The sequence below is a fragment of the Molothrus ater genome, chromosome 3, assembly GCF_012460135.2.
Source record: "Molothrus ater isolate BHLD 08-10-18 breed brown headed cowbird chromosome 3, BPBGC_Mater_1.1, whole genome shotgun sequence".
In the NCBI taxonomy this organism is placed as follows: Eukaryota; Metazoa; Chordata; class Aves; order Passeriformes; family Icteridae; genus Molothrus; species Molothrus ater.
Window position 1 is genome coordinate 106,835,296 of NC_050480.2, and position 128,568 is coordinate 106,963,863.

The 128,568-nt window shown below is 41.3% G+C and overlaps 1 protein-coding gene across 1 annotated transcript; it reads left to right on the top strand.

The window, feature by feature from the left end:
* The first annotated feature begins 13,842 nt into the window (after positions 1 to 13,842).
* LIN28B (lin-28 homolog B) lies at positions 13,843 to 113,529 on the top strand. Its single transcript, XM_054514416.1, has 5 exons — positions 13,843 to 13,954; positions 23,927 to 23,975; positions 31,006 to 31,190; positions 72,214 to 72,398; positions 110,518 to 113,529. Exons 2-5 carry the CDS (start codon positions 23,942 to 23,944, stop codon positions 110,885 to 110,887), a joined length of 774 nt encoding a protein of 257 aa, XP_054370391.1. The 5' UTR covers positions 13,843 to 13,954; positions 23,927 to 23,941; the 3' UTR covers positions 110,888 to 113,529.
* The last annotated feature ends 15,039 nt before the right edge of the window (positions 113,530 to 128,568 follow it).

Here is a 128,568-nt window from a genome sequence, read left to right on the forward strand (position 1 = left end):
GTGTGTGCCAAATTATGTTCCCACTGGTGCTGAGGTCAATGCAATTTACCATCAGTGAGGTGGAAATGCTGGCTGATTCAGAGATCAGTGGAAAACAGTGATCACTGACATCACTGCCTGAGAGGAAAACTAACAGAGATACAAAAGGGCAGCAAGACAAGCACTGTCTAGACTTCTGAGCATATTGCCTTGACATCCTAAAGACCTTGAATTTTCAATTCCTTTGCATCTCCCTTAAGCACATGCTGTTTCCTCCTCCATTCATGGTCCATATGCATAAATCAGTAGCCATCACTACAGGCTTGTGATGAACTCAACAGCATAGCTGAATCCTCCCAGGATCCTGTCAGGAAAGAGCTGGCTGTGGATAGTTTTTTGTCTCCTTTTTGTACTTTAAAGACCAAGGTAAGAAGCCTTCCAAGTGGTGCCTTGTAGATATATGAGTTTCTTGGAAAGGGATTGAGGTGAGACACAGTTCAGCTGAGGAAGAAAACTCATCCTACTCTTGGTATATAAGACAGGGTTTTCAACACTTTTCCACATGAGTCCAGCTAATTTATAGGTTTAAGTGCAGAGATAACAACATGGGTTTATGGTTTTTTTTTTTCCTTTTCTGGCTGATCTTTTTTAACTCGCTTTTCATCCAGTTCGATTAACCAAAGTTTAACTGACCAACTGGACAAGCCTAGTTTCTAGTGTAATGCAGCAAAGATGCAAGCTTGGGAGTTTTGATGGTGTGAATTCGAATGTGACATTCCACAACAAATGAAAAAAAAAATCAGTAAATTTCACCAAATCTTCAACCTTCTATTCTGAAGTTCAAAAAATGTTGAGGAGGGTTTTTGTTTTTTTTTTATGAAGGGGAGCTGATGACCAGTTCCAGAGTATGCAAAAATGTAATGCTGTAAAAAGGACAAGAAAGCAATTTCACAGTTATGACATAGATTGTTGGTCACAATCACAATCAATTCCTTTCCTGTTGACATTACAACTTGGTAGTTGGAAAGCCTAATTCCTGTAGTATTTTATGGCTAGGTGAAACAGTTATTAGGGAACAGTAGGACAAAAAAATTCTTTGAAGAAAAAATAAGTTCACTTTGATCAGTGTAATAAATGGAACATTGTCTTTAGGGAGAAGGGCTGATGGCATTTTTTACTCCAGATCATCCTCTTCTCTGGAAGCTTGCTCTATCTCTGTCTTTCTTTCACAGAGAAAGTAGAGCCCCCAGCCCTTCTTTAGTGTCTTCAGCTGAGCACTGAATTGTCCAAGGGTTCAGATGTGGTGGTACTCTAAAGGTCAGGACATAACCTGCAATGTGGGTCACATTTGCCACATGAAGTCAGCAGAACAATGGTACTTTGCTCCATGAAAGTTTGCCTCTAACTACTTTGTTGTCTTTCATACACAGAGTAAATGTGTATGTCCCAAGTTTCATTTCCTTCATGCTCTATTACAATTTTGTTTGACGCTCCAAAAGGACAGGAGAATTGGTCTGCTGCTAGATCTCTCCTGGTTAGATAAAATTCTTTGGACAAAATTAATTTATTAGCAGCCTCTATGTAGTTTGCATATCACTTACATAGTGTCCTGCAGGTTTTTCAAAGAACAGGCTTATTTCCTTAGTACCAGTGCAAGTTGGTAGAAGGAGTGTCCAAGTTCATTTAAAACAAAATATAAGTAGGAAAGGGATAAAAGATTATTTAATTTCAGTATATTGAAGGATGGCTCTTCACTTGTCGAGTCCTGGGGTAGACATTTTGGAAGGTGGAGAGAATAGCAGCATTGTTCAATGGAATCTCTCAAGAAAAGGGACAATGAGCTTTACACAAAATATGGACGATGTCAGGAGTGCCTTGGAATGGGGGAGCAAAGAGAAACGAAAGAGCAGCTTCATTTATAGGATTTTTATTTGCTCCCAGTCTATTTTCTTCTGTGTCAACAGGGATTCAGCAGGAGCATTCATGCAGGAGAGTGCAGGTGACAGGACAGCCAGCTCTGGGAGGGGGCAGTGCTGCCACATCTCCAACTGACATTCCACATTCTGCTTCCCACTGAACTCAATTTGTGGTGATGAAGTCATTTGTTAGCAAGATGTCAGTTCCTGTCTCCAATCAGTCTATTTGTTAAAATCATTAAAACCAAACAAAACCACAACTTTGTGATCCTTCCTGTGCTGTTCCTTGCACTTATTAAAAGCTCTCAACTGCCTAGCTATTCCATTATCCTTTTTCAAGTAGGTTATTTATATTTCTTCCGTAATGCCTGCAGAAAATATGACAACATTGAGATTACTGGTAAGCTGTAACCACTGTTAACTCATTGATTTCTGATACCTTCTTATCAATTTTCATTCTTATTTTGAATTGCAAGCTCTTTACTGAAGATTTTTTTCCTCTCCACTTGCATGAATCCTTAAAAAAGACATGTCAGGTAAGAAAAAAGCAAGCAAGAAAAAGAATTCACCCCACATAATCTAATTCACCTATTCTCTGCTTCACTCACTTTTTAAACTCTAGGTGCATTTCAGTAAACTAAAGTTGTACATGGCTACAGTTCAGCTTGCACAGACAGAGCCTGGAGGGTGAATCAGTGCAGGATGATGGAGGTTCAGCTGAAATTCCCTCTGGTTTTAACAGTCTCTTTTTTTTCTGACCATAGAGATAATGAAGGGGTAAATGCCTTATCTCCTCCTTTCCTCATTCTTGCTATTTACCCCCTCAAAGTTCCTGACTGATTATTCAAATTAAAAAAAAAAAAGAAAAAAAGTAATTCTTTTTTACTTCAGACTTCCAGCTGTGTTAGCGTATCTGTTTATTTACATGTTCCCAGGTCTGGCTAAGCACAATAGGATGGTTCTACAGAGCTGAATGAGGCTTGTCTCCCCTTATTAAGTGTCAGTTTATAGTTGAGTGGCACAGGGATTTTTAAGGAGAATTAGTTATCCAAACCCAGAAAAGGCCAAATGAAGGCTACAAGGAAGTGTTCTGTAACTATATCTACATCTGTTTATATATCTATATCATCGATCTATAATAAGGAGTTACTGAAAATTCCTTGTTGTGGTTTGGTTTCTATAGAATTTTCCTCTAAGGGTTCCACTATTAACTTTTAAGTACCACATGTAGCATGTCACCAAGCTGAAGTGCATGAATCCCATTTGTCACCTATATTAAGGAAAGGGCATGCTGAGGGAGACAGTTGTCTAGGCTTTCTGACTGTTCCTCAGATTGGTAGCTATTTTTTTTAGAAAGGCAGTGAGAGTTGTGGTTAGCAAATTTTGTGGAAAATTCTTTTCTCTAAGAGAGATTCATTTCTCTCTTTCATTAAGAGATGTTTTCATTCTTGTGCAGTAAAAACTGAAAATGAGGGAATCTTATTCCCATCAGAGAAAGAATTTTTAGCAGGCAGATTAGACTTCCCAAATTCCATTGTACAAATTAGCCTTAATTTCTATATACTTAGAGTGAGGTTAATATTTTTGTAAGTACCAAAAATAACTCACTGGAAGTATGCTAAGTGGCAAGCAGCACTGATACACTGCATAACACGTACAATTAGGAGAGCGCTGACCTTACCTGATTATAATCTTCAACCAGTAACCAACAAATAGAAAAGAATTTCTTAGGCCATCAAAAAATTCTTCAGTCATTCAAAGAATCTTGAATTACTGTCATGAAAACTCAAATGAACACTTATTTGAGATGAACTTTGAGTAATGAATTTACTTATGTTTAGTAAGCAAATATATATCTATTATATTATGCCTAATCTATAGCTTTGGAATACCTTCCTTTTTTCAAAATTACTTTTTACTTCAAAAATGGTTGAATATTTGCCCCAATTTCCTTGATGTAGAATATTTATTTCACATAATTACAGTGGTGTTCATTTCTGTTCTAGTAAGACATTTTGTGTTTGATATGTTTGTGTTTAGTGCATTGTAAATTTTACAATTCTTTTAAATTCATATTGTATGGTTAGAGGGATTTACCTCAAATCAGATCATAATCTGAGAGTATCTCAAATAGCTACTGTATGTAAATCAGTGGTATAGAAGTTACAACAAAATATGTAAATATAGGTACACACACTTTTTTAAACTGAAAGGTGATGAAAGCTGAGAAAACTTGTTTTTATTTTATCAGATCAGATCTGTGATTCCCTTTGACTTAATGCAAAGCTGAACACTTCCTTAAATATAAAATTCTACACATGACATTCTCAGATGTTTTCTCAGAGAAGCTTTCAAAGCTGATGTTTTATTTACTCAGATCTCTGTGGTCTATGGTAAATCTTTAAAAGTTCAGTTGTTTCAGCTTTGCTAATGGCCTAATTAACCTCTATGTTTGTATAATCAAATTCAATTTACTTAAATTTTTAAGGTTTTACTTTATAAGAAAAATAGTCTAACGAATAGGCTACTAAGCTGAAATTGAAGTTACAGCAGCTCGCTTTTCAACTCAATCATATAGCCATCAGCAATAACAAGAAAATAAAGTATTTTAGTCTATGTTTCCTATCTGTAAAATTAGGAGAACACTTCTATTTCTTTCATGGTTGTCAAAGGAAATAAAATTCATTAATGGCTATGAGGCTTTCAGATACTGGGATGAAAAACATACAGATGCACATACAGTAGTAAACTAAACAGTGACAGAAGATGGGTCTGAACACAGGAACCCACTCATCTGCATAAAAACTGAACCAATTAGTTTTTTTTTCTAAGTAATGTAGGGCACAACTCACAAGTTAGAAGGAGGAGGCACCATTTCCAATTATGGGGTTGTAACTGGCCACTATTTGAAATTTAGAGAGCTTAATAATACAGACCTTGGCTACCCCAAGTCAACTGGCCAAGAGGCAGAGAAAGACATGGAGCCAATTAGTCCTTAGATGCACTTTCTCTGTGCCCATAACTGATGGGTGCATTTCCTGGTGATAAAATCAGATCTGCGTGCCACAATATACAGTACATTACTGTTTTAAGTGAGCAGATTTGAGGAAGGAAACATTTCCCATTCCACAACAATCACTTTTTGGAAAACTCTCTGGTCTGCACATTGCAGATGCTCAGAAAACAAAGGATTTTCCAATTTTCCTTTCTTTTTTAACTGAGAGACAGAAAACAAGATGCCACATTGGTTACCTCTGCTCCCAAAAATACATTTAAGAGACTTGTCTAAAGCCATTGTCTGGATTCAGCAGGCAAATTATTTCTTACTTGACCATCTCCAATTTGTACAATGCACTTATTATATCACATTAAACTCTAACAAATTCTTCTTGGAATTACCCAAGTATTTGACCAGGTGAGTTCATGTCCTAAGAGCTACAGTTTTTTCAATGTCCTTAATTTTGACACAGCCTTACATGAGCACTGATCTTGCAAGCTGTTCCACCCAAGTGAGCCCATGCAGCTCCAGCTGAATTGCAGATATAGGTTTCACCTAGGTTAGCATTTTTTACCATAACTAAAGCCATCTTTTACATGGCTTGCCTTATTTCACACATCACAAAATCAAAGACTCACTGAGAAAGAGACCTCTGGAGATCATCCAATCCTCCTCTGCTCAAAATAATGATGCCAGTCAAAATTTAATTATCTTTAAGGATGGAGATTCCACAACCTCTCTGGACAACCTATGTCAGCATTTGATCATCTTCAAAGTGTGTTTAAAAGGAATTTCCAGTATTTCTGCTTGTGTCCATTGCCTCTTGCGTTTTCACTGAGCATAACCAAGAACTTGACTCTGTCTTCTCTCCTTCTCCCATTAGGTATTTGTTATATTCATTGCTCAGGTTCCCCCTGAGCCTTCTGTTCTTCAGGCTAAACAGTTCCAGCTCTCTCAGCCTCTTCTCACATGGCAGATGTTCTAATCCCTGAATCATCTATGTGGCCCATTGCAGGACTCACTCCAGCTTATCTTTCCTGTTCAGTTTGACATCAACCAGAACCCCCATCTCATTTACTGCCGCGATGCTTTCCAGCTAGGCACCTCCAACATTTGCTGATGCGTGGAATTGTTCTTTCCTAGGTGCAAAACTTGTGTCTTCTCCTGGTTGAACTTAGGGGATGCCTCTCAACCCATTGCTCCAGCCCATCCAGGTCCCACTGAATGGCACTGTGACTGTCTGACCTATCAATCACTCTTTGCAGCTTTGCACTTGAGCAGGGAAAATGCTTTTATAACTCTTCTATTAAATTTATCTTTAAAAAGCCTCTAATTTCTCTAAGACACTTGTTAGCCTTTGTGCAGGCTCTTTCTGGGTTTTGTCTCATAGAAAGTGTAAGGCAAATCAACTCTCTCCCTGCAAAAATCCACATCAAAGCTACCATGACTTTTAAAGAGAAAAGGGATATTTTTGTTGGGTCTTTTCTTCATGTCTGTTCCTTTTTGTAGAATTCATCTCAAGTTTACAACTCTTGTCAATCCTGGGATACGCTCCTAAAATGGACTGTTCTTCAAACAAAATTGTTGTAAGCAATAAAATGCTTTCAAGGGTCTTCCATTGCACAGGAAAGCAAAGTAATGCAAGGAAATAAAATCTTTGTCTTAGTAAATTCCCTTTCTAAAGTAAAACTGAATCTTTATAGAGTCCTGCAGGTTCAAAGGAACTTGGTAGAAACCAAGACTTTGGAAGAGGTATTTGCAGTGTTTTTTAGTTTTTTTCTAGAAACAATGTTTGAAGAGAAGCTGGAAAAGGCAAAATCCTTGACATATGGAAGGTTCTGAAACAATGAAGGATATCAGTATGTTTGAAAGGGTAAGAAGGGTAATGCAAGATCTAAACTAAGTAATATATTTAAAATATGCAGTCATTCCAGATGAGTGTCACTTAATTTCAGAGGATTGTCAGTTTATAATCTTTTATTAGTGTAACCCTTGATTATGCGAGGCAAAAACTAAAACAAATACAAACCATGCATATGGTGGCAAATATCTTCTGCTTTTTCCAAGAATGTCTTACCCACTACTTGCTTTGTATGTTGCCACTGGAGAGTTTATATCAGTCCAGTCTTCACCTCTCTCATGAATGCTTTATCCCTTTACTTCTTTCCAGGCTTGTTTGTTAGATTTTCCTCCTTCTTCTGAAGAAAGCAATCTTGATAGGTTTTGCTAATGATCATGCCCTCTACACTAACTATAAAACACATATAATTAATGATGGAAGCAAAAGGTTAAGTAAACGAAAGGTCATGACAATTGAGGCTGATTTCATTAGACAGCATTGGTATGTTATTGCTCCCAATGCAGAAATCTAGGTTTAAAGATAATGCATTCATTAAACTGGGCCACAGGAAATGATCATTCTTCTGTTACTGTTGGGTCACCTGCAACTCTTAATTTAATTAGGGTCACAAGAAGACACTGCTAACAAATAACCTGAAAATTATATGTGAGTGTGCTTTCATCAAAATGACTCACATTTTGATCTTCCACATTTACTCATTGGGTAAAATTTCCCAGTATGAAAAATCAATCTTATATATAAGGGTGGAAAATTCCCTCCACTGATTTGTGTCACTTCCATTTTCATCTCTTGGTAATAAGAGAGGAATAGGACACTTGGGTCCATGTGTTTTGAAAAAATAACAAGCTAGGATTAGGAAAGGGATACTTTGTCACATGAAAACTGAAGCATGGTACTTAAAGAAACACACAAAAATGGCAACTTTCAGCTCCCTACATTAAGGATATGTTGCTGAAGTACAAATAAACTGCTTGGGAAAAGGACAGTATTTAAAACTAGAAAGTACATTCTTGGCTACTTAGTTACATATTGGTCTATATAAATTGTAGCACTGGAGGTCCAGTATAATTTCTTTGATACCTCCAGTGCCTGCAGCGGAGTTTTTCTACCAACAAATTTAGCCAAAATTACTAAGCCTAATAGCTTCAGAGTCTCAGTCAGCTTATGCTGTGTTCTGTTCCTGAGAGAGAAAAATGTCAGACACCTAGATGTCTCTAATATATTCACAGTTCATCACTCAGCTTTTCAGCTGCTGAGTGTCACTCCTGCCTTCTCTCTTCCTCCATGTCCACCTAGCTCTGGCATGGAGTCTTCTCTTCTGTGGCTTCATTAACCAGCCAAATATTACTGCTACTCACATAGCTGGTCCTTCAGCGACTGTCAAATTTTTGACGCTCCAGTTTCTCTGCCCTCCTTTTCATCATCGGTATTTCTTCCTTGATTGCTTGGAGAATCTTTGCCTCTGCCACCATTCTGCAGCTAACCAATTTGTTCCCTTCATTTTGAGCCTCAGACATGGCTTTGTTATTTATACTGCAGAATCTGTTGGAAAAAGTTGTGAGATCTTTCTGTTTCCACAGAAAGCTGATTCTCCACTTCCTAGTTCAGCTTTTACTTTGGCCAAGGAGCCCTTCTTTTTCTCTGCAATTTTTATTTCTGTCTGTTATCTGTCATGCTTTTTTTTTTTTTTTTTTTTTTTTTGCATTTCTTGTTTTTTTACAAGAATAAATAAGTAGGATTTGTGAGGATCTCCCTTCAATGCTTCCTTCCCCACTCAGATTTTAACTTGGACTCTGCCTAATTGAAATTTCCCAAATTTCTTCTGATAGCTAGTACAATGGGACTTAAACTATACTGACTTTTAGTCAGAAAAAAACTTCAAAATGTATTAAAAAGCCAAGCTTTTATTTCCATTGTCTTTTTTATTTATTTATTTAAAATGGTATGGGAAATATGAAGAAAGACTCTTCTGTATCAAAGCAGTCTCCATTTGAATCAGTGTCACTTTCAATCAGTTCACCCTTTAGCAATGTGGTTTATTTCTGCAATTAACCTATGGGTGAATTCTGATTGACTGAAACTGAAGTGGCAGAGGTAAGCCAGGAGTGAAACAAAATCTTTTGAGACAATATTTTTGAGTAGTTTAAGCCTTGCTTATCAATTAATGTTTCATTCTTAAAATTCAAGAGTAACAATAAGAGTGATGCTGCGAATGAAGGCTCGGACATTATTATTCTAGTTGCATATTATTCTAGTCCAGTGGAAATGCAGAGAAGCTCTTTTTAAATCATGTTAACTTCTCTGCTTGGTTTTTCAATATTCAATAGAATAGGGAAATGCTGACCTAACTGACTGTAATTAGTTCTTGTGATTGGAGCAATGGTAGATGAAGAAACAAAGTAAATGTATAAGCCAACTGTGCCTTTCCACCCACAGATGCATGAGGCAGGCACTTTCTTACTCTACGCCCCCAACTCCAAGTAATCATTTCCTTTCTTCACCACTGTACACTTTCAAAAATGTTCTGTAATTTTTTTCTACCAGCTAACAATTCAATTTTTTGAGCCTGCAGTTCCCAAAGGAAACTAGTTCAAACTCCTTAAATCAAGCTGCTCTAAGGAGGCAGACAGTTTCAGCTGATGAAAACCACATCCAGTGTAATGCAATAAAGCCCACAGACCAGTCTCAGCCATAACATAAAAATTATTCCTAATGTTAACATTTTCTTATGGCTATTACTCTTAAAGGCTACACATATTGATTTAAAAAGCATTAAATAGTAATGGTTAACCAAGTCCATGTCCCTGAATTCCTAAAACAGCATTTGAACATGACTGTCATCATTTTAAAGTAATTGTTTATGTGTGAAGATCTTGTGCACTAATTCAGCTTCACCATAAATCCCTCATCCTGCCTCAGACTCTTTGCTGTTACTGTTGATGAGCATTATATGAAAAGCTCCATATTATTTCTCCTTTTTAAAAAGTGCCATAAGCTCCACTCTCTAATTATTCTGAAGAGGAGCATTCTGAAACCTTTCTCTTTGAACTGATCCTGAATCCAGAAATCAGAAATAGAACAAACATTTAAAAACTTGGTCAAAACTACCACTTTGGGTAATCAGCTAGACACAAGGAGACCTGTGTCCTTATTTCCTCCCTACTAACCTTTTCTTTAATGGTGGTATAATGTAAAATACAGAAGAAATCGGTATTGAGAGCAGAAACCACTCAAGTGGTTGAGTCTCATTTTTAAAGCTGGCTCTTATAAACAGAGCCCTCATAGTGGACATTCCCCTGCTCCCCTCCTTCTCTGCTTCCCCTCCTCTCACCAAACTCATTGTGGGGTCAAGGCCATGTCTCTACCAGTGAATAAAAAAGCCCAGGGCTCATTTTCTGCTACGCTGCAGCTGACTAGCCTGGCTCATCTCACAACCATACAAAAGTTTTAGCCAGTTGTTCCTAAAACCAGACCAATAGGAATCTGCCCATTAGGGCTTCACTTTCTCCTAGCCTATGGTTTGGCAGGGGCAAAATGTTTGTCTTCTTCCTTAAAACCAATATCTATGTGACACATACATGACATGCTCATTCCCATTAATAGGAAAGCTCAAGCTAACACTGTTTTTGGAGCTGCATGTGTGGCCGTGGCCTAAGAAGCAGAAAGCAGAATCTGCTTTCACTGTGGGGGTTCACATCTTCCTTTTTAGTTTGGTAAAGGTTGGTAAAAAATGGCTTAGAAAAGGTGTGGAGAAGTAACAGTTAAGGCTTGGCTTGGCAGAGCACTCTGGATGTGCCTGTGTAATAAATTGACTATGCAGCAACTAAATAAATGCCTAAAAAGTCATTTTTTATAAAATAATTTTCTCTGATTACCATATTGAATGTTCATGTGCTTAGATATCTGCCTAGGTCTGCAAACAGAACATTTTTGAGAATCTCACATTAAAATTTAAAGCTTCATAAAATGCTGCATAATTTTCATAAGGCCACAAAATAAAGCAGAACAGCATATTTTGGCACAGCTTTTTCAAACAAACTTCTAAAGAAATCACTTCATTTCTTTGGCCCCACTGGCAAATGCAAATAAAATAGGAGGAAGACACATGGAAAATAGGAAACTCCTCTGTTACTAGCATTTTCATGGGATCATTAAAAAAATAAAAGAAACCCAAAGGCAAAGAAGGAGACTAATGGCTAAAAAGAGGACAGAGATAGTTATGTAACTGCACACAGCCATTGACAGCTAAGAAACAGTTTGGACCATGAGCATTTCTGGGGGAAAGAAAACAAGACCCTCACCAGTGTCCTTCTATAGCACATTTCACATCACTATTGCTGCCAGCATGCAGGGAACATGTAGCTTTAAAACTGCAGTAATTTCTTTTGGTTGAGTTTTATAGCAGACTTGATGTGGTTTTAAAAAATAAATCTCTTAGTTAAACGAAAAAAAGACAAATGCAAGACCAGAATGAGGAAAAAACATAGATTAAGAGGAAGTTCCAAGGGGCGAAAAGCTAAGCCTGGAAACTGGGGAGCAGAGGCAGAGACTCACTGCCAAGAGCATCTCAGTCATATCAGTGTGTCCATTGGCCAGCATAGGTTAGTCTGCAATATGTGAAAATGAATTTATGAAGATCAGCATTACTGTTGGCTAGAAGAGCTGTCATAAATATCTTCAGGAAGCAGCAGCATCTCTCCTATTAATTGTGAGGGGCAAGGACAGGGGAGGCTGATTAGAAAACCATGAGGAAAGTATGGGAAGTTAGTGGGCAAATAGGATAGACTAAAAGAAGGAAGAGGAAAGGGATCTGGGAATGCAGTGGAGGAGGAAAAAAAATTTAGAAGCACATCTGCAAAATGTGGATTGGGATGGCAAGCCACTTTAACAGATCACGTTAGGAAGAAATGCCATGGCTCATGAAAATGCCTAGTACTGTTTAATCTGCATAGGAAGAAACAAATTTTCCAGCAAGTTCTCAGGGGGAAACCCTATGAACAAGGTTGGTGGAAAAAAGCTGAAAAAAAGAGAAAGCAATAGGAAAAAATGTGCAGTGTTTTCACAGTCTGATTTATTGAAGGAGTTCAATTCTGCTTATGTTCCATATATAATTTGTTTTATACAAACTTGCTATAAAATTAGGTTACATCGTATTCTGAGGGCACAGCAAAACAAAGCACGTGGGGAAGTTTCTTTTTCTGCAAAAATAAATACCTCAGCAGAAATAGTGGGTATCAGGAAGGAACTCTTCCCCATCTATAAGAAATAAATAAAAATTAGGTGAAAAACCAACTTCTGATCATGATTAGGTTTTGCTTGTTTATTTTTCAGAAAAGATTGTGTTTCTCAAACTATTGGCCAAATACACCTAAAGCTGTGTTAAGGCAATATAGCTCTGTGCTAGGCTAGATTTACATATATGCACACACACATGGCTGTGCTGAGATAAGTTGCAGTGAAAGAGTTTGGTCATTTGGTTTCTGGAAGGCTCCCTCCTGAGCCTTGGAAGCATCTCTGTTCCACACAAAACCTTTCTGAGCTAAGTAAGGCACAGTATTTGAGGGATAGAGACATTTCACAGCTGCTTTAATCACAGGCTAAGATCACAGAGCAAAATTCTGTGTAAAGCTTTTTCTGTTGAAAGGAAGTTATAAAGTTATGTATGATAAGAATTTTAGTGCTGACTTTGTGCTTACTTATACCAAAAAATGCTAATAAATTATTGAAAGCCTTACTGTACCCTCAACAATTAAATCTACAAAGGAAAGCCCAAGAGTGGGAAGTTCAAGGCAAGCATACTAAAGCCTAATGATAGAAAATACATGTGAACTGGGCTCACTACAGTCTGTGTTTTTATCTTGTTCTCTTAAGAAAATGGAATTGCATTTGCTATCCATCTCTTTGCCCTCGGGCTAATTTTGAACCCTTTTCACAGTTTCAGCCCAAATCAACATAAAGGACCCAGAAACACTTTGTGTCATGAGGAAAACCAGCAATCAGGAAAATGAGACTGCTAACTGGTGTCCTCTCCAGATGGAAGATGGTGTGACTTCACCAGTTGCCTACTGTTTGACTCACCAGCTGGCTAATCCTCAGCACATGTAAGGAACCACACTGCTGAGAACCAAATCCATTTTGCCAGTGCATGTGCAAAGTGGTGACTACTGGAGCCTGTGTAGAGTGGATTGGTAGCAAAAGGAACATGGATCCATAGGTAGCCAAACTTTGTTAACCCTTCTATTTTTAGAACAAAGACAATATACCTTTGGGTGAAGTTGATGCTGGCTTATGACAGTATGTAAACTACCATTGGGTATTCCACAGTTAAGTCAGGACAAGCTATAAAAATAAAACTTTGGCATTTTTAAAGTCTCATATGCCAGTAAAGGAAACCAATCATGCTGCAAGGCTACTGGGAACAGACAAGTTCTGGACAAACCAGCTATACAGTGGGAATCCAGTCTGCTTTGTGGATGTGGACTGTACATCAGCAGGTCGTGGCTGCAGCTGGTTAAAGTGCTGTTAAGACGCACAAGATCCACACAGGAGCAATGCCCTCCCACCTGCTAGCGGCAGATTTGGGGGTGAGCAGCAGCGCATGAGGACATCGCAGCTGGAGGGTCCAGTCCCCGGGGCGGCGGAGCCGGACGCGACCACAGCTGCCAAGCGGCCTCCATGATGCGCGGCCAAGGAGGCGCCTGGGGGAGGAGGCTGTCGGCTGCATGCGGCGACCGGGGCCCTCTCCCTGGGCGAGTGCGGGCTCCGGCGGGGCCGTCGAGCGGCTCCCGGGGGCGCGGCCGGCCCCGCCCCGCCCGCCGGCTCCCGCTGCCCTGGAGCGCCCCCGCGCGCAGCCGCCGGTGCCGCCCGCCCGCCCGCGGGGAGGGCGGCGGGGCAGGTGCGCGGCGGCTGCGGCGGCGTGAGCCAGCGCCGGGGCCGTGTCCGCCCGCCGCCGCCGCCGCCCCTCCTCGCTGGCTGCCGCTGCCGCCGCCTTCCCGCCGGGAGCACCGGTTCCCTCTGCCGCCGCAGCTCGCTTTCTCCTCCTCCTCCTCCGTTCCGTCCTCCCAGTGGCTCGGGAAGGCAGAGCCCCCCGCCGGGGCCGCCCGTCGGTGGGTGCGTGCCCCCCAGCCCCCGCGCTCGCCTCGCCACCGCGGCAGCCGCCGGCACAGCCCCGCTCAGCCCGGCCACCATGGCGTGCGGGAGGTAAGCGAGCTCCCTTCACCTCTCCCTTCGCGGGTCTCGCCCTCCCGCCGGCGCCGCACCTGCCGGGGCGCTGGTGGGCGGCCGCGGGGAGGGGACGGCCGGCGGGTTTCTCCAGTGCCGGCGGAAAAGTTGCGCTGGGCGGAGGCGGAGCGGCGCCGCATTGTTGTGTGTGCGGGCGCGGGTGCTCCCTGCGGGCGGCGGCGGGGCGGGTGTACTTCCGGGTTCGCACCTTTCTCCCTTCGCCGCCGCCGCCGCGCCCCCTCCTCCGCCGGCTGCCGCTGCCCCCGAGCCCGCCCGCTCCGGCCCCGGCTGCCCGCGCCCGAGCCGCCGGCACGGGGAAAGGGGGCGCCGGGCCGCGCCGCCCGTCAAACGCCAACGACGACGGCAGCCGCGGTGGAGGAAAGGGTGAAGGGACCAAGCTGCCCCCCGCGCCGAGCGGGGCGCGGCGCCCCGCCGAGAGCCGTGGCGGCCGGGGCCGGGGGAGCGGCCGCGGGGACGGTGCGGCAGCCCGACGCCAGGGGGCGGCCCGCGCCCCGCCGACAGCCGCCGCCGGATGGCGGTGACCGCCCGGCGAGCGGCCGCGGCCGGGAGGGACGGGCAGGGACCGGCGTGGGGCGCCCGCGGCCCGGCGGAAGGGAAGGCCGGGGGAGGAGAGCGCACTGACGGCGGGACGGGACCCGCCGGGCGACGCGTCCGCTCCGAGGCGGCTGGGGAGCGGAGGATGGGGCGGAGGCGGCGCGCCCCGAAGGGTGCGGGGCTCGACCGCCCTGCGGTAACCACCGGCGGGGCGGGCGGGGGCCGCGAGTCACGCGCGGCGCCGTGTGCGCGGTGCGGGGGGTTTAACGCGAGTGGCGGCCGGGCCGCCATCTTGGATAGCTCCCGCCGCGGCGCGGGGAGCGCGGGGTCGCGGCCGGGCGCTGCCCGCCCCCGGCCGGGCCGCGGGGACAGCGCCGGGGCCGCGGGGACAGCGCCAGGTCGGGGCCGCGTCCCCGCCGGCGAGGCGGCGGCCGGGCTCTCCGGGGCGCCGTGACACGGAGCCCCGCGGCTGGCTCTGAGGTGCCGGCCAGGCGCGGTGCGGGACGCGGCGCGGGGGAGAACAAATAAAGTGCCGAAATGCCTCACACACGCCTTGCTCCTCCCGGTCTGGTTGCGCGGCCGCGGTTCCGCGTGGCCGCTGCCTCCGCGGGGAGGGTACGGCCGCGGTATCTCCGGGCTCCGCGGGCAGCGAGCGTGTTTGAGCGCCGGCAGCTCCGCTCGGCTGTTGTGTCATTGTAGTACACCCTACAGCGGGTCAGATAACCAGCTCTCGAATGAGAACGGTAATCTGAAAATAAGTAAACAGCAGCAATGCACGCATTTTGTTCAAGCTGTAATAAAATATGCAATTGGCGTAGCTAAATAAATTTTTAAAGTCTAATTAATTTTAAGTATCTTTTTAGCTTTAACATGAGGGAATTACGCATTTTAATCTGATAAACATATTACCTAAAGAGATTTGATTCATTTACTTGTTTCTCTCTTACCAGCCGGTTAGCTTATTAGTGATGGTGAGTAAATGATGTACGATTATCTTGCAGTGATGGGACAGAACCATAGTGCATGCTACACTGATTTGTTTACAGACTTGACTACTTTTCCTTATGTAACTGGTCTTGCTGTTCTTTTTAAATAGGCCGTTCACAGGGCTGTGGGTTTTTCCCCACCTGTTTTGGAATTTCCCATCTCGCATAGAAATTGCAAGTATGGAGAAGTGTCCTGTGATAGACAAGTCATCAGACACTAAGAAAAGAGTTACAGCTAAATTTGGTCATAGTTAATTTAAATGTAGTTGTGTATACTTTCAGTGATATCTGGATATATTGTGCTGAAGTGCAGTAGTGCGTGTTTACTCTTCGATTGATATCTGTATGCTTCACATTTATTTTTTAAAACATACTGCTGAAAAAAAAAAAAAAACTAACCAAACAGAAAACCCTTAAAGCTTCAGAGGAGGTAATACTGACAAACTTGTTTGAAAAAATATTTGTAATATATGCAGCTAAGCCATAATTCTTCAAAGGATGATGATTTCTTTTCCCCTTTGGTACAAGAGTAGTAAGAATCAATGTTGAATTAAATTATGACCTAAATTATTAATACACCAGGAAGTCAAGTTTCCTTTGCTGTAGTCAAATGAATCATGTATGTAATGGCAAAGGTAGTGATTATATCTGATGTTTGTCCCTTGCAGTAGCTACAAAAATGCAGCTGTACTAAAAACTCTGCCTGTGTGTATATTCCAAAAGTAACTGCCTTCTACTCTGATCATTTTAAAATACATTCTGTAAAGGACATGTGCTGCTGTCTCACTTTTATCAAAACTTTTTTTTTAATTTGTAATTAATCTGAAAATTTATTAGCTGGCATGTACTGAGAATTTCATGAGAGGGAAGACGGAAGGAAGAAGGAAACCCCACATGCTCTCCCTCCTAGGCCTGAGCAGCTGCAGTCTAGGCCATTTGCAGGATGCAGTGGTAGGTCACACGCAGTGTTTCATATTGCGTCGCCGAGCACAGAAGTGAATTTTAAAGCCCGAGCTGTTAAGCCATTTGTTCCTCCTCTTTTTGCGGTTCGTAACCCCGTGGCAGCGTTTTGTTTGGGCGGCAGCTGAAGCCCGCGGCGCGCAGCGCGATCCTGGGCCGGAGAGGCGAGGCGCCGCTGCGAGCGGGGCGCTGGGCAGGGAGCGGCTTCCAGAGGAGCCTTTTCCCGGGGCGGGCGGGCAGCCGCGCATCCCCCGGGGGCGGCAGCGCGGTGTCCCGGGGGAGGCGGCCCGGGGCGGCAGCGCGGTGTCCCGGGGGAGGCGGCCCGGGGCGGCAGCGCGGTGCCCCGCGGGGCGCGGCCCCTCCCTCCTCGGTGTCGCGGCGCTGTCCGCGGTGCTGAACCCCGGACGCGGCCATGTTACTGCCGTGTGCCGGCCCGCCCGTCCCGGCACCGGCTGCCGCCGCCGCCGCTCTCGGGCACTGCAGCGCACGGGTCACGGCAGCGCTCACCCACGGCCTTCATGTCATACACCGGATCGCGCCGCCGGTGTCGGATGCTGACAGCAAAATCAATGGCAAATGCCACAGCGCTTTCTCCTTCGGAACACGAGCGCTCCCAGCAACGCAGATTTTTTTGTAGCCAACTTGTAGCTAACATTACCTATATGAAATGGAAGTGTGCGGGTGACAGCAGCAACTAGACAAGAACTTGGTATTCGCTGTTTTTAACCACAGGTTCAATTTATGAAAGGATGTTTTGAAAGTATATCAAATGAATATGCTGAATATCAAAACAGCATGTCATCAGTGGGCACAAAATAACCACTCATGGCACAGGGAAGGTTCAAGGAAAAGCAGGTATCCATTAGCAGCAGTGCAGACACAGGCATAAGGTTTTCTCCTTTTTTCTTCTGTTTAAAAAAAACAAATTTAGAAAGGTGTGCTGTCTAGCAGATCTTTTTTTCCAAGTTCACTTTAATGTGCTGCAATATCTCCACTACACAAAAAAAAAAAAAAGAAGTTTTTTTACATCTCAGAGACAAGCACTCATTTTCTGTAATTGCACACTGAATGTTTCAAATATAGTTGCACAATAAAAGGCAAATATGCTCCTCTGGTGTGATGTGTAGAGGCTGACAAAAAAAAAGACAAAACCAACATGGTGTGTTTCATATGGGAGGATAACACTTTTAAAAATATACATTCTGCTTCTAAAAATAGAATTAATTGATATGCAGAATGAATTGACCTTCAAATTAAAGGTCAGAGGTCACAAACCAGGACAAAGGTCATGCAGCTCATTTTCAAGCAATCAGTTTCTAGTTTTTTCATAGTTGAACAAAAGCTTAATTATACAGAAGGGTAAGGACTGTAATACCTAACTAGTCAGTTCTAACAGAGAAATAGAAGTAGTTTTACACAATTCCCTATTTTCTTGAATGTAGTTCTGTTAGGGAATTATTTGTGCTGTTACTGATGCAAAAATGTGTCTGTCTTAAATTAAAATATTTAAATGCATTTCTTAAGTTAACATGTAATAATCCACCATCTTTACTTAATATTACTGCTTCAGAGATGAGAGGGTTGTGCAGCCATTTCTGTTTTTTTCTGTGATTTTAGCAAAACAAAAATCCTGCTTATGCTATTTTTTCAATAAAGTTAGATTGCAGGTCCATTCATTTTGGCATTCATGCACATACTTCTTATTTCTAGCAAACCACTTCCCCATAATCCTACTTCCAGTCTGCAGCATGCTGTATGTCCAAATACAGTAATTAGAGAGACCTAATACCTGACTGTTTAACAAGTATGTGTATGTGATAGTTATTTTGTTATAAGTGCTAAGATTCGGTGTTCTGACAATTTGAAGGTACTGGTTCAAGGTTGATATCAGTAATACCACATTTAACCTAAACCAAGCTTTCATAAATATTCTGAAGGTATTTAACAAATATTCTATAGGCTGACCATATGCAGTAATGAAACACCTAAGGATAACTACTAGAAATTCAACTGTTAAAATGTGTACGCTCACTCACTAATAATTTTGTATGACATATTAGGTTTTTGCTTTTTTTTCCTGATACTTTATATCCTGTACCTACTTCAGCTACTGATGTGTACATTGTTTTTAAAGTTTTCATCTTTTCTTTTAGAGATTGTGAATTTTAGTTATATATCACTGATGTTCTTGTTTACTTTTTTTTCCTGGTTTGAATTAATAACCTATCTCCACTAAAGTTTATAAAAAGTGACTATTGCATTACTTTATTTGTTTGGTCGTTATAAACAATGACTCACTTAGAAGCCATTGACATACAGGACTGATGTCCACTCCACTTGAAATGGGAAAGATGTGCCCTGAACTATCCACTCTTCTAGGAAAGTCAATATTGGTGTTTGAAATACAGACACTCATCTGCTCTTTACTTTCTACAATGTTTGATTTGATTATTTTAATGGACAATATCCATATCAGTACTTGATAAACATATTGCAAAATACAAATTATTATAAAATCCATCATTAGTAGCGCTCTCAAGTAATAATTCAGTGATTAAAAAACCCAACAAAAATTAAGAAATAGGATTCTGTGGATGAATAGCACATGCAAATAAGACAAAAGTTCTGTGCAAAGGAAGAGATATGTGAAGGTGTGTAAATTCCATCAAAACAAGTGTTCATGTAAAACATCTCAGAAAAGAGATCTGAACAAACCATAATAAAATTGTTATAAAAGTAAATCAAAATTATTCCATTTTTAAAATAAAAATTGTAGTGCCATCGCTTTTGACAGGATGATATTAAAATCCTACTTGGCTGCAGTATTTTTATAACCTAGGTGAAAGTTGTAAGTTACACAAATTCTGAATTCAGCTTGTCATAAGATTCGTTCTTAATTTGACCTTTAGCAGGGTTTTTTTTTCAGTACTTCATTTGGCATTGCTTTGTTTGCATTATTTTTGTTTGAAATAAAATCTCCCTCTCTGTATGTAGTTTCTCAAAGAAATAAATAACAAAATAAGTCAGTGATCAAGCTCTGAAAAATGCTACCTACTTATGATTTGAGAATCAGGGCTTTTAAAGTTCTTTTCCTTACAAAGTACTGATAGGAAGTAATTTAAGAAGTACAAAGAAAAATCCATCTGAAACATGTAATAAGATCACAAGGTAGTTTTCTCATTGTTTCATTTGCTGTATAGCAAATCGATGTGCAGCAATTTCAAATGCCCTTGCTAACAGTAAACTGGGAACAAAATACTTTAAATATGTAGGAAGTAGAACAGTAGTGATCCATTTTTACATTGTGTGTTTAAAAATTTCATCTTTGAATCACAGAATATTGCTTGAAACATACCTGGTTTACATTGCTTTTTAATTATATAATTATGATCATTGTTTAAGATATGAATATTCAAATGCAGACCATAAGAAATTGCAGATTTTACTAAATCAAATACACTAAATATGAAAATTGTATCTAATTAATTTCAATCCTTTAAACGAAAATAACCTTGTTCAGCATATTCCTTTGTTATGTATTATTAACATTTTAAACTAAATAAATGTTAATAGTTTTGTTGCTTAAACAATTGTTAGTATAGTAGTAGCATTTAATTTTGAGGAGAAACTGATCCTAGAGTTGTCAGGCTTTGATTGGCTCCCATTCTGATACTGTGTGGAGTTCTTTACCCTTTTTATTGCCCAAAAGAATCAGATTCCTAACAATGGTGGAAGCACATTCAGCCTTTCTTTGTTCCAGTTCTCACTGTAGTCAAATAACATTCTTTCACATAATTAAAAGGTGTATAACTGGATGTTTGTTTCCTAAAAACTCAGGAAAGCTAATTTCCTAAAAACTAAGATATGCTTAGCCTCTTTCATATCAGAAAACACCATATCTGGGCTATTGCATAGCTGGGTTATTTACCTGAAGCTGTAGTTACCCTCCTTCAGATCAGTGACAAAAGTGAGTGAAATTAGCAAAGAATGCAAAGTTTTCATTTGCTAGTTGTTCAATTAATTTCCTTAAATCAGCATTGTGAAAATATTTTTAAATATCTCACACATGCTTGCTTTCTCCTTCACATGCTAGAAAAGTACTGTAATGGTGTATAAATATGGAAGAAAAGCAAAGAAAATTATGGCTAAACAAAGAATAAAATTGTGAGAGCTTTCAACTTTATCCACCCTCTCATTACATAAGGACATTAACACTTGAGTGTACCTTTTCTGGAAATCTTAATTTTTCTTATATATGCATTTCAAAGTAACAATATTGAACTGAACAAAATGAAAAGGGGGAAAAAAGAGTTTAAATAATAAAAACATCTCAGGAGGAAATCCAATATTTAGAATTGCACATTGAGGAATCTGTGTAAAACATGTAAATACAGAGTGCCAGACAACACTCATTTGTGAGTTTTGAAATCAAAATACTGTGTGCATAATGCTTCTATCAGCAGTCAAGAACAGTAAATAAGATTAATTTTTACTGACTGGTTCAAATGACAGCGAAGTTTGTTAGTATATCTGACTGGTGTGTATGTGTATATAGATACATTGTAAAAGCTCTTGTTTTATGCTCTTACTATGCTTAGGTTCTGTCCACAGAGTTTTAAAATTTTGTGTATACTTTGCAGCATTCATCTATTTAAGTCTTCACTCCCAATGAGTTAACTGAAAGAAGATCCTTTCAACACTGGAATGTTTTCCCCTATTCCTTCGCATCACTATTTTCCTTGTTTGTTATAAAATAAAGGATTGGTGGGTTTTGTTTTCTAGTTCTTCTACTCTCTAATCATACTTAAAGTACCCAGCATTCTTTAAAAAAATACTGCTGGCTTTACTCTGGAAGAAAACAGTCCCCTGGCTACTTCTGTGAAAGAAACAAATTTAACATATTAATTTTTCTTTTCAACTTACTTTTAGAGGAAAGTGTATATCTTAAGTGGAATAACTATTTATGTCTGCTTTACTTTCTTCCAAACAAACAATGTTTACAAATCCTTTGGCAGGAAACCTGCTTAAGGTAATGAATTCAAAACAATCCATATCTCAGAGAATTCATTTTAAATAGATACAAACTTGGTTTTATTTTTTACTGATCGATAAGTTTTCAAAAATAGATTACATAAGCTGTAAAGTTAGTTGAATTACAGAATGTTCTACTTGTAAGGGAAAGTGAATTACCTTTGTTGGGAGTCTGTCAGTGTGCCTTTACCTGATACTGCACTTTTCATTGTATTTTCTATCCAGCAATAATTCCATATGGTGTTCTCTTGCATTATTTTTCATGCTTACTGTTACAGTATCCTTCCACATGCTGTGAATGCCTGGTAAAAATAAGGATTGCTTTCAAAGCTAGTGACTTTTTCCCTGAAACATCTTGCTGTCCTAGTACACAATTCCTCAGCAGCATTTATTTACTTACTTGCAGTTACAAAGTTCATGTAAATGCCAAGGTAGTTTCAGAAGTAAAATGCCAAAATAATTATTTGGTTTGTACAGCATAAGCAGTCACAGGAGAGTTCACCGTGAGCCATTTCAGAGCCCAAACCTGCTTCTGTTTAAATCAGGAACTGATTCTGTATGTCTTTCAGTAGGATATAGTAAAATACATGCCAGAATAATTTTTCATTTAAACTATCTATTTAAATGAGGTAATGAAATTTAAATGCCCAGGCTCTTCTACACTAACATATCTTATGCCAAGCTTTAGGTATTGTATCAGGAAACTTTTTGTAATAATTATAAAAAAATTACATATCCATGTTTCTGCTTAATAATCTAATATGTGACTCTCTAGAATATGATGCTTAAAAAAGTGTTACAAAATGACAATACTGGAAACAACAATAACTTGAACTTGTCCTGTTTTCTGCTACAGTTTTTAAGAACTGTACTTTCCTCCTTTGAATCCCGACACCACTCCCCCAAATACTTATTTTTAATCCCTTCATAAACTGAAGCAGGCTATGTTCCAAAGCCAAGAACGGATCCTTTACTCTATGCTTGCATATTTCATTATGTTGCATAAATAATGCAAGTAAATCTGAAAGACACAAAAGCCACATGGCCACAGGTTGGCAGAACAAAGAAGCAGATACAAGAGATTGGGCTTCAGTGCTTGAAGGTGTAAAAGCAGAGTTAGGTTTAGTACTAGACAAAAGTCCACACAATTCCATTGGAAAACTTAGTTACTACAAAAGAAGAGGAACTGAATCAGCTTGCCAGTGTTGTTGCACTGAATAGAAAAATTGTTACCACCCCCTTTCCCCATTTCTGGTGTATGAAAGTATTCAGGATATTTAAGGGAAAAGAAGATAGAGAAAATTGGTTCTAATTTGTCTTTGTTCATTCTTGTGACTTTTCTCACTCCTAGTAGGATATCCAATTCTATTTTTTGTTTTTTAGTAAGAGAGCAGGGTAGATGTCCAGATGTCCTCTTAAATTGGAAAAAAGATAAAACTCAGATTTCTCTAAAACAGAAGAGAAATGGGCTTATATCTAAACAGGTTGATACTACAATTCCTTGTTTCTTTTTGCATGGGTTTTAGTTAACATGGATTATTCAGAAAGATAGTAGGGTGACAGGAAGGCAGGCTTGTGGCAGGTGAGTTTGTGCATGCTCCTGTCTATTCATCCTTCATTTGTTAAGCAAACTGGACAACCTAAGTAAGAAGAATACTCCAAAACCAAGGTATTTTCCTTAATGCTTCATGCCATGAGCAGCGGGTTTTTTCTGTGTGATATTTTCATTGACATTATACAAAATAAGCCAGGCCTTTTTCAACTCTAGCAAAAGTACACCTTTTATGAAGTTTCAGTCAAGTCACACATGTATATTTGTATGACTGATTGATTTTGTTTAGATCGAGACCTAGAATTTAATATTATTACATACATATTATTACATAAAAGCATTTTTCTGCTGATACTCAAAAGTTGGCATTGAGTTACTATTTTGACCATGAAAGAATCCTGGAGAATTATTTTTATTGGCTTTTCTTAAATCATATACAAGGTATGACTTGATTGTTTATTATGTACAATTTAAGCATAGTAAAGACAACTCATTAGTTCTTAGGTTACCTACTGCGATTAAATATTTATAAAGAAAAATAACACCTTCCAATATTCTGCAAATCTGTGTCTTTTCCCTCTTGTCATCAATTGTGTAGCTTTCCTAAGAGATTAATGAAAGGGGCAATGCTTTTACTGGTGCTGGGGGGCAGGGGGAAAGCAGCACTTAATTTTTTTCTCTTGGTTATCTCACTGTGGTTCTGATGAACTAGGTAAGTCTCAAACAGTAGGTTTACAGGTCACTTCATAGAGTCAATGCCCTGGCATTTTATGGCCTCCTAATGAGCCGTTAAACTGGAGCTGAGGTAATTAAATACGGTACTCTGGGACAGTGAACGCGGTACTGACTGCAGCTCTCTGATTTTAGGTTCCTCAGAAGACGATGAGGTCATTCAAGAAGGTCTCCTCAGGCTCAGGTCAGTCTTCTCTCCAGCGTCTTACGTGGCTGACTGTGTATCTGTAAAACTGAGGTGCTTCAGCACTTCTGTCCCGCTGACTCACGAACTAGTCACTGGGTGGGATGGGAAAGAACCGCTAATTATGTCCATAGGCTTCAGGGTTCTTGTTGGATGCAGTCTTGAGTGTTCGGCTTCTGTAAGAAAAATAAACAATTACATAAGGAATTTTATTTACAATAACCCCATGTCACATACCTGTCGCAAATGGTGGGAGCCCACGGGTTCGTATGAGCGCTGCGGGACCGCCACCGCGGCAGGCGCGCCGGTGGGCGCACACACCTCAATCACGGACTAAAATCTAAACCCGTTCTTTCCGTGCCGCTGCCACACTAGCGCCACGCACCTCCTCCGATTGCGACGCCTCAGCAGTGCCGTCTGTCCAGCCCCTCTACTCGCCCGTCCGGCCCCTTTGCCCTCCCGTCCATCCCCCTGCCCGTCCGTCCGTCCGTCCCCCTGCCCGGGCGCCCTCCGTGCCCGCCGGGGCGGCGCATGCGCGGGCCGGGGCGCGCAGCTCCCCGCGGAGCGGCGCTGCGCCCCCGAGGGAAGGACGCGCGTCCTGGGGACACCGCGATCCCGCACCGCGCTCCTGCAGCGGTGGGCGGCCTGGGGCGGGCGATGGCAGGCGCCGGGGGTTGTCTCTGTGCTGGGGCGGGAGGAGCTGTCCGTGTCACCGCAGGCCAGAGCGCTGGGCACTTGCCCGTCGGGGAGGATGACGCGCGCAAAAGCCGCGCTGTCCCGCCTGAGGGGACGGGCTGGAGCGAAAGCGCCCGAGGCGCGGACCCGTCCGCTCATCGTCCTGCGTCTGCCGAGCGGGCGGCGAAGCGGTGACACCGGGCCGTGTGGCCGGTCCCTCCGCGGTGGCCCGTGTTCCCTGCGGGGCGTCAGCCCTGTCAGACGGTCTCCCGCGACGACTTCAGAGCCTCCTTAAATCCCCCGGGGAAGCGGCCGCTATCAGTTGCAAATCCGCAGCTGGGAGACGGTTAATGTACGTGAGACCACATCCTGCACCCGAACTCTCTGAGGGAGCGCCTCCCGCGTCCTCCCGCCCGCGGATCCCACGCGGGATCACAGTAATAGGCAGTACTTTCAGGAGTTCCCCGCAAACCGCCGGCACGCCCGGCAGACATGCACGGACGGCAGGGCGGGCCCGCGCCGCACCCACGGCCGCCGCTTCTCGTTCCAACAGAACGTGTTCGCAAAGCTCCTGCTTGAAACCGCACTCCTACCCCAGTTCGAGTAGCGGCGCTTGCGAACCTCGGCGGGGGCTGCCCTGTCCCCATGAGGGAGCAGGGTCGGGCTCCGGGCATCCGGGAGCGCCCGCCTTGGGTGTGACGGCTGAGGAGCGCCGGGGAAGCTAAAAAAGCCGAGCTGCCGCGGCGGCCGGGGCGGCCGGGACCGAGGGGAGAGAGCCCCTTTTCTGAGCCCTGAAACTGCATTTCCCGAAAAGAGCCGCGGTTCGGGACGGGCGCGGTGCGAAGGCGCCTCCATAAAGCCTGTAACTTCATATCCGCAGGCGCACGTCGGGCAAATCCCGTCACTGCTCGATCCGAGCCGTGGCACCGCGCAGTTCGGCCGGCGCTGTGTTGTTTTAAAAAAACCCAAAAAACTGCAAATTGCATATTTTCTACCATTAATGCTCGCGTTTTAAAGGGAGGGGAAAGAGCCCGACCAGGGGAACTGGCGGTGTCCCGAGCGCGTCCGACCCTGCTCTTCCAAAGGCGCGGGAAGGCACGCCGCCACGTCCCCGCCGGGAAGGAGCCGCATTTTCGGGGGAGTGTTAAACAAAAGCCCGGGGGCAAAGCCCGGCTTTAGGGCAGGGTTGGGGGGACAGACCCGCCGCTTCCCGGGCCCTGACGGAGCGCGGCCGCCGGACGCCCGAGCCTCCGCTGCCCGGCGGGCGCCCGACTCCCGCCCTGCCCGGCGGAGGCGCAGCGGTGGAAGCGGCCTCGGCTCCCCGGGAGCGGCCACCCCCGACCTCCGCCCGGGCGCTGCGCGGCGGCGGAAAGGGAAAGCGGCTTTGGCGCCCAAAACGTAGGTGAGAGGGTTTTGGCGGGAAGAGCTCCGCACCGGCACAGCCTCCCGGCCGTAGCGGCGGCGGGAAAGGCCCCCCTCCGGCCACACATCTAGGAAGAGCCGGTGTCGGCGGAGACCGTGCAGATAAAACCACGACGGGCATCTCCTTCGGCTCGCCATCGGCGGGGCGGCGCCGAGCAGCCCAGCGCGGCAGCGGAGCAGAGGGAGGGGGCAGGGGCGCCGCGGCGCCGCGCCTGCCCCTCCTGCCCGCCCGCCCGTCGGCGAGCAGCGCTGGCTGTGCTTTGAAATGGGAATGGTAGCAGCACCCCGAGCTCTGCTTTCAAGTGTAAAACACGCGTTTTGTTTCAAATGCACAAATGCGCGCGGCTCCGTCGTTTGTTTGGATTTTTGTGGGTTTTTTTCCTTGTTTTCTTTTGGGGTTTTTTTCCTTTTTTTTTTTTAAATTTTTTGAGATGGGGTCTTTTCTGAGAAGGCGAGTAGTATTTTCGGGGAGGGAGTTGTGCGGGTTTTGCCTTGTTTTGGTTTTGTTTAGGGGACTAGAAGAAACCAAAGGTAGGACTTTAAAAGCTTTAGGAAGGTGACAAATAGGAAATCCAACACCACTGGTTTTGGTTACATAGTTTCAGGCGAGGTCTTGCTGTGCATGTAGAAAGACAATGATTCCAGCTTCCTATAATTGTCTTTTCCAAAATTAGCATCTGTTTAGCGAAATATAAGGATAGAAATTGATTAAAAAAAGTAAACTATTACTATGAAACTATTTTTTTTTTCACGAACTGGCCTGTTCCGTACGGTTTTCTTACCTCTTCCCCCCTCTTTTCAGAATGAATTTTGGAAGGGTGTTGGTTGGGGTTCCTTTTATTTCTTTTTAATTTTTTTTTCTTTTACCCGGAGAGTTCCCAGCTGGCAACAGCTCTCTACCTTCCACAAAACTTGAAAGGCTGATGTCCCTTGCAGGAAATGAATGAGTCGATAACATCTGACACCAGTGACCAGTCCAGTGACCCCAACCTTAATTCCACTAATACTGGAGGCCTGAAAATCTCCGTAAAGACACATTGCAAATCCCACCCCCCTCCATTTTACAAAATCTGCACTTATTTTGCAACCTAAGAAAAACTTTGCAACCAATATATTTACATTCATTTATTTACGTGGTTTTGTAGTCGTTCATTTATTCATCGAAGAACATACAGTGAATTTTCTTTTCCTTGAAATTTGCTAACAAGACATTTTGTCCATTTAATGAACTCAATCAACTCGTTTGTGTCTTTTTAACCAATATTCTAGCCTCTAAGGAATTTTTTTTTTTAATTCCGAATACCGGTAAATTAAATCGATCTTTTAAAATAAAGACTTTAAAAACTTAATTAAACCGGTATTTTCTTTCTTTTCGGGGGGCAAAGGGAGCTTGTATTTTATTAATGTGACATTCTACCACATAGTAGATATGTAGTCTTGGGCAGTTCAAGTAAGAGGTGTAAGGATTGTTTTCTTCCGGTAACCTTAATTTCTTGTTCATAACTGAGGTTTCGCGTTTATTAAAATCGCGTACATGTATTATATATTAGATATCGTCCGGGTCATAAGATCCAAGCATATAAAATTACTGGCGATTTAATATTGCAAAATAATCGCTGTTGTAAGGGGGAACAGGAGGTTATGAGCCAAAAGCAGTGGTATGTAGCAGGAATGCGTAAGGCAGGTCAGTGTAGGAAGTCGACCTGACTGTTGAAATAACCTATAGGAAATTTACGGTTGAAGACTGCAAAGGAATTTCAGGATTTAAAGCTTCTGCTCCACTTGTCAGGGTGCTTGTATTTGTACACTCTTGCCCACCCTCGCCTCTTTCTTGCAAACGATCACACGGAGCCTCCACCTTGGTGTTTCACGCAGAAATGAGGCGCTAGCAGGGGAATTGACGCTTTCCTGAAAGGCAACAAAAGGAGTAAACAGGCCCATGGGGGCAAAGGCGTTCCCCTTAATTGGGCAGACTGATCGACGCCACTTCCCAAACAACAGCAAGTGCTTTGCAAATGCATAAGCCCCTTGCATTCAGGTTCTGCACGGATCAGTTTGTTGCCTTGGCTTTTGTTTGTGTGTCCTTGGGATAAGAGAGGATGCTGGGGGAGGGAGGGGAGAGGTTAAAAAGAAAGTCGGAGTCCTGGTTTTTACAAGGTACGGGCAACGTTTAAAGCACGTATCTATATATACATATATATGCATGTATATATATGTATAAATACCGCATGGAAAGACAGGTTAATGCGAGTAGGTGGTGATGAGGACAGAATACTTTAATCTGTAACTTTACACTAAATGAGATGGGCAGGTGGAAGAATAAAACTAATTCTCGGCTGTTTGTTTTTCACGTTTCTAAAATATTATTTTAAAAGCGTTTGGCTGTGCGTAGCGCAGCAGGAAGGGCAGGGCCATAGCTGTGTACCTGCGAGCGCGGAAGGGGAGTTCCTTTGCAAAGGGGCTGCTACCAAGCCCGTTACACATCACGCATTTCTTCTCCGAATTGGATCCCCCCTCCCGCTGGCAGTGAAGACTTAAAACAGCAGTCCCCGGTCACCGTTATTTCTCCCTCTTTGTCCTCTTCCCCCGAGGCTTTTTTTTTTTTTTTTCCTCCCTCTTATCCAGTAAATCCCTCTCTCTGTCAGTCCTCTCCCAACTGCTGATTGAGGTTCACTCCAATTCTCGGCTTGAAAACTGGGCTCTTATTTAGGAAGTCATTAATCACATCCCCTCCCCCGGAAAGAGATGGCGGAGAAACCTGTGAAGTACAATTCCTCGCCCCATCCCCCCTCCAGAAATGTTGTGAAACGCTAGATCTCCGCACATTCTGGGGCATATTAAGGTGATACCGCGTTTCCGGTGCGCTTCTAATTTGAATGCGAAATTAGTCACGATCCAGTTGCGCATCTGCCCGCGTTGTGCGCACAGGGTGCCACAGATGCCTGCGGGCGCTCGCCGTGCGTGTCTGCACACGCGTGTGTCCCTGTTCCATGTCATCACACACGTGTGTCCCCTGTCCGTGTCTGCACACACGCGTGTGTCCCCCGTCCATGTCTGCACACACGCGTGTCTGTCCCCACTGTATGTCTGCACACACGTGTGTCCCCTGTCCGTATCTGCACACACGTGTGTCCCCCATCCGTGTCTGCAGACACGTGTGTCCCTGTTCTGTGTGTGCACACACGTGTGTCCCCCATCCATGTCTGCACACATGTGTGCTCTGTCCGTGTCTGCACACACGTGTGTCCGTCCCCCGTCCATGTGTGCACACACGTGTGTCCGCGGTCCATGTGTGCACACACGTGTGTCCCCCATCCGTGTCTGCACACACGTGTATCCTGTTCATGTGTGCACACACGCGTGTCCCCGTCCGGGAGCATCTCGCCTCCGTGTGCGTGCGCGGATCCCGCCTGCGGTGGGCACAGATACCCCATAATCTCCTCCGCACGGCCGCCCCTGCGTGCAGCTGTTGTTCACTGGGCTGTATCTAGAAACACACGGATCTTCCTACGGATTTCTGCACGCACGGGAGGGCAGAAACCCCAGAATAATACGTCATCTCGATTTCCCGTAAAGAAGCGTGCAGATTAGCTGTCCGAAAAGGAAGGGGAGGAAAAAAAAAAAAAAAAGCGCCGCGTTGGAAATTTCTTGTTCATTCATAAATTATTTTGGTGTGTCAGGCTACTTGAAATGGCGATTGGCTGCTCCTGCCTGCTGCCAACCCCTTAAGGATCCGATGCGAAATTAGTAGCAAGAAAGCATGTAATTGACCGAGTCACGTGTGCGCAGGGGGCCAGAAACGGAGCGAGAGAGCCGGGGAAAAATCAAAAGAGGGAAAGCACATTAGACCATGCGAGCTAAATTTGCGATCGTTCAAAATCAGGATGTTAGATTAATGCAGAAGACCACTTCGATCCACAGGGAAAGTTTTCATCTCACGAGTTTGGAGCAGAGGGCCCGTGGGGCAACATGGCCGAAGGTTAATTTTCTTTTTCTATTGTTTTACTATGATTTTCGCTCGCTCGCTCTCTCCCCCTCTCCCCCCCTCCCCCCACCCTTTTTTAACCCAACTATGCATTACCCCTTTTTAGCAGCTCGCGCAAGGGGGCTTTCTCCAAACCCATTGTTACCCAGCTCAGAAACTGTTCCGTACCGCCCACACCGATTCACAACTTGAAAAGCTTTCAGGGGGCTATTGTTTGAATTGTTCCTGTTTGATTAAGCACAGTTGCAGTGGTGGGATGAGAAAACGGCCGTACACCTGTCCCAACTTTAATCGAAAGTTTATTCCAAGGAGGGATGGATACACGGTGGAAAATAGTGGTTTCGGCGCTGCATGTGCAATAACCAGTTGTGCAATCTACCCAATTTTGCTCATTCTCTCTCCTCCACCCCTCCTCGGCCGGCCTCCCCCCTCGCCCCCCCGGTCCTGCGCCTTGCGAGGAGAGACTAATTGGGCTGAGAATTTCTCTTGAGAAATGGGATCGGTCTTAAACCAGCAATATTCAAGTAAAGTATCGCGTTCCGTGCTGTAATGTGGCTGAAAGATGGAGTTAAATGGAAAAATACACGTATGTACAGAAACGTGGGCTGCCCTGGGCTCAGAGAGAGGGAGAGCCTCCGTGCGCAGTGTTTCCTCTCTGTAACCTCCGGTGATTTAATTTTTTTACGTATTTTGGGGAAAAGGTTGTTTATTTTAGGATTTAGGAAAAATACGCACTTTTCACCGTTTGCTTTTTTGATTTTGTTTTGTTCGCCCCCCTTTTTTTTAATTTTTTTTTTAAAACCCCGTTCCGTTTGTAGTAAGTCCTTTATACAGCGGCAAAAGGATGTTACCAGAATTTAACTCTTTGCTTTGCATCTTGTCCCTCTCTTCCTTCTTTTTCTCCCCCCTTCCCCCCCACACCCCCCGCCTTTCCCTCTACCTCAGCAGGGGCGAGTAAAGGTGGAGACGAACCCGGGAAGTTGCCGGAGCAGGAAGAAGAAGAGGAATCCCAGGTTTTGCACGGAACCGGCCATTGCAAATGGTTCAATGTGAGAATGGGATTCGGGTTCATCTCCATGAGCAACCGAGAGGGAAGCCCCTTGGAGTCTCCAGTTGATGTCTTTGTACACCAAGTAAGACCCGTTTTTGTCTTCCATCTCAGCCTGCCACATTTGGTTGAGCTCAGTGGGGCTCCGGTTTTATGTGAAGAGAAGTAACCTATTTTTTCTAGGTATTTAAGTACATCTGTAGTTAAAGAGTTGCCTTAGGTAGTGGTTTTGTTGGCAGTGTACAATTTGAGTAAATAAGGTCGTTAGATTGTGCTTGGTCTCTGTGGCTGGTGATTTGTGCAAGGGTATAATGTTTCTTCATATCTTCCTCCTTGGCTGGAAAAGTCTCCTGTGGTTTTTATTTATTTTCAAATGTCACACTTTTTAACAAGGTTTATCATTTGTCACCAGACTGATCAGGAGCAGATATGCCTTTCCTTGGAAACTGTTTAAAATTAAGCTGGGAAAAGGATAAATAAATGTCGGGTTTCATTCAGATAACATTTGAGTACAGTTTTAAACGGTTTACTTGTAAACCTCAAATTACTTTTTAAAAGCTCATCTGAGATTAGTTAGTGAAATTAAGACATAATTATAGTGTTATTTTGCAGTAATTCAGACCTGAGAGTGTCCCTGTGGTGATACTCTGAAGCGTGTATGTGGTTTGGTTGGTTGATTTTTAATTATTCCTTTCTAGAGAATAAAAAAAGGAGTAACTATTAAGTATTCAGACCAAAAGCTGTCTCTGTAAGGCTGTTGGGTAGACAAGGGGTGTATGGTCCATGGTTTTAATTTTAAGCAGCATGGTTGGTTTCGTGTTTTGAATGTGGAAACTGGTATGAATGCCTTCATGTTAAACGAGTTACAGATGCAAAATAGGTATGAAATTATGAGGGAACTTTTTTTGAGACCTGTACTGAGGTTTGTGAAGAAGACCTTCCCTGGTCCTTCTGTAAGTCTCCAGTTGCAACAATGCTATTTTGAATTTCACCCATCTCCTCTGTGATCAGGGAAGAGAAGAGAGCTCTCAGGTAAAGAGACCATTTTGGGGTTGGCTAGGGCCATGTTAGGGAGGCAAAAGGCATCTTTTTACACTTTTTACGTGGCTGTCCGCTTGCTATGACGTCTGCAATGACGGTGAAGGGGCTGTTCCATGGTTATAGAGTGACTCCCTTTTCACTGTGCTTTTGGTGGCCCGGCTTTATTCTGCAGTAACTTTATCAGGCTTTTTTAAATCATACACCTTTGATTAGGTTAGTCAAAAGGTGGCTGAAACTTCTGCAGAAAGTGCTGCTGTGGCCTGTTGCCTTGCAGTGCAGGGTGGGGTGGATTTCTGTCCTGGTGCCTTACACACACGTGCCCTTGCACCCAAGGGTCTGCGCTCCAGTACAGCTGCTTGCATTTGAAATTATGTACAAAGCATAGAATCCAGTAGTGAACTCACTAAATTCCTACACTTCCTGCTTTGTACTGGCATATAAGCTGCCCCCTCTTTGCTGCTGCTTTTTCTCTTTAGAACTGAATGAATGAAACACTTATCAAAGAAGGAGCAGTCTTCCTCCTTTTCCCCTCTTCTTCCCTTCTTTGTATATTAAGTCACGAAGTTGCTCTGTGCAGTTCTATAAATTTACTTTAAAGATAAAACTCCCTCTTTCTTAATGTAATTTTGTTTTAATATATGTAATTTTTTTGCTTCTTGAATAGTAGAAGAAAAATATTTAAAACATAGCAGTGCTGTTAATAAAAAACACATTTGGAAACAAAGATATTCTTAGAGCTATGGAAATAGAGAAGTATTGAACTGCATGATAACCTGATACATTTAAGTAATACTAGACAAGGTTTTCGGTTTCATAATGGAAAGTAGTCATAGAAAATAATAAAGTAGTAGTAAATTTGAAGGTCTCTATTGACTTGTGTTCCCTAAAGGAAGGGAAGAGAAGGAAATGTTAGACAAGTTTGTTTATTACAGTTTAATAATCTACAACTTATCCATACCCTTGGGTTTCTAAGACAATCACAGTGTAAAATGCAGTGAAAAATACCATGTTTCATTGCATGTTAACTGTGTGCCTCTGTCATTTTGAGTTTACTTAGAGATATGTCTTACTGAGTGAAGTTATTATTAGTATTTTGCAATGAATTGCTCTTGCAGCAAAGAAAGTATGGCTCACATCATTTTCATTCTGATGAAATCTAAGGTGTATATATATAAACTTCATGGTGACATGAATCTTGTTTCTATCAGTTTTCTGTGTAATGTAACAGAGAGGACTACTGTCTGTTGTGTTTCAGAGAACATTTTAGAGAACTGATATTGCTGCATAGAATGCTTTGTTAGCTAACTAGCTGACCAGTTCAAACAGTAGCATCCAGAGCATAAAAATGTCTTTAATTCTGTAATGTTATTTAATGCTCCTGCTTGTACAACAGTCTGTTGCCTGAGCAGTGGTTGGACCCTATTCCTCTTAGTTTCTTTAATTTGAAAAAAGTTTGTCATGTCAAGGGTCCTTTTCAAGGCAAAGATGTTAGTTTATTAATCTCTTGAAACAAAACCCTACTGTTCAAAACTGCTTTGAAAACACTTCACCATTTAAGTGTGTGCAGGTAGTGTTGCATGCATTCATTTGCTCTTTCTGCAGTGTTTGTAGCTAATAGTATAATTTTATAGAATTAAGCAGTGTGAGCAAGGGAGAGAAGCTTCTAGTTTACTTAAAGTCCTGTCAAAGCTAGCTTGAACCCAACAAAAGTATTTTTACTTTCTTATCTTACCTTTTTTTGGTGAGGTAATGCCCAGTTTCTGAGATCTTGCTATGAGCAAAAACTTACATTATGTCAAGTCAAAATTCCTGTAATAGTTTAAGCTCATTATACCCAGACTTTTGAGCTTGCAATAAATAATTTTGCTTTCGTCTTGGAGTTCCCCCTTAGCTATGTGTGGATTATAGTCACATTTTTCTAAAGTCACTGCTTTGCTAATTGCATACATTGATATATTTTTAGAGGACCATGCTTTTGTTTGGACTTCTCTTCCCCTTCACCCAATGAAAGTCCTATTCACGAAACAGCTGCAGTATTGAGTTTTTAACCCTGCCTTTTAATTCCTTCCTTTGGTGTTAATCATTTCGATTGATCTCCTCTGAACTACCTTCAGACTGTTGTTACCCCTCTGGTAATGAAGTACCTAGAGCTGGATGCATTATTTAAGGTAGAAACACGTCAGCCATTATATATGTGCATCTGTGTGTCTACAGTGTAATTTGGTACACTTACACACATCCAGTCTTTCCTTTTTTAGCTCTATTCTGATGCAGCTTATATATTTAAATCTTGTGTTTGAGTCATTCAGGGTCATATAAAAATTATGAGCCCTAAAAACAATTTGATTTTTTGAACAGAAGCCATGCTCAGTGCAGCAATGTGCCAAGTCAATTCTGTTTCTTCTGAAAAAAAAATTGAAGAGTAGCAATGATAGTCCTTTGTAACCTTTTCAAAGCCAAGGACTGTGCACCTTACTGAGTTTGGCTCAATATTATTATATGCTCTCTGTAAGTTACCATGGAATGAATCATACAGCTTGTTTCTCTTTTGTGATGTGAATTCTGAACCTAGTTAAGTGTGAGTGGCTCTTATTAAATTTTAGACGAAGTTCTGTTTGTCAAAGGGTAAAGCATAAAGCAGACTGGAGAGGTGAAATGAGGGAAACCTTTTGTGGTGCACATGAATAAAGGTCTTCAGTGCAAAGAACTCAGAAGAGCTGAAGTTCTCATAGAATCAGAAAAGGATAATGTTTGTTACATTTATTTTTTTGCACATTCAAAATTAGACAACTTAAATATGTACTACTTCTTTTGGATGCTGGCAGTAAGGCAAAAATGCTGTACACACTTTGTACAGACTAAGGTAGAAACAAGTCCTTTTTCCTTTGCTTAGTGTGGAGCACAGATGTTAAAGATGATCATGAGCTGTAGGGTGCTGAATGTAAACAGATGCAATTAAATTCATGTTTGTGAGTATTCAGGGTTAAGAATTTTTGTCTGTTTCTCAATAATGGAATGGATTGTTCAGTTTAGATGGAGTTTGTTGGGACCTTGCTCTGTAGTCCAAAATTCTTACCACAATAAGGGATTGATACAATATTTCTGAACTGGGACCTTAAATACAATCATTCTTTGGGATCCTCTTTTATGAGATGGGGAGAGGAAGGAAGGGAGGAGCAGCATGTAGGAGCTGGTGTATTTTGTCTTCTCATTAAAAGGAGCATAGTTGGCTTGAAATTTTTCACTTTCATCTGAACTTTCTTACTGTTACTGCAAAATTTGATTAAAATGGAAAACACCCTTTTTTCTTGCATTGAATCCTTTTATACTGTACTATCATTTGTGTATTATAAAGATTGCTCTTACTGTTTCAAGTACCTATAACAAAATAAGGAGGAAAAATTATTGAGACCATTTTGATTGTAAACAGAAGAATAAATGGAAAATGAGACATATAAGCAGCATCTGAACAGTCTTTTCCCTTAATGCGACCAACTATCCTTTTCAAGGATGAATCAGATGCCTGTTCCTTTAATTCCTAGTTTTTAGGCACAGCTGAACTACTTTTTCTATGGCAGAGTAGGGCATGACATTATACACTCAATGCTGACTTTCTTATATTGTGAGCTCACGTGATCCTGTGCTTTTTCAAGGATGCATTCATTCTTTCATCTAGCATACCTTTTTCATTTTTGTTTTATTGGGAGCCTTTAAAAACTACTTAATTGCTCAGGATAACTGGAAGTCCTGGGCAAGCAAGTGGGATCAGTATTTCATTGCTCCTTGTGTTTAATATGACTGTTGGGTCATAGGTGTGCCTGTTTGGAGTATAGAAGTCCCCAGGCAGAATGTGCTTTTACAGACTTCTCGTCTTTGACTTCTGCTGGGGACCAGGCAAGCCCAGTCCTAATCAAAACAAAAGTGGCTAGCAGGATTTAGGGAGGGAGGCTGAGGAAGGAAGTGTGTCTGCAGTGAGCATGTGTGGGGAAGATCCGGCAGGGATCAGCCACGGGTGTCCAAGTCCGCTCAGCAGCCTCTGCACTGAGTGTAGTGTCCAAATGGGATGGAGCTGCCAGAGACCCAGAGCCAGGCTTTGGCACTCACCAGCTGGGCTGCAGCATGCAGAGAAATGATGGGGACCACTGATTGTGCTGTGGAGTGCTACAGCAGTTTGGGATTTTTCTTTTTTAAATTTTGAAAAATTTGTTTTGGCTACTAATTATTGTATGAGTTAGCATGGTGTATGGACACATAGATGGCAAAATACTTCACTGACAGCTTGATGGTTTAAGATGGTTGTCTGAAGAAACTTGTAATTTGGTTAGTTGAGTTATGGACCTGCCATCTTCTTAATCTTCCATATTTCATCTATTTACATCTAACCCAAACACTGTAGTAAATTGTTACTAGTAAACTCTTATTAGTGTTTAAGTGAATGGCAGCACCATTAAACCTAAGTGATGTTGAATCAGATCAGACTTGGCTGAAGAGTTTTAAACCTTTGCATGTTGACAAGTAGAAATCAGAAGTGGCCCAAAGGCAGAGGGTTGCAGTGGGACAACTTTGTTTGAAGAGGTATTTCCCTCTTTGGCAGAGCAGTAAATGCACCCTTTCCAGAGCAGGCTATCCTCCTTTTCTCCAAGACTGAGGAAGTTGTGCACAGGGGTTGGGATACTGGAAGGAAGAGGATATTTTGTCTGGGGCACAAACATAAGATATCAAAGCAGATGTATGAACCAAAGCTAAAAGGAAATGAATTGTCAAATTGCGAAAAATGTTGTTATTGTTGCTTGTTCTGGTTTGCAACTACATTACCAAGGCACATTTAGAACCATCCAGAGTTTTGTTTCACAAAGTATACTCCCATGTAAATATTGTTTGAGTCATCTTCCTTAAGTAACCCACTGCAGTAAAGGCCTGCCATATTTCCCCACTAATTATCAACAGAAGCAAAATTCGGCCCACCAGTTTCTACAAAGGTATATAAAAGTGACTATGAAAGTGTCATTTAAGAATGATCCTAGGAACTAGAAACTAGATGGTAAAGACCATTTATGGTGCTTTTTAAAACCAACACAAATAAATAAGGATGTACTGTTTAAATTTTTAATTCCCTGTATGTAGGAGTGCTTTTTTTGCCTTTTAAAAACCAGCTGAAAGTAACCAGGACTGTTAGAGGTATTGTGTGATGCTTGGCTCTTTTTAAAGGACAGTTCTTCAGGACAGATTGGGACTGGCTTTTGCCTGATGGATATCACTGGTGAAAGCAGTGAATCCTTAAATTGCTTTTACATCAGCAGAGTATCACTGAACACCTCTGCATGGAAGGTGGGGAAGCCTATTCAGTTGAAGAAACTGGTGTCCATGCTTTTCCTCAGGTTAGTCTGGCTGGTTCTGACTTAAAATGGAGGGGGGGTTTAACTCCTTGAGAGATGGCTAAAGGGAATTCCACACCTCACTCCAGAGATGGCTTGGCTGCTTGGGGAGCAGCTGTGGACCTTGCTGCAAGTGTCACAGCCTGCTGTGTTATGGAAAACTGGCAGTGAATTTGGTTTTTTCTGAACATGCAAGGCTGTATCATGCAGCAGGTTCAGCAGCTGCTCTGCAAGCAGCTGAACAAGGCTTTGCAGTAGCAGTGTGGGGTGAATAGGTGGAGGCTTAAACTCCTACAGCCACCCTTCTCAGTGGGAATTCTATGGAGATGACTTTTCCATTTGGCAGCAGTGCCACTGCCTCAGTAAGTTTCAAGAGCTTTTGCATCACTCCTCATGTTGGACTATGATAAGTGCTTGTGGGGCTGCATTGCAGATTCAGCTGGGGAAGTGTTCAGGTTTGTATCTGATTTTTGTATCATTTTTCATAGCAGAGAATCCCCATGCTCCCCACAAATAAGGGTGGGCAGTGTTGGCACCATGGAAGGGTGGCCGAGGGTGCAATCCAGCAGCAGCCAGGGTGAGGTGGAGGTATTGGAGGAAAGAGCTGGAAGCTGCTCTGACAGAAATGTGATGTATGGAACTGCAGTCTCCTGGTGCAAAATAGCAGAGTTCTTGTGTTGCCACCTTCAGCTGGGGATGGAGAGACAACAAAAGTGATAATGACTCTTCAAGGAAAAGGGCATTTGAGGTATTGGCATGAGAGTACAAGCATCTGAGCTCTCTTTGGAAGTGAAATGTTCCAGGACTCTTTGTGTCACACTACAGTCTTCCAGTTTCTCTTTTTCTTGTTTAGAGATTACAGTTCAGAGGTGGCACTGAAATATATTGATTGCAGTTTTTTAAAAGCACTATTTATAAGGCAGACAAAAAAAATCAGGGAAACTTTGATACATGTAAATAATATGGGGGCTTTTTCTTCATAAATAAGCATGTTTACAGGGCATATACATAATAATTTGGATAGATCATTTTAGCAGATAGGTGAGGTCTTAGTGAAATTAATTGATAATCTGGAAAGTACAGCTCCTTAATTATTCCATATGTATGGAATTTCAACTTTGAAAATTAACTATATCAAAGCATTTGAGATTATTTGTCTGAGTTTTTAGAATATTCTTATTCTATTATCAGTGCAGGAGCCAAGAAAATCACACAGTTTCTATTCCAAAATTCTGATCTGGTGCTAGAATTGCATTTTTTGGAAGGAAGAAGGCTGAAAAGCTTGGATTAATTTTCTAGCATCATAAATTAATATTTTCACTGGTTAAAATTTTTTAACACATAAAATCTGAGTAAAGGCATATGTAATCAATATTTGGAGTATATGAATTTATCTACAAAATCAAAGTAATATTTCATGACTATAACAGATCTTGTGCACTCTCAGAAAATGCTAATGTTGTTATTACATTCATAAATATGTAATTCTCATCAATTTAGCTGATAGTGGCTTTCCCATCAAAGATAATCTGTTCCCAGAGAGGCCTTCTTTTAATTAGCCATGCTAATTTATAGGTATGCAGTGCTGAGAGAATTTCTTTTTCTTGATTATTTTTATTATAGTGCCACGTGAGGCTACTTTAACATTTGTGTTACAGCTCTCTGTTTATGGTCATATAAATACATGGCCCGAAATAAACCCTGGTCTGAGACTGAGAATAAAAGTGATAGCCATTGTGTTCCTTAACAAGACCAAAATAAGCATAATTTTGTAGTTTTTTCAAAGTACAGGTGTCTTTAAAATCCCTAAATTGTGCACATGGGCTATAATTTTAAAAATATTTTATTTCATTTTACAACTGTGTTTTGCAAGGTGGTAATCAAAACCTTGGTTAGCTTTATGAGCCATTTGTAATAATACAATCTTAGGGGAAATAAGGGGGTTTAAAAAGCCTCTGCTGACCATGTGTAATAATTTGTAAATATTCTTAGACTCATTGTACTGGAAATACTAGAAGTATATAAAAATAGTAGTATCAAACATACCCAATAGACCCAAGCTGACTTCTCTAGATGTTGGATTAGACCCCAAACTGCATCCTGTATTTAAAATATATATTATCTCGCCCAGTTTAATTACCTGGTCTAAGACATGCAGATTATACATCCTGAGAATCAGTCATTTTTGACATAAAGTGGAATAAGATCCAAGAATTATTTACAAACTTGTTTGCTGCCCTCTTCCCCAGATATTAAACACGATTAAACACCTCTTCCTTAATGCAATGAAATTATGACATCCCTTCCCTTCTTGTTGCCTACAGACCTGGTGGGCCCAATTCTGCTCAGTATTCTCTCGTGAATATAGGTCCTACTGACCTGTAAAACTTAGAAGTGGGTGTTAAGACTCTTACATGAATGTTTTTACTGAAACTCTGTGGTTCACAGGCTTTTGTTTTCATAAGGCTGTAAGTGTGCATTTTGTGCTCAGAAATGATCTGAGCTGTTCCTGTACAGCGCCTAAAATGTAGGGTTGTAAACAGGATTTGGGTTACTGTTGCATAATTAAAAGTTGACTAAAAGTGATACAACTTGTCGAGTTCATGCATACATACTATGTTATGTTTGTAATTTGTATACACTTTTCATGGTATGCTACTTCTTTCCTACTGTGAATGTGTAATATTTAATGTCTTACCTAAATTCACCTGGCCACACATCTACCAGTCTGCTCTGATGCTAAGATATAATATAATACTAATATGATAATGTGTTTTTTTTACATCTTCGTGTTGAAAAATTGCTCAGTCCCAAATAAGTTCCTCACAGTAGGAGAAAGTGGGAGAAGTACGTGAGATACTCCCAGTGTGGGAAAGAGCCCCCAGTGTGGGCACAGGCAGGTTCTGTTGGAGGTGAGTGCAGTTGTGAATGTGCCTTTGGGGTGCTGAACAGTTTCTGAGCCCCATGCAGGGCCTCTGATGTCTGGCAGGGCTGATGATGGGATGCAGTAGGTATTGGGAAATTTTTTTGAAAACCTTGTAACTTGCAGTGTTGCATATCTGTGTTGATGAGGAGGAGGATGGGAGTCCTGCTGGCTGGATCCTTTAGGATCTGTCTTCTTCCCAGGCCCTGGGGTTAGGGATGCAGAGGTACTACTCAGAGACAAGGGAGAGCACTGCCTGGTGGGGAGGAGGAAGTAGCTGAACCTTCTGCTCAGACAGGAGCAGGTGGACAGTTCACAGATTTGGAGGCGTTGTGTAATCCTCAAATATTTGTAAATGCAGTTAGTCAAAAAGTTTCCATTTTAACACAGTCCTCAACGGGTCTCCACTGCAGTGAATACATTCTCCTTTGGCTGTGCCAAATCTGCTTTGTTTGCCTGCTTTGTTGTTTGGTTTTGGAGGTTTGTGTGCCTATGTGTGTGTGTTAATTAAAGAAAGCATGTTACATTTGTAATGGCTGTTTTACATGAGTCAAAATCACATTTGTTCAATGTTTTCATGTAGCATGTTTTGCAGAAACTTTTTATTGGGTGGGAAATGTAGGGTGGAAGTGAACCCTGTAAGGAATGTGTGGTTTCTTGTGTAGGGGTCTGGGTGGGTCTGGCATGCAGGCTGATCTAAGGGCATCCTGTTTGTTGTGCGTGATTCTGGTTTAGAAAGTACTGCAACTTGGGAAAAAAAAGATGAAATAATTTCTACTGGATAATTTCTACTGAAATAATTTATTCTGGATGTGAAGCAGATGCATTAATAAACCAAGAAACTCTTCATTTCTGATACTGTAGAGAACTTTGCATGTCACCATTGACTTTACAGCACTAGCCACAATGAGAGGACTGTGGGATTGAATTGTAGAGAATAAGAGAGAGAAAGATTTTAAAGGTGCATTGTTAACATGAAAACAATATTCAAGATTTTTAGGCAGAAATATAGTAGATAAAATACAGATAATTTTATCTGAAGATAAAATTTTTGCTTAGACTTGCAGGAATAGGATTTTGTTAGTGTTAGTTCCTGCTTTTGCAAACACTAAATGGAGCAGTAATTACCACATCTTTCACTAAGGAGTGCTTAATTATCCTGGACTATAGTCTATTATCTACACTATGAAAATAGGTTATCAGATTCTCCTCTTATCAATGCCTTCTCTTCCTCAAGAATCAAAAAAAGATTTACAATATTCCAAAATACAATCAATTTGATTTGAAAATGTTTAAAATTATATAGATTCAAGACACTGATAGGGAAAGTCCCTTTAAATTTGATCTGTGCCTACATTGCCTTCAGTAGAAATTATTAAAGACTTCCATAAAAAATAAAAATGCATATTCCATTTTATATGTATTTACATTTAGTAACTACATTTTTCAAGAACGTGGATGCTTTTTAAATTAATCTGCAGTCTGCTTTGAGCAACATCTTTTTATGTTTGATAACGTAATTGGTAGATCCAGATTCCCTGAAGAATTTTCACATTAATTTTCACTAATTTATTTTAATTGAGCAATTACATATTTTCTTCAAATGGCAGATTAATTTATTCTTGCAGTATAGTTTCCTTTTTACTGAGGATAATGATAAGTAGTTTATTGGGAAATGATAGCCATAGTTCCATGCTTGTGTGGGTTTATTGTTAGTCTTCACACAGCACTTCTTCTTTGGATGATCATTCTTTAACTGGTGACAGCTGTAAATGGACTAAGATTAGACTGCTGAAGCAGCTACAGTTGGAGCATTTGGTGAAAGATGAATTATTTTTAGTGTTCATTATTAGATAGTATAATCAATGTTTAAGATTTTCTGTGATCCACATATTAATATCTTTTTAATGGGAATCAGTATATTTTAAAAAATTATATATAAAACACTAAAATGTTTTTATAGTTATAATTTGATTCCTTTTATCTGAATGTCCATTACAAGGGATCTAAGCCAGCACTGACCACAATAGGTGTCATGAAATGCACCTATTGTGTATTATATTCTCTTGAGTGAGCTAATGGCATAACATGGTTAATTTTGTTGCAGCATTTGTGGTTTCAGGATGATAAATATAATTTATTTGTTAAATTCTTAAAAACTGGTAAACCTTATCTTCGTTTCTGTTTTCTCCTTCCATCTGATGTGCATTTTGAAAGTACAGTATGTTTTATCGACATTTCAAGGACCAAATGTTACTAAGAGATGAAATGTTGAGCTGTATGAAGTCAGTGAAATAGTTGTCAAGGAGTTTCAGAGCATATACAGTTTGTCTCAATGATTTTTTATCTGATAGTTTCATTTGGGAGCTTAGATACTTAAACCAGAAAACCTTGATTAAATAAATGAAAGGGGGTTTTGTGTGTATAAGCTATCATTCAGTGGACTTGTTTTTTACTGTCTTTGTGGCAGCTTTGTAATCTTTAAAATGCCCCCAAAACTAATTATATAACAGTATTATTTGTATGAACTTATCATTCACAAATGGTCATCTGAGTATCTTGCAGCACATTCAGCAGGATCTTCATTATTTTAAGAGTAGCTGTGCCACTTTGTGGACAAGTTTGAAATTCCTGGCATTTCAGGTCTGAAAGAGGACTTGGCAGATAAAAATGTGTACTGATCCACAATTTTCTCCACTTACGTGAACACGTAGAAAATTTAGTACAGGATTTTTTTTTGTTACTGTTTAATTCCAGTGATTTAACTAAGTTAATCTGAATTTGTATGTCTTATGAGCACATTGTTCTGGGCACACTAACAACTAACTGCCAGATTTTTAAATACGGTGGACAAAAGAGCAAATCACTTCCTTTTATTAAATCTGTATGGAAGTAAATCATCAAGAGACATGCTAAATACAGAAGAAAGACATTAATACTTTCTTCCTTTAATAATTGGTTTGTTGAAAAATACTGATTACATTATTGTAAAATAACTTTTACACATTTATTAAACAAAATACTGTTGTGTCAAAAGCAGCTATTAAGATTTTGAAATGTGAAGGTTCCATTAATTTGACAAATTTTATCAAAAGCTTCTGGTAGCAATGTTGCTATTAAAATTTTATATTAAAAAGCCACATTCAAGCATTAAGGAATCAAATCAGAAGAATGAATTTTGAAATTATGCAAAAAACCCACAATGAAATATTCATTATGAATAGATGCTAATATAGGAAATACAAGATCCCTGAGATATCTGCATACAAGCGGTTGTTTTCATCTTGTACAGCATTCCTGCGTGTTTCAGGAAACAGGTTTAACAATGTAGGTCAGTTTGGATTCTGCCGGGCGGAGGAATGGCAGAGAGTGATGCAGACTTTAACCGCGGCTTTTACACTTGCCAGTTCCCTTCTGGATCAGTGCAGATCTGCAAGGGGCCAAAAGAAAAAATTCTGGGCCTTAATTTTTCTGCTCGCTGGCAAGATTTGCCAGTCAGCTGCTGACTTTGCTGCTCTGCAGTGGGCGCGGGGGGCGGAAAGCCTCCGCTCTGCTTTTCCTGCGGCGTGGATGTTGCGTTAATGGCGCGGTCAGTCGGGAATGCCGCAGGCAGGGCAGGTTGTTCCGGGGGATGGAGGCACCGCAGGATGGAGCTGGGTCCGGGTGGGCAGGATGGGGCTGGGTTTGGGTGGGCAGGGGGTGCTGGGTTCGGGTGGGCAGGATGGGGCTGGGTTTGGGTGGGCAGGATGGAGCTGGGTCCGGGTGGGCAGGATGGAGCTGGGTTTGGGTGGGCAGGATGGAGCTGGGTTTGAGTGGCAGGGGGTTCTGGGTTTGAGTGGGCAGGATGGAGCTGGGTTCGGGTGGGCAGGATGGAGCTGGGTTTGGGTGGGCAGGATGGAGCTGGGTTTGAGTGGGCAGGATGGAGCTGGGTTTGGGTGGGCAGGATGGAGCTGGGTTCGGGTGAGCAGGGGGTGCTGGGTTCGGGTGGGCAGGATGGAGCTGGGTTTAGGTGGGCAGGATGGAGCTGGGTTCGAGTGGGCAGGATGGAGCTGGGTTTGAGTGGGCAGGATGGAGCTGGGTTCGGGTGGGCAGGGGGTGCTGGGTTCGGGTTGGCAGGATGGAGCTGGGTTCGGGTGGGCAGGATGGAGCTGGGTTTGAGTGGGCAGGGGGTGCTGGGTTCGGGTGGGCAGGATGGAGCTGGGTTTGAGTGGGCAGGATGGAGCTGGGTTTGAGTGGGCAGGGGGTGCTGGGTTCGGGTGGGCAGGATGGAGCTGGGTTCGGGTGGGCAGGATGGAGCTGGGTTCAGGCGGGCAGGAGGGTGCTGGGTTCGGGTGGGCAGGATGGAGCTGGGTTCGGGTGGGCAGGGGGTGTTCGGGGCGCGGGTGCCGCGGCGGCGCCGAGGAGGGGCCGGGGCCTCCCTTGCGGCGCCCTCGGCTCCCCTGCCCGGCCCGGCTGCAGCGGGAGCCGCAGGAATTTGCCCCCTCCCGGCTCAGGTTGCAAGCCCCGAGCGAAGCGGGGAAGCGAGGGTCAGGGCTATTCATTGCCTATCGCTTCCTCGGGCCATTTATAACCTGCTCCTCCCTGAGCAGCTGACTGTGGTCCAAGGAAGTGATTGATATGAGAGATTCAAAGATTTTATTTCTCTCTAAATACGGTTTAAATGTTCGGTTTGTTTGTTTTATTTAAAAAAAGAAAGGGAAAAAAAGTTAATTTGGCACACGGTGCAGAGCTGGAAATGCTGATTAATATCTTTGAGGATCAAATTAATGATAGATCAAAACTGTCTGAAGGGCAGCACTGCTGGAACTCATGGGTTTAGTGCAGTGTGTGCCCATCTATCTCCCCACAGTGACACACAGTGCAGTGTGTGCCCATCTATCTCCCCACAGTGACACAGTGCAGTGTGTGCCCATCTATCTCCCCACAGTGACACACAGTGCAGTGTGTGCCCATCTATCTCCCCACAGTGACACACAGTGCAGTGTGTGCCCATCTATCTCCCCGCAGTGACACAGTGCAGTGTGTGCCCATGTCCCCACAGTGACACACAGTGCAGTGTGTGCCCATTTCCCTGCAGTGACACAGTGCAGTGTGTGCCCATGTCCCCACAGTGACACACAGTGCAGTGTGTGCCCATCTCCCCACAGTGACACAGTGCAGTGTGTGCCCATCTCCCCGCAGTGCAGTGTGTGCCCATCTCCCTGCAGTGCAGTGTGTGCCCATGTCCCCACAGTGACACACAGTGCAGTGTGTGCCCCATTTCCCCACAGTGACACACAGTGCAGTGTGTGCCCATCTCCCCACAGTGACACACAGTGCAGTGTGTGCCCATCTCCCCACAGTGACACAGTGCAGTGTGTGCCCATCTCCCCGCAGTGCAGTGTGTGCCCATCTCCCTGCAGTGCAGTGTGTGCCCATGTCCCCACAGTGACACACAGTGCAGTGTGTGCCCCATTTCCCCACAGTGACACACAGTGCAGTGTGTGCCCATCTCCCCACAGTGACACACAGTGCAGTGTGTGCCCCATTTCCCCACAGTGACACACAGTGCAGTGTGTGCCCATCTCCCCACAGTGACACACAGTGCAGTGTGTGCCCATCTCCCTGCAGTGCAGTGTGTGCCCATCTCCCCACAGTGACACGCAGCCTGCCCTCCACTGGGGTGCAGGTTTGGGACAAGCAGGGACAATCGCAGCTCCCTGTGCTGAAGGACCAGAATCACAGAATAGTTTGAGTTGCAAGGGATCCACAAAGATTGAGTCAACTTTTAGCCTTGCACAGGACATCCCCAAGAGTCACACCATGTGCCCAAGAGCCTTGTTCAAACACTTCTTGAATTCTGTCAGGCTTGGTGCTGTGACCACTTCCCTGAGGAGCCTGTTCCAGTGCCCAGCCATGCTCTGAGGGAAGAAACTTTTCCTGATAGCCAACCTAAACCTCCCCTGGCACAACTTCAGACCATTCCATCAGGTCCTGTCCCTGATTGCCAGAGAGAAGAGGCCAGTGCCCCTGATCTCTGAATCAGGGATGGGTATTCCATCAGCCATGGCCAGTCCTCCATCAGCCACAGGGCACACTGATACACAGGCAGTGTGAATAAAAGCTCTGTGCAGCAAACACTTTTCCCTGGAGCTTTGCCACCACTTTTCCCTGGAGCTTTGCCACTGTTTGTGGCAGCACTGTCCATGCTGAGGTGTGGAAGAAGCCGAGCTGGGGTTCATTGAGCCCTGCACCCTGCATTTCTCTGCCTGGCCCTCAGGAGCTGCCACACACCAAGATGGCAGCAGGGTGACATCAAGAACAACTTTGAAAAGAAATGCAGCCTCCCTTTCAGGAGCCATTTGTTTGCTTCATTGATGCTTGGAGGAAGAGTTAAACGTGGGTAGTCACAGAATCACAGAGTATTCTGAGTCAGAAGGGACCCACAGGTGACATCAAGTCCAGCTCTTCAGTGAATGCTCCCTATGGGGATCAGACCCCACAACCTTTGGGTTTATCATCACCCTGCTCTGACCAACTCAGCAAAGATGACAAAACATTGGGCACATCACAATTTTCTGTGACCTCACAGGCTTGCCTTCCTAATGATCCAAACAAATCATACTACTGAATACCACACCACCTTGAAGCAGTCATATTTACAGAAATATTTGAAAAGGAAAAAAATTTTAATAACAAATTATTCTCCTTGAATTGTTAGAACTTTTCAGTGATGTTTTACCTCATATCTTATATTTCTTTTTAACTTCTGAGTTTTGCAATGTGACAAGACAGAACTTTTGAAAAATATTCAGTGGAATTACCTGCTTTTGTTTATTTGGAAGGACAGCAAAGTCCTTCATGCTAAAAAGTCTTTCAACAAGATTAATGATTGCTGGATTCCAATCTTGCAAACACTTGTTCTTTAAAGTAAGACCTGTTCATGTAAATAAAGGTTTCAAGATTAGGACCTTAAATATGCAGCTTTTATAACTAAATGGTCTTCTGCTTTTGTCTGTCCTTGGGTGAAGTTCCACATGGACTTGATGGGATGTTTTTTCCTTGTGTTATGACTATAGCTTTACTACTTGAAAATACTTTTTTTGAAAAAAGAATTGGTGATCTATAGAATTTTTCTTTATAAAAAACTCAAAAAAATAGTGCATATACATACTTTATGTACTGTAGATGAAATATATATATTTCTTCACAACAACAGTTTTGCTCTAATGGAAATAAAGTCAAGCAATCTTTCCCAATGCAGGTCCCATTATGCTGGTTTTTCGGTCTCTGTGGGTGAGTTGTGCAAAGCTTTTACAAGTTTTCTGGCTGTAGTTTATAACAGCATAATTAAATCCAGTATTTTTTGCATTCCTAAATATAAAATGTACTTCCAGGCTGTCAGCAGTGTTTAATGATTCACCCCTCTGGGACAGCCTCTCCTATGGGATGAGTTTGGTGTAACGCCATTGACTGTGATGCATTTGTGTCACTTGCTCCTTCCTCCTCCATCAGAATCCCGCTTGTTGGAATCTCATGTTTTTTTCTGATAACGTTTTTTACTTGCAAACCATTTTTTTAGAAGCATATGTTATGAAAGGAGTTTTTACAGACAAACCTAAGGTTGCTTTGGTTGTTTCAAAATAGTGCAGGGATTAAAGGCTGCTTTACTTTTATTGCTGCCTTCAAATAGGTGGCACGTGCTTTTTGAAAGTGTTTTTCAAGCAGAAGTATTTAATGTTTCCAGTACAAAGTAAGTTGGTTTTCTGTAGTTTTAGTTAATCCATGTGTGCCTTCTATTTACATATTTTCAGCTAAACATATTGCTGTTTTACAAAATGTACAAAAATTTTTTTTTTAATATACACATTAGATAACAGGAATATTTTAATGATGTTTTGTGTGAAGTTAGCTACTTATTTTAACCTTTCTGTGTAAAATTCTTTGTCTGTTTCTAACATTAATGTTACATATTGCTTTTACAATGCCAAATGGGAGAAGTGCTTTTCACAAATCTCAAATCTTGGAGAGCCCAGTAATTGTCATTTCATACACCAGTGCATAATTACATTTGGTTGATAGACATTAAACTTTTCATTGCTGTTGCTGTGAGCGCTTGAATTATTCTGCATGGTTATTTTTAAACTAAGCAAGCATCTCCATTAATCTCGAAGAAAAAACTCCTTGCTGAAGATATGATCCATGCTAGGCTTTTGTGATTGTTTCATTTGATTAAGTTTCTTTTTTTGTTGTTGTTTTTGTGCTCGCTTATTTGGTTTGGGTTTTAGCTTTTTGCTTTTTCTTCTCCTGGATGAAATCCTTGCTTGTTACAACCCTGCAGTTTCATTACTGCCTTAAGCCACAAAACTGTAGATTTCTGCTAGAAGAGGCAATCCTTCCCACTCCTTCCACCCTGGCCTCATGTTCCCACCCAGACTCCCGTGTCAATTCCACTGCTTTGTAGCTGCAAGAGTTAAAATGCTTTTCTCCTTAAGCTGCAAACTAGTAATTTATTTTCTATGTTTGAGTTTCATTTGTACCATGAAACTCATAGGGCTTTGACTTTGCTGCATGAAAAATTGAGCTAACTTGAGGAAAGCAGTAGAGGCATGCAGCCTGAGGAAATGCAGGATACACCATTCCATTTGGTATCAGCACAGTGGTGGAGTGCAATTTTTGAGGAACTGAGCCAAAATAAAATGGGAGGTCTTGTTCCCTGAACATCTTGTTGCTCTCATTGATTCAACATGCTACCTAGGAGAGAAATGGCAGAGCAAGGCTTTGCACAAGTGTATCTCATGGAGCTGCCACCTCTGTTGGTGTGTGCTCACTGTGACTGCACATTATACCAGTGCCAGCCTTGGTCTGGCATTCATTTCTCCAAAAAGAGATGCTAAGAGTCCAGTCCTGCAAATAGTGGGTGTGTCTTGTTTCTGTAACTTTAAAAAAAATAGAGTGAGTTTCCTGCTGGCAACTTTTAATTTGTGACTGCCCCTCTGGTGTGTAGCTAGCAGGTATAACAGAGCTGTTTGCTTTACTGGGCACACCTTTTCCTTAATAGTACAGGAGGATCATGTTAAGTTCCCTGGAAGTGTCTCCATGATTTGAACTTTCTTAGTAGACTCAGTGTAAGTTTATTAACTGATCTCAGTGACTACTTTAACAAAGGTTCAGCCATGAACAGCTTCTCTCCTGTTGTGCAAACTGCTTCAAAGCAAGCTGGAGCAGTAATTTAAATTTTTCTTTTAAGGACATTTGAAAAATATTTTCACTGAAATAAACCTGAGTTGTCCTGAATGACATAAAAGATGTTCTTAAAGAAATACTTCTCATGTTAATGCACATGTTTTGTCATTCATGGTGTAAGTCCAGTGCTGCACGGCACTGTGCCACACTTAAAAAGTCGCTTGGATTTCATTGGATTTGGCTGCTGATGAGTGAAGTCTGGAAGTGAGCTCTGTGCAGGACTCCCTTGAGTGACAAGTGGCAGAAGAGGTCCTCAGTTTGTGTGAGAGCAAGTGGGACTGAGTTTTGTCTGTACAGGACAATGAAATTATGCTGGGTGCTGCATGCATGTAATGTGGGCAAACTTAGTAGATACATTAAAACATTGAGTTCTGCTTCTTGCTGATTTAACATGAGGTCAGAAGGATGTTATATTTAATAAAAAGCAAGAATGGTTGTCTTGAGATTGTTTGTTGACACAAGCTCTGCTGTGACTGGCTAGAGAATAGTTCTACTTACATGTTAGTGTTCACCCTGTCCCCAAGGAGATTGGTGAGGAGGTAATACAGATGTAAATAAATTGAGGGAGCCTTTATTTATATACATATATTCTCTGTTGTATGTGCGTGTTTTATATAATAGAAATTACATATATATATACAAATACATATACATATATAATTTCTATCAGAGTGAGTGTCCTCAGGCAGCTGGGATGGGCAGTGTAGGAGCTGTTTTTAATTGAGCAAAATGTATGTCCTGACATTTTAGGAAATATTTCTCTTCTACAGAGAGAGATTGCCACTGATGAATGGAGCCTGTCCAGTAGCAAATCTCTGTGTAATCGCATTTGATCAGGATCCTCACAATGAGGTTGTCTTTCATCTCTAAAATTTCAGATGGTTTGAATTTGTAGCTACTTTCTTATAAATGCACCTAGGTATTTATTTTAGAAAGAAAAACTGATAAACTAAAAAAATTCTGTTCAAGTGCAACATGTAACTGAGAAAATCATTAGACTTTTCAGTGACCTTGATTTATTGCGTGGATTAATGGTTGATTAAAGTAATTTTCTTTTGCAGACAATTATCTGTGTGCCTTGTGCGCAGATATTACATGTTCAGTGTAGGCTGATCACAAGTTGCCTTAATAAAAGGGTGACCAAAGTGTAGGTATGGATGCTTCTGGTATACAGATAAGAATCAGGAGAATATCAATATTAGGCATATTGTAACAAATTAAATTATTTGGCAAATTATTCTAGCAAAGAGTAAGTTAAGTTAACAAAATACCATTTCTCTTTATTTGTAAGTTGTTCTTCAAATCATAATTGATTTTCAAATTTTGGATAGTTATAATAAGTTACAACACTGACATGAAAAGTAAGCAATTTTTTTCCCCCAGGGCTTGGGGGAGGGTTGCAAACAAATGGAAAATTCAATGTAAGAAAGAATAAGCTGTGTGTGAGAAAACATTTTTAAAAGTTATATCGGTTTTGAAAGTTATATTTGAAAAACTACTATGAAATGTAAATTTATTTTCTATTTAAAGTTGTTTGCATAGCACAGAGTTTTTTATTTAGCAAAATTAAACAATGTTTGCCCTTTCTGAGTGAACATATATAAATCACTAATTGCAAGAGGAAGCTGTATAAACTTATTTTCTGTCCCATCAGCTTAGCATTTGTGAGCCAGCATTTTACAATAAACTCTTGATTTCTTTACAAATAGGATATAACCCACAATAAATAAATACTTTCCAAATTGTTGCTGGAAATTTGTGGAGGTTGGCCAACGAAGAGTTTTTCTTTAGTATCTTTTTTTGTTTTGTTTTTTTAAGGTTCTCAGGTAGTGCTAAGGACATGCTGTTTCATGAGGGCTGACAAAAATGCTGCTGCACACTGTAGGCATTTCTGCTGGCTTTCCTTCATCTCCTGCGGGTGCCCCTCCTCCATTTTGTTTTCCTTTTTCACAAGTTTTCTGGTTGTGCTCTCTCTTGACCTCACTGTGTGAGCTTGTAGCCACACAGGACACTGGCAAGATCAGAAAGCACTACTGGATTAAAGCAAGAGCACACAAGTCAGGAAAGGGTCTGCAAAGGCAGCAAAAGAAAGCAGAGCTCTGCAGATTTTTTCTATAAAGTAATGCAGTAGTCTTAAAACAGGGCTTGAGTTTTGTACAGATTGCTTGACATGTAATTTTGCAAGATAGCACAGCTATTTGTGAAAAATCCCTAAATAGATTTCGTTAAGATCTGTTTTTTTCTCTTGTGATTTGTTATTACAATTCAGAAAAAATAAGACTAGAGAAGTAAGAATAAGCACTCTGAATCCAAAAAGACCAACAAGCATCAAATAGAAGGATTATTTTCTTTATATTTTTTCATTGCAAAGAAGTTTCCCCAAAATAAACCTTTGAAAACCATGTGACACAATTTAAATATTAATTTGTCCTTGCAAATTAATGCCTTTTATTTATTCCTAAGGTATGACATATCTGATGTGTATAAATATGTTTCTTTATTCAGAAGTTGACCTTAACTTAATGTTTTGTAATAATGATATTTTAGAACCTTGTATTAATAGATTTAACCTATTTCTTGGCACTAGTATTCCAGGTTCCATGTTTTGTAAAATAGTGTGTCCAAATACAGAATGTAAGCAGAAGGTACTTGTACTTTTGTGATAAAGTGTGCTTATTCCTGCCTAGTGAGTGAGTACATAATTAAACTCTTCAAAAGTGTTTTAGAAAGTGCTTCTTGAGACAGGCATAAGAAACTTTCATTCCTCTTGTCCTTCTGTCTCCAAAGTCATACCCACCTTTAGTTTGATTTTCATCTTCCCTTTGACAGGATTTGAACACCACCATTTGTTAACCTTGTCACACACCTGGACACCAGGGGACGTGTTCTGCAGTTGGTATTTCATTTCCATGTTAATCAGTCATTCCTCACACACAGTGAGCAGAGGCATTCACAAGTTTTGTGAATATCTGATAAGAGTCTCCTTAACACTGTGTTCAGTGGCTCTGGGCAAGTCTTTTAAGAGAAAGGACATGGTGCATTACTTTATTTTGCTGTACCTGTGGGTCTGATTTTTACATGTCTGACTATGGATCAGTTTCTTGGCAACTGACTGTTAGTTATATTAAAAAGTAATGCAGAGATTTCTCTCAGGATGCAGAGATGAGCAAGGAGCACTGCTGAGCTGTGCTCAGGGTACAGGTTCTTGCTTAAATTAAAGCATGGGCCAGCTATATGCAATTTCTGCAAGCACCTGCCCGACCAGTAACAGAAACTCTCCCAGTTAACAAACCAGTATTGCTCACTCTGTGGGCTTTGAGACTGCATCTGGTGATAAATAACCCTGGGTGAGGGCAGGCTGAGTGTGATGCTCCATCATGTGAGATGAGAGGCTGCACATTATTCCCTGTGTCTGTTTTTTGCCCTCCCCACAGCAGCTTTTACTGCATTTGGCACACAGAGGAGGGCATTGCTCCCATCAGCAGTCAGAGCACAGCCACCCTGCCTGTTGGGAATGGGGCAGAAGTGGAAAAGGAAAGAGTGTTGCCAGATGAATGTTAAATTATGTTGTGCCACCTTGCTTCAGAAGCAGGGAAAGATGCCCAAGCTGTTAATAAGAGGCACATATGTAGCCTGAGACTGCAGAGATGGGTGCACATGTGGCTGCCAGCAGATGTTGGCAGGAGCCAGTGAAGCACCATGTTTGTGGTAATGGTAACATCTCTGTAACTCACACAGGTTCGTTGATTTGTTAAAAATTTATTTATTGCTGTTAATGTTCTCATCACATTTAAGGTTAATAATAACAGGTTGCAAAAATGGGTATTTTTGTTCCCTTTCCAAAAGGAATAGGACATTGTAAGTTTTAGAAGATGAAAGGTGCTACAGTGGGTAAATCCACACCAGGGTTAGTCTGTACCTGGTTTAGGGCAGCTGTGCAATAGGTCTCCCTCTGTACAGGAATAGAGGCATTTGACAGCAGCGTGGTGCCTTGAACTGCAGGTGAAAGTGTCCTGAGCTGTGTCCTGTTTAATGTGATTGAGCAAAAGATTTGTGCCATGTGGGAGGTAACAGCAATTCACTCAGCACACGTGCAAATGCCATGTGTGAATGCACTGACTCATGTTAATGTAATTACCTCCCTGTAATTGAGTTAAGTACAATTGATTTAACAGTAGTGAAGATGAGCCCACAGTTACAGTCTAAAATGTGAGTACATATTTGATTGTCAGGTTTACTGTTTCTTGCTGGAGGTTGAAATTTTTCTTCATAATACAGTGAATGAAGAATGTGCTTAACTTTAGCCCCATCCACAGTCTGAGTGGAACTTAGGATGGTAGTTTGTGTTTTCTTGCATGTATTTTCCAATGCTGTGTGAGCTATTGATAATACACCGTTTGCAGAGCAGGAGGAACCAGCACAGTGTGCTCAGCACTATTTTATTTGTCAGCTGCTGTGTAGGCTGGGCTCTGATACTGAAGTAGAATGTCTTTTCTTGTCACTTAATTGCTTTTTGGGGGATTGCATGGCAATAATTTTTAAAGCCCTGTGGTCCACTGCTCCACAAACTTCGATGTTTTCTCAGAAATGTTCTTCATTCCTGTTTTATATTAGTTCCTAGCTGCTAAGAAGCTCAACTATTTACTCAGACTTAATCCTACAGTACTTGCCATTTCTAGTTCAGTATGTTGGCACATACTAATTCATGATTTTAGAGGCAATAGAAGTGTGAAGATGATATGAAAAGGGTTGAAAAACATTAGCATCTTGATTGGCTCATCAGTTACTAAGCTTACCAGATCTTAATTGTATAGATTCAGTATATTATGTTAATACAAACAAACTTTCCAGTGAAGTGCAAAGTAAACTTTGAATATTTTTTTAGAGGTCCTAAACTGGTTTTTGTCATTATTGATAGAAAGGCTTTGTGACATACTCAAAATTTTCCATGAAGAGTTCATCTGTGTCCCTCTGAGTTCTGACCGCAGTGTGTCAATACCTAAGTGAAACATCCCACAAAGAAAAATATTTTTAAATTGCTTTTAATTACTAAACTTGATTTATCTTTTAAAGTTAAATTTAACTGATACTCTTAGGGTCTGATTTGACATAGTTTAGCACGTTTAGATTCACTGCATCAGGAGGAGCAGTCTTACTTTCTTTACTCTTTCTGTGCTGGCCCAGGCTCCAGCATCAAGCAGTTCAGCAAGTTGAACTTGTTTTAAAAACAAAACACACACAACCCCACCTTTTTCTTTTTTTTTTTTTTAATTACATTTGTATGGACATTGCTACCTAAATTGGTGATGATTCAGATGATTGCCAAACCTGGTACAGTGGGTGAAGGAAAGAATCTGCATTTCCAGCAGGAAAGAGCAGAAGGGAGCTTCTCCTTTTTCCTGACAAGACCATTGTTTAAATTAAAGTTACATTAATGAGTTTATATCATTTTAGTTGTGTTGGCTTTTCAGAAATAGTTTCTGAAAACAGGATATTCTGAAAATAGGATATTCTGTATGTATCTACACACAGATATCCATATCCCTCTCTTTGTCTACACATACTGATGGAATTTTGTAAGATATTATAGGTTCAGGCTGCTGTTTAAAGAGCCAACTGCTTTTATTTTATGATCAGTTCGTTTGCAATGGGTTGGTTGGTTTGTTTTTAAGAACCAAAATGTCATATTTGGCCAAAAACCTTGCCTGGATAACTTCTTATATTAACTGTAATGGAGCAGAAAAATATCAGGGACAAGCCCACAGTATTCTATACAGTTGTGATTACAGGTTGTTACAGCATAAAATACAGTTAGTATATAAATCAAATCACATTATTAAGCATATTACCATTTCTTTATTAGAAATTCCAGTTAAGCCCTGAAGTTGAAGCATGTTAAGGAAGCTAAAAATAGCCTTGATGTTTAGATGATTGAGTCAGAAGATGTTCAAGACTTGGGAGTAGGCTGTATCAGAAATGATGCAGTGCAACTATTTGATGTAGAAAAACACAAAACAGGTGCAGCAAATGTTTTTATCTATATCAGATCATTGATAATGCATTCTGGTGGGTGAGAGCTCCTCAGCTTTCAGAGAAACACCACTGATGGCATCTGTCTAGCAGTGATAGTTTACACCACGAGATTTGGTGAGTGAAGCTCCTGTTGGCTGCTCTGAGTTTTATCCTGTTTTGAAGCATGGAGCCATTTTGACCAGCCAAGAAAGATACCTTTTTCTATGAATTTAAGGGCTCAGATAGTTGTTCAAACACCATTAACTGTAATTGAGACCAAGCCCTGAGTGAATCTTTGCATAAACAAATCCAGTGTTTCTGCCTTTGTGTCCTACTGGGGGATGAAGGCAGAAAACCAAAGGCACCAGTGCAAGGAAGGGGACTCTGTGTGTTGAAATAAGCTAGTGATATTTGAAGTGCAAGCAATCCAGACCTTCAGCAGGCAAGCTCTGGGCTCTGCATTTACAGAAACTTTTAACAACACTTAAAAGCTTGTCCCTTCAGCAAAATTTTTGCTCCCTAAACAGGGAAGCATCATGTGCTAGCAAGCACTGGGACAGGCTGCATTGGTAACCTGTCCAGCCTCTCCCAGGCTGAATCCATGACCCAGCTGCTCCCTGGCTCTGAGTCATCCTGGCTCTTGTAAAAGGCTCCTGGGATGTTCCTGCTCAGCAAGTGCAACTGGGCTCATAACTGCCATTTTTTTCCCCTTAAGAGCAGTGATGTGTTAATCAGTGACCAAAAATGACCTTCAAACAGAAGTATAATTTTTATAGAACCAAAAGCAACAGAGGGAAAAGCATCTTAAAATCACAAGCCACAGAGCATGTGACTGAAGAGCAGCACTGTGTAATTTCATGGGCTAAGTAGCACCCATTTTCTCCAGATGGCTGTGATGGAGTCTCTTTGGGCTGGTCCATCTTTCAAGTTTCTGAGCAGGGACCCTGCCCTTTCCTTTGAAGATGACCTTTCTCATTCTTCAGTTAGTTTTTATTTTTTCCAACTTTTATCCAGGATCTAGGGTTTGTCCCAGTTGTTGCATGTGGCTTTGCTGGGCTGTTCTTATGCCAGCACTGCTGGAGAGCTCTCTGTCACTCTGCTGGCCATGTGCTTATTTGACTGATCATACATAGCCAGTTCTGTGTCCTTTTCACCAGACAACAAACAAATGGCTTTGCTACTGGTTTTGATTGTATATGTGATAAGCCTTCATTGTCTATCATATCAGGAAATGAGAAATGGATTGGATAAGAGTGTTATTTCCCAGGAGAGACACCTGTGAATTAACTCTCTGTGAGTACATTCACAGTATGTTTTCTTTGATGAGAAGGAAAAGTTTTTAGATGCCTGTTTTTCTTCTGTGCCCTTTGGAAGACAGGACAGCAAGATTTCTAGTTTTTAGAAGCTGCATCGATGGAAAGCAGTCAATCTCCATTTTTACTCTCTAAAAAAGTTTCTCATTCACATTAGGTTATGTCATTTGAGAAAAAATACCAGGTCTTAAAGGTGTGCTTTGATATCACACGGATGATTTTTACTTAATTCTCTTCTAAACAGCTGAATTGAAAATAGAAATATTTTACTGATATGGGACTAATTCTTGCATCTTCAGGTATTCTTAATTTTAGTACAGGAGGGAGACCTGAGGTCTTGAGTCTGTGAAAATCATATATCTTCCAGTTCTGCATCCATTTTTATGGTGCCTCTTCTCTATGTATTTGAATGTCCTAACTGTCAAGCACTGCCCCTCTCTCACTTTTAAGTTTCCCATGTTTGTTGTTAGCTTCAGGGGCTTATTTCTCTGGAAATACTTGAGTGTGATTAACAAGTTAATATGTGTTAACAGTAAAGAAACACAACAATCATGGCTTTAAATTTTTGTAGTCTTGACTTTCTGTTTTCTTGTAAACAATTTTTTTTTCAATTTCTTATCTCAAAAATACCTTGCCTGTCTATATAACAGACGTTTATGCACCTGGATAGTCTGAAAAATATTCCCATGTTTACAGAACAAAGCCAGCCATAAGAAATCCCACGTGCTATATGAACTGCAGAAACCTGACAGGTGAATAATCATAAATATAATCTTATGATTTCCTTGCTTTTCTTAAAATAACTGTTTGCATGAAATAGAGGTCACACCTAAGTGGTCTGGACGTGCAAAAGTACCATGGAGCTATAAAGAAAAAAAGCTGGTTTGCCAATTTGTCCTTAAGATCTGTTGAATTGAAATGTTTAGGAAAGTGAGATAAATTATGTCAGATTGGACTCAAAATCCATCACTGTCCTAAGTTTTGTGTTGTTTTGTTTGGCTGGTTTTGTCTTTTCCTCTCTCTCTCTGTCCATGAGCCCATTTTGCTCATGAGTGGAGTGGTTACCAAGCCTACACAGTCCTGTAGCCCATGATATTTACTGTTCTTGGAGGAGGGGGTTGTTTGTCTGTGGTTCCTTTTTTTGCCAGGGTGTGGAAACATATTCCAAGTACACTTCATGCCCATGGTGTCCAGTCTCCTGCCCAGATGTGCTGTGTCCCAGTGCCTGTGGGTACATGGCTGCACAGCCTGCCAGCTCTTCATGCAGCCTCATGGCCACTCCTGGAGAATCATTCTGTTCTCTGACATGGAAGAGGTAGTACAAAGCTTTGTCATCTTCTTCCTGCTGTGTAAGGTGGTTGTCAGCTTCTAGAATTAAAGCACTACTTATTGGTGGATACAGACATTAGTAATGTGTTTTTTTAGCCTTCAAAACACCTAAAAATCAGATTTGTCAGGTTAAATTTGCCAGCATAGTGAATAGAATGGCAGTTTGTTAGCATTTACTAATCCATCATTATTTTTTGCAAGAGCTCTACCACAGAATATTTTCTTAGACTGTGCCTATCTAATTAAACCTACTTATTGTCTTATCCAAAATTGCTGAAACATTTTTCCAGAGGAGATGATAGCATCACATTGATACCTTTGTTGGTTTTGGTTAGTGAAAAATTCTTATTTGCTCATCTGTTTATGCCTTTTGTCCTTTATGTTTTCTGTGAGAGCAAATGAGACCCTCTGTTGTTCATGCTCCCATCTGGCCAAGGCAGGCAGGTCTGCTCACTAACTTATCCCTGTGCTCTCCCCATGGCTCTCAGGCCTCCTCATGCACAGCAGGAGTGGGAATTGCAGTCAGAATCTGTATTTCCTCCCTCCTTTTGCCTGGATGGAGCCTGGATGAACCAACACCTGTTGGATCCTGATCATCCCCTTCTTACCTGTAGCAGCTTTGAGTCCCCACCTGAAGGTGGAGATGGCTTTTGGCTGAGTGTGCAAACTCTGACTTGGATTTAAAACTGTGTTTTACCAGCTGTCCACACCTGGTGGAAATAGAGCACAGCTATTTCACATTACAGTTTCACCTACCATCTTTTACCAAAGCCTGAGTCATTCCCACACATAGGTGACTGTTCCTGATTTACTTCCCTGCACCTTCACAGCTGTTTACAGCTATAACTGAGTCAAAGACTGCACAAATGGCTGTTGGCCCATGCTCAGGTGAATCTACTGATAATCACTGGAGTTTATTTAATGAGTGCTTGAGCACTTGGTCAGAAATCTTCCTTCTCCTGTAGCTTTCTTCCTGATCCTGCTCTCTTCCTCTCCCAATGAGAGCTGTTTCTGCAAGAACTGCTGGGCACATGCATCTGGTGTAGGCATTGCCTGGATTTAAACTGCCTGGAATTAAAAAAGCCTTTGTGGGTAAATACTGCAACATAGCTGTTCTGCCATAGTGTAGTATGTACAAGAGACATCTGCAGAAGTTACTGACAAGTCACATTTTCTGCCAGCAGGAGCTTCCTAGCTCCTTTTTTATACTTTGCAATGGATACTTTGTATGGCCTGGTGTTTAATTTGGTTGCTGTTTGATTGATCAATCTGATGAACTAGGTTATGGTGTTGTCTTTAAATGACATGTGTGTTTTCACATGTGAACTGTGAATTGTGAACTGTGATAAGGGAGTACTGAGTTCACACAGTCAAGGAGGAGCACATAGATGATGCTGAAGCTGAAGTCACACACCTAACAAGTCTAACCCTTTTTTACTTCTCTCACTTTAATTTGTAGTCACTTGATTTTTATGATCACCTGTTACCTGCCTCCTTCCATTCCATAATGTGTTGTGCTTTCAGCTACAAATGGCTGCATCTTACATAGTAGCCAGAAAATAAATCTTGTATGTCACTGAAAGGAGTCTAGGGAAAAAAAATGCTCAGAATTTGTTTCCCACAACTCAGCTGGGTTTCTTGAATTATAGTTACTATATGATTATAGCTCTGATTTTAGTCTATGGAGCTTTTCCCTTCAAACAATCCAATAAAAATGAAGCCTGGGATTTGTTTACTTCTGGTATTAAAAGCAAACAGCATGGGGAGCAGGCCACTTTTATTGGACCTGTAAAGGAGTAATACAGATGGTAGAGATTTTAGGCTGCATTTTGTTTATTATGGATTTCAGGTTTTTGGGGGTACTGAGCTGTTGGTGTGGGTAGGGAAGGGGAGGGGTGGAAGCTTTCACTGATGTTATGGTTGTCTGTGAGGACAGACCATGACACCAATGCAGCAAAAAGACTGAATGGAAACATAAATATGTTGTAGTGAAAAAAAATACAATTTTATATAGTTCTGGGTCTTTTTTCTCCAATATGAAGTGTAATGTTATAAGGAAGAAAAGTCTTCAGTCAGAACTGGGAGGAAGAATATAATTATGACTGATTGACTCTTACTAAAGATGGGTACAATAGACATAAATTTCTTGGAAATTAAGGAAATACTGCAAAGCCTGGTCTTGTGATCCCTTGGGCTGGAAAGGGTATCTGGAAGAGAATATACTCAACCATTGTTTGGGCTCCCTTTGTCAGGCAGGATCTGTGCCCCTGACAGGCAGGGGAAACCTGAGTGTGCCATACATGCCAGCAGTGCCCTGTGAAACATCAGGCTTCTAGTAATGAAAGAAGGACAGATTTTGGAAGGATGTTTCTAGGTGAGGCACATGAACCATAAATGTGTGTTTGGAAGGATTTCTCCTATGGATTGTTTGCCTTACAACTGTGTCAGAACTCGTCATTGCCTGGGTTTCATGTGAGATGTGTCTGGCATGTGTGAGGTGTAATCAGCCCACAAAGCAAACACGTTCAGAATCAGCAGGGTGACACTTCTGGCTCTGCTCTCCTCCACCAGTGCTGATGGGAGCTGTGTCAGCACATGCAAGAGGAAGGACTTGTCCTTAAGGAACCCTTTGTGTCTTCCTGCTGCAGCTGCTCTGACCCTCTTTCAGGAGACCTCGGAAAACATTTACATTCTTTGCCAGAGCATGCTAAAATTAGGACATAAAAATGACAGATTCAGTAATGGAGTCTCAAATAATGTTTAAGTAGTGTTGTATTCTCTGCAATCTGAGCTGAAGCCAACATTATTGTTATTTGATTGATGCAGTTGCCTGCATGAGATTCCAATTTCACAATTACTTCCTACCTAAATAAACATAATCATAGTAATAAAACAGTATTTTAAAAGTTAAGTTTTTCAAGCATTTCTTAGCACCTCTCCAATACCTATGCTATCATCAAACAGTTTATAATTTATAATTAAAATCCTTAGCCCTCTTCCATAAAAATCACTTTAATCTGCCTTCCATTTACTTGAGAAGGGTTTTGCCTTTTCTCATTTTATCACTGTAAATTCAGAGGTGTTTAATTGAGACAGGTTTTGTATTTTGTCACAGAATATAGATTTGATAACAGAAGTGTCTCCAAACCAACAATTTCTGTCAGTTTTAAAAATGCAGCTGTTTAGGGAACTAGTTCACAGTAAAGTTAAAAATTAGGTATTCACCCAAGTACTAAGGTAAAAGTGCTGCTGAGTTCAAGTTACTTTTTGGACCCTCAATTCTATCTCCTCCACTGCTGTGTATTTCTAAAAAATAGTTTAATTTGAAGTCAGCCACTCATTTCCTGTTACATCCAATGAGACTTTTATTACTAGTTTCACTGCTATCTGATACCTTGATTATCATGTATTTAGATCATCTGCCACTCCTTTCCCTCAAAAAGAAAAAGTGATTAATGTTTGAAGTATAAAATAACCTTCTGCTCATTCTTCTTCCAAACCAAATGGGTTCTTTTGTTCAAATATCTGAATACCTAATACATACTTGTAATTCTGATAAAATTGTATCAAATGAAAATATAGCTGCCTATAAGTTGGTAGAACTGATGTCATGCTAGATTATCTTGTTCTAACAAAAAAATTTAAAAGTTGAGTAAATGTGTATAACTGCTGTACAAGAATAGCTAAGGAAGCAATAATTAAGGAATCATAGAAGTACTAAGGACCTTGAATTGTAAGTTAGGAGTTGTTAATATAGTATAGATGTTGCTGTTAATTTTTCTTTTATTGTAAAGGGAAAAGGTACAGATAATGTTGTACAGTACAGATAATGTTGTGAAAAGAAGTAATCATCCCCAATAAAAATTTCAGCCTATTTATTGCTTGTTTTATAGGCAACATTTGAACCACACCAATTTTGTCAGATAATCTTGTTTTATTCTTGCGTGTATGGTGACTTTGATTTTAGTAAACAAATATTCTAACCAGTATTTTATTTTTGTTTTGCTTTTATATTGGCATATTAAGTAAATGGAATTAGAAAATAGATAGTAAATACAGGTTCTGACCTCCAAATGGTTTAGCAGCATTGATGTATTGCCTGTGGATGGCTTCTTTTGTCATTTGTGTAGGACCTTGCACAGTGCAACGTGAGTCCTTGGTGGGAAGCAAGGACACCTGTACCAGTAAAGTGAAAACTATGTTTGCCCAAAAGCTGGTGAATAGTTCAAGAGAGGTGTCTGTTTACAAGAAAATGGATTTTTACCTTGGAATTGCTTAGGGCATGGTTACTCTCAGTTGGGTAAAATACCAAGCATGTTCACTTACTCCTCACTCCCTGGCTCAAAGGAGCTCTCAAGCAGACAGCGCTTTTCTCTTTTCTCTCAAGAATTAGAAGAGGCCATTGAAGCATGGAGGAGCTTTGCACTAAAGCAGCTGATGGCAGTTTTCAGAAAACATTCTCTGCAGCATGATCTCGGGTTTCTGAGGTGAAGTAGCAGTCACAGTGCTGTGCTGGGCTGGCAGGCTCCTGTTCTCAGCGCCTGGAGAGGGTGGAAGTGATATGAGGACAGCTTTTCAGACTCCAGCCCATAGGTAGCTGGGGAGGAAGAGAAAAAAGGAGGTGGGGTAGGGGTGGACTGCCAGCATGACCCAAGTCAGGACAGGCCTGTAAACCTTCATTCTGCTCCCAGTACTTGAGTGGGAAGAGGGTGCAGTTGGCTTGTCTGAGGCTTTGAGAACCTGGAGATGCTGTAACTATCCACCACTTCTTTTTCACAGCTTGGTTTTGGCTTCAGGCTCAGCCAGACTATTGCCCTTGCCCATTCCCTGTAAGGTACCAGCCCCATTTTTCTGGCATTACCCAGCCCTTCCACCACCCTGTCCCTGGCCTGTTGAGAAAGTCCAGTTGCTACATTCCATCAGGATCCAACAACCATCCACTCTCTTACCTCCATCCTTACCACCCCAGAGTCCTACCTCAATTTACTCCTCACAAGTAAGGTTCTTTTTGTCCTGGTTATTAGCCTGTGTCTACAAACATAACCCTGCTACCCTTGCTTTAATCTTCTGTTTCCCTTCTGGGCTGCAGAATTCTTGGTGGCTACCTGTTATACAATGCTTCAGGAAGAAGGAGGCAGGTCAGGATAACTGGGATATGTTTTGCCATGAGAATAAGGGGAGATGGAGGTTTTGCCATGAGAATAGGAGGTTCAGGACTCCATATGTATGCTGATTTGCTGATTCATTTGTTTGAAGTGCAGGGGGTTTTTACTGCCAGCCTGTGGCTTCTGTAGCTGCCCACAGTGTTAGCCATTCTTCTGTTTACCAGTGAAGTGTGAACCACTTAATTTTCTCATGTGAAGGGTTACAAAAAGGTGGATGAGCTGCTTTCTCAGAATTTTCCTGGTGCCATTCTGCAGCTGGTCTACAATTTAAAAGTTAAGAACAGCTTCCTCAGAGATGGATATTAAGGGTCTATAGTAAGAAAACATCACTCTCAGGCCACTTTTATGCAGAGGAAGGGAAAGGTGCATGTGCAGAGAGACATCCTGCTACATCTGAATTAGCAGATCACAGTGTGAGCCTAATTTATTTTTAATTATATGCAGTGTCTTGGGATGGTGGGAGGTTGTGAGGGAGGTGGATAAGAAACCTTTATATAGCTTAAACATCTCTTGACACAGGGGTTGTCATTCTTGTGCATGGGGGTGTATAGAGGAGCACAGAAATTAAGGTCACAGACATCATAGGGCAGGCATGGAAAATAGAGGTGCTGCAGTTGTTTCTGGAAACACGGTTAATGACACCAGAAAGGTGTAGTATATCTGCAGGAAACTGTGGTTTAGGTGACATAACTCTACCATTGACTCTGCTTTCTACCAGAGTACATTTTCAGTACTTGAAAAATGCAGCAGACTGTGACTCGTACATTGCGCCTTCCTGTGCTTTTGATTTCCACCTCTGTGGAATGATGTACCCTGAAGTTGGCTAACTTTTAGATCTGCTAGAAGAGAACTGTGTTTCAGTATATTCAGTATGGTTTTTAAAATAAGTCAAGCATAGTCATGCTGCGTTCTGTCCTCACTATTAAACTTACAGGAGACATACCTGACAGGAGGCATCTTACCCAAATCCATCTTGCAGGTTTTGCTCTATTTGTATCCATTCTGGAAAGAATTAGAGGAGTGGACTTGGTGGTATTTATGGATTTTCTGGTGGCCCACTCTGTTTTTTGTTCTTTCCTTTCTTTTTCTTCCTCCCAGAAGAGAAAGAGAAAAGGTCTGGGATTCTGTATGATACCTCCTTTCTTCATGTAATAGATGAGCTGCAGGAGTGGCTTGTTTTGACCTCTGCCTTGGAAGTTTGTGATTTTTAACAGAGAGGAGGTTTGAAAAATACTATGCCTAGGTGGACACTACAAAAGTATGCAGCTCATTAATTTTTCAGTTTATTGCACATTGTCGGGGGAAGAGGTACACCAAAGAGTCTGATGATGGTGTTCTTCCCTCTTGGGAAGTTTTCCACTTGGAAGCATCACTAAAATGGATTGAATATCAGGATGCCTTGGAGAGTCTGGTCAGCTGGACATCAGGGCCTCATATCCTGGAAGAATAAAAATTGGGGGGTGGGGAAGATAGAGCCTCCTCCTAATGAAAATAGAAAGAGGATAATCTGCCCTGTTTATCGATTGCATAAGAGGTCATGTTTGTTTGTTCCTAATCTTTGTAGAAAAGAGCCTTCGGGTTTCTGCAAAACTGCATTACAGCAGATGAGTATCTAGGACAGAGAAAGAGGTGGTTTCAGTTGCATGGGGTGGCTGCACTTGCCTGAGGCTGGAATAGCTCAGTGGTGAGTGAAGGAAGGAAAGGGCCCCCATCCTGGGGTGTTTCTGGGGCTCCCAGAAGCAGTACAGTCAGCTGGTAGCAAGGGAACGCTTGTGTGGAGGGAGCTTGGAGGTATTTGACCATTGGGAGACCATCAGGAGGAGAAGATGCTTCTCAGTGGGGGAACTTCTGAGGGTCTGGGATTGACAGTATGAGATTAAACTATCTGAGATGAATAATGTGGTTTCAGGAGATCACTGAAGTGATGTAAGTGTTGGCAAGGTGCTGCACAGGACAGCCTTACCTGCCATGGCTGCACATTCACAAGGCTTCTTTTGAGGTGTGCTGGTAGGTTTTTTGACTGCATAGAACTGATTCAGGGAGCAGAAACAAAGCAGAAATCTGGCACTGCCAAGGAGAGCTAAACGGTTTTCTTCCTGAGTCAATGTGAGGCTTTGGTGGGAAAAGAGGAACTTCCTTTTTGAAACTGACTGAAGTGAGTCAATTCTCTCTTGTGCCTAGTGTGACTGATGAGAAAATACTTAAAGAAATGAGAGAAGAGACTGGTTTGATTTTCATGCCTGGTATTAAAGCACAGAACAATGAAAATTGGGTAAATGAGAATTGCATACGCAGTAACATAAATGGTCTGTGAAAAGGAGAAAAGGGTGAAAATTACTAGCAGAACACTAGTTGTGTAGGTGCTACACACTAACAAAAAATACACTTACTATAGCAGGAAAAGAGGGTTAGGTTGAGGAGGAAAAGCAAAAGAGATGTTTGATATCCAGGCTCTTCTTATTAGTATACAAAATCAGGGCAGCCACTGCTGGATGTGTAACCAGATACAGACACAGAGAGAACACGGCCAAATTGCATTCATGGCCTGAACACAAATACTTAAAATTATGCAGAAAATTGGTATGGTGTCGTCAGTGAAGTTGGCACCTTGGAAACAAAGAGTAGCATGGACACAGTAGAATCTATTTGGCCAAAATCACTTTGTGAAGGAATTATGAGAGACTTGTTGTACATCTCTAGCTTGGATTTATATACAGACAACATCTCTAATACTATGATATAATAATGTTTCTTTCTATACACAACCATCAATAGCCTTCTTATCAAAAGAGTAATTCAGAACAGAAGTTGTGTTATTTTGGCCTTGAAAGAAATTGCTGACCCTACAGAACACATGCTTGTTTAAAAAATGAAGGTATAATATGAACTGTGTTTACTTGGTGTAAATTAAATGAGATGACAGAAAGTTGTAATTTTTTTTAAGATATATGTGTTAAATTTAAGAGAACTGTTTAGTAAATATAGGTGAGCTGAAGTACTGGACACTTAAATAGAGAAAAGGTTCAACTTGAATCAAAAGTAAAGGGAAAGGAGAATTGTGGCAAATTACATAATCATTCTAGCAGAGACCATTTTCTTGGGAGGGACATTGGGTTGAGAAAAGGTAATGCAAAAAATGAATATATCAAAAGAAATCACTTCTTGAAATTTGTGATGAAACAAGAACTGTAAGTATTAAGCTGAATTAGAATTAATTTAAACTTTTAAAAGTTAAAGCAGCAGGAGAAGTTTCTTAGATACATAAACTGAGAAAGAAGAAATCCTTCTGTTGTATAGGGAAGGTGGTTTTGAATTAGACAGAGCCTTTTGTTCAAAATAAATTTTGTTAAATAAATACCTTTGCACACTTCTCAGTAAGAAAAATAACAGTGTGGGGACAGCGACAGGATGATGAATGGAAACAAGGTTATGAACATGACTACGGTCATGGTGGAAATTCAAGACAGAAACAAATTCCAAGTAAATAAAGGTGTGAAATTGCAGTGTACCAGCTGCATGTGGTTACTGCCTACAAACCAGCTCTTTCCCTACTGTAAAGTTGTGGTAGCTAACCCTTTCTCATAAATATTTTATACGTGTAGTGTACATGGCTCTTCCTTGTCTTAGAGCTAAAGTGCAAATCTTTGAGAAATAGTGTTTTGTAGCTTTTTGAAAGTTACCTTGTGTTATGTTAAGCTTTAAAAAAACCCTGTGTGATGCTGTAGAGTTTGCTTTTTTACATAAAATATTAAGGAGCACGTTTTCATCTCAAAAAGTTGCTGTTTCCACTGTGTATGCCCCAGAGCTTGTTGAACTTCTCTGTGAATAGATTTAGCTCACTGGAAAAACAAAAATCTATCTCTGTTTCCTCTTCCTCTTATCCTCCCCCCTTCTTTTTAAACTGAGTTTGTTTCCTGTCAGATTAGCGAGTTAAATTGGTTTATGGGGAGGACCAAAAGAAGTGCCAGATTTGGTGCAAGATAAGCCTCTAGGAGCAGGAACAAGCCCTTGAGGGTCAGCAGGAGCAGTGTTGAGGTGTTTTGCAAGTTCCCCGTCTTCAAATCCTCTGTTAGTGCAGCAGAGCTGCACGTTGCCCTTGGAGGGGCTGTTCAGGGTAGTGAGTTTTTTGTTGGCTTTAGCATTCTGCCTGCAAAAATACATGGTTTTCACAAACCTCCTAGAATGAACTTTTGGTCAACAGCAGAAGTCCCCGTAGCAGGACTTGTGTCATGGACCTGATACTATTCTGCATGGGTTTTGGTCTAATGCAAGGAAGGGCACAAGTATGCATCCAGTGTAAATTGTTTTATTTCTGGGTCCTCTCACTGTGTGTCCTTGCTTTACTCAAAGGTTGATGGCTCTTGATGGAACTGTACGAGGTTGTTTTGGAGAGATTTTCTTACAATCTTTATTGTAGTTGGGCTTTAGAATATGCTTTCCTTCATGTCTGGATTTAATTGTAGATAACTTTGGAGGAAAAACAGTTTTCTTACCTAGGGAAACTCAGCATACTGGTGGCATCTGGTCATTGTACTAAGCAATCAATCAATCGCTAGATAAAAAGGGTCAGAAATGAGAGATACAGAAAATAAACGAGGTAAGCAGAATGCCACCAAATAACTTTTCCCCCTCGTCCCTCTAAAGGATTTAATGTCTGCAAAAGCTGTTGTTCACAGCCCTGACTAGAAATGGCAAAGTTGTGATGAGGCACTTACTCCCCACACTTACTAAAAGTAATGCACACATATCTGGGGCAATCAGGGCCCCTGTAATGATCCTTAATTCCAAACTTCCGTTCTTTTGTAGAGCCTGGTGAAAGCTGTAAGCACTCCCTGACACTGCCCAGGAATTGGTGCATTTCTTTGGGGACCATTTTACTAATACAGTTTATACTTGTTAAGTTTTAATTTTTGTTTTGTAGTGGGAAATGCTTCCATGAACTTGTGATCAAGGGGTTTTCTATTTATATTTGTTGTTACCAATACTACTACAAAATTGCCAGCATTTTGGACCAAGCCATTGCTTGTAACAGAGAGGTGTGAGATTTTACATTAGGATATCTATTAAAAAAAAACAAAAACAAACCCCAACAAATCACCATAAATGGTCCTGTCAAATTTAAAAAGAGAAAAAAAAAAAGCTCCAGTCTGAAACCCTGTATTGACTGCTGGTAAAAATAACAGTCAAGTCTCTGACAGCTGAAAGAGAGAAACGAGGAAAAGCATGTTGCTTTTAAGTTTTTCTCTTTGTTTGTTGGCGGTGTGCCCATACATCCCATTCAGGGCTCTAGAAATGGTTCACTGACTTGAAACTCTGGCTGCTTTTAATTGTGTCAGTTTTATTTGTTTAAGTAATGTGGGGAAAATACGGAGCTAGGTCTCTCAACATGAAATTATCAACTTTACAGACAATTTTTGTCCAACTCTTTAGACAAGAGGGATTCAGGTTTTAGATTTGTTTTGCTGGTTTCCAAATGCCATTTTTTCACAATGGCTTTGAATTGTTTGTAACTGCACCCTCAGAGAATCTCACCATGAGCTATACATTTGCTCAGTAAGTCAGACAGCACCAAATCCATCTCTAACATTGAAAAGCTGTTGAGATCTATTCAAGGAGAGAACTGTGCAAGTCATTTGAAGTGGGGCTTTTTCAACATTTTTTGTTGTTAAAAGTGCTCGAAAAAAACACATGCAAAAAATGTACACCTGCATGACATGTGATTCAGGAAAGCATGATTGTTGCTTTACTTAGGCTTTTAAATGTTAAAAAATCTTTGTAAATAGAGTGCTTTGTTTAGAAATCAAGGTCTGTTGTTAAAAGTGAAATGAGAAAAATAAAAACATTCTAGAATACTAAGAATGCCCTGCTTTAAGTTGCATTTGGAGCAAGTATTTATTTTGAGGTAAAGTAGAAGATAATGTTATATGTATCAGGTGTTAACCTTTTGGCATTTTTTAATAATGGTGGAATTCAGGAAAAAAATGCATAACTCTTACTGAGAATTAACTGTATCTTCATTAAGCTGTAATTAAACAAGTAGAGAAGCATCCATGCTGTGTTGAGTGTTGCAGGAAAATAAGGGCTTATGCCTCTGAGGGTCCCTTGTGATTATCACCCATCTGTGTTGTACTGATTGTCTGGTTTTGGAACATTCAACTGTGTGCTTATTTTAGGACAGAATACACGTTGTTCAGTTCTTTCCTTTCACCAAGATGTCCCTGGTGGCCACTGAAGACTGAGGAGTTGTGGACAGACCTAGAGATGAACTCACATCACAGACAGTTCAGGGCTGTCTGTTGTTTCAGTCGAGGAGTGGTGGTGTCTTCTTTTGGCACATTCTGAACTTGGGTGTTTCTTCATTGTGGCAAAGATCCCCTTATTGCTATACAGGCATTTCAAAGTGGAGAGCTTGCTTGAAATAATGCTTGAAACAAACCACCCCTGGGTGGTTTGTTTCATTGGTTTGTGTACAATTACTGTCCTCCAGTTGCATTAGTAAGAACATTTGCATATTTATTTTTTCATGCCTTAAATTTTAACATTTCAAAAAAAGCCAAGGTAATGATTCAGGGAACAGATATTATATATTTCTTCTTTCATGTGTCCCACAGCCCTTCCATGCTATTCCCCCCACCTTTTAAATAGTGCTCAACCTCCAGCCTATAAAATCAGCAATTTGTCTCGTGTTTCACACTGTGACATTTGTGTTTGAGAGCCAAGCCTACTAGAACTGCACAACTGGATAAACAAAACAATCCTTTTTCCTAATGATTGAAGCTGTGTTCTTGGTTACTTTTGGCTATTGGAAAAATTATAAGCACCTGAGCCACTCAGACCAGCAGCAGTAGTGTCTTGTGCTGGGTGCACTGAGAACTTGGGGTTTCAGGAAGCTGAGGCATATGTGCTTTCACATGATTTCATTAAAATAAATATTCCAGAGTATTTTATAATTTATAATTTAGTCTTTTAGTGCTGTGAAAAATAGACTTTCCAGTGGCACCCCTCTTCAGAAGGGGAAGTTAAGTGACTCAGGTGACCCAAGGTAGCTCTGCTGCAGAGCCAGGAACTGTAATCCTGTTCTGCAGTCTCACCAGCACTGGGTTAATAAATCAGAATGAAAAGAAAGCCTGGGTTGGAAGGCTCCTCTTGATTTCATCTGGTTGAACATCTTGCTGAAAGCAGGGCTTTGGATTGGGTGCCCTGGTAAGACGAGTCTTAACCATTTCCAGCGAAGGGAGCTATTACTTTGAGCTTCTCTGTTTAATTCTTTTTACAGTGAGCAATTTCTCCTTGTGTCTGAAGCTAGTTTGCTCTGCAGCAGCTCAGGGGGAGCTGCTCTTGCTCTTGGTCCTGTTCTCTGTGCATCCTTGTCAAGTGACCGGCTCCCTCTTTGTGTGGAACCTGAACTGAGTCGGTGCCAGTTCTTGTGCTCTGTCTTGGTGCTGCAGAGCCCCCATCAGTGGCTACAGGGAGCCCATGCCAGGGATTGCCATCTCATTTCTACATGTTCCTAGTTGCACTTGTCAAGTAACAGATGCAAGCTGTGTGTCACTTGGCTTTTTTTGACATGTGACTGATTTGGGGTGGCACCTGCAGTGGAGATCTCCTTCTTGACTCCGTCATTCAGCCAAGTGAATGTCAGAGAATGGATTAAGAATCAGTCAGGATACATTTTTTTCTCTTTCCTTTGAGGAATTCATGAGCAAAGCAAGAAAATATGTGTTATAGCTCTCCTGAAAGGCCTCTAAATGTGTGTAAATTGAGGCATTTTGTAATATTCTCTGTGAGTCCAACTGGTTTCATTCTTGTACTGTGTAATTTCTAAAATAAAAGTGTACTGCAACCACTTTATCACACCACCCCTAAAAGCCTCCCTGTCATTTAACTCAATTATCATTTTATTTAGGAGTTTGATTAATCAGATTTGTCCTGGAATGCTTACTTACTATTGTACATAATTTGTTTGGAATCATAATGAAAATTTTCATTGTATCAGAATCAGTGGCAAGCTCCTGTTGACTTCAGCATATCCAAGATTTTTCTACTGCAGTGTATTATTAAAATATTTATCAGTATTTATTTCACTTGCCCTGATGATAAAAATTTCCTTTTCTGTGAATGAAAATATAAACCCATACATAAATCATGCTAGGTAGATAAGATTTTTGGTGTAGTCAACAGAAATTCAGCAGCTCACTTGGGATATTTGAATTGCTCATGTCAGCAGACTGTTCAGAGTGCCTTCCTAGTGCCTCTCATGCTTGCTGTGTCTTTGATTCATTTTCAGAGCAGCAGACCCATGTCTCAGATATAAAGAATGCAAATTATTAAAAATTTGATCATAAATTAATTGGCTCTGAAGTGAACACTTGCTCTCTTTCCAGACCATTTCACTTCCTGAGACCAGTTAAGAGTTTTTAAGGGTTTTAAGAATACAGCATTTTTTCTGCTTCATCTATAGCATTCATCACAGAAAAGGAAAATGTTATTTCAGTTTTGCTGATACTGAAAATAGGTTATTTTTACTTGTTTAGTGTTGAAGGGGGTTATCAGTGTATCCAGGACTATAATTTGGAATATCATCTGCTACAGCTCATGCAGAGGAAACTGTTACTCTACGTGTATGTGTTGTAGGATGGTACATGGGGTAATTTGTCCTGTTGATTATAAATGTAAATACTGTTTTTAAGGCAATGGTAACCAATAGTGTTTTTCCTATTTACAGAGCAAGCTTTACATGGAAGGATTTAGAAGCCTAAAAGAAGGAGAACCTGTGGAATTTACTTTTAAGAAATCTTCCAAAGGCCTTGAATCAATACGGGTAACAGGCCCTGGTGGGAGCCCCTGTTTAGGAAGTGAAAGACGACCCAAAGGGAAGACAGTACAAAAAAGAAAACCAAAGGGAGATAGGTAATTACTTTACTTTGCTATTCCCCCTTTTTTTTCCTTTTCAAATTTTTCTTGAAATTGTGTTTTCAGCATTTATTTGTTTGTGAAAGGAAACCCTTCTATGTACATTTGGCTTTTACATGTAGCTTAGTAATTTTTTTAAAGCTGTATCTATACACCTACATCAATCACCCACTGATGAGTTTTACTGGAGAAGGTTCTATTAAATTAGAGGGATCCTGCAGAGGAATATATTATTTTGAAGATACTGCTATTAGACTGGAGAGAGGTCAGTCTGAACACAGGTGAAATAATGTCATGTGTAGGTGAGAGCTGTGCATGCTAAAGAGACTATCAATACTATCATTAAACTATCAATACTATCATTAAACTGCATCAGTAGTTTTATATAGAAAAAAAACGTAGGTGCTGCAGTAAGGGTTGAGGTGTGTATAATTTGGTTAATTATGTTTTTACTTAGTGAACAGAGTATAAGGTGTTTCAAAGGTTGTAATTCCTGGTGGTCTGAGGGGCTGTTGCAATAATGCTTTACAAATTTCAGGTTAATTTTGATTGCTGCACTTGTCTCCACACATGTGCAGCAGTCTGACTTGCACTGCACTGTTACCCTTTATTTTCCACTTCTGATGGCTTCAAGAAATTCTGAATCCTCTCCACTACAAAGCCACCTGTGCCCAGTTCACCAAGGACAGCCTTCCTGCTCAAAAGCTTATTTATTTATTTATTTAGGTGAATTCACCCTTTTTTCCTCATGTTGTTCCCCAGCCCTGACCTGTAATGACTGAGGCCAAGGGAATACATACTTAGTGAGGATCCTAGTAAGAACATCTAAACAACCAGGTTCTGCCTGCAGTATTTGATGTATCCCATCACTGAGGGGTGACTGCTCTCTTCCTTTGCACATCCTGAAGCAAGGAGTAGCTTAGGAAAGATGGGGTGACCTTGAAAGGCAATGTAGCCCAGGTTTGAGAAATTTGGGATCAGGAGCCTTTACTAGCTACAGATGAATTCCATTTGTCCTCACCTCTGTTAAAAGGCCCTTTTTTTTTTTTGTCCCACCCACCCCATTTTATAATTTTTTTTTAGTTAAGGAGTGGAGACAACATTTCACCTTCTTTGTAAAAGCTAAAAGCCATACATGAAATTTATTGCTGCTGTAACAGATCAGAGTCCATAACCACAACAAGGAGAGACTTTGTAAGCTGGACAAAGCTTTCTTTTTGATTGCTCTCCATATCTGGCCTTATAGAGTCATGTTGCATGCAATGGCTGGTTTTTTGTGGTTTGGTGGGGGGTTTTTGTGTTTTTTGTTTGTTTTTTGTTTTGTTTTGTTGGGTTTTTTTGTTATTTCACCATAGGCTTTCAGTATTATTCTTATTTAAATCGTTGGTTTTTTCCATGAATTCTAATTGCTAATCTGTTTAGGGTATTAGCATTACCACTGTTCTTGATGTTTCATACTTTGGCAGCAAATAAAGGCCACAGTCATGCTGGGGTGATCCTGTTTACCTATTTGTTGCACACATATATGAAGGAAGACGGTCCTTTCTTCCAAAACCTTGAAATTTAAATGGGCTGGGTTTAGGCAGTCAGGGAAGGGTACATTTTGAAAGAAGCAGGGATTTGAACAATCTGTAGTATACAGTGTAGTAGATGCAGGGGGAAGCAATACTTTCCAAATGGAATTCCTCTCATCCTAGGGAAGCACATAAAATGTTGGGGTTGAAACTTCCCTTACTGCTGTTCCTCTTCAGGGATTACAAAGGGATCCTAGCTCCAATCCTGTAAATGCTTCTCTTACAAACCTCTAAAATGAAATGAGATGAATTCTGCTTTCAATCATGTTTTTTCATAGCTGAAGCATAGAAAAAGTTGAACAGATATACCCTGGAAAACAGTGTGGGGGGCTGATCTATGAGACAGTGTACTCTCTAATGTTCACTTGCCTTTTAAAAAAGGGAGAATTTAAAATTAATTTGAATTAATTTGAATGTGAAAATGTGGGCAAAACCATCTACCCACTTCTGTCTCAGAATTCTTACACTTAAGTCATAAGACACCCAAAAAGGCTGAAATTTGAAATGTTTGAAGTAGCATTGACATTATCACTCAGTGAAAAGCAGTGTCTTTGCTTGAAGGAAAATTAGTTTTGAATGCCTAGACAATTAAAAAGGTGCACCTCCAACACGTCTAGTGAAAAGTTTCTTGAAGATTGCTCTTGTACTGAGAACTGCCTCCATTTATGAAAGCTAATTCCAGCTTCTTGTGTTCATCTCTTTGTATGCTACCAGTGTAAGAGTGTGAGGGCCCAGCCTCAGTGCATCTTTTTGTCTGCATCCCATTTGAATGGATTCTGTTACTCTAATTACTGAGAGGACTTAGAGATAGCAAAGGTGGGGGCAGAAAAAACAGAAAAGCAGCAATATGTACAGACAGGGAGGAAAAAAAGTCCTGACAGTGAGGTTACCAATGTTGGTGGATTTTGTGAGGCTTCCATGGTAGACTGAGGGTCCCTGTAATTTGCAGTGTTGTTGCTGTGGGGACCTTGCTGTGATAATATTTGTGAGGAGTTGCACTGTAACCAGCTGCAGGTGGCTTTGTAGGAGCTCCTAACACGTTCCATCCACAAAAGTGTGCCATGCTCTCTAGGAATGACCATGGGGATCTGATGCAGAAAAGATAAAGCACTCTGAAATCACACTTAATCAAGTACTTAGTAATTGGTAGGCACATCTATGGTTTAGAGTAGAACAAATGAAATCAAAATGAAATCAGAACCTAAGCCACCAGAGTAAAGTGGAGAGAAAAAAGGGAAAAAGGAAAAATTATGCTACTTTCTTCTTTTTTTTTTTTTTTTTTTTTTGACAAGCACTCCCAGTGTTTCTATGTCACCTAAAGTGAAACCTGGTAAAGGACTCTTTTATGAGTTGTAATTATTTATATAATGTAGATGGGAGAATATTCTTTAGTGCAGTGTACATTTAAATAATTTGACCCAGAGACCTTTGGGACAATATTAATAAAGGTGCATGATGCTCACAGGACTAGAAGCTAGAGTTGTCTTTGGGACCTAGAGGTATTACCCAGTATCTGTAAATATTCCTGCTAGGAGCTCAAACTTGGATACTTTTTAGCAGAGTGTCTGTTATGCTGTATTTGCTTAGCTTGGCACTTGCTTCATGTGGAGTGTTTTGGGGGAGATGGGGAGGTTGACAGCTTTCTTTTTTTTCCTTCATTTTTTACACCAAAATGGAAGCAATAAAATAAATCAAGAAGAAGGGAACAAGGAAGAAATATTTAAGAGTATAACTCCATCTCCTGATTCTAATTTATGTCATTTCAGTCCTCTGATACCTTCTGCTAACATCACACTTGTGGCAGGGAAACTTCTAGTACAGGTGACCTGTGTCAGTAAGTAGTTTAGATTTAAACATGTAATAAATAAGTACTACATTGTGAGATTGGACATTGACATGAAACATTCCACTGGCTTGGTTTATAATACAGCCCTGCAGGTGAGCTGTGAGGAAGGGATTTAGGAGCTGCTTCAAGTGATGGAGCTCAAAGAACCATTGCCACTGGATAAATGGTGATGCTGAATTAAACCCTGGGATATGACTGGTGAAACAGCCATGTATTTGCAGCTCAGCTGACTAAACAGTAATGAGTGCTGCAGCATGGATACAGCACTTTGAAAACTTTTATTCCAATATAGATAAATATGAAGGAGGAACAATTAGAAAAGAAGAGGTTTTGTGTTAAGATGTTATAAAGGGTGTTCACCAGTAACTCTTGAATGTGACCAAACCCATAATTTTCAAATGAAGAAGAACATAGTTCTAAACCACCCACAGGGTGGAAATACAGCCACTTAGGGAAGGAGGGGTTGTAGTTAAATAATATAATTCTCCCTGGGTGAACTGTCACTTAAAACTAGTTTGTGTCTGAGTCAGACAGAAAATGGTTTTAATATCTGAAGACATTTTGTGGATGATCTGAAGTCAGACTATATTAAGAAAATCTTAAAGGTCTTCTTTAAAAGCTCGTGATCTGCACAAACAGTCTCTAAGCTGGTGTGATGCAGGAGGGGATGACACATGGTGGCATGCCATGGAGGACATTTGAATTGAAGTTAAATGGACTAGGAGAGCTAGTTTAGGACAGCAAAGTTACTTCAAACTTGATATTATATCAATTCCATCTCTACTGATTGAATCACACTCAAGTGTATAATCTGACTTTCATAGGCAAGCCTCTTACAGCTTGAGCTGAGCAGGTTTTTGTGAAGGAGATGTGAATAATGGGAGTGGTATGGGCTGGGCAGGAGAGCCCTGAGCCAGTGCCAGTGTGGGAGAAGCACATAAAACCTGTGCTCAGCAGATGGGTGGGGAAAGCCTGTCAGTCCCTTCTCCTGAGAGTAAGCAAGGCCAGGCTGGCTGTCACCACACACAGCTCCAGCAAAGGGGATACATCCACTTGGGCAGGTCCTGAACAGCACTGGGGTGAAGTGGGGAATGGGCAAACTGAGTCATCCAGCCAGGGAAATGGACAAGTTCAGGGAGTTGTCACCTTTGGCACAAAATGGTGTCAACATGTTCTGTCAAATGGTGAAATTTCCTACTCCTCTTCAATTAGATTGCACTCACAGTTCTGCCATTTTCCAAAGAGGAAACTGACACACAAGTAATGCAAATATTGAATGGTTTGCATCAGTTTCTTAGAAATACAACCTTGCATAAGGACCTTACTTGAGGGTGGTGTTTCAGCAATTAGAACATGAACAGCTCCTCTATGGCTCCCTTGCACCTGGTATTAGATGGCAAGAATCTCTTCATCCAATTTTCATTCTTGCTTTTTCCATTTATCAAGCATAGGGCATTTTCTTGACTGTTTGTTCTTCCCCTGCATCATAATGATTTATTTTGTTGGGTGTTTAGTTGCTCTTTCCAGTGTTGTCTGAGACAACCTTTTAAACTTAGACTGGAAAGACAGCCATCATTTTGTTCTCTTATGTGAAAATTGCCCTATGAAATGAGGTCCTTCTGGCCTACTATCATCTTTCCAGCACAGGCACATATTTAAGGAGAGACTGTAAAAAGCAGGCAGGTATAGCATTCTATCTCTGGCAACAGTGGTTTAAGCATTCCTTCAGTATCGACAACTAATCTGCAAAAGACAATTAGATGAAGTGTTAAGTCCCTGAATTTTCTGGATGCAACTTTCTTTTGGATCCTCAAGGAAAGCTTTGTATTACTTGTGCAGAGTTTTATAGAGTTAACAATTTGTATGTCTAGACAATGGGCTAGAATGGGGATAAACCACTCTTTGAGTTATGCTTCCTTACAAAATTTTAGGATTGATATTTGCTGACTGTGCCATAATAAGCCAATAAACTGGCATGAAATGCTTGTAACAGGAACTGCAGAATGCTGAATTAAAAAAAAAAAAAAAAGAAAAGAAAATAAAAACAAAAAAACCACCTTGAGAGCTTTGCAGTACTCCAGGTACTTTAAGAAGGTTTTATCTTCACAGGGCTATAAACATTAGGGACAAAGCTTTTCATCCTTGGTTTTTTTCCTCAGGCTGGCAACAGTTTGGAAGTTTTAGCAACATTTTGGGTTTTCCAGGAGTGAGATAAAACCAGAACACCAGAGGGTCTTGTTGGTAGGGTTAAAAAGTAGGTAAATTTTAAAAATAGCTACCACTTGGTGCTGTGGATTGGAGGCTTGAAAGCTGGCTTGGAGATGGATCTCTAGGGCAGGAGGTTAATCTTTGCTGGTCTTTGTGCAGACCCATCCAAGTCTTAAGTCAGAAGCCTCTGAACAGTGTTACTGCATATATTCATTAGACAGCCCTTGTTAAAATCCACATCATCCATCTGTGTTTAAAGGGAGCTCAGCAGTCACAGCCCTCCTGCATAACAAACACACAGTGTGCTTCCAGGACTTGGTCTGTCCAGTCTAAGAACAGAAGCAGATCTTCAAGAACAAGTATTTTTGGCATGAAAAAAATGAAAAGAAAGTGGCTTAAGGGAGAAAAGAGAAAACAACTGCACTGCCTGGTGTGTATAGCTCCCAATACCTATGGACCACACACTATGTGGCATGATTTCTCTCTGGCACAGGATGTAACTAAACCAGTCTTCCTGAAATGCCTGGTGTAGTACTATGGGAAGGTGTTCCAGAGTGAGAGCAGAAGCAGGAAAATCTCACCTCTTGGAAGACAGCAAGCCACAGCTAGGCTAGCTTCTACCCCCAGGTCCAACATACAGCACTGGGAGCTGCCTTTCTCAAAAGATACTGGATTTCTCTTCCATAATTCTGTAGCTCAAGCAGTCAGGAGCCAGGATGCAGAGCTGAAAGATCAGTGCTTGCATGTTGGAGCAAAATGTAGAAATTATTACAGTTGTGAATAATAGCATGTATAAGATTTGAATATAAGGTTTTGTTTTTCAGAAGACATGGAAGAAATCCCATTCAAAATTTTAAATTGTGGTTAGATTTGCAAAGCCAAGTGCCCATAGTTAGATGCAGGCTACAAAGCTTAATTTAATCCAAGGTTGGTTAGATATTTTGGAGTACCCTGGCACACTGTAATGTGCTGGGTGATTATACAAGCAATTCCTCATTCATTTGAAAGGCCATTTTCTGGTTTCAGACAATTTAATTACCAAATTCATCCCAAGGCCACTTAAAGCAAGATCTCTTTTCAGATCCTCCATTGCTGGTGAACTTGCATGACCACGCAGTGTTTCAGCCTGCTCACTTGGGTGCAGGCAGGAATTGGGTTTTGCACTTAGGCCTACAAATCATCAAAAGATGCAAAAATATGTGCTGCCTTTCCATCATGTGTCTTCTGGTGGGGCTTTTCATGTGCTTCAAGTAAATGCAAATATCTGTGCCAAGGGAAGAGCCTGGAACCTGGTAGCCATGATACCACTAAGCAACATCCAAGTGTGATTTTCATCACTGCAAGCTTAGAACAGAGTAGAGCCTGGAAAAAGTTTTTTGGTATCTGTTTGTATGCGTGTACAGTTAAGAAGAGAGAGGCCCCAAATTTTTCACAGTGTTTATAATAAGAAATCCAAATTTGATGCTAAAGTAAGTAGATTCAATTCTGAAAACATACCAGGAACAGATGAAGTGAGTAGGAAGGTGTCATTTCTGTGCAGCCTCTTGGAGAGTAAAGCTGTCCCTGCACAGCAGATGGGTTTCTTAAGTACATACACTGTTTTTGGAACGCTGAATATTTTTCTTTAATCGGGTGTCTTCTCTAGGCCTCATGTTTTCTGACTGTTCCACTCTCTTTAATCAAGGGGTGAGCTCTCTCTCACAGTAAACTCTCAGTGTATATTCAGGCCCTTGCCTGCACTGATACACCTAATGATCCCACTGCATTCTTACCTGTACTAATGATTACATATACCAGAAGGAGTTTAGAAGCAAAAAGAATTGAGAACTTTGCTCAATTTAACAGACATTATGCATAAATCCAGTAGAGTATATGTTAAAAGTATCTCAATAAATAATTTGCAAAAAATCATTCTGTTTCTAAAACAATCTTCCTGATATAACTGGCATCTTCTTCTTTAATTCAAATTTGTTTCTCAGTGTTTAATTTCTTACTATATATACTATATATACTATTTTCAAGTAGTCAAAAATAAACAAAAAAGTGCATACATTTTCAGGGACCAAATCAGTAAATACTTACTCTTGTGCTTTGAAAATAGCAGGGAACAGAGAATTATTTGAAGATATTGTCCAGATTGTGAAAATTCTGTTTTAAGTTGATACTGATCCTGACTACAGACTGTGCTGCTTTGAGCTCATGAAAGAGCTGAATGACACATGGTGGCATGCCATGGAGGACATTTGAATTGAAGTTAAATGGACTAGGAGAGCTAATTTAGGACAGCAGAGTTACTTCAAACTTGATATTAGATCAGTTCCATCTCTGCTGATTGAATCACACTCAAGTGTGATGCTGTAGCTGTCAATGGACTGGGAACAGACCTGCTCACAGGATAAGCTGCCTTTTCAAAAGGTTCAGACTGCCTGTGCTGTACTTTATGACAGAAATATTCAGCATGATTAAACAATTAAACCCCAAATCTTCTATTTTAGGAAAACTATTGCATTTCCTTGCTTTTTATTTTTTGAACATATGTTGCACTGCAGCATCACCTAGCAAACATACTCAAAACATAATAATAAAACATAAAACACAATAAATACACAACACTGAGGACCCATTATAATGGTGATTCTAGATGATGGAAATAATTGTTGAAAAAGATACCAAAATCTTAAAAGCTGGAGAAAAATGAATTATAGCATATTTGCTAATTCCCTGAAACATTGCCTCTGATTTACCACTGTGGATGAATCTGATGCTCTTTAGAAGGCATAAAAGTTCTGGAGCCCTTTAACTTCAAATTAATAAAGACTGTGTGGTAATGTAATTCCAAATCACTACAGCTGTTTCTTTTATTAGCTGTGGCTTCATGTTTCTGTCCTTGACACTTAAAGATCAAACCTACTTAAATATGAATAATTTAAAATGTGAATTTACTTCAATATCTTATTTTGCCAAGAAGCTCAGCAGCTCATTATATAAGAGGAATGTGTCACAGAGGTAGTCATCTCCATAGTGGTGGTGCAGGCACGATGCTGCTCTTCCCAGTGTGCATCCCCCACCCCCAAAAGTGCACCTGTGCATTTGTCAGGCAGGTAGTGACACCCAGGCTGTGTCCTGAAAGAAGTCATGAGTCTGTAAGGGCATATTTACACCAGGAAAGGGACTCTTATTTCAGGAAAAACATACCACTTGAAGCCACCCCTGCACAGCAATGTTGCATCCTCCATCCAGAAGTAGCAGGACTGAGTGGGACTTTGCAGTTGCTTCTTCTGGTTATGACAAGCTGCTCAGTGAAGAGACAGTGGAGCTCGAATGGAAACGCTCCTGTGGTATCCACAATGCCTCAGGCAGGGTAATGGGAAGATATTTCAAGATAAAAGGTAGGGTGAAGATTAGGAAGAAGCAGGAATAGGAAAACAAAGACAGGGAAGATGAAGAAGGAGGTGGATGAGAAAGGACTTAGGGAAGGAAGAACAGACACTGAAAAGAGTGTCAATGTGAGAAGCCCAGATCTTTTCCAGGCTCCAAATGGTTGCCTCAGTGCTGGTAGTTCTGCTGCTCTTCAGGGACTACAGAAAAACCTGAATCTCCCTGCACACACAGTCAGGGATTCAACTGAATTTTCCTGCATTTTGAAAAATTGCTGCAAGTCAAGAGCTGAAGCACAGGTGGTATGTGAGCTCCTGCTCTGCAGCCTTGCAGCAGCTATTGGTGATTCCAGTGGATCTGGGAGGGTTGACCTGAAATGGGACTTTTTGCAGTATTCTACTTATTGTGTGTTCCTTGCTTACCAGGTGACAAACGTAACACATCTGACAATCTGGAGTTTGTCTTGCAGAATGCAGCCCTCACAGGTGCTCAGTTTGAGCTTTGCCTTAAATGCATCAGGTGCTATAAAACAGTGAGTGCTCCAAGGGCACTGGCATTTCAAATTGGGCACTTAGAATAATTCTCCTCTGGAAAATAATTTTGGCTTTTTTTTCTTGTGCTCCAGAATCCTGTGCATTTCTCTGAGACCAAGTAAACCACACAATTTTGTAGAGACATTGCAAAGTAATTAATGTTTGTAGTGCATGAAGAGATCTTAGTGTGAGCCCCAAAATCAGTATTTTTTGTGTTCATGATTTAGCTGGATTTAGTGGTGAGTTCAAGCATTGAATTCAGTAGGCTAAGGAAGAAGGATACAATAATTTGTATTTCATGCAGCAAATGAGAAAAGACAATATATGAGAATTCACATGTGGGTTCACAGGCTGGTACTGCAGAGTAAATTATTTCCATCTCTTTCAAATAATGAATGGGTAGATAATAGGATTTGTAGAAATTAGCCCGCATACTCCTCTCACTAGTTTGGGGATTTGGACTCGTTTTTGTTTGCACTGTAGGATGAGGATGAAGAGAGTTCAGGGAGGAGGTGGAACACTGCACAAGAGAGCAGAGGTGCTGTGGCCAGGCTGGAGGAATAGCGAGCCAAGCATGGCATTATTGATTGGGAAGAGGGAGCTGGGTTTGCTCAGTAACAGTGGAATGGTTAAGGAGGAAAGAGTTGTGAAAGTTCACTATGAAATATGGGACTGAGTGAAACAATTTCTTTTCTTTGATCTCCATTAATTTATAATCTTATGATGTTGAGTCTCCCAGCACTAGAGCTTTTACAATGAATAGCTGAAAGTAAAAAAAAATGATTTAAATTGTACTGGTCTTGTGTTGAATGGCTGCCTCTATTCTAGAAGTCACTTGGAGGTTTACCTTTTAGCTGTTGGGTAGTTTAAATGCTAAACATTTAATTTACTTTAGACAGCTCTGCAAACAACAGATAACTACAGACTGCTCAATTAATGTTGCAACAGTGTTTGCATCAAAGTTTAACCAAAGTGCTTTGATTTCTTTTAATGATAAATGAATATATTCTCACCAGTATAACAAGCTGAAATACTTCAGTGTTTTAAATTCAATTTCTGATTTGCTAGTGTTTAGTATCTTTGCCTTTTTGTTATGCTAAACTAATAATGTAAAACAAAACAATGGTGAGTGCGTGTCAGTGTGTGCCTGCCTCAGATGAGTTGTACTACAGAATTGTGCAGTGTTACTTCTTCCATCAATGAGAAGGAGCCATCAGTGGTTGCAATAGGATTAGAAGTTGTATGTAGCTCAGATGTAAGCCTATTAATTTACCTTTTTAAAGGTTTCATTGTGTTTACCTTCTTTCTCCTTAGATTTTATAAATCATTTCTTTCTAGTAAGTAAATGAAAAATCTGCCATTTCCTGTTTATCAGACTAATTCTTTCAAGTTCTTATGTTTTGATATATTTTTTTGAAGAATAATGGTTAGCCAGTCAAATAATAATTGTTAGAAATATATAACTACACCTCCTTTTAATAATTACTTAAAACATGTAAGCAGTTTAGTTTTCTAAGTCAAAAAATAATCCTCATTTAATTTACACGGTAAATAATTCAATGTGATTTTATGTTATTAAATGTGGGAATATCATTACTCACTTCACTAGTGAGAATTCTGGAATTTTTGTCTTTATGTTCATTGTGTAACAAACAAATTTTCCTTGGACCCCAGAAATAATTTTATCAAATTGTTCTTTCTTATTATCTCTGTATTTCTACCTCCCTGGAGCCTCCTGAAGTTATCTTTCTCCTTTACAATTTTATACATTTCTCTTATACATAGAAAAGAAACATCTGGCTTTTTTTTTTTAATGAGAGCTGTTCACTCATTGACCAAACAAGCAGTGAGGAATCTGTTGTGTGGCTAATTATTGCAAGAAAATGAGGTAGTAGTCTCACTAATAATGACTAAAATTTGTATTAACTGGTGCTGTTTCATTTACTGAGTCAGCTAATCTCATACTTTCACCCTTACAAGAAAACAAATCGTGTTTAAAAGCGCCTGGTGTGGAAAAATGGTACTTTCAAATGTAGAGATTAGAAACATTTAAAACATACATATCTGTGGTTAAAGATGCTGACTCTTAACTCTCCTCTGTCTAGAGCTTTCCTTTTTTATCTTTGAAGTCCCGTCATTATTCCGTGTCTATGCCTTTGGTTTATTTTTGTACCCTATCCTACAGAAATTAATTCACACTGTTTAGAGCCAATCTTTTTAGAATATTTATGAATGCAATTTATCAACAAGTTTACATTTTATGCAGCCTGTGGAGTTGGATTTTGGAATTTGCTTTTTTAGTAGTTCTTTTGTGGAAGAGAAATCTTTCAGGCATGAATTGATAGTCCAGATCTTTTGAGGTCTGTCTGTGCTAACCTATGACCTCTGTTCTTAGGAGGTCAACATCTGAGGGCAGGAGATTAAGGCAGTTAAAAGATTGGAATGGGAACTGGAATGGAAAAATTAGCCAGCACATTTTGGGTGGAAAACATCAAAGTCATCAAACAATTTGCTTATTTTAAACTCAGTTTAAGGGTAACAAGCTAATTGTACTGTGTTTGTTGACGCAAGCAATTTATATTATTTGAGAACATGAACACTGAAGAATTTTTTTTTTTTAATTGGAGAAACATAATGCCTCTTCAGTATAAATGCACTATGTATTTTGTATTCTGAATGTTTTTGTGCAACATTTTTAGATAATAATTCGGGATCTGCTCATACAGTCAGTGTGCATTTAATTAGCTGTATTGCTTACAAACAGCAATAGTAAGTATTGCAGAACCTGAAACTTGCTTGTAGTCTGCTGAAGACCCCTTGCTGTTGTTGGAGAATGCAGGTGCTCTCAGTACAAGGGAAAAATTATTCCCAAATTAAAATTTTCTAACTCCAAAATTTTCAAACTCATTTGTAAGCATCTTTCCTTTTTTCAGTTTTTGAAGTGTGAATTCCTTTCCCATACAAATTTGTGACCAAGACATGTTCTTTTATAGATTATAAATTGACTTACAAGAAAAGACACCATTGTCTCTTTGTTCTTGTCTGACATAGTTCAAAATTCATTAGTGTGTGTTTTTAGAAGAGTGACAACTTCATCTTTCATCTGTGCATTGATTTCAAAAATGTTATTATCTAGAAGACACCTTCCCACATCTGAACAATTATGCAAGTTTAAGGATTTGTGTAAGCAATCACATTTTCTTCTTGCTTGTTTAAAGTGCAAATGAAAGTGGTTTCAGTATCATAGGCAAAAGCCAGAGTAGTGTTTCAGCATGCAAACCCATCTAGCAGGAAAGAAAACAAAAGTTCCAGGTACCTCTCAGCTCAGGCTCTGACTCACAGCATATGGATTATGGTACTTCTCCTATAGGTATGGCTGCTAATTAAATTAAAGTACTATAATACAGTTAAACTCAAGAAGACAGCCATCTGTAAACCTCAGTGTAATTTCCACATGTTTTTTTGTTCTTTGGATAATGAAGGATATGAGATTTAAACCCCTTTGCAAGTTTATAACTCTGAAAACCTTTATTTTGGAATAGCTTTTAGCCCTGATTTGTACCTGAGGGTAAATTGAACAAAATTATCACCGTAATTTCTTATTCTTTCATGGAGGGCAAAGAAAGGAAAGCAGGAGGAGCTGCTCCCAGGGGTGCAGGGAGTGCTTTGTTTCCTTCCTGCCATTTCCCTGGGTTGCTGGAGAAGCTCTGCCAGCTGCAGGGCTGGCTGTGCTCCACCATCCCAGAGGCACTGGATGTGTCCTGGATGTGTCCTGTGCATCCTCACTGCTGCTGCCACAGCTGCCTGCATCCCTAGGAGTGCCACAGGCCCTGGGAATCAGAGAGCATTTGAAGGGGCACAACCAGCCTTGAAGGTTATTGCATCTTTGAGACCTGTTCCCTGTTTGAATTCTTGGGATAAAATGGGGTAGCTTCTGATCAGCCATTTTGGGCTTCTTGCTTGTCAGCACTCTCTGTGGTTAAATAATCCATGGTTGGAGAGCCAGTTCTGTTTTACAGAATGGTTTTGGTTACCCACTTGTGAGAACTCGTGAATCCTTGTGAAGGAACAGAAGATTTGTTAATGAATAAAGAAAAAATGTTAACTACAAAGATAGTGTGGCTGACTTGACTTAAGATAACTTTCTTGTTTGCCTGAGCCATTTCTATACCTTCCTTCTCTTCTGTATGTTTACCAGTAAACTCTTCAATGCAATCCTTCTTAGTCCAAATAATACTTAAAATCACTGTATTTTTTTATTACAATAGAAATTGTGATTCTTGGCTATTTGAATTATTAGCCAGCAGTGATGCACACTCATTTTTTGATCTGGAAGTACTGCTCCCCAGGATTTTTGCTGGATGTGTGTAGCCTCTTGTTTCATGATGTTTGATGATTCAAGCACTCTGTCCATAAGCCTGCTTTTCTTAATATCTTTTCCCACCCTTTAAAAGTAATCTGTAGATATCTGAGATCTGCAGATTGAAAACTACTCCAGTGCACACTCTCAAGGTGCTGGAGGTTTTTCATCCCTTAGTAATTGTGGCATTAATTCTAAATGTGCTAAGAGCTGCCTCCAGGTTTTGTGTGCAATAGCTTATGGGGCAGAATAGACTGCTTGCTGATTTTGTGGAAGGGTAATTCAAAACTCAGAGAAGTTATAATGCAATTTTTGAATGACTTAGAAATTAATTTGATTTCCTTATGATGAAACCCTGCTTTGTTTTTGCTTGGCCTTTTGAGAAATAGCTAGAGGATATATCCTCAGTTCCCTCACATCTTCTTTTCAGAACAAAAAAATACTGTAGAGATAGACAAAACTGTTTAGAATTACTGCAATAGTAAAAAATAGTCTTTTTTTACTGAAAAATAGTATTTTTCAGGCTTATGTGTCTGTGAAGGTTGAAATTTCTGGCAGTGCAGCTGTGCCAGATTCCTGGCTGCAGACCCTGGTGCTCTTGGAATCAGTGTCTCCAAATGGACTCTGTAATTTTCCTCAGCTGAGTCACTTCCTTACCATGAGCTGCCATAAAGAGATTATTACTTCTGGTTTGCTTTCTAGGGTTTAGCCTGCACTGCCCCCCTCCTTTTCAAAATAAGAACTCATCAGAAAACACTTTTTGTAGAAAGTTGAGTTCAGAGGATTTCAGAAAACTGAAATTGGTGGGCTTTTTTTTGAGGGACTATTGAGGTTTGTGTTCCTCATCTGTTTCCAGCTGCTGATTTGAATGAGAAGCCAGCAAAAAAAGCATGTTAGTTTTGTTTCTAAGTAGTGGTTGAAGTTGTTTCCAAATGCCAGGAGAACATGAATGTGAGAGATACTTCAGGTGACAGCTGTCCATAAAATCTTTGGAAGTATATGGTAATAAATCTAAGATGTTGTATATAATTTTTCTTCATGACCCACATTTCTTGCTTAATTCTTGGATAAAATACAAATTAGTCAAATCTGAAAGATTCTGGATTTGTCACAATAAGTGTTTTACACCACTGTAAAGTTAAGATGCATTTTATAGAAAATTGACTTTAATTGTCAAGAGGAAAAAATAATTATTCAATCTGTTGTATACACACATATATGGTATATACAACAGATTTATGAAAGGTTGCCTCAGTTGCTTTGAAGAAAGTGGGTGCCAGAAGAAAGATAACTTAATAAGTTTTAAGGTATCAGCCAAAATGAAGCTGTAATAATGTAGCTGTATTAGCTCATTAGGCCAGGTAACAACAGAAGTAAAAATGTCACCTGTCCTTTTGTCATCTACAGTCTTGCCTGTGTAAGAAGGTCAGTTGAGAGTTTCCAAAAACCTGCAAAAAATTCTTGAATGACAGATTCAAGAATTGAGACTGTAAGTGAAAAACTATATGAAGGTGGTGTTAGTACTGGAAATTACTTGTGACACTGTGTGCACACTAATCACTGTAGTGAAACATCCAGCTGCAATAATGAGATGCTGTGTTGTGAGCAGGATTCCACCATGTTCCCTTGCTATGGTAGCAGGTGGTAAATTTGCTTAAGCTTGCATATTTTGTTACATTGCAGAGTACTACAGTTTGTGTGTGGCATATAAATCCATTTTCATTTAGCATGGAAATGTTTTCTTCAAGCAGATTCTCATTTAGTCAAAGAAAAAAAAAGATTCCACAAAGACAGGTTTATGTTTATTATTACCATTATTATTAATTAATTAAAACCTGTTTTTAAAAAAAAAAAAAAAAGCACTTCTTTGTTAAATGATAGTTCAAGTTTAAAAATCCTTATGTTCTTGAAGTAGCCAGCCAATGACCTCTGAAATGGTTCATTCCAATCAGCGTGTAAAGGCTAAATCAGTACATAAAAGCCAAATGTGCCTTTTAGGAGCAGAGTCAGCATGGAAGTGAAGGTAGGGGTGTGCAGAACTGGAGATGGGAAGGAGATGTGGTAACAGGTAATACTGGATGTGAACTAGGTAGTTTGTGGGACTGGGGCTGACTGAATAAAAAGAAGTGGTGGGTGGCAGTGTTCACCTTTTGTGACAGACAGAGGCAGGGCTGCTTCTGATCTGATGCTTTCTGTGGACTGATGACTTCCAGTGCTTGTAGGCAGGTCTGCAGCATGCTTCTGCCCCAAACCAAAGCTTTTACCCCCATTTCCCCCAGAGAAAGCTAGAGAAGCTTCTTTAAAGTGCATATTTCACATGATGCAGAGGAAGGGGAGTGCCAAACATGGGTCAGCTGCTGACCAAGCTGACCAAGAGAGAAACCAGCACAGATGTAGCTGAGCGGTGCAGGGTGCCCAGCTGGCCAGGGCTCTGCTTGGCTGGGGTACAGCTCTTTGCTGGCACAGGGCTGGGGCTCACCCCCTTGTAGCCACCCAGGAGCCCCAGACACTCTATGCATGGGGATGCACAGTGTCTGTGGAAGCCAGCACAAATGAAAGTGTGTGGCACAGCTGTGGCTGCACTGAAGTGTGGTGAGGCCATGGTTTGGTGCTGAGAACCTGTGGGAACTCAGCACATCGCTCCCGATGTCCAGAGATGCCAGGAGAACCCTTGGGGGTCTCGGAAATCCTGGAATGTTGCCAAGAGTGTTTGGTGGCTTGATTTTGATCCATCCACACAAGTGACAGCAGTTTGAGGACATGAGGATCACTTTAGAGTGAAGGGTGTAAAAGGGACACATTTAGAGGGTGAAATATAAACTTTAAGGTTTTTGGTACAGGGGGGTTATGGAGACAAGATGGAGGGATCAGGGCGTGTCTCGTCCTTCTTCTTTCTTCTTCTTGTCTTCCATCTTCTGTGGTGATGTTGGCACTTGGGGATTGGTTCATGGTGAAGGTGCACTTGCCAACATGGGTGAAAAGTATTGGAAAACAAAGGTAAATATCATGTACGTAGATTTTAGTATAAAAAGACATGACCGCCCCGTGGGTGGTCACGAGTGCCCTTGGCTGCCTTGCAGATCAGACCTCTGTTGGGCAGACAGAAAATTTTGTAGATAAGGAACAATAAACAATCTGAAGATGGAAAAGCTGAAGAGTCCAGACTCGTCCTTTGAAACGCGTGCCACCCAAGAACCACCCTACCCGTGTCAGGGCAGAGACAGACAGCCGGACCCGGCAAGAACCAGGCTCCCTGTGGGTGACTGGAGTCCCAGGGTGCTCCCTCCTGGGACTCGGCTCTCTCTGACAAGACAGGCACTTGTAAAATTTCCCCTCCTGGTTTGCAGACAGACAGCACTCATGACAATGGCAAACACAGGCAGAGACTGCTGAGATGGTCCAAGCAATGTGGCCAGGAGAGTTCTCCTGAGGATGCTGTAATCAACACAGTCCTGGAGACCTGTTTGGCAGAATCTGCCAGTAAGATAATTCTGCATAAGCCACAGTCTCTTTCCACAAGGGAAAAGAGCCACTCTGAAAGAAAGAAAAAAATGGGGAAGGTACACAGGTGGCCTTGGCCCAACCCTAGGCTATACCCTTTCTCAGAGGTATTCAAGACAGATTACTTCAGATTTTTGAGTTAACTTAAAATTGCTTGCATCAGTAAGTGTTCTTAAATGTGCAGTAAATTGAGTACATCTAGGTTATTCTCAATGTAGGCATTGAACATCCTGAGATTTTTTTTTCTTTATATGTACTTGTAAAGCATATGTATGGAATATCTAGAGTGCAAACTTTCACCCAGTGTTCTGTATCTCATGCCTGTATCCATTAATACATAGTTGGGTTTTGGGACTCTCCTCATCCCATGTTGACATTCCCTGGGGACACACAGCTGGTGTTTAATTATGTCTGATCTAAGTTTGCCAAAACTCTCCCCAACAATTGCAGCAAAATTCTTCAGCCAGAACTGCTAGAGAGGCACCATTAAGTTGAAAGTAATGTCAATCTCAGAAAGCAATGCTTCTTTAGGTATAAAACATATAGAAGGTTTTTTAGCTGCTGTTGATTTGTCTGCTCTACTCTGTACAAGCCAAAGTAATGGGAATCTCCAAAGTTCTGGACTGTGTTAACAGATTGAATCCCTATTTATTATTTTTTCCTGAAGGGGAACTGTGACTTTAAAAGAAAGGGATGCTGCCCCTGACTCTGAAGCCGGGGCTCTGCCAGGCTGCAGTTTCAAGTTACCGAGGCTGGGCAGCTGCCTGGCCCCCCTGCACCCACAGCCAGCCTTGCGGTCCTGTGCCCGCGGGGTCACCAGTGCCGATCTAATTCCTCAGAGAGCCACTTCAGGGAGCGTAACTGAGCAAAAACTAATCCTGCAGGAATGAAAGGTACCGAGCAGCAACCGGACAGGGAGGTGGCCGAGTGGGGGACGCCTCTGGTAACAGCTCAGTGCGTTTGTCTGGAGTGAGGAGCCCCACGGGCAGCTCGGCGTGAGCCGTGTTGTGCTCTCTGCTCATCGTGGCAGAGACATTCCCTGCTGGCAGCGGCTTTTTGGCCTCTGCAGTAGGAGCCATAGGAAGTCTGCCCTCACTGGTGGCAGGTGGTGATTTAAGAGCCAGCGGGGTTCACGGGAGGAAAGTGTCAGGAACACAAAACCCAGCAGGGAGTTGGGTTTGGCCTCCAAAAGGCCAGAGGTATAATTAGGCATCAGCAAGACCTCGCAGAGGGTTTGGGCAGTGTCCCAGGCGAGGTCTTTTCTATTTGAGCTTCCTCTGTCAGACTGCCAGTGGATCTGGCTGCACACGGCTCCCCACCAGAGCAGTGGTCCCTGCTTCTGAGCAGGGCTGCAGCCTGTGGTTTCCCTGGCCAGGGAATTAAAACAGGATGCAAAAAGCAATCCTACCTAGTTTAGATGCTTTGGTGCCACCACACCACTAACTTGTCTCTGAAACTGTAGAGCAGCAGAAGGTTGGCAGCTGGCTGGGGAGGTGAGTGGCATTCCTCAGCTCTGTGCCTGACATCCCTGTGAGGCCAGGGAGCAGCCTTTAAACGCTGCAGTGCTCAGGCTTAACTCACTGCTAACTCCCACTCTGGTGTTCTAGTACGTATGCAGTGGTCATTTCTCAGTTCCCTTCCTGCCTTTCAGCAGCTGCTCCTCAAAACTTGCAGAATGCAAGCAGTAGGCTTGGAGGAGTCAGCTGTGGTGTCATCACAGCTCTTCCTTCCCTGCCAGCTTCAGCCAAACAATCTGTTTCTTTTTTTTTTCTGCTTCTGTTGCATTAGTTTGAAGTGGTGTGAACGATGTGAAGACAATTGGAGATATGTACAGACACTAGCATTTCCCATTGTAGTGTTCTGCTATTCCACAATCATATTATAGGAAGGGTGTTACAGTTTCAGAGGTTCATTGGGAGCTTAAATGTACTAAAATTATAGCCTGCATTCTTCATGACAAGGGAAAAAATAACATAAATTTCACATACATTAACAGAAAACCATATTCTTCCCATCTGATTTTACCACATGCTCCAATTACAGAGTGTTTGTGTGTCATACAGAAGAAGTTAATATGTCAGGTTTCTTAATGGCACATCTTCAAAGGAAGTTTTCCCACCAAATGGGAAGGATTATACAGAAGCAGCACTTGAAGTTAGTAGTACTGTAATGCTGGAAGGCAGACCTAAGTGTCAATAACTTTGTGAAACTCAGTCTACAAAGTTGAGTTTTCCAGGCTTCCAAAAAAAAAGGGAAATATATATTCCCTGGTATTTCCAGATATGTGTATTTTCCTAGTCATTGCAAGGAATCATTGAGTTTTCAAAGGATTTATAAGAGCTGCTCAAGTATAAAAGTAAGTTATAAAATGCCATTTTGCAATGTTGAGATAAACTAGCATTATTTTGAATCTTTCAAACGCCCTCAGTTACTAAGAAAATGTAACAGGTGTCTTAAAAAACTTCAAACAACCAACCAGTTCATTTAAAAAAAATAATTTATGGTAAAGCTCTAGAGTGATACTAATGTTATTCAGAGTTCCTTTTGTACAAAGAATGTGGTACTGGCAACTAAAGTCCTGATTTATTGATGACTTCCCTTTCTTTAAGACAGCTTATGGTTTTCTTCTTATCATCATCAACAGAAGAAAGTTACCAGCTGAACTAATTAATTCTGCAAGACTTCATAGGAAAAAATAATTTTGCATGTATTTTTTTCTAACTGATATGCATGTGATTTAAGCTCTGGAGGCAAGAGGCAGGGTAAGGTATGGAAATGCAGACAGCTGCCTCTGAAAGAAACAAAGCTTCAAGGAAGCTTAACATGCTGAAATCAAGGGGGGCACATAATCTCCATCCTAGGGTGCTGAAGTACTGAGTGTCACATCAGTCCAGGGTTATTAACAGTTTTTGCTTTGAGATATGGACTTAGGACTAAAGAATGTTCAAGAAAAAAGGATATAAAAACTGCAGGCAATGGCAATCAATCCTGTCCAATCTCAAAATATTTATGACAGCTTTGCATCCTGCTAATAGAGAAGACTTGGGAAAATTAGAAAAAGTGGATGAAGTGCAATGTTAGTTTATCAGTTCCAAATTGTGCCTTATTTTTTATTATTTACTTTATCTAGTATTTGTATTCTGTTAACTAGATAATTTTCTTAGAAAATGGAAATATACTAAAGGTAGTCTGGCCTTCAAAAATGAACTGTTACAATGTGCAAAGGAAAATTATTAGTTAAAAGAAAGTCCAATACCTGAACTGTGAAATAGTTGAAAAATAGTTTACTGAGCTTCACTTGGTTTTGAACCCTCCCCTGTAATTTATTATTTAGAAATGGAAATGGTTTTAACTACACTGTGAATATAAAAGTTCTGTGCCTTGTGCAGCATCTCACACTTATGTCAGCACCACCACACAGATAACCTTTAAGAACAACAATATTAAAGAAATATTCAAGTAAAAATAACTTTCCTAAGCTACACCCTACTATTTATGTAAAAGATAAAGGGGTAAGGGACAGAATTTAAACTTGACATTTTGGGGGAAAGCAGAAGTTACCACGTCCTGCCTTTCCTGCTAGTGTGTCTCCTGTGGTTGCCCTTGGTCACTGGGGAACATTGGGGTAGATTGATCTTCCCTTTTTCCTGCCTGCCATGGTTGCCCCCAGGTTTTTGTGTCATGTTACAGGAACTCTAGGAAAGAGTAAAGAGTTTGGCTGGAATTCTGCTGGTTTTTGGGAGCCTGTAGAACAGTGGAAACAGCTCTTTTGACAGCATCTAGAGCAGTTTGGGAAAAGAAGGTAAATGATTTTTATATTAGAAATAAGATAAATGGTCCTTGATTCTTACTCCAGTTCATGCCTACAGCAGGCTAAGCTTTGCTGAGCTTCAGGTGCCTCCTGATTCCCCTTCCTAAAGGCACACAGACTAACTGGGAATGGCAGGGGTATAATATATTTCAATGAGTAGTGTGTCTCCTATACCAGATGAGCCTGGGAATCAGGTAGTAGGATTTCCTTCCCTGCCTTACTGTGCCAGTGTAGTGCAAAAGCAAACCACTTTGAACAGATCAGGGAATTTCCTCTAAAGTATTGATTATGGTTTCTCAGCTCTTTTAATAGCCTGCTCAACCTCAGTGTTGCCAAAGCCTTTGTGCAGTTTCTGTAAGAACAGATAATTGTTTGCAGCATCCCTCTAGTGCCATTCACAGGTTGTGCTAACTGCAGTGTCAAGTCCTCTGCAGAGGGGGAGGCACATTGTCTGCTGCTCAGTGGTGCAATTCAGTAATTCCTGGCTACTGCCTCCTTTTCCTGAGATGCAGTTTGCTTTCCTGATGGCAGGCCCATTGGGTAGGAAGGGCTGGAGAGATGGCTTTGTGCTTTTCTCATCCTGTGCAGAGCAGCATGCACCACAGCTGGAGTAGACCGGGAGAACAGTACTCCTCTCTCCCAAAATTATGTTATCTTGCACAGCAACTGGAAACCTGCTAGGCAGCCAGCTGTAGTCTCGTGGGTTTTCTATTACCTCTGTTAAGTCATGTGTTGCAGCTTTTCATCAGCAAATGTTTGACAATTCTGCATCATTGCCCTGGCACTGCGAGGTATCATCTTCTACATCACAAATGCTGTTCAAACGGGTCTTGGCATGTAACAATTTGCAAGTACCCCCTTATTTCTCAGGCTGAGTCATTGGCTGTGGGCTGTCTTTGCTCAAACTCCTCTTACTTCCTTTTTCATCTTAAAGGCACAAAGGAGGTCAAGACAGGAAAATTTGACCAAATTTTCAGAAGGCAATGGTCATTAACAAAAATGATGCACTCACAGGTTACCTGGGTTTGGTAGGAAAGAAATTACAACCTGACTGTTGATGAAGTCAGTGATGATTACTTGTGTGATTAAGAACTGCTGGGGCAGGATCTGAGGCTGCAAGGGAGGGAGAATCTGAAGCTTTTGATGAATATTTGGGGTAATGACCCTGAGGTAATGTATGATGTGCTATATAGGTCAGAGTTAGGGTTTGGTTTCCCTCAAGAACCAACAGATCAGGATTTTAAGAAGGGCAGAGGAAGAATAGGGGAGTAGAATGGACCTGCTGCTGCTGCTAACAACCATTAAAAAAATACAAAGCCAGCTGCTCTCAGAGCAGAGCTTGATCCTTTCAGTGCCTTTAACAGCACAGTATATATTCAGAGGAGGGGAATTCATGAGGCCCTGTGGACCTACACCATGGCATTACAAAAAAATGCAACCCGAACAATGGGTGGCCTCAGCGGTTCCATCTGGCTCGCCATTAACAAGGTTAAAGTAAAGTGGGTTTCCTTGGCTGTGTCACACACAATTTACACTTCAGATGCTTTAACTTTGGAGCCAGACCGAAGGGAGCACCACTCTAAACGCACGCGGCAAGAGTCGCCTAAGATGTGTGGTAAGCACATTTGGTATTGCTCTTTCAAAGATATAGAGTGGTAGCATTTAGATCATTTTAAAGTACTATTTCCAAGTGCAGATTTTTTTTCCTAAATCTTTTTTTTTAATCCTGTTAACAAACTAGAATTGCAGTTGAATATTTTTTACTCCAAGTAATTTACGGGCACGGTAATATTAGAGGCTGGATTCAGTAACAGCAGAAATCATTTGAGGCCCTAGAAATGTTGACACCAGCATTTCTGACATGAAAACCTCAAAACTTCAAACTATACATTGAAGCTAAAAGGGATATTGATACATATAGGTGTATTCTGTTGTAAAGCACTCTGCTTTCAGAGGCACCAAAGTACTTAAATAGTAGCAGAGTTAACCATGGCAGGTAACCTCTAAAAACATTTTGCTCTAGAGAGGCAGTGGTATGTCAACAGGTATGTTGGCCTGTTAACTTCTATGCCATTGAATATAATAGGGCATGGGAATTATCCCAGCATTTTGCAGAAATCAGGTTCTTTGTCTCAGCTTTGACATATTTAAGGGAACCCAAGCATCCTCTATAGTGTCCCATTCTTCAGTAAAAATCAAAGTTGTTATTGAATGAATATCAAAGTTGATAATTGAATCTCAAAGCTATTTTGTCTGTAAGACAAGCATTTGAGCAGTTAAATCCATGGTAAAGAGCTAAGGTAATTTACAGAGTGAGGACAGACTATTGTTGCTGCAGAGCTGTGCAAGGCATTCCTCAGAATGGAGTGAGTGTTGCCCTGGATGACCTGGCCATCTTGGCTGCCTTTGACCATGAATTGTGAGTTCAGTAGAGGAACAGAAATTAATGCTGCTCTTGAAGTTATTCAATTAAACTTGCATACCATAAGACCAGCAGACATGGTTGACTCGCAGTTATCCTGGCAGTGTCAGCAGGCTCACGTGGGAAGGCCTTCAGCTCATGCCATTCTGAGCTTCCTCCTTGCTGAGCTGTGCCAGTACTGCTGTGATGGGACACACTTCCTCCTGAGCATGCTGCAGAAGGGTTGGCATCAGCCTCACCAGGGCTGAGCAGTTGCTTTGTGCCTTCCAGGCTTTTCCAGCAGGTGAGACAGTGCCATTGCTGATGGCCTCCCTTGCCTTTAATAAGGGGCTTGGTGTGGATGACCCTCTTCTTGTTTATCTCTCTTCTTACTCAGTTGTTCAGCTTCCTGACCCACCCTTATGGCCCCTCTGTGCTGCCTTTTCATCTCTCTTGCAAAGACAGGAAACCTAGAACATGACACTTGAGTTTCTGGCTATATGCATCAGTCCTGTAATCATAGCCATGATTATTGAAACATGCAGTAGTTTTACAAATTTACAATACTGTAAATTTGAGAGGCATGTCAAAGTTGCCAAGCTCCTCTCAAAGGTTTCCTGCCCACTGAATTTGAGGTAACTACAGGCAAAATAAATTGAGCTGAGAAGTTATCTCATGTAATTGGTGACAAACCATTGACATTCCCTTCTCCTATCCCTTTTTAGCTGCTGGTCTGTCCATGAGCAGCAGCTTTTTACTCAAGCCCTACCTTAACAATAGCCTCAAAAGGAAAATAGAGAACTATTCTTGCTGAGCCCTGACAGGTGCAGTGCTTCCACATGAAGCATTGCAGTGGTAGGAAAATGAAGAAAGAATAACACAGCAAGGCAGAACCTGAAGGGGTAGAAGGAAAATAGTCAGGCTGCAAGTAAAAGCATATGTCCAGCTGCAGCTTGCATGAGCATGAAGTGGGAAGTGCCCCAGCTATGCTCTGCATGAGTGGAGGGACAGTTTATAAAAAAAGCATTAGTTAGCCTGAAATGGGTCTGGTTGATTTATGGGGAATATGTAAAAGAATGGTGTAAAAACCTATTTCCTTAGAGGAGGGATGTTAAGCATCTCTGTGCACTATATTTAGAGTGTATTTAACTCAAAGCACACAGCTCAGCTACTTTTTGTCAGTTAAGTTCTTTTCCAGCTCATTGTCTCTAACTGAAAGGAAATTCAGCCACAGCCACACAAAACTAAGCTGAACATCTGCATCTTCTGCCTGGACTTGGAGTGTGTGATTCTTTCATCCACTCTTCACATACACTCTCACATCCCCTACTGCTGGGGATCAGATGGGATATTATGATATTGACAAATTCATGAATCCAGATAGAAATCCAGTACAGATTTGTGTGAAAGCCATGTGTGTGCTGTGACCAGGGGTAAATCCCAGACAGTGTGCCTGTTCCACATTGTAGTTCCTCTGCAAGAGTGTTTGAGGACAATGGGAATTGCATTGCTTAATCTACTCCCTCCCACCTCCTGACAGTGTTTATCACACCCACAGTTGTGCCAATGCAATGATTTATGATTTTGTCTCAAAACTGGAGGTGTGATATGAAGCAAGCTAAATAAATGCTACAAATAGGGGGAAAAAAAAAAGTAAGTGAATTAACTGAATTTTTTTCCTTTGAGAATTGGCTAGCATTTTAGTGACTGCATGGATCATCACAGGGATCATCCTTAGCAGTTTTTGAAAGCAGTTTATATGCCTTTGGAAGCATTCTTCTTGGAAAGGAGGCTGTTTACTCAGTAATTATCTTCCACTTATTTTTACATTACCCAAGGAAAAGCTGTGAATGCAATGCAAAATAGTTGAGCTGGAGTCCTGGTCACTTGCTGATGGTTCTGGATGGTTTGCAGCATTGGAGCAGGGTCCCTGACACTCCCTGCATTCTGCCTGGCACAGCACACTGTTGCTGGCTTGTTTTGCAGTACAGAGTATGAAAACAGAAGGGCACCCTGGGAACTGCTCCTGATGCTGCCAAGACAGCAAGCAGTGGTGGCACTCACTGTGCAAAGCTTTGCAGGAAACTGGAATGAAATCTAAGCACAGTAGCTTATTGAGGACATTCTAGTTTAGATTTTTTCATCATTTAGAAAGTGTGTGCTTTCTTCATCTAATTCTCAAATCTGTTCTGCCTGCCAAGAGGGACTTGTGGAGGGGATTTCAGCATTTATGTGAAGTCCAATTAAGGTCATGATAGCCCTCATTTTCTGTGTAATGTTTCTGATGTAATTGAAATTACTTTTCACAACTTGTCTATGACTTTTCATGATAATAGTTGGACAGTGGTGAAATAGCTGTAACAAAGAGAACAGTTTTAAAATCAGGTATTTTATGCATTTTTCAGGATGTGCTGAATTCCTGCACTAGTGAATGGCAATTTGTGGCCTGATCACCACAGGGTTGTACTTTGTTGTACCATAACTTTCCTTGGTGTACCAGATATAGTCCTGAGGGGCACAGACTCAGATATTTTAAGCTATGAGGACCTTGCTTAGCTCTGCAGTCAGTGGGACTTAGGCATTTAAATACCTGTAAGCATTTGATTATATCTAACTGTGTCACAGAGGCTGCCTGTGACAGAGAAAGAAGTTTCTATCACCAGCTTCTGAGCCTGGGAAGGATGAGACTTTTCATAAGGGAAGTTTGTGGGCTGTGCTTGAAATCCAGAGTCCTGGGTGGCAGACACAGTTTCCCTTCATTTTGTGGTTATGTGGGATTGTGTATTTCCAGGAAATTTGGATATTTTGGATAGAAGGTTTGTAAGGAGGAGAGCCAAAGGGATCTTGCTTAGGAGCAAAGTCCTTTTAGGTTTTCAAGAGAGAGATTGGTTTAATAAACAATTCATTTGTTCCTGGAAGTATCCAGGAATATTGTAGGAAGTGACAGATTTCTAAAGGTCTGGTCCCTTGTCTTCTATGGCTAACACTGTTCAGGTGTGACTATTTCCAACCTCACAAAAGGCATTTGGTTCCTAGATTTGATGTTTAGGTGCCTCCAGGAGACTCAATTGCCAAATTTAACTTGCTGTCTGTGTCTTGTGTCAGGTGGGTTTTTACTGGACAGCAGCAACTCTGTGCTCCAGCTTTTACAGCTGAGTCCCTCAGGAATTACCAGGTTAGCTTCTGAGTTCTCCTCTTCACTTGTATGGCCCAAGCCAGTGAGAACACTTCTAACCTACTCAAAAGGTCCCCCAGTTCACCACATACCTTCCCCAGTGTGAAAGACAAGTTTGGATGCAAATCTTCCCACCATCAGCAGGTTGCTGTAATCTTCAGATGGTTGTTCAGCCTTTCAAGGAGGATTAGTAGGTTGAAGGTGAGACACCCAGGTTTCTTATCTTCACTCTTTGTGGAACGAGGGTCAGTGACCAGTTGCAAGACTGGGGCATTACACACAGTGATGGAAGCAGCACAAGATGTGGGGGAGACTGTACCTGACAAGGACAGGCAGTGATGGAGGCTCTGGGATTCCATAGGGTGCAGAGGGTGAAGAGTTCAGCTACAAAGCAGCTCCTGAGATTGGTGGTTTGGTTTTTTCATTGGTGCAGTGATACAGATATCCAACACCCACAGCCAGAACATTTGTTATTGCACTCACTAAGGATTGTGGCACCCATGTGCCCCTCCTCAGGAGCAGCTGTGGGCAAGGACCCTGCCACTGGAGGACACTGCCACTGCTCCAGCCTGGTGCTGAGAAGCTGTGCTCCCTCACACTGCCTGCCAGTGAGCTCCCTCCTTCCTCAAGTGCTGAGTGTTTATCCAGAATGAAAAAAATGATAAATTCGGTTTGCTGTGAGTTCAAATCCCCTGTCTCAGCTGTGATATTTTAAGGTCTTGTGGCAGAAGGATACTCTCAATTTTTCCTGCAGTAGATCTGTCACTAGAATAATTAACAGCTCAATGAATAGTAAGAACTGTCTCCATAACCTTGTGGCAGTATGGTAAATAATCATTAAAGCAGGAAGAAGCTGAGTTTCAGTCAGGGCTAATGAAGTCCTATGGATTTGACATGTTATATGTTCCATTCCTAGCCCCTGCAGTATGTCACAGTCACCTTCCTGTGTATTCTAACGTGCCCCAGAGCCTGGGATCTGAGGAGAGCAGACAGGCTACCAGCATAACTCAGTAATCCTCTATTTTACTGGAAGTCAAGATTTTCCTTCCAAATTGGAAGAACTTGTAAGCAATCCCCTTGTAACCGTTCCCCAATTCTTTCCTGTGGCCTTTGCACACTTCACTGAGTGACTGCAGAGACACACATGCCTTCCTCCACCCCTACCAGTGGTCTTGATTTATCACTAACAACTTTTGGGCTTGCATTAAAATATGTTGCCCTTTCTGCCTCTGTGCACTTCCACTCTTAATGTACATTGTTCCTGCCTTGCACAGTGAGTGCTACTGGATAACTGGAGGGCTGTTTCAGAGTATAAATGAATTATTAAAACACAGACAGGATGCTGACATTAATCATTCCTCTGGTTTGTGACTGCTTTCAAAATTGTAAATTCAGGGCTTTCATAGTTGGAGTTGCAGCTTGGGTGTGAATTTCTGATCAAAACTACACGAAGTTGGTTGTGCTGTGTTCAGTGAACATATCCACTGTGTTTTCCTGTGGCAGCTTTACTCAATGTCCAGCTTGTAATCTGTTCTTCCCCTGCCATGATCACAACTGAGGTGCTCTTATCTGAATTGTTCTTTGCTTTCAAACATTTTATTTAAGTGTAGGGCTCCTATTTTATCCAATCTCCTAATTCAGAGTTCATCAGTTCTGCCAGAAAAGCTGGCCCTGGCCTATAAACGTCCTTAATTTTGAGATAATTCATTCTTTCTTAGGCTGAAAGGCTGAGCAAAAATGGGCAGAAGACACATCATTCCTCTACTCTTGCCACAATTCTTTGGTTTTCTTTGTGATTTATGCTGTGTTCTGCTTTCAAATGTTACATCAACCAGCAAACACAAATTTACAGGTGGAATGAAGGAGCTTCAGCCTACATTGTTCCCTGGCCTCACAGCTTGTACCAGCCTGACCTCTGCAACCAGCTTTGGCTGCTGCTGTGTGACTTTTCAGAATTTGTACACAGTGGGAAGTTTTCTGTGTTACATTATTAAAGAGACCCGAAAATAAGTTCGGTGAAGTCATAAAAATTGCTCTGGATCTATGCCCTTGTGACTGACATCAGAACTAAGACCATTAAGATGTTCTGTTGCTGGGAACTAGCAATATTTAAGAAAACTTTTATTAACTTCATTGTTATAATTTTACTGCAGTGATATCACTTAATCTAAATAATCCCAGCCAAGAGGATAAAGTGTTTACAACATATAGGGAAACTATTTTTGTTCCATTATTTTTAACTGTACACAGAATTAACAAAATTCAGAGATATAAGTATTAAACATGCACATGAGATTTGCCATTCTGAGGCCAAACAAGGAAAAAGGATACACCAAATTCTGAATTAACAATAATTTTTATATGCATAAATTGCTTTATATTCTTATGTACACAATTAATAGTGAGAATTAACGATGAGGATTAATCTGGTGGTGATATAGGGCAGAATAGTAGAAAATGGCATTATTTCTCTTTTAATGCTCAGGGATCAGGCAGTGTGGGACAACAAGAATACCTGCCTCAGGTGGGAATTAAAAGCCTTAACATATAAGGCTTAATCCTGTTGCAGCCAAAATCCTCTTTTCACGCTTTACTGTTGCTTCCGCATTTTAATGTGAAAGTTACAAAATATTTTTTTTCTTCAAGATACTGAAAGCCTCTTAAAAATATGTTACAGAAAATGCTCAGCCCAGCCATTTAGTAATAATGTCAATATATGAAGCTAGTCCATTTTAGACATCTTATGATGCAAGTTGAGAAAAGTGAATAAGGTGACTGCTTCCTTTCTCAGTCAGTGCAATCAGAGTGATGCAGATTTTCCTTACCATTAAAGTGTGGCTATAGAGCATCTGAATTCTTTAATTGTTCTTGTGGGTATTGAATGTGTGAACTTACAGGTGCCATTTCAAAACTAAGCACCATGTTTGATGCCCTTTTGTTCCACATTTGGGATGGGAAGCCCTCCATGTGATTCATGTGACATGACTTAATCAGTGCCATTAGCTCTGGAAAGAACCCCTACAGAGATAGCTGGCATGGTCTCCTCATAGAGAGTGTGTCATAGAGACAGTAACCATCCCTTTGCTTCTGAAGAATGAAATGAAAATGTGAGCTGCTGGTTAAATCCTGCAATCCTTAACACTCATGAAGCCTGTATTCATGCAAGCCATCTAACTCAGTGTATGTAATAGGAGAATCCATTTCAAGGCCAGCATCTAAGTCAGTCCATACTCCTGTCATCAGGTATTTCTGAAACTTTGTGCATGAAACTGATTTATAGAAGGTACCTAAAGTCATACCACTCACAACTGGTATTTGGGGAGGAAGAATAGGTTATGAACTTCCAGAACAACCTTTTTCTTCCTCTTTCTCTACTGTGGCTTGCTTCAGTGCTCCACCCTACTGCCAGGATGCCATTTGCTGTTTCCTGCTGTTGTGAGTTGGCGTCACGTGCATTTGCTGTATTTGTTGTATTTGCTGCTAATGTTAGTGATGAAATAAGGAACAAAATTGAAAATGCAATTTTTAACAACCGATTCCCAGTTACCTACTGCCTTTTTATCTCATCTGTGGATTAACTGATCAGTGGATGTGGAAACCCTGGAACCAGCTCTGCTGAGAGGCAGATAAGGTCAGGCATGCCTCTTAGCTCATGACCAGCACCTCACTGACCCAGAAAGAGTTGAGCCGGTTTTATGCAGCATGCATCCTTATCCACATGGCCAGGAGGCTCAAGGCACCTCTGTGAAAGGCTTCTAGTGTTACCGAGGCAGGCTTCTGTAAACAGGGGCCCTCAGCAGTGCTTTCAGGCACAGGCAGCGAGGTCTGCTCAGCCCTGGCCAGCCCAGCTGGCTCTGGCAGAGCGCTGCAGACGTGGGTGCACACAGCAGCAGTGCCCAGAGCAGAGCCCAGGCAGCCTTGCCACCACCAGCAGCAACTGTGCAAAATGTGTACTTTAAAAAAAATTACTGCATACAGAGCTGTTCTTGTTGAAAAACTGGGCTCTTTTATTATTCCCACAGAAATTAATGCTTACAAGGGAAATTTGTGGTGAGAGTATTTGTGTGTGTGGTTTCATAGTGCAAAAAGATTTGCAGTAGTAGACTTACTTGAAATCATTTCATGTTTGAAATGTGTGATATATGACTGTTTAAAACATAACTTCCTTAAACCATCGCTGATTTTTTATCTGCTTTATCTGGATGGATTAAAGCCATTAAAATACACACATTCTTTCCATGCTATATTGATGCTATAGGAGCAAAACCATCTTTCATGTTATTTAGAAACAAAGCTTCACTTTTGCAAATTGTTATTTCAGGAGTTTTTAGCTCTTAATATAAAGAAAACCCTTTTGTTGTAATAAATGAAAATGCATCCAAATCATTCCTCCATGAGGATGAATTTCTTAAGGATTTTTGTGTGATTGTGTGAAAAATAATTTTCCTCCATGCCTGTAAAGGGAGCTGAGTGGATAGTAGAGATAAGGTTTGGTGGAAAGGAAGAATGGAAACGACATTGTTGAAGTTATTTTTTAAGATCTGCTGTCTCTGCAGTCCTTTCCATTTTTGTGGAGAAAAAGCTGCATTTTGTGCTTTTTGAACCACCTTTCTGTTCCATTGTTGCTCTTGGCTGTAAAAAAAACCGAAACAAACCCCATCACCTTCCAGTAAAATTGTATTAGCAGATTTTAAACAATTTTATTTCCTCGTGAACTTAAGCTAAATTGTATCCTGACAGGCCTGATTTATCAGGCAAATGCCCCACGTTGTTTGTCAGCTTCTTTGTTGGGGGGAAGGGGGAGGGGAAACCCGAGCAACAAAAGACCGTAACCTATTGATAATACTTCTGTGATACACTGGGGAAAATAGATTGATTTAGAACTAACCACAGAAAACTAGTCGATCTGATGAGTTTACAACAGAGCATTTTTATTTATTTATTTGTAACAAGAGTAAACATCATCAATATTCCACCCTGTGTTATTGGAAGCCTCGCAGACAGTGCGGGTTTGTGTCAGCGTGATGGGGCTATCTGTAAAATAAAAGAAGGCAAGCTTAAAAAAAAAGGAGGGACCTTGTTTTACTCACAAAATGGAAAGTCTTGGATCTCTGGTACATTCTCATGAGTTGTAGGATTCACAGGACAAATAATAGATGGGTGAGAATTTTTATTGTATTTAATCTTTTTTTTTTCTTTAAGAGGTCATCTTTTTTTTATATTCCTGTTAAATATCTCAAAAAGCTAGTAAAGCACAGGAAATTTTCTAACTGAATTTCACTGAAGAACGCCAGCCTGCAATTAACTTTCCCAGCATGTTGCCTCTGCACAGTGTTTTGCATGAACGAGAAGTTCAGGGTAGCAAATACTCACAGGACCAACACAAATCTAAATGTGGCACCAGTGTGCCATTTTCTGCATTGACAATACACTGTTTAACAACATTCTTGATTAAAAATACTTACAGTTTCAAAATTAAACTGATTTTTTTTCCTATGGATTGATAGATGAGGGTGCTAGTGAGGTTTTCTTCCTCGTTGTAAGCCTGCTTGATGGACAAGCCATAAATGCTCTGATGAAGATTGTAAATATTCCTTTCTCTAGTTTATTTAACAAGATAATTTCACTTGACCTTAATTATTATTTCAGTAGTATTTCAGTATTCACTACTTTTAATTCTAATAGCCGTTTAGAGTGTTTTCAAACTTGGCTGTATTCTCTCCTGCATTCAGCTACAGTTTAAGAATTAAAGGTTGATAACCAGAGTGGTGTAAACCCCAGCAATGCACGTGTGAGCAGAAACATCCCATCCATTTCCCTGTCAGAGGGCACGAGCAGAGTGTACATTCCACTCATCTTCTGTGTGTCTTGTTAGCTCACCAAAATGCTTTGGGTAGAAAGGAACCTTAAAGCCATCTAGTTCCAACCTCCCCTGCCACGGGCAGGGACACCTTCCACTAGACCAGGTTGTTTAGAGTCCCATCCAACCTGGCTTTTCAAGCTGCAGCACAGACAATTTGAAATTAGCAGATGCTCAATAGTCAGGGAAGATCCTTTCTGAGGATCCTCCAACACCTGCTGAGGTGTGGGAGGTCTCTCTCACTTGTCCCAGGTGGTATCTGAGCAAGCACCCTGAGCTTTTTTAAGTGTCACATCCAGATAGTGAGAATCATCCCTTTGCAGTATTTCATGGCCTTATTTTCATGACAAGTCACTGTAGCCTTAAACTGAGGAACTCTTAGTTATGTCTAAGACCCATTTCTCTGTTAGATCATGGATAGTTTAACTTCCCTTTACAGCCATTTACAAAATAGAATCATTGAAGTGATCTGCTGCCTGTTGCATCTGCCTTTCTTTAGGTATGTTGTGAAAGTAATGGCAGAAAAGGACAGCACATTTAGGTACGATTTTAAACATTTCCTTTGTGCTTTAACTGCACAGTTGCATTCAGTGTATTGTAACAGCATCTCACGTGCACACGCTGCCGTTTTCAAGGCATTAATGTTGCAAGATGGAGTATTGTTAGCCAAGAAGCATTTTTTGTGGTCTGATAGCATTCAGAAAGGAATAACAAAAGAGGAATTGGTGTGGGGTATATCCTGGTGAATTATTTTAGTCTTCCTCTGAGTGTACCCCCTTCCCTCCCTTTCCTATCCCTGTTAGATGTTAACCCCTTATTCCCTGCCTCCCCTCCCCCAAGTCAGTCACTAGGGTAATTTTACAGTTTTTTCTCTCAACAGATAACAGTCTGGGGTTACACATATTTTTTCTCTACTTGTCATATGTATTGATTGGATTATCATCTAAATTATATTATAAAACAGCTCAAAGAAGCAAGTAGTTGTGTTTAACTAGTGCTGCTTAACCCATCTGAGTTGTTACTATGGAAAATGTATTTGCAAGGCAAGGGTATTGTTGTTTTAAAAAGTTTAGGGCTGGGGTGTGCTTCCTGAGTAGGAGTATCTGATTGCTGGAACAAGAAAAAAAGGCTAAAGACTAGATGATATTATTTGGTTGTGAAATTGAGTATTTCTAATCAATTTCAGTCATCAGCTTTGTGCAATTAATTCGGCATATTTTATGTTGGAATCTGTACACTTCTGCTTCTTCATGTTTCCTTTAATATGTATAGTTTTATGCAATCACAAATCCATAGTGAAGGAGAATTTAGGAGGTTTTCTTAACCTTGCTATATGCTCTCTTCTTTCTTCATTAGTGGGTATTACTGTTTCAGCTTTTTTGAGAGTATTGAAATATAATGCTAGACAAGTTCCTCAAGGTGTTCCTCTATTAAGATATTCATCTTTTTTATATAAAAAAATCACCCTGATTCACCTTCCTGTCAGTGCTGTAGAGAAGAAAGGATTTCCCGTTAAGATAATTGCCATCTCTTTATATTTTTGAGCCTGAAGCTAGCTAGCAAATCATGGAAGCCTACTGTGAGAAAGACAATCCTATTTTAACAAATCCTTCTTACTTTTGTTCTTTGTAAGTGCTGATTCTATTATAATTGCACATTTAAGGGCTTTTTGTGTTTTATTCACCTCACGGTAGAATTTACATATAAACTTGTGTTTAAGCTAACATACATTCTTTCCGTGGTGCTTCAGAAGAGAAGAGGTACTTGCTATGGTTGCACTAATCTGGAGTTTCTGAGAGCAGAGTGGAATGAGAATTGGTCAGTTTTCATGGCAGGATCAGCTTGTGTATTGTTCTGTGTATGTGTGTAGGTGGAGATGTGAATGTGTGAGCTCCCATGTGCACATCGTGCTCTCAGCTTTCGTGATGTTGTAACATAAGTACAGGCAGCAGAGAGGAGCAAAGGGCTGAAGTGCTGAGGATGAAAGGGTTAATGACATACCTTAATGCCTGGGGATGGTGCCATGCTGTCATTTGTGAGCTCTGAGGTGGCTGACCACCTCCATTTTGGGATAAATCCCTTGGAAAGGGAAGGCGTTTCAGAGTAAGGTGTGATCTGTTCTCCTGGCAAGAGTGATTGACGAGGAATGAATAAATAGTTAAAAGAACTGAATAAATATCACCCTCCTCTGTAAGTCTAGGCACACCCTGGCTGGCACATATGTACTTTAATGTGACACTTTACCCAGATGCTTGAATTGGTTGGTAACAAAAAACATCCCCAAAAAACCAAATCAGAGTTTAATCACAACTGCTTGTCACAACTGCTTGTGACAGAGTTTTTCTTTTACAGTGACATTTCAGTGAAAATTTAAATAGATGCAAGGAATTACAATATTTTGCAAATAGGATGTATTGATTGAGTATATATGCAAAGGGTGAGAGAGGCTGCTTGAATGGAAGCAGGGGTCCTGACAGCAGGTTCTTTGCCAACTGGTGAGGTGAAATGGTCCACTGAATTGGATAACACAGAGCATACCACAGTGACTGATTAAATTGATTTGTCCATGGCTACTGCCTATCCTGCTACTGAGGCCCTTTACCCTATTTTCAAACTTTTTTCTTTTTTTTTTTTAACTGTTCTAAATAGTTGTGGTATTAAGGGAGAAAAGAAATGTGCTGGTGCATTCACAGCCATAAAGTTCCATATCCTGAATTAAGACAAAAAACACAATTTCCAGAATGTCTACACACTCCTATGCTATACTGTGCTATAATGCATTTATCCCAGGAACAAGTACACTGCTAGAAACCAATGACAAAGGTAATAACAAACATCATTCTCTAATATAACCTAATTACAATCAGTACCACATCTGTGAATCCTTAGATGTATTTATTGGAAGGGGAGAAAGTAAAACACTCAAAAATTTTTACCTGCTGTTGTTTCATTTCTCTAATTGCAAAGCTTATTTCCTTACTACTTTTTTCAGAAGGTGTTAGGAAAGCTTGTGGTGGAAACAGCTGAATGCCAGTTAGGAAGACTGAATGCTGAACATACTGCCAAGTGAGGGTCACTAATTTGAAAATACCTGCAATGATTTGGCAAAAAGTAGTCAGAGGGATAATGTTCAATAACTTGAAAATTATTTTTTTAACCATAGGAGAAAAAAGCTTGATGTTTTGGTCTTAGATCAGGATGTTTGGATTTTACAATGTACTTAGTATGTCATTTCCCTTCCTGTGCTAGGGAAATCAATACTAAGTGATAATGGGGCTGGTACATGTTATTTTCTTTGTGATTCAAGGGAAGCTTTGTTAGACTGTGTTTGTCTTCATGGGTTAGTCTGTCGTATATGCAGACAGAGTAGTGTAAGCACAGTCTTCAAATTCAACTGAAAAACCACATCAAACTTCAGTGCAGTGGTGACATCAAAATGGAACCTAAAATACATTACTGCAGTTGTTGTAGAAGTGCAGAGTTCATTGTACTGGGCTTGGTTTCTTCTTACTCATTTTTAGGGAAGATGCAACAATAAATCACAATGATTTCTGAAAGGACAGTGAAGGTCTGTTCATTATTTAACTTTTTAAAATTATTGGCCAGTCTTGTAGGACATGATGGCTTGCAGCGTGCCATGAGCAACTTGTGCTGGTTTTTTGTTTGTCTGTGGAAATGAGGATATGATTGGTATCTTGCTACTAGTGATGAAGAGATGTGAAGTGGGAGGTGCCAGGATTGTTTCTTGGAGTGGAATTACAAATGTTCATATTTGCAGTCTTTTTTTTTAAATTATGCAGGTTTTATCAATAGCATTTCTTTGCAAGGTAAAGCAAATTCCGTAGGTGAGACTTCAGTTACACAAAAGCTTTGCTTGGATCAAACTTCTTGATATTGTATAAACTAGTAGGGTCTACTAAATCCTAGGTGAAATAGTCAAATGGTGCTTTGTTACTTTTCAGGAATCTGAAAATGTAACGTATCTTTATGTGGGCTTGATCCAGAGCACGTTGCAGTATTTTCTTCACAGTTATAGTTACAGTCTTTTTTTTAATCCTTAAGTTGACTCTACAGACTAAGTATTTGTGAAATAATTGTTTTTAATTGGTCGGTGGTTAAAGGAAAGCAAAAAAAAACCCCACAAAACCAGGTTTAGTTTTTTCCAGTAAGGTTTGATTATTAGAAATGAAATGTCTATGCATTCAGTGCAAGTTTTATAAAACAAAGAAACAGAAACCATACAAAAGCAGCCAAAGTTGAAAAATCAGTGGTGGACATAAGGTCACCGTGCCAAAGGCGTGTAATTATTTCTTTGTATCGTATGTTAGAATAATGTAATCCAATAACTGGTGTTCCTGGTGTGTGTTACAAAGGAGTCAGTAAGGAATTGCTGGAGAGTTCTTCAGGACTCCCCTGGCTAACAAGGTTAAATAGAAGAGGTTTTGTGGGCTTTAGCCATTTCTGAGAAGTGTGGGAGAAGCTGTGTCCGTGTGGCTGGAGGGGCCTCTCTGCACCCCTCGGCTGCCGGCAGCGCATCCCACGGAAAGTGGCACCGCGGCCACAGCCACGTGTACATGGGCTGGGAGTTTTGAGAGGAAACACACAAACAGATTCATGACTATTGCCCGGACTTTACTGAGGTTATTTTGAATCGAAGCCCTAAGTGCCATTACAGACCCTGTGTCCCCACTGGCCCGGAGCCTTGGCCTGTCGTGCCCGGGCTGAGGAGCCGAGGTGCCAGGCCGTGGGGCAGAACCGGTCCTGGGACAGAACCGGTCCTGGGACAGAGCCGGGCCCTAGGACAGTGCTGGGCCCTGGGACAATGCCGGGATCTGGGGACAGAGCCAGTCCTGGGATAATACCAGGATCTGGGGACAGTGCCGGGCCTTGGGACAGTGCTGGACCCTGGGACAATGCCGGGATCTGGGACAGAGCCGTGGCCCTGGGACAGTTCTGGGCCCTGAGACAGTGCCGGGCCCTGGGGACAATGCCGGGCCCTGGGACAGTGCTGGGCTCTGGGACAGTGCCGGGCTCTGGGACAGTGCCGGGCCCTGGGACAGTGCCGGGCCCTGGGACAGAGCCGGGCCCTGGGACAGTGCCGGGCCCTGGGACAGTGCTGGGCTCTGGGACAGTGCCGGGCCCTGGGACAGTGCCGGGCCCTGGGACAATGCCGGGATCTGGGACAGAGCCGGTCCTGGCTCGGGGCGGGCACCGCGCCCCTCCTCGGGCTCGCCTTTCCCCGGCTGCCAGCACCGCGTCCCTCGGGCCCTGGTTCCCGGAGCGGCCGAGCCGGAGCATCCCCGCTCGGCGCGGGACAGCGGGACGCGGGTGCCGGGGCTCGCAGGGACGGCGGGGCGGCCATGGCTGGAGATCTGGTGCCCTCTAGTGGGGCCGGGCCCGAGCCCGCAAGAAACCTTCCCGCTGGACGCTGCCTTGCGTAACTCCATCTCTGTCTCTGTTTGGTTTTAGATGCTACAACTGCGGTGGCCTCGACCACCACGCTAAAGAATGTAGTCTACCTCCGCAGCCAAAGAAGTGCCATTACTGTCAGAGCATCATGCACATGGTGGCTAACTGCCCCCATAAAACTGTCTCGCAGCAGCCCACCAGTTCTCAGGGAAGACACGAAGCCGAACCGCAGCCTTCCACTTCTGCCTTCCTGAGAGAAGGGGGAGGAACGCACGGCTTCTCGTCTCCATCGTACTCTCAGGAAGGCAGGCCGGAGATGTCGGAGCGCTCGGGCAGGTCACCACAGGAAGTGTCGTCGAGTAAGTTGTCTGCGTCGCCTGAAGAACCAAACAGAAAGGGGCCTTCTGTTCAGAAAAGGAAAAAAACTTAATGCATTTTTCATAATGTTCCGTTTTCTTTACCCTCTTGGGATGTCTACCTCATGCAAGTACAGGGGAAATAATTCATTATCAGTAGCTGACCTGGAATTTTAACTACTGTTGAGGAACTGTGAATGTTTTGTTGTTTTTTGGTTTTTTTTTTCTTTGATAGACAAATCACTCCAAACAAAATACATTTGAGCAGGGTGCATTATGTTTTACTTTCTGTGTGTATGTGTGAGTGTGCATGTGTGTGTATGTGTGTGTACATATCTATAAATATATATTTTTCCATCAGACCATTCTCCAGATCCCACCAGGCATTACTGTGAAGCAAAAGTCACAGTACCCACCCAATGTTCCTGAACTCATTCCTAGAACCAGTTTCTAAACGTCTTCAGAAAGCAAACAAGAAAACCCAATTTTCTGAAATTTCACTCAGAAACAAACCAAACCTGATAAACCACACAAAGAACTGAGATCAAGACTGTTATGTGTCTTGTAAACCAAAGGATACTTTCATATTTTAAAGCTGCCATATGGTACTAAAGATACTAAGACATCCCCCGTACCATCAATTTGAATTAGTTCCTTTTTCATCTCCACAAAATATCAAAACCCTCCCCTCCCCATGCCAGTGCAGGGCAGTTTCATGACTCAATATGACTCTCATTGCCACCACCCTTTGTTGGTGAGGAGTTTAAAGCTCCAGAAAAGACAATGAATGTGTAGTTTCTGTGATGGTTTCTCAAAACGTTTTGTTAAATTAATATGATTGTAACTGTAATTTAGATGTCTGTTGTGTAGGGGAGAATGTGTAAGTTGTTACCAAACAGACCCTTTTGAGTGGTGTCAGGATGCCATCCTGGTTAGCCATTTGTATACTGTGAACATTTAGGGTACCTTGGTGGCAGTAGTAGCCGCAGCAGCAGCAATTTCTCTTGGTCCCAAGTAGTGTCCCTCAATTTGAAGGGTCTTCCCCCTTATTTCCTGTTGAAATACCATGGAGAGAACTCCCTAGGGATTTTTATTGTTGTTGTTGTCTGTTTGAGTTTTCAAGAAAACAAAATGCAAAGCTAAGGAGATCCTGGGCTGAATAGAGACTAAAGGTTGATGGGCACTTGGGGTTGCTCAGCTGGCCTCCCTAGATGAGGATACAGCATGGGTGCAGACCAGCCTGAGTAGAGGGACCTGCAGATTTGCCAGAAGCCCTGGGCATCAGCTGCTTCTTGTGAACTGGGGGCTGCAGCTGACCAGCCTTGGTCCAGAGTGCCCTAGGACCACACACTTCTGTGTGAAAGAGGAGGAAGATTGGTGGCCTCAGAGTGAGACTCCCTGGGCTGCAGGCCTTGCTCAGGGTTAATAGAGTTGGAGCCTATCAAAACTTCAAGTCGCTTTCCATTTGTAACTTTTGAATTACCAAGTCATACGTAAGATAACGTACTCTGACAAATCCCATTGTGGATGTAAGTTAATTAGAGAAACCTGTATAATCCTTAACATTGGCAATAAACACAGGCTGTTAAAGCTTGAAAGTGTCGGGTAGGTTTAAGCTCGGATAATCAAACTAAAGAAACAGCCTGCATGAAAGGCTACAGCGAGCCAAAGTCTTACCCTGGTAACTCCTCTGCAGCCGATGGTTACAACAGGTATGCAGCTGGCTCACTGCATGGCCCTTCCCCTTCCCACTTGTCCTGCCAGATGAGACTTTTACTGGTGCTGCTGCTGCTGCTTCAGTGAACAGGTAGTCATCAAACTCCTCAGTGAAGGGCACAATTCTGAGAGAATTATTTTGTGTGAATTCCTTGCCAGTGTTTGCAAGAATCTCAAGGTTTGTACTGAAGTTCTCAGTAATGCTAATGCAAAGCTTACCTTTGACGATATTGAATGTGATATATCTATAGAGAACGTCCTTGCCTTACGTAAGGATAGTAAACTTATTTAAATTATGTAGACAAATCAAAGTGGCATTGCTTAACCTTCTAGTCGGTGTAAAAACCAGGTTAAACAGCAAAGATGCAAAACTTAGGTCACTTTGAAAATTTAAACCAAAGTTCCTTATAGAAATAGGCAACTGTGGATTTGAAAACTGGTCATTCCCTGTTTATATGTAAGAAGTTCAGAGCTGAGATAAAGAAATGTTTTCAACATGTGGATTTTTGTAGGTGCTGTTTGAAATCACTGTGTGCACCAAAGTCAGACTGAACTGCTAAGAGCACATACCAAACCCTATCTTATTGTTGAAAGCTTAAGGTTTTATTTTTATATATTAGAATGTTATCACTGTTACATAACATACTCAGGACAAAGAACTTTGCTCAGGGAATATACCACGTAATGTTTTTTCTTTACAGAATAGTCTACAGACCTGCTTACTCAGAACAAACCAAATAGTCTTAGACCTTTTTATCTCTATATAAGTATTATGTACTGATGTTAGTAACTACCTCTGAGTTGACATAGACCTACGTTTCTGATAATCAGATCTCAGCGTTTTGTATTATAAGTTCCTGTGAAATGATGAAGTGGTATTATGTACTGGTTGCTTATGTGAGCATTTGTGTCTTTATATCCACAGGGTCTGAGTTTTCAGAGATGCTGGGCAACCACAGCTCCCACTGACTTCCAGTTGGAGTTACTGGTGCTTGGCTTTTCTAGGAGGGGAGGGATGGGGGATTGGGGTGGAGGGGGAAGAACAAAAACACAAAAGCATCAAGCCCACTTTGTTTACATAGGTGACAATAAAATTATTATTCTGTTTACAGCAAAAGGCTACCTCATATCTACTGCATGAACACACCTTTGTGCTGCTGTGGCCTTAAAGTATGATCTATGGTACATACTTTTTATCTGTACTGAATATGTGACTGTTAGTTCACCACTGCAGACGTTATGGTAAATACTTGTTTAAGATGAAGCATCCATTTGAAATTATGAGACCTTTCCAAATATTTCTTTGAAAGTTTTTATTTTTCTGTCCAAAGGATTATGGGCACTGTTCACGGGAATAAATACAGCTCCAGAAGAGACAAAAACGTACATGCCTAAGTTAAACATATCGCAGCATAAGCTGCAGCAGGTAACTACTTAGCACTGGGCTGCAGTAGGGAAAAAAAATCTAGTTACACTCTTTCAATTGGCTGCTCCAAATAAGCAAAGAACCTTTTAAAGGAGGAGGCACAGACTGAGTTTGGGATTCTTCCTTCATGCCTAAGGACAAAATTAATATTCGGCAGCATTCGCTCAGGCTAGATTTCCCCCTATTCACCAGCCTGTCCTTGCCAGAGCACTCCACAATAAAACTCGTTTGAGGAGAAGTAGTTCAATATCTGCTCAGACAGATGTATTTTTCTCCTAACAATAGTGGAGATAAGGTTAAACCTGAAGCAAGAATCTCCCTCCCTCCCCTTCCCCCATCCCAAAATGCTCAATGTGATTTAATTGTAAGGGACATTTTGAGATATTTTTTGCTCTTCCCCAAGGAGAGGTCACAATATTTAATTACACGCTACAAAAGATAGGCCATGAGGAAGACTTGTATTTGGAGGAAGAGCCAAATAACTTTTTGCTGCAGTTGATGGTAGATCTGGCATTGTAATACCATTTGCAATATTTTGCCTTTAGCCAGCTTTCAGGGAGTGCCAAATACCACATTCAGATCCTACCTCTTCCCGTTGTAGGCCTTCTTTTTCAGCCATTTTATTCTGCACCAGTGTTATCCTGGAGTTCCTGCTTGGTTCCTGCTAACTTAGTTTTGTTAATAGAACCCCATTAAAAAAAAGTGCTTATAGATCTTGTACCATTCTTTGTAAGAAGAATTATAAAAGAACATGGGAAATCGCATGGAGTCTTTAACTTAATTAATTTATCTGTAAGAAATGTTTATCATAAAAATATATATGTATTCCCCTGTGCTAGATATAAAAGTAATTGGGAAGATGTGTACATGTGCAGATGCACTGATTTTAATTTCCTAGAAGTCTTAATGAGATTTGAGTATTGTTTTAGAAACAAGCAGAGCCTTGTTAAATGCGTCGATCTTATTTTGCTTAGTTTTATCAACAGCCTCTTTAAGATCCAGTGGTTGTGTTACCCCTGTTACAACTGTTGACTGATAACAAGAGGTTGATCTATGAACACACACTTCCTTTTTTTTTGTATAAACCAGGGCTGTGTATCAGCAGCTGTGGCAGTATTTTTCTGAGAATGTTGAAAAGTAGCAAGGTATTTGCTACCATTGTCATTGAACCAAATGTATGAATATCTTTACAAAGGACAATGGTTTTGACTACCTCTTGGATTACTAAGTTAAGCAACAACTGTCTGACAAACATCACCAGACTGGCTTTAACTAGTATGTGTTGCTTGTGATAATAATAACAATAACCATACTAGAGACCAAAGTGAACACTGATTTCTATATGTCTTTAATACTGTGTCTTATCTAGTGTTTTTAAATTATCTTCTGTAGTATAGATTACCTCATTGTCCATTTTGACTTGTATGTTGTTTACAGGGTGAAATAAAAGAAGAATCACTTGAATTTTATGTTGTAAGAAAAAAACCTTGAGTTGAAGTTTTGAAAGTCATTTCACCTGTTTACTGTCTTGAGGGACTAAAGCACTGATTGCCTTTCTACATATCATGTATTTTATATCCTCATTTCATGCCTAATGTCTTTTTTTCCTGTCAGTCATGGATATTGTGAGGTTGAAAAGAATTACTTGATTAAAAATAAAACATATAACATTGGCATTTACCGTGAGCCTTTGAGATTTGCTTTATTTGCATGATAAAAACACACTGCATGTCACTGGGTAGTTTTCTTTTGCACCTATGCTCACTTAGTTTTGGGATATTACCTTCAGAAAAAATAATTTGAGTTATATAAGTCATTGTTGGGGGGAGGGAGGGAGGGAGGGAGATGTAAATGATTCATTCATCCCTGAATCATACTTGCAGTGCTGAAAAAATTGTACCCCAAAACCTATTCAGCTATTGAAATTAAACTGCAGGATTATAGCTTTTGGTACTTATTCTCTGTGAGAATACACTGGACATTAAGGCTATCAGACATTTAGACATTTAGGTTATTATCTCACCTGAAAAGCTTTTGGTATTTAAGCCTCATCCCATCTTTATTACTGCTTCCATAATCTGTAAGCTTGTATATATCTATTTCATGGTAATTTAAACTGAGTTGAAGAGGGGTTTCTTTTTAGAAAGGAAAGTGCTGTCATTTTTCATTACCTGGAAATTCCTTCTCTAAATTACATAAAGTGTTATTAATGACTTGGATAGCATTAGCCCATCATTCTGTATTAAAATATTTGAGGACATGTATGTGCCAGCTCCAGGGCCTCTGTTTTAACACAGGGCTTTGCATGCAGTGATTAATGACAAAATTTAAGAACCTCTTCTAACACAAGGAAGAAATTTTTTTTTCTAATTGCACAAACACCTGCATGAAAGGGTGACTATCTACTACTCTTCTAGTCACAGAAAACTTCCATTTACTTCCCCTTACCTCACCACTCTAATACACGTCCTCAAAAAAGAGTGAGCTATGAAGATGCATCCCAATCACATGTCCAGTCACATCCAGTCACTCCCAACCTGTAGCCAAGTGGTTTCATCACTCTCCTGATATGTGGAAGAGGTGATTCACAATCCCCTTGGCTAAGATCTGCCCCTTGGCTGAGATCCTGTCCCACTGCTGGTGTCAGTCATGAGGAGTGAGGCTTTCTGTGAAAGATCTTATGAGTGCTCTGTGAAGAGCACAGTTCACACCAGATGCTTAAATGAGCTCCTGGCCAGCCTTAGCCCAGTGTTTCAGGGAATGGGAGGGGACACCTTGGGTATGCCACCACCTAACTCCTGGAACACCCTGCAAGGTGACCCAGGCAGGAGGAAGCCACCTCGGGGAGCACTGAGCAGCTCTGGCCATGCACAGATGTGGGAAACCCTTGGAACAAGTGAAATGAAAACTTCCTCTCCAGCAGTGTCTAATGCTGACTGAGACCAAAGCACCTGGAAGAAGAGCAGCACCTAGTTCTTCCCACCTCATCTCCTAGATGAGCAGCCCTCCTTCCCAGAGCCACTAAAAGTCAGCATCTTCTTCCTTTCCCCTTTTTAGAGCTAATCCTTCACATTTTGGACAGGAAGCCTTGTCTTGTGCATTAGGCAAAGGCAGCTCATCAGCAGTACCTAAATCCACTGCTGCAAGGCAAGGCCCCCCTTCCTAACCTTGCAGAGAAGTGATCACTGCCGCACAGCATTAACAACAACATTGCTCTGTGCCAACAAGAAGAAATCTTTGGGTTGAAACTTCTAATTTAGTCAATAGAGTAACATCAAAACCACAGAAGCCTTTTGAAATAACAATAAAAGTAGCATGCTTATTTTCTTCCCTGTTCAGTGGGTCCTGGGACGCCTGCTTCCAAGCTATCTCCTGCCTTTCTGTAACCCTAAGTGCCAAAACAAATGTGTCCATTTTTGAAAGAATTGCATTTTTCTTGCAATCTGTTGGGAGCAAGAGCTCCCACAAGCCATTACATTTACACAAGCTATTAATTTCTAAACTACTCCTAATTTATGGTAGACTCAGCATACCTATCTCCTTCCCTCAACACCAGTCAACTTTTCTCCAATAACAAAAATACCCCAGATGCAAGTAATTTCACATACTTTCAAGCTGTTTACATAATTACCCCTCACACTTCCTGTATACTTGCACAGGAAGACACTCTGTAGTGGGCAGGAGGCAATTCATTCTGTGGATGAATATGTGATGTCAATTCTCCTGATATTAGTGTAATTCAGGTTAATAATGATTAATAAATGTAAGCAACATTTTGGCAAAGTGCTCTGCTGTTTCCAGTGTTGTCTGCTGCCTGCAATGTTGTTGACCTCTAGGATGAGCAGCCCCCTCAAGAGCATGTTACTCTGCACCAGTTATTATTTTTTGCAGTCATTGGCCACTGTAGCTGCCATCGAGCCCCAGGCACCTTTTCAGGCTGCTGGTGCTCAGTTAACATGCAGCTGGTCGATTTTTGTTTGCTGGCTGTTCAGTATTTGGCCCTGGGCATCACTTGCTGCACAGCTCTTAGCCCAGATATTCAGGGCTGGAGCAGCCAAACACTTCATAAACCAACAAAGATGGACTGGTGGTGTTTCTAATGTTCTCCAGCCAGGAGAAGGCAAACCAGGCAGAAAGAATGACAAGCCCTGAGCTTAGGTATCCATCCAGGTTTAGATGCTTACAACCCATTTACTTCCAAATAATCCAGGATTCCAGGCCAGGAAGTACCAGTTGTTTATCTAGATTGACCTGCTGGACCTCCCAGGCTATTAAATTCAAAGCACTTACTAGGGCATTGAATTTTAGCACTCAGCTTTAACTGGAGCCATGTTTGCTTGGGTGCTTTAAGAATATTTTCTAATAGGGCTTCAGGTCAGGCCTGAATGCTTTTGAGAAAAAAAAAGAGATGGTCTGCTCCATGACAGCTTGTTTTAATCACCTGCTGCTAACAAGTAGTGCCTCATTTTCCAGTTCCACTGGCTTCAACTTCCAGCTCTTTGTCCACTGTAGTGAAAAGTCCTATGTGCACCAATAAGGAAATTCAACCCCCTTTCTTTAGTTTTTTAAATTATAGACAAGACCCAGTATATATATATATATATATATATATATATATATATATATATATATATATATTTTAATGTAGAATTGCTTCCTCCTTTATCATTATTTTAAGAAACTTGCAACTTGCCTCATTCACAATGAAGTAAGGATATGCTGGGATAGCATATCAGCTCTGGCTTTAAAATCAGCCTTATTGAGCTGCCAGTGTTGGTCTTCAGTGTCCTAGAAAACTGGTTCTTTTGTCTTCTTTCCCTTTTGGAAACATGCTGGATTATCATGCGCTGGGTTCTTTAAAGCAATTAGCTAAAACTGCCCCGCCAAAACCAAATCGAACAAAATAATAATAAAAAACAATGAACAACCAAATCCACTTCAGTTGGAGCACCCAAAATATTTGAGGCAATCAGACTAATCAGACATTTTGGGAAATACTGGCTGAAAGTTACTAGAATGATGTAGAATAAGTTGAATTTGGAAGTATTTTGGGAGTTGCCTATGAAAGAAAGCAGCAATGCCGTTTCTCCCCCAAGGCAGCACAGCAAGGGTGGGGGCTTGAAGCGCAGCAAGTTCCTTTCCATTCAGGCCCTGTTTCTTTCATCTCTCCTTGACCTACACTGACAGCTGTGACAAAAAGTCACAGTCAAGCCTGCTGAACCGTAACTTCTCTGGAGTTTCAAGCCTGAGAGTTTCTGAAAAGCAGCTGTCTTGCACAAAGCTGTGCAGAGAGGAGCAGAGGCTGCCCCCACAGAGACGCTCTGCTCGGCTGCTGCGGTGTGGGAGGGTGAAGGGGACAGGCACAAGCACCACACCAGCAGTCCCTGAGCCCTAAGATCTGTTTGTCTGTCAGCAAAAGCCAAGGGGAATTAAAGCAAAAGAACTGCAGGAACAGACATATGGTTTCAGCACCAGGTGATTAAGGAAAAAAAAATAAAAAGAAAGAAAAGAAAAGAAAGGGAAAAAAGAGGGCAAGGTTTGCTAGCCACTCTGCCCAAAGAATCTGGAAAAAATAGGATTAGTGGCAGCTCCTGGAGTCTGGGGACAGCGAATCAGGGGGCTTCAAAGAGCAGCAATAGGCTCAGGTGCCTTTCCATCTGTTTCAGTAATGCTCCCTTTTCAGAGCAGGGTTTGGGGCTGTTTCTCCTGATGACTCATGAAGAAGGGATGGCCCTGAATTGACCTGAGTACAAAAGCTACAGCCTTGTTCCCCTGCCCTACTGGGTTTGCTGCCAGGTTTGGGGGTGTGGGGGCAGGGGCAGCTGTGCCCCTCCAGCCCATGGAAGTCCATGGGGCAGCAGGTGGATGCCCAGAGGATGCTGTGAGCCCGTGAGAATCCCACACTGGAGCAGGCTTCTGGCAGGACCTGTGGCCCCATGAAGGACCCACACTGAACCATCCTGTTCCTGAGGGTCTGCACCCCATGCAAGGCACCCACACTGGAGCAGTTCATGAACAACTGCAGCCCATGGGAAGGACTCACTTCACTGGAGAAGTTTATGAAGGAATGTCTTCCATGAGAGGGACACCACTCTGGAGCAGGGGAAGAGTGTGAGGAGCCCTCTGCCTGAGGAGAAAGGAGAAGCAGAGACAACCTACCTGTGATAAGCCTACCACAATCCACAATGTCCATTCCCCTGCAATGTTGGCAGGAAAGAGAGAGGTTTTGGGAATAAAACTGAGCCCAGAAAGAAGGTGTGGGGGAAAGAAGTGGGGAAGCTGTTTTTAGATTTTGTTTCTCATTACCCTACTCTGATTTGATTGGTAATAAATTATGCTAATTTCCCCAAGTCAAGTCTGTTTTCCCTATGACAGTGACTGGAGATTGATCTCTCCCTGTCCTTATCTTGACCTGGATGAATCTTTTATTACATTTTCCCTCCCCTGTCCAGCTGAAGAGGGAGTAATAGAACAGCTTTGGTGGGCATCTAGTGTCTAGCTGGGGCAGCACACTGCCCAAAAGTCAAGAGAGGCTGAGAGTATTTCCCCTTGAGCCAGTACTAGTGAGAAACAGCCAGAGAAACCTCTGCAGAGCATCCTCTGGGTGTGCTGTGCTCTGCTGAAGAGTCACCACAGTCCTGCTGGATGAAGGCCATGAACCACAAAGGGGAAGGTAAAATCTTGTTCCTAGAAACCTCACAAAGCTTCCCAAAAACTGCAAGGTAGGGGCTGAAGTTCCAGCTGTTTGACCAGACAGCATCATCTCTGCAGGTAGTGGTGTAAAACCTCCCTTCTTTTGTCTGCTTATGATTTCCTGCCCTTCAGCTTGACAAAGTGGCAAAGGTAGGCCTAGGGTTCTTCACAATTTTTCTGCAAGATTAACATTTTCTGAACACTGGCAACTGGTAGGTTTTTGGGACTGGGAATGACAATATGCTGATCTATTTTGGAGGCTTAAAACAGGTATTTTTCTCTACAAACAAGAAGTATTTCAAATCAACAGTACTGACAGTGTTTTCCACAGCAGGGATTAGGACCGATTTTCAGGTGAATTTTTTTCAGTGAAAACAGCCCACCTGCCTCTTTTTACATGGATTTGAAGCCCTGCAGCAAGACATAGACACCACAGGAGCAGGGAAGGTAATGGAAGGAAATGCACCAATCAGTACCCATCTTGAGCCCTTAGTAGCACAAGGTATTTATGAGCTTGCAGCTAAGAGCTACAAGCAGTTACCAGAAAAACCTTGTCACCCTCATGAGTCACACAGGGACATGCTATACTCACTCAAAATCAAAACAAAATCATCCATTTCCTGGAACACTACCAGCACAAAGCCTCAGTGAAGTGACAGGATACAAGAAGAAAGGGCTGGTAGAAGAATAAAGAAGGTCAAGAGTCTCTTTCAATTGGTTTCCTCTCGCTGCAGAGAGACTCTGGCAGGTCCCAAGAGCCACGGGGGCTCCTGGGGTCACCCCGAGCCCCCAGCTGAGCTTCCCAGGCCCGTGCCAGGGTCCAGCCACACTCATCACCCAGTGCCTCCTAAGTGTCCATCCAACCCATTGCTTCTGAGCCTGGCTTTGTCCCCACTGAGTCAAAGGGGGAAGGATTTGGGTCACTGTGAGCCTTTGTTGGAAAGGTTCCCTAAATTAGCTCCTCTGTTTGAGATAAAAGAAGAAAGGGGTCCATCTTTATTTTCCCCATTCACCCACTGTAATTACTCCATCTCATCCCTGTCTGCTATTCACTGGCTCTCAGCAAGGCCTTGGCAGCCAGGTCACAGGTCAGCAGGGAGGACAAGCCCCTGCTTCCCTGAAAAGGATTGAAATGTTTTAAGTGCAGCTTCGGCAGCTTCCAGAACGTGCCAATCCCTTCTGAAAAAGTGGGCTTGGTGAACCACACCTGCAGTGACATGGTGAGGAGAGCACAGGTCTGGAAACCCCTGCTGCTGTGCTTCATTCCCTGGTCATCACTTGCTTTGCTCAGGTTCTCAGGAAAACAGTTCATGTACCCTGAGTCTCTTTACTGTGCACTGCTTTATTTCTCCAGATTACATAGCAAGGTACTCGCCTGGTGAAGTTTCAAATCTGCTCAGCTGCCTTGTTTGTATCTTTATTTTTAATTCAATGTGTAATTCTGCTGTTGTTTGTAGAGGGGCTGTTGGACAGCTCTGTGCATGTCAAGTACTAGCTCTAATATGAAATGTACAGGTAAGATCTCCAAGGCCTTAGGAAAAAAGTGCAATTGCCCTGTGACTATTTGTTTGTTTGAAAAGATAGACATCCAAACAACATAAAACAAAAACTGGGGGAATTAGCTCTGTTCTGGCATCAGTGCCAAGGATCCAGCTGGAGCTGCTTCTCTGCTTGAAGGTACCACACACCATAAGGTGACAGCTTCTGGTACAAGCAATAAATGCAAAAACCCACAGCTGTGGGGGTGGGCTGAAAGAAGAAAATGTCTCTCTTTTAGCAGTTTCCTTTTACAGAGAAGGCTGGCTCAAAGGGATTAACATAGAGGTGTTCTCCAAGTCCAAAGAAGAGGGGAAAGACCCCAAAACACTAAACCTAGTTTCCTTTAACAGCACTTTGAAATGGGTCAGGCATAGGTGAGCACTGAACACCCAGCCCTCTGACCTTACAAGGGGGGAGCCCTGGGCTGGGCCAGACAAAACCAGCAGAAGGGGTTTTATCTTTCCCTGTCCCATTCTGAAGGGGTAGGATCTGTCAGGGAAGAGAAGAGCTAGCTGGAATCCTGAATGCCTTAGGATTGCCACAGCAGCAGCTGCAAAAAAGAATCTGCTGCCTCCCTGCTGTAATTCACAGTGTACAAAATCCTAATGAGGCAGGTTTTGATGAGAAATATCCCATTTACCTGGCCATGAGGGTAGCACTCACTCTGCAAGAGCCATACTGCAGATGCCAGAATTTTCTCTAATAACAGCTCAGTAGATGTTATCATTTTCTTTTCACAGTAAAGCCCAGAGCTGGGCCTGGATATTAGTGCATTACAGCTGATGTACACATCATTCAGTCAACAGAGCTGGTAAGCAGAACAAAAGGAGGGTAAGAAAACATATAAGAGGCTTTGATCTCCCAAACTGAAGTGCTTGGAAGTGCCAGATGACTGTGGAAATTCTCTCAAAACATTTCCTCCTTTGGAAAATAAGAATTGTTTTTTTCCTCGCTGCAGGAGCCATTAAAATATTTCCCATAATATTTATATACAACATCCCCTTTTCATTCAGATTTACTCTGTTGGGGATTTCCATTAATTTCAGCAGTCAGCACTTTTTAGTGCTTATAAATGCACTGTAGAGCATGATAAATATGGAGCTGGACAAGAGCAGACCTCAGATCAGCTGCCTCAAGACACAAAGAGCAGAGTGATCATTCTTTCCATGACATGGTTATGCTAGTGCACAACTGATTTTTTCTCCCTGTCTTTCCTCAGTGGGCTCTACTGCACCTATCTCAGAGAGGCAGAGAAAGCCTCTCCAAGAGGAAGACAAGAGACAGAATAGGAATATGTGTCTGGGAAAGCTGTGCAGGGGCAGTGACAGATCTGCCACCTATCCCCACAATTCTATTCTCCTTAGTAGCTTCCCCCAAAGGTCTGTGATCACAGCTTAAGCACCCCAGCCTAGAGCAGTGTTGCCTCCACTGCTTACTTTGGCTCCACAAGACATACTCTAAGCTCATCTGGCTCATCCCCAAGCCTGAAGCTTGCACACACTACCACAGCCTCTGCCAAACCCATGTCTTTTCAATTAAGTGGGTTTTGGTTTTCTTTCCTTCTGGCTTCCCCACTGATACTGACAGCACTTGCAAAAAGCACAGGAAGTTTCTCCCCAGCAGAGGCTGCTGTTTGTCTGCATTCTTGTCTTCCAAAATGAGCAATTTTTAAGATTTCTCCTCTCACAAGCAAAACAGCACAAATTGCAGGGTGCTCTAGCACAGAGCTCATTTCTGTTCCCCTGTCTGACAGTCAGCCAGAGCTCATCTGCACTGGTGCCATCGGGCTGTGCTGGAAGAAGCCCTTGTGCTGGCTGAGTGCACTCCAGAAGCAGTTCAGGGACAGGCTTGGCCACAGTACAGCCTCCCAACTTCACCTTCCCTGACCCTGGTGAGGTGGCTGCAGCAGAGAAAAGGTAGCAATCCAGTTCTCTTTGCTCCTTCCATTTTTAAGGCAACTCCAGAAAGCAATTAGTTTTCTGAGAGGTTTGTGATGAATGGAGATACAATTTAAAAGCAGGCTCCATCCATTAAGATAGTCAATGTAAAAAGAAGCTGGTTTGAGCTGAATGCAATGAAAACAACTTGTGGACAAACTCCACTCCAACAAAGTTGGATTAGCTCCAGCTGCCTGATTTAAATGAATGTCACAAAAAATTCTGTGGTAATAACTCTACCTGTGTGTTCATGTGTCATTTAGGGTACAAACTAAATATGCTGAACCCAAAGCATTGATTGTTCTACAAAGAAAACCACGGTTCCCAGCCCACTGAAACAAAACATGAAAACAAAGCCCACTCATTTTGTTACTGATTTGCTCTCACAGGTTATTTTAGGGGCTTTTATTTGTTTGTTGTTTCTTCACCTGCAGAATTTCAGATCACCTTTTCTTTTGCAGCCTTTTGAAAAGGATTCCTTCCTCTCTTGTCTCTTTGTGGACTTATGGCAGCTTTTGAAAAATCAAACAGTGAGGAAATGCAGAGAAAAACATAGATGGCTGTTTGGTTTTCTAAGTTGTAGCCATCATAAAGTGTCCCTGAAAGCCTAACAAAGCACTTGCAGACATGAGTCATGAAACCCTGGAAATTTTTGGCCACAAAAAGTTTTTATAGAGAAAGCTTTTCATAAAGATTTGGAGAGAATCCCAAGTACACTGCAAGATAAAAAAATTTACCAAGTAAAACTGCAGAGCGTGGTGTGATCGGGGAAATTATTTTGAAAAAAACTGCAGAAGAACAGGCATTTAAAAGCTTAGAAGATTCATATTTCTTCACAGTATTTTGGCAGACAATGTCTATACTATTATTAAGTTCCTAAGTCTTCTGGAAGAGGATGGAGCGCTGAGTGACAGCGAACACAAGAGTGTTGACGGAATAGCACACAAGTGGATGCATGTCAAGAGGCACTGCCTTTGATCTGTTCTTTGCTATGAAGGATGACAGGGAGTTGTTATCCCAAAAGCACTTTGCACAGGAAATCAGGATGTGGCTGTAACAGATATTAATCTCCCAGGAGAAAGCTAGGGAGTAATTCAAGCACGGTAAATTGCAGTGACTGAACAGGGTTCAGCTACAGTAGGTGTAATACTGGAGGTTTTGGCAATGCTTGCACTCATTCCTGTGCAAAGGGGTACTAATATCTACTTCATCTCTGACTTAAGGGTCTTAAAGAGTTCTCTGGGGAAAAAAAAAAACTTCTCAAGGCTTCTAGAGGTATTTAGCAAACACACAGGCATGACATGGAACCGCTGTAACTTAGGTTTGGAACTTATTTAAGTGCATTAAATGCTAAGTTAATATTCTTGTGAACTAACATCCAGCTAATATTCAAGCTCATTGAAAATGTTTTGTTCTACCACAATAACTTTATCAACTGAAAAGCATTTTGTTCTGTTAAATGGCCCAAAAAGAGCCCATCAACTTTTGCAGTGTTGTTGAGCCCCTCCATATTGCTCTCTCTCCTTACTGAAAAAGCAGTACAGAGACCATATTGCAATCAATACTGAGTGATCCCTCAACTTTTGCTTTGTATTGCATCTCTGCACCCTCTAATGACTTTCATATTATCATCAGCATGCTCTCAGGAAGTTTACATGTCAGGGCTAATTAACTAGGATGGTTTGTCTTCCCTTATTAATCCCCTAAGTACTGAAAACCCATTCCCCTTTGAGCAGGAGCAGCTGTGACCAACATGGCATCAGAGATGCAAAGCCAGCATTTTACTCAGAAGCACTTACTGCAACATTTCTGAGAAAATAATTAAAGTAACTGTTGTTGTAATGCCAGTAATAAGGTTAAAATTAAGGTCTTTACAAATTGAGTTCCCAAAACTCCATCCAAACGATTTGTGAATGTGTATGTGATAGCCTGTCATGCACAATGTTGCTCTAAAAATTGCTGCCTTCCATCTGCAAAGATACTTTCCAAGTCTGTACTTTTGCAATTAGGCTCTACCTAGATGCCAAAAATTTGCTGAAGAGTGAAGCCCTTGCCTTTTAATTGTATCAGTATTGCTATTTTTTAAAAACCAAATCCCTTCTTTTGATAGATCTTTGTTTTACTTACTAATGCATGTATCAAGTAAAGTAGCCTATTTTCCATAAGGAGATTATAATTCTATTGTCCTCATTTCTTAAAGGGAAATAGTATAGGAAAGAAAGAAGACATTTAGTATTTGCATACTAGTTCAACACACTGTATTTTTTGAATTTAAATACATTTGGCTTGTTTGTAAAATGACTGATTCAAAACAAGGGTTATCTAAAATACATTCATATTATTGAAAGAGTTTTGGTTGAGCCAAAGAGTTTTGGTTGAATTAACCTTTTCTAAACTTGCCATTTGCTGTAATGTCCCTTATGGACTAGAACCAGAGAGCTGTGTGTTTTTCAGCCTGTAGAAACATCATGTGGATCATGGCTGCCATGTTTCTTTCATTAAGGTGCAGTGGTTCAGCAGCTCTGCCACTACACCCGTGACTTCCCAAGTGCTGGGCTACAGCTGATTTTCTGAATCCTCTCTAAATGCTCAAATTAATTTTTTCCAGCTTTGGCCAGTTCCTCCAATACAGATTTACCTCCTGGGGTAGGAGCACACAGGCTCCCACCTGAGAGCATGGGAGTTATAGCTCAGTCAGCTCCACATGAAGTTCCAAAATTGAAGATTGAGACAAACAGTGCTGTTCTATGAGAATGGGACAGAGCCTTAACTCTAACACAGCTCTTGATAGAGATAATGGATATCTTTTAATTCAGTCTCCCTGACACATGTGGTGCTCAAGATGCATTTTCATATATACAAATTCATTGAAATCACAGAATTGTCAAAAAAAAAAAAAGGTGAAGTACATTTCATTTTTATCCCACAGGCATTCTGTTTGGTAAAGACAACAGTCTGCTACTATAGTTCACATACATATAGTTCACTGTACTTAGTTACAGTTATGACCAACAGAATGTGGTGCTCTGATTTAAAAACATGTTGTTTTATGTTTGATTTACTAATTTAAACTAGTTTTACCTTGAAATGAATGAATCATGTGTTTACAGCACATCTTCTACTCCTCCACACAAGCCCTCCTTAAACTCTGAATGATTACATGATGCTTTTCTTTACCTTCTGCAACAGCAATGAAAAGGAGTACCTCATTCAATATGGAAAATCAGTTTACAGTCTGTCTTAACTTCTGCTGTCTGATAACAACTCTATTTGAAACAGGACAGAAGCAAACAGCCTCTGCCAGTTGTATTTATCAAGTAATCTTATTTCCTATTAATTTTACCCATTTATCAGGAATTTAAAAGTTTTCAGTTAAGAGTTTTCAGGTAATAAAATGTATTACTTTTTTTAAACTGACATAATTATTTCTCATTATTTGCAGTGTCACTGCTGTAGCATCCTTAGCTTTGGTGATAACTTGGTTTGTGCTCCCAGGCACCAGACAAGGGTTCACAGCCTGAGCCAGGGGTGCACAGTGGGTGCCCAGGGCTCAGCTCCTGCAGGCCCTCCCTGCTTATTAAGACAAATTCTATGATAATTCAGGAGATGCAGGCTCTCCAGGCACTGCATATTGATTGATTTGGTAACTAAACACAAGAGATTGTTCAGGTGGAGAAGGAGATGTAGGAGCTGCTATTTTTACTTTAGGCACTCTGCATCTTCTTGTCAATGCTAAACTGCACGAGTTCCACTCCACCAGCTTCGTTCTCTTCTTCAAAAGGAGTTTGAACCCCAGCAGAAGTTTGGGGAAATGGCATAAGGGCAAGGACATTACTCTTTGTATCTCCTCAAAAGTAAAATAGTTCCCATTTCCTCTCTTACTCCCCCAGTAGCCAAGGGGCAGCCTCAGAGATGTGGCCACTGTCCCTGAGTCACTGACATAAGGATGCTCTTAGACTGCTCTGCCACCTCCACCAGGAGTCACTGTGCTGCCTTTTGCACCTGTGTGGTCTAAAGATATTCTGCATCTGTTTGTGTATGTCTCAGCTCTGTGTGCCATTTTTAATAATGCAAAATTGTCAGAAGCACGAGACACAATGATGTAACCTTACACACTAGATTTAAATTCCCAGAAGCAGGAATGCTGAGAACACAGGTCAAACTTCCAATCCCTTAACCTGTGTCTTGGTATTGCATGAGGTTTTAAGGAGGGAAGAAGTGGGTTGTATAACTTGGATGCAGGTTTATTCAAAGAAGATCCGTCAAGATAAATTTTAGAAACAGTAGGGAATTATATAAACAAAAAAACCCCAGACTATGACACTTCTAATTGCTAGAGAGTTGACACCAAACATCTATTATTCTATGTATCAATTTTGTGCAATTCAATAAAAGGAGTAGTAGCTGGTTTTTGTTATATTTAGTTAAAATCTACTATTTGCTC

Bases quoted from the DNA above. Each gene is read 5' to 3' on its own strand.
- LIN28B (XM_054514416.1), top strand. From the start codon at position 23,942: ATGAGGTCATTCAAGAAGGTCTCCTCAGGCTCAG. The intron at 23,976-31,005 runs GTCAGTCTTCTC...CTACCTCAGCAG, and splicing joins GAAGGTCTCCTCAGGCTCAG to GGGCGAGTAAAGGTGGAGAC. The intron at 31,191-72,213 runs GTAAGACCCGTT...TCCTATTTACAG, and splicing joins TTGATGTCTTTGTACACCAA to AGCAAGCTTTACATGGAAGG.